General features: G+C 35.4%; 1 protein-coding gene and 1 pseudogene across 1 annotated transcript; both read right to left on the bottom strand.

The window, feature by feature from the left end:
* Positions 1 to 35608: 35608 nt before the first annotated feature.
* Positions 35609 to 37729, bottom strand: LOC149139161 (putative potassium channel AKT5; annotated as a pseudogene).
* Positions 37730 to 38128: 399 nt separating this feature from the next.
* Positions 38129 to 95237, bottom strand: LOC149139162 (potassium channel KAT2-like). The gene is made up of 5 exons (XM_089450616.1): positions 95038 to 95237; positions 39137 to 39221; positions 38705 to 39022; positions 38353 to 38589; positions 38129 to 38239 (listed from the first exon to the last, which is right to left on the bottom strand). Exons 1-5 carry the CDS (start codon positions 95235 to 95237, stop codon positions 38129 to 38131), a joined length of 951 nt encoding a protein of 316 aa, XP_089306742.1.
* Between the last annotated feature and the right edge of the window lie 48942 nt (positions 95238 to 144179).

The raw sequence follows: 144179 nt of genomic DNA on the forward strand, positions 1-144179 counted from the left end.
ATAGCTCACTAGTTTGGGAATCTCATGAACATGGTGTAATTCATGGCAATAATACCAAAGAGTATGAAAAGAAATTTGTATTGTGGCAGTAGACAATTAATAAAAAAAATGGTTATGATTGGGAGATGTGAGAAGTGGTATTAGAGTAGTAGGTTCAACCCTCAAACCTAATGGACATAATTACAAAACGAAGAATAGCTTGTGAAAATACTAGGTTACTGGACTTACGTTGGTTCCAGAACAACAATATGGAGGAAATAATTATAATAATTACGTACTGAATAACCATTAGATGGTAAATAAAACATAAAATTAATTCAATTTTGTTTAAAAAAAAAACACTACACACACCCATACAAAAAGTAATATGTAGTACGTGCAAAGTCTGACTCTCCTCAATAATTCTAAGATAATGCTTAAATCAGCAGGAATACCATTTTGAGTGAGGAAACCAATAGGTGGATTATCGAAAAATTGAGGAATCCAGCAGTGCAGAAAAAGAAATGAAAAAAAATGGCAATAGAAACTATTTTTCAAGACGACCGAGCCCAAAAATTTTAATAAAAATGATTGTGTCAATTACAAGGGGAACAGTGGATTTTTTTTTATCACTCGCCAATCTTTTTTGAATTGTACCCATGCTTAGTATTATACAACAAAATATAACAAAACCAACAAATTTTCACTTCTTGATCACTAAATTGACATAGCAAAGTTAACACTATTAGTAATAAAGGAAACAACATACACCGACTTGATGTATGGTTGACCTTCAGAGGAAAAAGTGGGTTCTTACAATTACTAAAGATGGATTGAAAATGATAGAGTGATGTATGGATGAAAATCTTATCGAGTAGTTAAATAAGTTCTTAGGAACACTAGAATTCAAATTTTAGGTTGTGGAAGATACTAATAGAAACAAGTACTAATATTGTGCTAAGGAAAGAGAAGTCATGCAATACATAATCTCATAAATCAGAAAATGGGAAAAAGGGACCCGACCAAATGTATAAATATGTGCAGTCTGGTATAAACTCAAATAGTTCTTATAGATTTTACCACATTAGTATTATCACAATATATCTTTTGTTATTATAAATTATGTGAGATGAAGTTTTAAGGCATTCATTCATTCGATTGCCACCACAATATTTTTCCAAACTACAAGTATACAACCTTATTTCCTACTATTCTAGCTCACAAATAGTTTGTGGCTTCTTTGACACTTCCATTATGGTACACATGGAAATATAAATTTAAAGTGTAAGACACATTACATTCTTATAAAACCCATGGTAGCATAACAAGTTATAATGGAGGGGCATTAGTAGTGGTAGATGGTCTGAACATTAACCCATACCATATTCTAAGATAATTGGGTTCACATGAGAATTGAGTTCAAATTTTTTCACAGTGGAAGGTTGAAAGAATATAAAGGAACACCCAAGATAAGGACCGAGACATTTATAAGTGTTCTTATGATAGTCCCAAACTGCCTTCACTAATTTTAGATTGGAAATATCCTAGTTCACCGCTTCTTCGTCATCAAACTAGGTTTTGTTGAGCACATATAAAGGTGTTGCATTGTTTTCTGCACTTGATTGAAGTGTCACTATATCTAGAAAATGAGTCCTTGAGATCCATATCTATGGGGAAAAACCTCAGAGGATCAGAAGAGGAATAAAATAAGGATACATGAGAGGGAACTTATAGTTATATCCTATTCTGTAATAAATAAACCTAGGAAATATATTTATATATATGATGTGAAAAAGTGTGCCAAGGTAGAGTTGCAGTTGGAAACCAATATTGGAGGATATGACAGAGTATTAAGGAGGGCTTCCTGGAAGCTGAAATTTAGCACATAATCAAAATTTATATCGTGATTTTTTCAAGAGTAGACAGTTTTTAATGTCATGGTTTATTGGACGTTGAGTATTTCCAGTTGTGCTGAACCCTGTAATACGAAAAATATTAATTGACATTGAACATATATCAAATATGGAGAGAGATAGGTATCTAGTCACGAAGCTAGCTATATAAATTGAGGGTTGATGTTCAAATATGACGAATAAAGTTGATAGAAAGTCGTATTTGTGAACCATTATACACTAACCAAGGAAAAAATTTGTTGGTCGAAAAAAAAATTGGAAGCACTAGATAACAATGTAGAAATTTCTAGTTGTATACTCTAGTGAATGATTGGATCAATGGGTGAGTTCACATAAACTTGCAACAACAACAAAAAATTGAGGATTTTTTTTTAATTAGAATAGTGATGGGAAGGTGAATTGAAATCATGTCACTAGGGAATATAGTACGATAGAAGGAAAATAAACAGGTGTAGACCCTCAAATGACAAAACCTTAAAGATGAAATTGATGAGAGGCACAACCAAACCATGGAAAGAAAGCCTTAAATTTAATTTTGATAATACTGAAAACATACTCATGAGATTGAAGATGGTTGGAAGAGGTGAAAATAAAATCACTAATACATTGTGTGTGGATATATATAGAAGTGCGAATCAAGTAAGTAACTATGTGGGTGATGTCTTTATACCTTCGCTGACTATTAGAAGGGTATGTATATGTGTACTGAAATAATCCCAAGGAAATTGATTAAGGTCACTTGAGATTTTTTATTTTTTTTTTGAACTCGTTGATAGAAGATTACCTCACATGGAAACATACATGATGGTTGTGTACTAGATACAAAGTATCAAAATCATACCATAAAGGAGAACGATGAAAATGGTATGGTAATTATGGATCCCATATGTAAGTAATATGAAAGGAAAGTGGGAAATCCCTATATTAAACTTCACAGTAAATACCACCTATGTCATTAGATATAATGGTGAATAGTTGAAGAAAATAAATATATGGCTTTTTTGTGACGTTATATAACATTGTTTGAATGCATATGAATAGGGTGACAAATGCACATGAACTCTTGGAAGCGAGTGCCAACATACTGGGAAAAGGAAGTATCTCCTTCTTCCACCGAAAAAAATAAAATTTAAAAACAAGGTAGACATAGTTAATCTCAACTGAAGGATGGTTCAATCATGATGTAGAAACCATAAAAGGGGCCAAAGAAGTAAGTGCATAACTGGTACTGTAATATTATATGTTTGACCTATTACATACCATTCATTTTTAATTGTTATTTTGTTATGAGAAAAGTGAAAGACAATAACAAATTTGTATACGAAAGTTCATAGGTATGGCTGCTAGGTTTAGTATAATACTCTACTAATGGTATTGACATTGAGTAATGTATATGTTGGAACAAAAAGATAGGAAGCACATCTTTGACAGATATGCAAATGTATCTGAGTAGGAGCATGACATAACTATGCTCCAAAATTGAGTCATCATGATGGATGGAAAAAAATGGATGATTGAAAGTGAGAAAGAGAGGAAGTGATTTCTTTTAAGATGAAGGTTTTTGACAACATGACGAATATAGAAAAATATTAGTACCACACTGAACCCGCAACACGAGAACTGTTGTTATCAATTAGTATTTCCTTGCAATGTCTTTGATATATCATTACTTAAGAAAAAGGTATATGATATTATGTCTAATTGATTTTGAAATGATGGAGGTGAAGTTAAGGGAGAGACTTTGTGATGGGATTCAATGCATCTCAGACCAGAAAGAGATCTAGCTTTGGAATTGAGATGTTGGTACAGATAAAGCACAATGAGCGTAGTTATTTTCAGAGGGTATACATGGGAACAAATCATGAAAAAGGAAGAGTTACCAGTAAAATTTGGTTTTGAGAAAAAGCTTGTGGTGTTTGGTTTTGAGAAAAAGGAAATAGGCCTTGGACTTCCATTTTTTTTTTAGGGTGAATCATGAGATGCTTGTAGTGGTGCTGGAACCTGGACATGCCAAAGGGAGCCTACAATGTCAAGGCTCCGGTTGTATTTCTCTTTGAAGTTTTATTAATACATCTAATGGTTTATTTCCTATATCATGTGTAATATTACATTTGATAGCTTAAAACTCCTTGACCTTTTAAGTAGATTGAATTCGATTTTATGCTATCATGTTTGTTGTTGTCTTTTGCATGTTTTTTTCAGTGTTTGAATGAAAGGAACGAAAGGAAGCTGGAGCAAGGAGGAAAGATCAACATCAAGTGGATTAGTGCTATAAGAGGTAGGCCCTCTTATTCGATTGTAATAAAAGGAAATTTACATTAGATTGTCCTGTTTGCGGCTAGACCCATTCTTGGGCTAGAGGGATCATCTCTGTCTGCAGAGGAGATTTACTTACTCCACAAATTGGTGACTCCACTGGGGATCCATCCCTCTCTTTGGATTGTTTGCATCTCATGATTTGTTTTGAATTTTTCCGTATCACTCTTTCTTTTTGGTTTTCTATGCTTTACAATGTTTGCTGCCTAGAGTCTTCACTTTAGAGTGACAAGTCTGGTTTTGATCTCTGAATTCTTTTTTTTCTTTGAAATCCTCGATCAGGGTTGTTTATTTTTTGTCAGTCGCGCCGACCAGTGTGATTTACTCTTAAATAGTCGCATCGTACCCCCTTTTGGCTCTTGTTGTCAGTTAAGCACTCGCGCCAATTCCTGTAGGTTAAGATTAGGGTTTCCCCTGAATCATTGTCAGTGTGTCCTACTCTCATAATTTCTGTTTCTTGGCTTGTTTGCCTGTATTCTCCCTGGCTAGAAAGCTTTGTTAGCTTCATTTGTTTGCTTGATTGGTTTGAGTTTGCCTTACTTGAATTTTTGAGATTTTGGATGGTTTGTGTCCCTAGAGCATCTAGGTCATCATCCATTCAACTGTATGTCTGCTCATCAAGTCAAGTTGTGGGTTAGCTTCCTTATGCATTTCGTGTTTTATTCCTTCATTTCTTCATTTTCAATTGAATGAGTGAAAGAGTTTCATTTGTTCTCTTATTTTGAGTGTCTCTTTACTCTTTCCGAGCATAGATTACATTGCTTGGTTTGTCGATTGAAGAATTTGTGTGTTTGGTTGGTGTGATTCAAGGAAGAATTTGCTTTTCGTTTCATTTATCATGCTCTAGATTTTATTGATGCTTGTTTGTTTGAAATTGTGAAAATTTTCATTAAATTGCTTTATGTGAGAGATTCATTTTGCATTTTATGAAAAGAAGAACATCGTTCGAGATTACTTAAGCGAAAATATTGCATTAGTAGTGTCATTGAGATGCTAGAATCACATCATCATAAGCATTGGAAATGAAATGAAACTTCTTTTGTTGTTAAGGGAAGATTAAGTGCATTTAGGACATGTATTAGTGAAATATTTCATTCTTTGATTGTTGCATTGATTGTGTGCTCTCTATCCCTCAATTAGTGTTAAGTCTCATTGAAGAGAGATTTATTTTCTCATGTAGCTGCATACAGGAGTTTTCAGATGACAGTGGTAGGGCCTTGGAATTGAGGCCTAATTCAAGATCAACTATTACAATTTATTGAATTAACCTAACAAAGCATTGAAATTAAATGCTCACATTTAGAGATCTAGGCTAGGGACGTGTTCCAACGTCTTTAAACCTAGCAGCTCTCATTCTCTTCACCATTAAACAACGTTAGTATGGACTTGTGCTCCCCGTACCACTGCATATATAAAGGGAGACCCCACTAGGTTTGAAATCTTTTATCCATAGGAAGTCAAGTCTGTCACCTTGTAAACAAGATAGACTGAACACAATATTAGGGCAGATTCCCTACCCATACTTCTCAGTTCGCCGAGAGGTATTTTGCAGTTCACGGTTACCTCGTAATCTCTTTTGCCTAGATTATCCTGAGTAGTCATTTTGGTATTTTTGACTCTTCAAATCTAAAATACCATCGAGCACCTATCCTTTCAATCTCGTTAACTCCAAAAGCGACTAGGGTCACCTTTCACCCTTTTCTCGAGTCTTAAAATATGAAAAGGAAAAGTTTTGTTTTAGTGTCTTAAAATTAACTACCCACAAAATATTCTTGGTTAAAGTTATCTTCCTTAGTGATTCTTTAGGGTCAACTCCAATGGAAACATTTCCAGAGTCTACCAGTCAAGGATTCCCCTAGGATGGGAATCTTGGTCCTTTTCCTTCTTTTGGAAACGTTTGCACTCCTTATATGGAAACGTTGTCCCTTGCAGGGTTAACCATTGGTTTACCTATCTAGTCATTTTTTACCTTGGTCGTCCCCAGTGTCCTAACTCCTGCCCAACAATCTCCTTCATTTGAATCACATCACGTTAATTGTAAGATTGACCTTTCACCTTCTTCCACTATTTCTTCATCTTCCTCTTCTACTTCGCCTAGTGAAAGTTTGAAATCTAGTAATCAGGAGGCTAAGAAGAAGAAGAAGAAGATAGATGAGCGAGAGGCCAACCGTGAAGCTGTTACTCCAAATGCACCTCCCATAGACAAACCTTTCGATCCTCCATAGAAGGTCAGATTCCCTTACAAGTTGTGTGAGGGTGACCATCTCCTTCGAGATTGTCCTGAAATTCCTAGAGTCTTAGAGGTATGGCCTCAAGACATGAATTGACCATCCCTGTCGACCTCTGGAGACCATATCGATGCTATGCCTTCAGCTAATGATGGTAAGAAGAAGGGAAAGATTAGATTCCCCTATAGGTTATGTGAAGGAAAGCATCTTCTTCACCTTTGTCCTCTTATGGATAAAGCTTCCAAAATTTTGGAAAACCTTACAACTCCTCAACCCCAACTTCCTGTTGGCTATATGAGGCTTTCTTCTAACCCTCTCCTAGTTGGTAAAGAGATTGACTTGCATTCATACCTTGCCCATCTTGCTCTTCCTAAGCATGACTCTTTTGTGTCAAGCTCGTTAAAAAATGAAACAAGGAGTCAGAGCATAGTTCCTTATCTTCTTTCAAGCTCGTTAAAAAATGAAATAAGGAGTCGAAGCATGGTTCCTAGTCTTGTGTCAAGCTCCTTAAAAAATGAAACAAGAAGTTTGAGGATAGTTCTTTTACTGTGGCAACCTCATTAAAAGATGAGACAACTCCCTTTTCCAATTCAAGTCTTTGATTAAGATCTTGTAAAATCTGAGTCAAGTCTTTCCCGGATCTTGAAAGTGAACCTCCATTCCATCCACCTAGCTAAATGAAATGAAGCTTGGGGGGCATGTACGTCAGATTGAGTCATTATGTTGGGGGCATGCGGACTTAGCTCAAGCATAGTTTTTCTTTGTTTCAAGGTTGTGTAAAAATGAAACCAAACTCAAGCATAGTTTTTATTTGTTTCAAGGTTGTGTAAAAATGAAACCAAACTCAAGCATAGTTTTTTGTTTCAAGCTTGTGTAAACATGAAACTAAATTCAAGCAGAGTTCCCCATGGTTCAAGCTTGTGTAAAATTGAACCCACGCCCAATTTACATCTCGTGATTTCCGTTTTTATCTGCTGATTTTTGCTAGATGAGGCTTGGTTGTTTGTTTCCATCACCACCATCTCTTTGGCCGATCATATGCTTTCACTTGGTTGTTTTTTCCTTTCCTGAGGAACGGCAACAATGAGTGGTTTTTCTAGTTATCCTCTTGACCTCTTAGTTTTTGAGCAGTTCCACCATAATCAAACCCAGTTGCTACCCTTTATACCACTCGTTCCCCCAGGACAAGTCACCTTTAAGCTCTTTTCTAACTCGTAAAAAATGAAAATATTGCCAACTATTTTTCCTGTTTCGACTTGTTAAGGCAAATAAAAGCAGGGAGTCATCTTTGAGCTCCTTTTTGACTCTAAAAATATGAAAATATTACTGATCTCTTGTCTTTCTGAACTTGTTAAAGGCTGTGAAATGTTGTTTACCCAATATATGTTTACCCCTTTTTTAGGCTAGGATAAAACTCTTTACGAAAAAGGTATACCTTAGTCAAACATGACTAGGAGGTTCTCTTGAATATCGTTTTCTACTTTCTGGGTTTGAGAGACAACTTTACGAAAAGGGACCCTTCGAGTTTTCTTTTCCATGTCTTTTTCAAACTCTCTAAACATGAAAAAGATTTCAAGTTTCACCTTTTTCAGACTTGTTAAAAGATTAAACGACATAGGACTTGTCATTATGACGAGACCGAGCTTATCCTTCCTAGGGCTTGTTAAAATTTACTAGGTAGGATCCATTCGAAGGATGGGCTTATATTACAATCATATGATATCCCCTTCAAGATTGTGATAAAAAATAATTAGGGTACCTGCCTGAAATGGTGGGGGAAAATGGGAAATTTTTACCAGTTGTGTTGGCAACTAGTTACCCCTGAACATGACACTCTTCTGCTTCATGTCGGGCTGGGATATCCCCACTTCATCAATGACCTTCCTGGGTTTGGGCAACCATTTTTTCCTTTCCATTTGATCTCTACCCCGTCATCATGACCTCCGATATTATGGATCTGAAAGGTGCCAAACTCTAGATTTGTGTGGCCGGTATGTTCAAGAGTTAATCCTTATACAATTTAAACTCATTCCTAATTCTCTATATCATTCATAATAATTGCATCCCTTGTCTTGTGTCGATGATGTGGGATACATCATGGCCCTCCTTCAACATGGTCACTTCCTGTCGACTTCAGCTCATTATCTGAGAACTTGGTCGAGAGACTCCTTTTCAGTACCTTAGAGCTTGCATGCCCTAATGGCAAGTTCTTTGCACTCGATGACAGCTTCACATCATTGGCATTTGATCGAGTGATTTCACGATTGTTCGACTTTAGTTCCTTATTCACACTCCGTGAATTATGCTACTGGTGCCTTGAGAGCCATTGTCATTATTGGTGGTTTCTCTCGCGCTTGTTAACAATTCACATCATTGACTGGTAATAAAGAAATTTTATAGCATGTTTGACATCAACACACCTATTGACATGCTAGAAATTGTACTTTGATTGGGTTGTGTTGGAGCGCAAGACCCTGGGCTCAGATTACACAAGTCCAGGTTGCAAGGTGATGTGACATGATCATGCTTACATACATGTCTCGTTTAGATGGATGGCTGCAACCATACCATGAGTCTGTTATATGTGATCCTTCTAATTATTGGATGGATGTGACCATACCTTAGGTTTGATATGATCCTTCTTACTGGATGGTTGCGCCCATACCTTGGATCCATTTACTTGATCTTCTTCTAGATGGTTGTGTCCATACCATAATTCATGTATCAAATATTTCAGTGATGTATATGTATTTGTACTTTCTTGCAGGTTTTCTGGTAGTGGCCTCCAGTTCCATGCATCTACTTCTGAAGCATTTCACCCCTCACTCTTGTTCAGCCTTCATGCTTTATGGGGAAGCTATTACCCAACATTTTGTCATTGTCCCTATACTCCTCGTTTGTTGATCCTAGAGGAATTCTATAGTGACCCTCATATGTTTCCCTTCCATGAAGAACATGTCCCTACATCCCTCTTCATCTGCAGAACAGTTCCCTATTACATCATTTCCCAAGAATCTTCCTTCAAACCCAGTTTTCAAGATAGATGCTAGTGCTCAGTTCTTCCCCTACATTGATTTGCAGAGTTTAAAACCAGGACTAGCACTGAACGGTGCAATTGAGCCACTCATCACTCACGTTGACCCTCTTTTGGCAAGTTTTTAAAAATGGAGTCGAAGCTTCTAGGTCTAAAAGCTTCATGAACAGAAGTCTGGTAAACGGTTGAGCAAGATAGAGCCAAGAGAGACTGTTTGGGCTCCTTTCCCCTATTAAAATGGAACAAACCAAAAGGGATAAGGCCTCTCCCACCATAAGAGGATCCATTTCCCCTCCACCAAAGCTATATAAACTCCCCATTTCACACCCTCAGCTAACTAATGAAACGACTGAAATAATCTATATATATTGAAAGCCATATTGAGAACCTTAGCCTTCTAGTTTGTGTGTGAAGGGAGAACAAGCTTATGGTGTTTGGTTTGGAGAAAAAGGAAAGAGGACTTGAACTTCCATTGTTTTGAGGGTGAATCATGAGATGCTTGTAGTGGTGCTGGAACCCAGACATTCCAAAGGGAACCTACAACGTTAATGCTCCAGTTGTATTTCTCTTTGAAGTTTTCTTAATAGAACTAATGGTTTGTTTCCTATATCGTGTGGAATACTAGATTTGATAGCTTAAAACTCCTTGACCTTTTAAGTAGATTGAATTCAATTTATGCTATCATGTTTGTTGTTGTCTTTTTCATGTTTGTTTCAGGTGTTTGAAGGAAAGGAATGAAAGGAAGCTGGAACAAGGAGGCAAGAACAACATCAAGTGGACTAGCGCTATAAGAGGTAGGCCCTCTTTTTCGATTCTAATCTAAGGAAATTTACATTAGATTGCTCTATTTGTGGCTAGACCCATTCTTGGGCTAGAGGGACCAACTTTGTCCGCAGAGGATATTTACATACTCCACAGGAGGTTTCCATCCTTAATTACTCTTAGACTTAGTAGATGATTCCATTGGCCTCGTCTCATTCGGAGATTGAAATTTCTATTCATTTTTCTCCATATTTTTGCATTGCTTCCCTTTAAAAATATTCTTGGAATTGATTGTTTTATTGTTCTTACTATTGTGTGCAATATTTTGTCCCTTCTTACTGGTCTATCCTTTACTATTATCCTTTTATGCATCTATTAATAGTAGATTCATGCTTACCTTATAATTTCATCCATAATTTTAGGATAATCAAACTGAAGTCTTTCCTTCATATGCATTGGATAACTGCTAACAATCCTTTCCACTTTAGCTTTCTCCTGTCGTAAGTATTGTACATATCATAGAAAGGAGGTAAACTTGGCCACATATTGGTCCATAGTCAGCTACCCCAACCTTAACTCATGGAATTATTTAGTTTTATCACAATAAAACCGTTCTATTAGATATTTATTCCTGAAATATTTTTGGAATGCTTCCCAAGTAATCGATTACTCATCAACAACATGCACCACTTTTATTTCCTCCCACCACAAGGTAGCCTTTCCTTGTAACTGGTAAACAACTAGTCGGGCTTTTAAATTTTCATCATAATCATATATTTGAAAGTACTTGGTTATATTTATTAACCAAGACTCTATTGATTCCTCAGTTTCACCATCATAACTTGGAGGCTTAATCTTCTTAAATTCACCTTGCAATTCAACTTTCCATTTCTTTGCCTTTTTGCATCTGTCACTATTTGACGTGTCTCTAGACTCTTTTTCTTGTGTTTTTCGATTCCCTTTGGACTCTTGCGTTTGACTTTCTTCTGGTATAATGTCCTCTCTCCTTCTGTGATATTCTACTATTTTACCATTATCAAAGCTTGGTTTCGAATTGTGATGGTTCTATATATCCATCAATCTCTTCATAATGCATTCTTTATCACGTACCAAACATTCATTTGCAGTCTGAAGGGTTGGCATTTCCGACTGGAGTTGGATTGTTTCCATCATTATGACAATCCTATTACGAGATTCATTCTCTAATTAAATCCATAACTCGGGATTAGTTCCTTCTATCGGTATCAACTCAGGCTCAATATTGGATCTTGTTGATGGTGTGGAAGTGCATCCAACTCTTCTCCTCATAGTGATATTTCTTTCTCTCTGTGTGAAACATGCAACACAATTTTCTTTGCATCCAATCAGGTCTTGAGTATAGAACCTTGAGCTATGACACCACCTATAACATATCCCCATAAAATGAAATTGTTTGACAACAATTTACTAATGTTATAAGTATTATGATAACTGAGAAATTACTCATAGCAATGCCACATACCCATTCACATGAATATACACACATAACATAGTGTTTTGTTTTTAAAGTTATGGTTTCAAATATTATTTGCCTCGGGACGAAGTTAGTATTGTTTTTGACTTATGAATTAACCTGCACCCAACCAACCTTGGGTTCCTATAACTGAGGATTCACAAATGTTCTAGACTCCCCTGAGTGCTAGACACCTAGCTTGCTCTCCTTTGAAGGATCAACAAAAAACCAACGACATTCGACCACCTTGGGATTACCATCCGATCGACAACTACAATGTTTTGGGTTTCCATTGATGGTTGAGGAGGACTATAGGAGGGTAGAGAGTAACTAACCTTTGTGCTTGCATCACCCAAACTCTCATTCTACCGGTTCACAACTCACTCCACCTTGCTCTGCAACTCCGGTTGGTTTGTGGTTTTGTCTACTAGTTTTATGGATAGAGTCTAACACTGCTGCCTTCCGATGTCCACAACATTCTAGGCAACGCCCATATTCACACTCTCCCTCCAGAAATGCCTTGTTAAAGTCTTGTTTTGAGAACTATTAGTTCATCAACATAATGTTCATCCACACTATGGTGGGATATCTAAGAATGCATGTGCTCATTGTCAATTTGATTGACAATTTCAAATTCACCAAATCCATCAGTGGTAGCTGGATTCACAAATTCACATATAACTTTGTAGTTATCATCCACATGTGTCTCACCACAATGGGATTCACCATAATCTGTATCACCCATGTTACAATGGAGTGTTTGAGCATTTATATGCTCTTGCTCTGTTTCACACACGAAGGTTTCAACTTCTCTCTCTACAATGTTTGTTGCATATTTTTCATCCATATGCATGCCTGCATAATGGGTTTCAATTGTATGGTTTTGACAATCATCATCCACTTTTGAGTGGGATTCTCCAAACTTTTCTTTCCTCTTAGGGTCTTGCTCATCTACGCTCAGATCTACGGCTGACTTCTTTGCTTGTGACATAACCTATTGTTGCATGTCACTCTCTCTTGCACCAAACTCTGCTTCTAGGAATTTTCATGCTTCTTTGGAAGTTGTAGCTTTTTCTACCCTGCACAATCAATTCTCATCCAATGCTTGTTTTATAAAATTCAATGCTAAAACATCACATACTGCATCATATGGGTTATTAGATTCGTACTCAATTAACTTTCTAGCTCTAAGAAATGTTAACATTTTGATAACCCAATGATCAAAATATTCACCTGTAAACATAGGAGATGGTAGCATATCAAAGCTACACCAATCACCCTTGATTTCTTCTTCATCTTTTGCTAGAATTCTAAGTTCATCAGCTATGGCCTGAACCTCTCTAACCATGGCAATGATCTTTGCGTCTTCTTTTCAATTTCTTTTCTTAATATCTTTTAGACGCGCTTTGTGACCCATGACTGTGGTCTTTCCTCTGTTTTATAGATTCTTTCCTAATTGCATGAGGCTATCTTTCATATCACCCTCGAAAAAGAATATGATTTTCAATATGTGCCCCTGTAAGGCATAATCTTCACCCAAAACACTGTCATGCTTGACAAAAATACTAATAATTTTATAGAGCAACAGACTTTAGAAAGCCCTAAATTTTCCAGTAACTCTTTTTTTCAATAAACCTGATAACTCCTTTTACAAAATTAAACATTTTAAAGTTTTTTTTTTCAAAATACCTAAAAAAAAAGAAGACTTTAATAAACCCTTTCCACGAGAAAGCTTGACTACACAATCGACTTTATAAAAAATTCTTTTTAAAATACCATTGATTTATTTTCAAAGGTCTCGAATGGCCTTTCATATTTTCCACCCTCACATTTATATGAAATATTTAAAAGTAAAACTGAAACCTTTTGAACTTTGACTTTCCTAACGTGAAATGTAGTTGTAGCATGCGATAACACTTTCCACATTGATGAAGACAGGATTAGTGTTGCAACGCTCTTGGCTAAGCCAAAAACCTGCCTACACAGGAGGGCGAGATCAGTGAATCAAGGCTACGACACATCAATATCGCATGTAATTAGTTGGAAAGGCAGATGAGACAAAACACAATTCACACATAAAACATGAGTTGTTGCTCTTCTATTGATCACACAAAACACGATGCTTACAATGAACCCGGTGAAGGGTATTTAAACCTTTTCCAACTAGCTACTTGACTAAAATATCTTGACATGCACACTAACATGCATACTCAGTTAACTTAGTTAACTCGCACTTTAAATATGGACTTCATTTAGCTCTTCATCCATCCCTCGACCTGACTCAATGTTCACTTAACTAATTCTCTAATTTTAGCTAACTCCACATGCGAGAGTAATTACTATTTCTAACAATTTTAAATCTTAGCCGAAAACCAATATTGCTTTCAACCTAGAAAAGAAAACTCAATATTATTTATAATCATAACTTATGAATATTCATGTAGATTATATAATTTTAATAAGATTTAACTAATAAAATATTAAATTAAATTAACATATTATAAAAATTTGATTTTAACTAATAATTCAAAATATTGTTATGAAATTTATAATCAAATTGTATATATATATATATATATATATAAAATTTCCAAGAAATATTTATGGCGGAAGAATTAAGTTAAAAATCTAATCCTAACAATTTAACTTATAATTTATGATTGTTGTGTAGGCATTGTTGTCACTGATGGAAAAGGAGAAACAAAAAGGCATATTTGAGGCATGTGATGTTTGATGCTTGTGGTGCAATAAAGAATGCTTGAAACTTGTGGTGGTTGTGGTTTTGTGAGATACATTATGCAACATAGATCTACGTTGAGGTACAAGGCAAGGAATTGATGGCTGTTGTAATGCTTACTTAACAGAAATGTGGTCTACCCTGCTCACTTGCCCTACTCTCCTGCTGAAAACCGTGCAGATTTTACTGACAGTCCTCCTACTGCGTAGCACTCCACTAAGCCCATAAACTACACAATCATGTCTTGCCTTGATTGTCTCCCACAACTACACAGTTATCAGTAATCGCTCTCACTACCTCATCCCAGCCTCCTCCAGAAAATTGTGTAGTTTTCACTGCAAGTGCTTCCTGCCCCCCGCACTACCTCCCCAGAAAAACTACGCAATTTTGCCTCCCAGCTGAGCCCTCTCCCACAGATGTCACTATTGTCCTGGACTGCTCAAATCAACATCCGAGTGACCTCTGCGAGGTTTTTCCCGACACCACCCTAGAGTCTCGGAATCCATACTAAGTTGTGCTCTGCACAATCTTAGTACCTTGTCCTCCCTACTAGTCACCCAGACCAATCACGAAAAACAATGCATCATAGCAGATTAGGAGATTTATAGATTTGATGTCATCTCGTCATGAGTGATTTCAGAAGTAGGTACATGAATGGAACATGGTGCGAAGATGAACGAGATGAAGAAGGAGCACATGCTAGAAGACTTGCTCATGGTTGGACGAACACGCGAAGCATACAAAGTAGCAAGCGAAGGAGATACATATACATGCATGAACCATCAAGCGAATACTATGACCATTTAAGACCCCACACACTTCGTCATGCAGAGGTGAAGATATGATACACCAATGGCCTAGTCATCACCGAGTAGCATAACAGCTCGACCACAAAGTGTGCCTAGTCATGTCGAGTTGTGTCAAGAGTTGTCTCAGCCACAAAGTGTGCGCGGTCATCATGTCGAGTTGTGAAATGACAATTGATTGTTTCTGAAGCTGACTTAGAGTTCTAAATGGGATATGGACATATCTAGAATTCCATAGCTGAGATTCATTTATTCTTGACACATTGTGGACTAAAGACTGTGACAGATTTCAACTTATAAGAGTCAAAGGAAACATCCTATTCTTGGTTTTTTCAACCCTTTCCATCAGGGTTCTATTAGGAAATTTGTCATAGATAAACATTTGTTTCCTTGGAATATTACATCATAATGATGTTTCATCAGTTGTCCTACACTAATGAGATTATGCTTGATATGTGGAACATAATAAACATCATATATGTATTTCTGCTGATTTTGTGTAGTAAGAATAGGGAAAATACCTTTTCCTTCATCTTTAATGCAAGAGGGATCTCCAAGAGTAATTTCTGATGTTATGGAAGCATCAAGATAAGAAATCATATTTTTGTTACTTGTCATATGATTGTTTCAGCTACTTTCCAGCAACTAAATATCCTCGTTGTGAGTTTTTTCAGAAAGATGGTAGGAAAGAAATGTTGTTTCAAAGGATTCTCCTTCATTGTTGGAGAGATGGACATGGCCTCTTTGTTGTTCTGACTGTTTCTTTCTGCATTCATATTCATAATGCCCAAATTTCTTGTAGTAATAACATTGGACATTAGATTTAATTCATGGTTTGCTTCTCTAAGTTTGGTTTTGTGGAGTTCTCCACTGTTGTGCTGCATGATGATGTTCTAATCTGCCTCTTCTCCAGCCTCTGCCTCACTTGTTGACGCCTCTATATCTTCTGCCTTTTCCTATGCCAAAAAAATGTTGTTCTTTGAAAGCATGTTCCATGGAATCCTCTGCCAAGTTGAGTCTTGTTTCATGTGTGAGAAGTGATCAAGTCAACTGTTCTACTGAGAGAGTTGTAAAATATTTGGATTCCAGAATCACTGTTACAATCAAGTCATATTTCTTGGGCAGACTTTGAAGGACTTTTTGAAAAATTTTCTGATCTGAAATGGTTTCACCAATGAGTTTGATCTGATTGATTATTCCCACGACTCTAGTCATGAATTGATCCACATTTTCTATGTCAGTCATATTTAGGGTTTCAAACTGTGATCTGAATGTTTGTAATTTAACTTTCTTCACTGTATCATTACCTTGATACGCAACTTTCAAGATTTCCCAAGCTTCATGTGTTGTGGATGAGTCATTTATCTTGTCAAAAATAGAGTCATCGACTAAGTTTTGGATCCAACATTTGGTTCTATTCTTTCTTTCTAAGTTCAATAGTTGTATTCCTCTAATTATTGGACATGGTTGTCCATGCTTCTTGGGTTGTCTCTACATAGGCAGTGTTAAGTGTATCCCAACACTCTTGGTCTTGCAAGAATATCTTCATTCTTAAAGACCAGAACTTGTAATTTTTTCCAAAGAGAATCAGGGTTTGTGGCAAGGCGCAGGAAGAAGCTATTTCTTCATAGGCAAATGTGTACCTCATTTTCAAAAAATAAAATCCCTTTTTCTCAATAAAATAGACTCCCTCGGTTCCTCTTTAAAAAATACTCATAAACAAAACCCCTTTTAAAAAAACAAGCTTTTTATTTAAAAAATATCTTCACAAAAAAAATCCTTTTTCCTAACAATTTTTTTTTGTATGGATCTCTTTGTTATGAAATCACTTATCGAATTCCTCATATTTAAAATGGATTTTTTTTCCTTAAATTTAAAAAATATATTTTTTTTAATCCTTCAAATCTCCCTGTTTAGGAATTTTGAAAATCACTTTTTAAAACAAATTCGAAGAGGTAAGTTTGTAAGACTTTGAATGAAAACGATTAAGCGTGTGCAAAAGGCGTTTGTCCTTACCTTCTTTTAAAATCGCTGACACATGAACTTTTCTGTGACGAAATTCTCTGAAACCCATTTGTCTTTTTGCATGAGCCTTCGGATTCGGCGAGCCGAGCCTTGAAATTTCGGCGTGTGCAAAAGACGTTTTTCGTTACCTTCTTTTAAAATCGCTGACACATAAACTTTTCTTTGACCAAATTCTTTGAAACCCACTTGTCTTTTTGCATGAGCCTTCGAATTCGGTGAGCCGGGCCTTGAAATTTCGATTTTTCCGTGTGCGCAGCTCCAACAGGATCTGCTGCGCAATTGTGTGCAGTACATCCACGGGTGGAAATTTTAAGAATTCAACAAATTCCTAACTTTACAACGTTTTACACAGTTTTTTTTATAGGTGCGCAATTGATTTTTTCTCTTTGGCTTCTTACATTTTTGTTCTGAGTCTAAAATTTTTGGAGCACTGTTTTTTTGTAGTCTTATGTTTTCTGGTGTTCTGGTATCATGATAAAGAATAGAAAGCAAAAAAGTGGAGGAGAGATTGATAAATTACATTGTAAATATCAATAATAAATTATTGAATTAGAACTTGACACTTGTGAAGTAAAATTGAATTATCTATGACAGTTAACAAACAACAAAATGACCTAATTAACAATAAATTAATATTTCAAAATTAATCATAATCATATATATATATATCATAATCATATATAGGATACCTCAAGTGGCAGTGGCCATGGAAATAAAGTTTCACCGAACTGGAAGTCTTGGGTTCAAATCTTGGGCTACCCTTCCCCTGTAGCAGGGTATGTAATGGACATGAAAATAAAAGAATCCTACCAAGCTTTAAAAAAAAAAAAGAAATTGAAAAAAAACTTTCATATTAAATGTTAAAATGCTTTCAATTTTCTTACTGTCTTTCAATTCTATGGAATTCAACGATAAAATTGTGCGAGAATTAACAAACAGTCACTAGTTGTTGGGCATCCTATCATTCCATTAATGGGAAATTGATTTCTGCACCGTTCATTGGTGCTGAATCGACGACTTCTGTGGTGCGGTGGAAGTATATTGCGCCTGCGCCGGCGATAGGAGAATACATTCCATCGAATTCCATGCAAACTATAAATGAATGTATTGGCTTGATCGCACAGAAATCAAACATTCGTATGCTCATTCTCTCCTATCAATAGCTTTTCACAAATATTATGGGTCAAAGTTGGGAAAGTTTAGGTTTTCACAAATATTATGTGTCAAAGTTGGGAAAGTTTAGGCCATAAAATTTTATGGAAATTTTAGGTGATAAAATTTCACAGAAATTTTTGGAGATTTTGGTTTTACAAGTTTTAGGATTTTTGGTGTTCCAAAAGAATTTTGATGGTGCTGAATTTATTTCCCCATTAAAAAATATTCAAACACTCTTACAATCATATTAAAAAAAATCTCAATTCCAATAAAAAATTAAAAATAAAATTGCCTTTGTTGCCATTTTTAAAAAGTGTTGGATATTCCACGTACATAAAATCCATCCATATTCTGTTGAATTTGTTAGGTTGGTTTCAAGTAAGCTATTATCAAAGAATGGAGAGATTAGAAATTTTTTGTTATTTACTTGTAATATCATGTAGATAACTCTTTAACAATGAATTTCTAGACATTAGTTACTATGGGTTTATCTGATGTTTGTTACTCATTTGTTTTATATGGTAATTGTTAATATGTTTTAAATGAAATTATTATTACTTATTAGTATTATAACGATAAAATTAAATGGCTAGTAAATATCAATACACATTAAAAAAACCTATTTTATGATATAAAGATAAATTAAATTATAAATTTATTTTAAATAATAATTAATATTACTTATAAAACGAATTAATATGTTTTTTAAACATATAAGCATTTAAAAAAATATAATAAAATCCTTAATCATAGATATTCATCTCTATTTTACCATTGAGATTCCCAAGTTGTAAATAGATTTTGTTATAACACTATAGGATAATACCACATGCCTAAAATACCATAAGTTATGTTTATATAACATTTAATATTAACCTTTGATATGTGAATACCACTAAAATATTATGTGAAAATTAAATCTCTTATTATCTACCTAATAATTATTAATAGTTAAATTAAAATTTTGAAATCTCTAGGTATTCGCCAACATGTAAGTATTTAAGTATTAGTTAATTCATTAATGTTATTAAAAAAAAACATGATACATAAGATATTCAAACTTCTTAAAAGCAGACGTGCCCATGAGGATTCGATTGAGTTTGCTAATCACTTTTTTCAAATTCTATGCATCATGAATGATATTAGGTATTTGATCCGATCCTTCTTGTGATCCGATCCATATTGTAGTGTGTCACTTATAAATTGTAAGGCCTTTTATGTGTTGAACGTGGGAAAAGGCAGAGAGGGGGTCCATTCTAATAAGATCGAGGCTGTCATGGCACCATAATATTGTGTAATATTGACTATCCTCACGAAATGAAAGGACTGAGTGAGGCTTATGTGAGAAATAAAAATGAGTTATTGTGTGTATTTATGATTTTGTGTGTGTTTGAATTGTATGTGGATCACATGATTGACCAATGGTGACCCATTGATCAGGATTGCATGCGTAAGCCCGAGGGGAACAAGAGTTGAATGTTTCGACATCGTCAACCATGGTGGAGGAGAGGATCTCGACAGTTTATGGAATTAAGGTGTGGTTGAGCTCTTTCCTTCTAGCTGACACCTACCAACTCGAGAGTTAATACGAGTCGACTATGTAAATAGAAGGGGTCTTAGCCGAGTGAACATAGGTCGAACCAATCGAGGAAGAGAGAATTAAGTTGGGACTTCATGCTTAAGTCAAAATCGAAAGGAGAACTGACCCCGAGTAGTGAACCAGACCAACCATCGACTCGGGGCGGGACCCAATCGGTCTGGCTGGGCCCCAACTTAGTTAGATCGCCACAAAAAAGGAAAATGGAGAGCTTCGCCTGTAGTCTCTACTCTCGACCTCACGCGGAACTCGTCGAGTCGAGTCGAATTGGGGAGCTTCGCCTGTAGTCTCTACTCTCGACCTCACGGGGAACTCGTATGGTCGAGTCGAGCACCAGACCTTGTGCATTGCTTTTATTGTGGGATTCAGACGAGCGCTAGCTCTATTGCTTGCTGCAAACAAGACGGAAGGAGGCTCGCCACAAGGTGATAAAATTAGAGCTATCAAGGGTCAAAATTTGCAACCCATAATCTATTTGCATCCAAGCCACGCCATTTAAAATAACCTATGGGTAGTTGTAAAAATTGATACTTTACTCTTCTTAGAGTTTGAATATCAACCATCAACCTATTTTCTTAGATATAATTAAAAAAAAATTGCTTTCAAAAACCAATATTGCTTTCAACCTAGGAAAAAAACTTAATATTACTTATTATCATAACTAATGAATATTCATGAAACCACTTCACGTAGATTATATAATTTTTAATAAGATTTAACTAATAAAATATTAAATTAAATTAATATATTATAAAAATACAATTTTAACTAATAATTCAAAATATTATTATAAAATTTATAATCAAATTATATATATATATATATATATATATATATATATATATATATATATATATAAAGTTTCAAGGGAAGATTTATGGCAAAAGAATTGATTTAAAAATCTAATCCTAACAATTTAACTTATCATTTATGATTGTTGTAATTGATGGCAAAGGAGAAACAACAAGATATATTTGAGGCTTGTGGTGCAATAGGAATGTTTGATACTTGTGGTTTAGTGAGATACATTATGCAGCAGGGATCATAGTTGAGGTTCAAGGCAAGGCATTGATGGTTGTTGTAATGCTTGCGACCTCATCCCGGCCTCCTCCGGAAAACTGCTTAGTTTTTGTTGCCAGTGCTTCACTACTACACATGAGAGGTGTTTAAGACAATTTTTGGGTAAATTGTCTCAACTTGAGACAAAAAAAAAACTTGTGTATTGTCTTAAATATTGTCTTTAAGCAAGTGTCTCAAATTAATTGTCTTAAAAAATTATTGTCTTAAAAATTCGTCTCTATAAAGACAATATATAACACAAACAATATTGTCTCTTAGGAGACAATTTCATTTTTATCTCTCCAAAGACAATAGTTGGGATTAAAGACATATTGTCTTTATAGGGACAATAAGTCTTTAATCCTGGATATTGTCTCTCTAGAGACAAAAAATTATATTTAAAAGCAATACAACATCAGTTTTGTCTCTTTAGAGACAATATAAAACAATGAATCTAGAAAAACATCTCACCATTGAAATAAATCAATATGAAAAATATCTAATTTAAAAATTAAATACAATATCAGTCATGAATTCATGTTAGGGCACAATGGGATCGAACCACCAACCTCCTACTTATAAGGTAGATGCTTTTCCATTAAGCTAGCACCCTTTAAAACATTATGTGATTTATATCACTCCCTGAAATTGCATATGTAGACATTGATTTAAAAAAAAAAATGCTAAACACATAATGGTACAATATTTATAAATCTATAATCATGCAACGCCTATTTTTAACTTAATAAAAAATAACTCAATCAAGTTAGCTAAATTTCACACCCTTGTAGCATGACCCATAGAAGAAGCGAATAATACACAATAATCTACAAACAACTTAATCTAGTCCTAGGAAGAAAAGTAACTAGAATTAGCACAAACTCTTAATATTTTGCGACAACAATTAACTTTCATATTGCTTTCTGCATCAGATTTTGTCAATAAAGAAATATGAAAAAGGGTCCCAAAAAGGCTTCAAATCGCTTCATTGACACCATCACCCCTTGGTTTGATTGATTGTAGCGAAATGAATATTTCTTTTAACCCATTTGAACACTCATGTCTGTATGAAAAGCTCATTTAGCAAACTGAATAACTCCTTTAGCTAAACCTACGGTCCTCCCTTCCATGTCTATATGAGAACCTCGATTTTGCATATCTGTCAACTGATTTTAATATAAAAATGAAAACGGTGAAAAGTCTCATACATGATCTTAGATACAAATTAATTTAATTAAATGCCTCAAATGAAATATTAATTTCATCTTAATTAATTTTCTTAGACATCCCCCTGTGTAGTAGTGCGTAAATCTTGCATATCCGTGTTTCCTGCTACCACTATTGCTATCATTGGAACTATTGAGAAGTATGTGACGAGGAGGATCATGTGGCAGAGATTTTTCAATCTTGGGCCTGACTTTTTCTGGAAGTCCTTGTTTGGGAATAGGGAAGGGGCCATAATGAATTCTTCTCTTGGTGCCTACAACATCCCACCTACATGTGGTCCAAAAAGATATTAGAAGACTTGATAGATCACAATTAACAATAAACAAGAAATCCACCACCATGTCTCCACCTTGCAATATTTTCCTATATGCTTCTCCTTGTAGTAAAGTTTTTTCATGAGTATATTATTCATTTGTTGAAAACCTTGTACTTCTAGAAATATTTCATTATATTTGTGAAAGGCCTCCCAAATCTAGCCCAATAATTACAAAATATAATGCCTTAAATTTCTACAACAATCATTTAGGCATGTTGAAAAATTTCTACAACTATCATTGGTCATCCTTCTTATGTATCTCTTCAGTCTCTTCATTTTTGACAAGGAATAGATGATCCCCTTCTCTAATGACATCAATATCATCTATTTTGGCAGAATCTTCACTTAAAACTTTCAGAAGCAAATAACCAAAATTTTCACCTGCGAGAACAATTCTATGAATGGCTAATTTTAAGTTCTTCTACAACACTTTGATTTCAAATATTATAGAAACTTTGAACTCATGAAATCATGAGTTCATATATGAAATAAATACTTACCACCATTTTTCAGTAGCTCCTTAATTGCATTTGGAAAGAGTATCACTTTCCCTGGTTGCTTATTTTGTTTGATGTAAATTGGGTGATGTTTGTAGATCGTCACTCTTTTAGGAAGAGAAGGGCTTGTCCAGCAGGAACACTTAATTGCATGACTCATGCCACCAACACTAGGGTTGGTGTTGGAAGGCATTATGACTATACCGAAAAGGTAATTGTCAAAATTAGCAATTCTTTTCCTCTACAATCCATTAGGTGGAGTGGAAATTCTATTTATAAAATGATGAATTCCATTTTCCTTTGCAGATCCTAAAGGGTTCGTGATCTCCGCATGATTTTTCTCATCTAGGTTTGATGGCATAGACAAATCTTTGATAGATAAACATAAGTGTGAATACGTTGAATGAGATTTTTCTTGAAATAATTCCCGTATTTAGTCATCTCCTTGATGCTCCTACCAAATATTTTGGTGTCCAACCACTACAATTTGTTTTGTTCATGTCTGCTCATGGTCCAAAAGATACTTCACTACCTCTGTTAATCCATCACTGATGGAAACATGGAGGGATGTGTTCCTGTTGGGCACCTAATCCTCTATGGGTTAGTGTGTAAGCTGAATAGACTAAGGAAGTCCAAGAGACCTTGGGATGTGAAACCCAACGGTCACACCATGTACTATAAATGTATATCATTTGTTAATAAAAAATGTACTCTCATGTTTATCTTTCCTATGTTGTTGCTGCCATGTGTGTGTTTAACATGGTATCAGAGCAGGCGTATTCCTGCCTTGCATAATTACTTTGAGCCATTTGTTTTATGGAATTTCTGTGCAGGTCATTTCTGCCATCAGTTCTACATTTCATGAATATTTTCTTAGCTAAATTCTAGCTACAACCTCTGTCATTTCTCCAGCACCATTTTTGGCCTCCCTCTTTAATTTGTAACTCCCTACTATGCCTATGTTCTTCCTTTCATAAAAGCATTGCTCCTCCTAGTTCTGACAGTCTAATAATGCTCCTCTCTCATACCTGCGATTTAGGGTAACAGTCTTCACTCCTATGGTCAGTCATCTGCTCATCTCTACCATCCTCTGCTACATATTATCCTTCTATCCCAAATTTCTATGTGTTTGGATAGAACATTGAATTATCTCTGCGCTACATCCTCTCTCTCTGCCCTGAGTGCATTATAGTTTTTTTTGAAGTTTTTGTGGCTTAAGCTCTAATGCGGTGCGGCATAGTGTGCGGTGAGCTCTACAACACCGACAATCTACTCTGTTTGTTTTGAGATAATCTGCATGTAAAACAAAGTGTTATACCCGATCTTATCCCCTCGACTCCAAGTTAAGCTTACGCGGATCCTCTATCCCTCTACCAAAACCTGGTTGAATGCATTAAATCGATGAGCTATGCATTGAAACCTGTGATAGCTAGTGCATTAAAACATCGGTCTATGCTTTGTTTAAATTGTATCGTGGAGAAACATATGGTTTGTTAAAATCTTGTGTGTTCAAGACCATTGCAACAAAATATGTCGAAGCCCAAGAAATATGCACAGTCTCCCATTAATTGCATGGAGAGAATTGGTGACAGCACCTGTGTATACTTCCTGGAGCTGCATTGAATGCTCTCTGTGCATTGAACACTTTGTGAGAGTTGATCAACTGTGGCAATATTCTGTGCTGGAATGAAGTGCAACGGAACATGGTGCAACGTAATTGTGGCTTGGTGTAGTCTTGTGATGTTGTTAACCAGTCAAGACTAGTTGGTTTGAGCTCCTTCTGTCCTTTTTCATCGACATCCCCAAATTTTGTATCTGTAGTCATTTCTGAGCTTTTGGGGTTTATTCGTTGGACTTGAAGCTGGTCATGCTCCTAGAGATCACTGGACCAGGGTTCCAATCCAGTTAACTCTTTATTAATCGTGTCTGTAGCCTGAACTTATGTTTTCTTGGCTTGGGATAGCGCGAGTATAGTGAATGTCTGCAGGATCCATGGAGATTCGGTTGTTGGTTGCTCGCTGAGTTCCGATTATCGATCTTTAATGTTTATTTTTTCATCTTTTATTGGTCAGTAAGAAGCTGTACGGGTCTACCTCCAATTCTTACACTGTCCGCAGAAATGGCAGGCAATTTTTCGGTTCTATATTTTTAGAAGTATAGTGTGGGACCGCGTATGGTCTTCATTTGTCTGGTTTTTAAGTTTGGAAGAAAAATCTAGTTTAAGGCCGAGAACCGGGGTTCGATTTCCGGGAGCGTATTGTTGTTGAATGTAAAGGTCAGGTTTTTACTTGTAGAGTTTTTCTTTTGTCAACAACAATGTTGGAAGCGTTTTTAAGCTTTTCAGCCGTAATACATCTGGATTTTGAGCAAACAAGCAGCTGGATTTCGTGTAATGTGTAATGTTTGAAAATTTTCAACAATAATATAAAATGCAGCTGAATATGAAGTATTTTAAGTTCTTAAGGCGGAATGCAGTTAAAGTATTTGAGAAATTTGGCATTATGATGGTTAATATGTTCAATACTTGAAGTTTTTCAGTTGTAGCATTGCATGACTTATAAATATTTGAAGCTGAAGTGCTGAGTCATTGCTCCATTTTTATTAACTTTTTCTGGTTGAAGGGACGAGATTCTATCACTGTTGAGAGCCATATCGAATTCTGAGTATGAAGCTGAACCTACCTCACTAAGGGACCAATATTATGAAGTGATTTATTGGCTGTGAAGAGCATACAAGAGGCTACTAAACCAGCTGCAGAGAAGGTTGCTCCAGGTTATATACATTAACTGTTTAGTTATATACGCTGTTGAACACTGTCCATAAGTATAACAGTGTCCATATACATCGTATTGTCTCATTCTTTGTGTGTCTGTTGTGGGAGCGTTGTTTGTTGACACTGGTCAATTCAAAGCGTTGAATTGGTTATGTGTGTTCTCAACAATATATATATTGAATTGAATGTGGTGAACATGTATGCCATTAATTACATATATGTTGTTGATTCATAAGATAGCATACATTGGATCAGTTGAGATTATATGACTATATGTGCGCTGGCTATACTTTGGAGTTAAATATGTGATTTGGTTTCAATAAATTTTATATGTTCATTGAAGACAAATTTACGTCATTAGAAGAGTCATAGTTGTAGGAGTGGTTCTGAGTTTGAACAAATTTATGCCATTCAAAGAGTGAAGTCAGCAAATAAAAGGATTTTCCAGTAGGAACACATACTGGTATTTTGGCATTTTTTTTTGCAACAGGTGTTGAGATTTAAAAGTTTTCAATAAGAACCAATCTGCATTGTCTAGTTTGTTGGCTTCTTGCAAATTTTGGGAAAGAAAGAATTATAGTGTTGAATGAATATATACGGTGCCTCCTGGTATGCTTCAAGACATTGCAGAAGGCTTAAATTTTGTATACTTGCAGTATTTTCAATTAACATAATTTTGTGGCGCTTGTGTGTCATGCGAAATACAAGCAACCTGTAGATTTGGAGGTTGAAGGGATACAAATGCAATCTACATATATATGCATTGATTCCTTATTACTTCGACTGCTGCATAAGAGTTTGGTGGGCTGTAAAAAGGCAATGATTGTTTTGACAAATAAAAGTAGCCTTTTGTGGAGGAAAGTTTAGTCAGTTGTATTGTTAGAACATAGTGTTGGTCATGAGTAAACTCTTTTCTATGTAATGGATTGTAATTGGTGCTTGCTAGTTGCACACTAATCATTTGCTGCACAAAGGATATTGTTGTGTACTGTGAGTGGGTATTACGTTTCTGCATTGAGTAGTAGTTGTGATCAGTTTTTAAAAGGTGTAATTTTGACAATGGAGAATATGGCTCAAATTACTGAAGTATTAGAATTGTTGAAAATTTTGATGCATTATACTGATCATGATATAGTGAAAATCAACAAGAACACTCTCTGTGAGATTAAAACCTGTCTGCAGTATACACAAGAAAATATAGAATTTTTGGAGCTTGAATCTCAGCTACAACAAGAAGAATTAAAACAATGGAGTCATCATTCTGAACCTGTTTCTGTTCAGAACATTGAAACAGACTCCCATAAGCAGCAAGTTGATTCAGATCTAGTGCCCAATGAAGTAGAAGAATTGCATGCAAAAGTAGAAATTCAGCTTGCACTTCCTAAGCCCATCATCAGACCTTGGGAAGAGCTTGTCCACAACAAGCACAAAATAGGTCTTGGATATGAGAAGGACATGTCCTTTCATATTTCAAACTACTCAAAGCCCATTCAGTTTCAAAGTGTTGGATTGCTTCAAGATGGTTCATCTTCACCTGCTCTTCATGATAGTTCACCTTCAGTTGTTCCAGATTCTACCCCTCTTCCATAGCAACAGATTGTGAAATTCCAACACTGTGATCGAGTTGGCCATCTGAAAGATCACTGTTTTGATCTTCATCCATGTAAGCATTGTCATAAAACCAGTCATTCTTCAAACAGATGCTTCAAAAACAAACCTCCTACAAGAACAAAGATTCATCTTGGATGGATCGCTTCTTGGCAATGGGCATCAACAACCAGAAAATATTTTAGTCACATGTCAGAACTTGTTCAAGAGTATTGAACAGTCTTGCAGTTGAGTTTTCTCCATCATCTCACCTTGTATCTAACAGGGGGGGAAATGATGGTCATCTACAAGCTTCAAAGTCACATCAAGTGAGACTGAGCCACAACCTATCACCCCAGTTTCAGAGTTGTAGCCAAAGACAAAGATGCCCCTGAGCATGCCTTCAGTTGGTAATTTTGGACACTTCCTCTAGCAGAAGAATTCATCTTCTTGCCAGTTTTGGAAGAGTTCCAGGAATAGAATTGGGGACACTTCCTCTAGTAGAAGACTTCATCTTCTTGCCAGTTTTGGAAGAGTTCCAGGAATTGCATTAAGCATTCCAAAGTTGGTGGTAATCCTTAAGCCATCACAAGTTGAGACTTCCCTTTTCAGGTTGAGGTTCTCCCTTTTATGTGGGGTGAGACCTCCCTTTCATGGTTGAAGGTTTCCCTCTTCAAAACATCAGGAACACTTCCTATAGCAAAATACTTGAGCTTCATGCTAGAATTAGAAGAGTTCCAGGAATTGCACTAAGCGTTCCAGTGTTGACGATCATCCTTAAACCATCGCTCTTTATACCAACATTTCAGAGAGCACATTCTGCCTAATGCTGCCATGCATTTTTTGCACATTTTGTATGACAACTCTCTTCTTGGACTCATACATAACCCTTCGGATTAAGGCGGGGAATGTTGGACACCTAATCCTCTACGGGTTAGTGTGTAAGCCGAATAGACTAAGGAAGTCCAAGAGACCTTGGGATGTGAAACCCAATGGTCACACCATGTACTATAAATGTATATCATTTGTTAATAAAAATGTACTCTCCTGTTTATCTTTGCTATGTTGTTGCTGCCATGTGTGTGTTTAACAATTCCCATATCCATTTGTTGCATTTATATCTTCTCCATAACTCAGTAAATCATTCAACATATCCAAATCCTTATCTCTTGTAGCAATGCAGAGGAAACTGCCAATAATACCGGTCTGAAGATTTACACCATTATCACAAAGTAATGTGGAAACTGGTTTATGCTGGCTTAGTATTGCTTCCCACAGAGGAACACTTCTGTCTTCATCTATTAAGTTTATGAAATGTTAAATATACTCTGGTCAAATTCTTCATTTTATTAACAGTGGCAACGGTTTGAAATTTAAAAAGAAGTTGATTTCACTGAGCTTTAGAGAAAATTTTAGAACACATGTTTATATTAAGAAATACACTCCTTGATTGGGAAACAACTAACGAGTGCACAAGGGAGGGGAGAATATACTCTTGCTATTGACATCTGCTCCATATTCTAAATAAGGTTGAGACAATCTTTAAAGCCATTTGTTGTAGCAATGTGCTTATAACAAAACAAAACTATTAAAATTGGCAACTAGGGCCAAACTCCATGTGGGTCATCTTATTGATGGCAGTTGATATTTTTTATTGGATCCCTCTCATCGAGAGGTGTAGGATTGATCTAAAGATCATCCGATTCCGATAAGTATTTATGAAGTTATGAATTTATTTATGTTATAAATTAAATTGCCAAGTCGGCCAACAACTTGAGTAGGCTCAGAATCCCAACAGTTATGTCTATTTAACCTCTACGTTTTAGTATAAATAGAAGAGGACTTCAAGTCATTTCTACATACACTTGGATCTCTTCCTCTCTCTACTTGTCTTTGGGTTTTAGTATGAGGAGAGATCCTAAGGAAAAGCCAAAAATGCCGGAAAAGCCAAAAACACCGGAAATAACAGAAAAGCCGAAAATGTTGGAAAAGCCAGAAAAGCTGGAACTGCTGGAATAACTAGAAAAGTAGGAAAAGCTAGAACTTCCAGAAAAGCCGGAAAAGATGTAAAAGCTGAAACTGCCAAAAAAGCCAGAAAATTTGGAATTGCTGGAAAAGCTGGAATAGCCGGAAAAGCTGGAAAAGCCGGAGAAGCCAGAAAAGCTAGAACTGCCGAAAAAGCAGGAAAAGCCGGAACTCCTGGAAAATCCAGAACTTCTGGAAAAACCAGAACTGCTGGAAAAGTTGGAAACGCCAGAAAAGCCGGAAAAGCCGGAAATGCCGAAAATGCTAGAACTATCGAAACTGTTGGAAAAATTGGAACTACTGGAAAAGTCAGAACTACCGGGAACTGTCAAAACAACCAAAGCTTCTGTCTCTGAAGGAATGTAGCATGATATATGAGATCATGGGCGGCATAATAAGCAGCATGATGATATGAGCATGGGCAGCATAATGATGCATGATGATATGAGCATGGGCAGCATAATGATGAATGAGATCATGAGCATGGGCAGCTTAATGATGAATAAGACCATGGAAGATGCAACATGATGAGCAGCATGAATATGAGAGCAGCTTAGTCATCGAGGTTCAACACATGTGACAGTACAGCAAGGTGTCACACAGTAATGTGCAACAAATAGACAAGATGCAGCACTATCATTAGTGAACGAGTCACCTTAGAGAATCAGTTGAAGCAATATGTCTTCAACTGATCTCATGACGATATCAAAATTCAAAGTGATTGACTTCTATTGTAAATGTACTATCTCTCTTACTTCCTCTGCTAAAATTTGAAGAACATAAAAGAAGAATTGATCAAGGGTTTCCCCACATTGTGGGGTTTGTCCCTAGCTAGCACCACATCTTGTGTCCTCTTGTCTTGGCTTCTCTTCTGCAATTTATATTTATGTTCTATCTGTAGTTTACTTTATGCTGATGTGATTGCTAATGCGGAGAAGAAATTGAAATAAATTTCTTTAGCATAGAACATACCTAAAATTAACATGGGATTAGAGCTGAGGTGAAGACAATGCCCAAGCAAGAGTGAAAGAGCAATCACCAAAGACAATAGGGAGAAGACAAAAGGATCAATGACTTCCAAATCTCTCTTCTATGTTCGCTAAGGGTGAAGTGGAAGTAGAGAATATTATCAGAATGGCACAGCGGAAGATCACTTCATTGGGAAGTTTAGATCTAAGGGTGGAAGGAAAGGCAGATGCCTTGGTTGCAATAAGTTCATCCAACATGCAAAGAAGTGTCCGAATAGCAGAGACACATCTCTTGATGAAGATAACAATCATTCCAGGGACATCTTCAATGATCAGAGGAATGATAAGTAATGCAAGTCATCAAGGAAATGGTCGACTCTTCAAAGAAATCAAGGAACCCCAGAATCTCTTTTATGTACCTGATCGCAAGAAGAACCTGGTGTCCATCTCGGAAATGGAAGTTTAAAGTTCAGGGTGGCACTCATTAATGGAAAGGTGCATGTTTGAAAATAGATTTTTCAAAGATGTTTTAGAATTCAAGGTTGTATCAAGTCCACTAGGGACCATGTCCATTAACTCAGCACTGGAGGTTTGTGAGTCATATGGTGACTGGGATGCCTAAATTCAAAAAGAGCATGAAGGTACATGTTTGATGTACCGAAGGAAAATCTTACAAGGGGACCATTCCTCTCATGTAGCAGGTCCACAGGTTTGGAACAACCCATGGAGTTTGAGATTCATGAATGGGAATCTCATGTATACAGGTGGAAGAAAGCCCTCTATGGCTTGAAGAAAAACACCTCGGGAATAGTATGAGAGGATTGATAGCTGTTTGATGAAGCTGAGATTCACTAGGAGTGAAACTGATCCAAACCATTACCCGAATGTTGTGGATGATAGACCTCTCATACTGGCACCTCATAAGGACGACCTATTTATGACAGGTGCAGAGCCTCTCATTTGCAGAAGTAACAGGGAGTTGGATTCCAAATGTGGAATGATAAACTGCAAGCCTATGACTATCTCGAGGATATTAACTTTCAAAAGTTATATGGTAGTAATGTCGAAACAGATTCAGGAAATGCCTTGGAGTTTCATAAACTCAATCATGTTGATGTTCTTGGTGAACTTTTGTCCAGACATATGTTTTGCAGTTAGCATGGTGAGCTCATATTTGGTTGAGCCTCACTGGATTAGTACCAAGAATCCTCTGAGATATCTTCTGGGCACAATCTGTCATGGATTGAGATACACTGCCGAAAATATGAAAACTGCATGATTATTCAAATGCTAACTGGGTAAGCAGTGTGGAGGATCACTAGAACACTTCTCAGTGCTGGTTCTCTTTGGATTCTACTTCGATATCATGGTGAGCAAGAAGAAGAAATTGGTTGTTATAAGTAACGTCGAGACCGGATACATAACTTTGAGTATGACCTCGTATGAAGTTGCCTGGTTGTGGAAACTCTTCAGTGAGTACACATGATGAATACCACTGTGATTCTCTATGACAACCAGAGGTGGGATTTGATTATTGAGGAATCCCGTATTCAATGATTTCTCCAGCAGATGGACATCAGATACTGCCTTATCTGGGATATGGTATGTCGATGAGAAAGGAGGCTCCATCACACTGAGATGATGTACAGGTTGCTAAACTTTGTCAGAGCCTCGGGGAAAGATCAAATTTGTAAATTTTCTGAACGACTTGGAGTCGCCGAGAGACCCTTGTAAAAGGGTCCTACATGTTGCATACATTGAGCTCTGGGAGATCTGCGGGCTTGCAGTTCTTACTGGAGCAACATACACAAACAGGGTGACTCACCCTCCCCTGGTGGTGCGCACTGGGACAGGATGATTTGCTCTCCTATGGACAAGTTGATTCGCTCTCCTGTGGACAAGATGATTTGCTCTCTTGTGGGAAAAGATGATTCGCTCTCTTGTGGGACAAGATGATTCGATCTCCTGTGGATAGGATGATCCACTCTCCTGTGAACAAGATGATTCGCTCTCTTGTGGGACAAGATGATTCACCCTCTTGTGGGACAAGATGATTCACTCTCTTGTGTAGTAGGACGATTAATTCTCCTGTGAGGTCTGGATGATGTGTTCTCCATGACGATTGTGTAGCAGGATGATTAATTCTCCTGTGAGGTCTGGATGATGTGTTCTCCATGACGATTGTGTAGCAGGATGATTAATTCTCCTATGAGATCTGGATGATGTTTTCTCCATGACGTTTGTGTAGCATGATAATTAGTTCTCCTGTGAGGTCTGGATGATGTGTTCTCCATGAAGATTGTGTAGCAGGATGATTAGTTCTCCTATGAGACCTGGATGATGTGTTCTCCATGGCGATTATGTAGCAGAGTGATTAGTTCTCCTGTGAGGACATGATTGATTAAGTTCTCCTATCGAGGCATCCCACCCATGCAGTCTGGGACTCATGGGATGTACCTCTCATCTGATCAATGAGCAGAGAAATGAGGATAGGGACCATAGTAGTACTGATGAACGCATCACTGTATCTACCGTACTCCCTATGCTAGGATGACCTTCATTGATCTGGGATCAATGATACTTGCCTGGGACCAGTTGTAGGAGTTGTACCTACTATGACGCTGACTTTGGGTCGGTTGAGACTAGTCTGGGACCAGTGGTACATACTCTGAGACTGACTTCGAGTCAGTATAGAACTCTGGGACCAGTGAGAGTGGTACATACTATGACGCTGACTTCTGGTCAGTTGAGACTGGTCTGGGACCAGTGGTACACACTCTGAGATTGATGATACTAGTCTAGGACCAGTGGTAGGAGTAGTACCCACTATGACGCTGACTTTGGGTCTGTTGAGACTGGTTTAGGATCAGTGGTATGCACTCTGAGACTAACTTCGGGTCAGTGTAGGACTGGTCTAGGACAGTGAGAGTGGTACATACTATGACGCTGACTTCGGGTCGGTTGAGACTGGTCTGGGACCAGTGGTACACACTCTAAGATTGATGATACTGGTCTGGGACTAGTGGTAGGAGTAGTACCCACTATGACGCCAACTTTGGATCGGTTGAGAATAGTCTAGGACCAATGGTATGCACTTTGAGACTGACTTCGGGTCAGTGGAGAATGGTATGAGACATTCTCAATCAATTCTTCTTCTTCATAGTTCAGCATATCTAAGTTGAGCAAAGTAGAGCCAGCAAAGCTTAGTAGAGCAGAGCTGAGAAGAGCAAAGCAGAGCCAGCAGAGCTGAGTAGATCCAGTAGAGCAGAGAAGAGCCAGCAGAGCTGAACAAAGCTGGGCAGAGCAGTGCGGGGCACTGATGGCAGAGATAGTACAGTCGGACATATGGATCAGTGGATGGAGTTCTCCCTAGTTGAGAGGGAGCGTTAAAATTGGCAACTAAGGCCAAACTCCATGTGGGTCATCTTATTAATGGCAGCTGATATTTTTTATTGGATCCCTCTCATCGATAGGTGTAGGATTAATCTAAAGATCATCCAATTCCGATAAGTATTTATGAAGTTATGAATTTATTTATGTTATAAATCAAATTGTCAAGTCAGCCAACAACTTGAGTAGGCTCAGAAGCCCAACAGTCATGTCTATTCAACCTCTACATTTTAGTGTAAATAGAAAAGGACTTCAAGTCATTTCTACATACACTTGGATCTTTTCCTCTCTCTACTTGTCTTTGGGTTTTAGTAGGAGGAGAGATCCTAGGGAAAAGCCGGAGAAGCCAGAAAATCCAGAAATACCAGAAAAGCCAGAAATGTCAGAAAAGATGGAACTGCCAGAAAAGCTGGAACTGCCAGAATAGCCGAAAAAGCCAGAAAATTTGGAACTGTTGGAAAAGCCGAAAAAGCCTGAATAGCCGAAATAGCCGGAAAAGTTGGAACTGCCAGAAAAGATAGAAATGCTGGAAAAGCTGGAACTGCCACAAAAGCCGAAACTACTGGGAATTGCTGAAACAGCTGGAGGATCTATCTCTGAAGGAAGGCAACATGATGCATGAGATCATGGGCAGCATAATAAGCAACATGATGATATGAGCATGGCCAACATAATGATGCATGATGATATGCGCATGGGCAGCATAATGATGAATGAGATCATGAGCATGGGCAGCTTAATGATGAATAAGACCATGGAAGATGCAGCATGAAGATGAGAGCAGCTTCGTCATCAAGGTTCAACACATGTGACAGTACAGCAAGGTGTCACATGGTAATTTGCAACAAATAGATGAGATGCAATACTATGATAGGTGAACGAGTCACCTTAGAGAATCAGTTGAAGCAATATGTCTTCAGCTGATCTCATGACGATATCAAAAGTCAAAGTGATTGAATTCTATTGTAAATGTACTATCTCTTTCACTTTCTTTAATGAACTCTGAAGAACATAAAAGAAGAATTGATCAAGGGTTCCCCACATTGTGGGGTTTACCCCTAGCTAGCGCCACATCTTGTGTCCTCTTGTCTTAGCTTGTCTTCTACGATTTATATTTATGTTCTATCTGTAGTTTACTTTATGCTGATGTGATTGCTAATGTGGAAAAGAAATTGAAATAAATTGCTCTAGCATAGAACATACGTAAAATTAACATGGTATCAGAGTTGAGGTGAAGATAATGCCCAAGCAAGAGTGAAAGAGCAATCACCAAAGACAATAGGGACAAGACAAAAGGATCAATGTGTTCCACATCCCTCTTCTAAGTTTGCTAAGGGTGAAGTGGAAGCAGAGAATATTATCAGAATGGCACATCGGAAGATAATTGACAATAAACAAGAAACCCACCACCATAATTAGAAGAGAGATGCCTTGATAGATTACCATTAATAATAAGATAATTAGAAGTCTTGATAGATCAGCATTAACAATAAACAAGAAATCCACCGCCATGTCTATGCCTTGCAATATTTTCCTATATGCTTCTCCTTGTAGTAAAGTTTTTTCATGAGTATATTATTCATTTGTTGAAAACCTTGTACTTCTAGAAATATTTCATTATCTTTGTGAAAGGCCTCCCAAATCTAGCCAAATAATTATAAAATCTAATGCCTTAAATTTCTACAACTATCATTTAGGCATGTTGACAAATTTCTACAACTATCATTGGTCATCCTTCTCATGTATCTCTTCAGTCTCTTCATTCTCAACAAAGAATATATGATCCCCTTCTCTAATGACATCGATATCATCTATTTCTATAGAATCTTCACTTAAAACTTTCACAAGCAAGTAACCAAAATTTTCACCTGTGAGAACAATAATTCTATGAATGGCTAATTTTAACTTCTTCTATAGTGCTTTGATTTCAAGTATTATAGGAAATCTGAACTCATGAAATCATGAGTTCATATATAAAATAAATACTTACCACCATTTTTCAGTAGCTCCTCAATTGCATTTGGAAAGAGTATCACTTTCCCTGGTTGCTTATTTTGTTTGATGTAAATTGGGTGATGTCTGTAGATCGTCACTCTTTTAGGAAGAGAAGGGCTTGTCCAGCAGGAACACTTAATTGCATGACTCATGCCACCAACACTAGGGTTGGTGTTGGAAGGCATTATGACTATACCGAAAAGATAATTGTCAAAATTAGAAACTCTTTTCCTCTACAATTCATTAGGTGGAGTGGAAATTCTAATTATAAAATGATGAATTCCATTTTCCTCTGTAGATCCTAAAGGGTTCGTGATCTTAGCATGATTTTTCTCATCTAGGTTCAATGGCATAGACGAATCTTTGATAGATAAACATAAATGTGAATACGTTGATTGAGATTTTTCTTGAAATAATTCCTGTATTTAGTCATGTCCTTGATCCTCCTACCAAATATTTTGATGTCCAACCACTACAATCTGTTTTGTTCATGTCTGGTCCATGGTCCAGAAGATACTTCACTACCTCTGTTAATCCATCACTGATGGAAACATGGAGGGATGTGTTCCCATATCCATTTGTTGCATTTATATCTTCTCCATAACTTAGTAAATCGTTCAACATATCCAAATCCTTATTTCTTACAGCAATGCAGAGGAAACTGCCAATAATATCAGTCTGAAGATTTGCACCATTATCACAAAGTAATGTGGAAACTGGTTTATGTTGGCTTAGTATTGCTTCCCACAGAGGAACACTTCTGTCTTCATCTATTAAGTTTATGAAATGTTAAATATACTCTGGTCAAATTCTTCATTTTATTAACAGTGGAAACAGTTTGAAATTTAAAAAGATGTTGATTTCACTGAGCTTTAGAGAAAATTTTAGAACACATGTTTATATTAAGAAATACACTCCTTGATTGGGAAAACAACTAATGAGTGCACAAGGGAGGGGAGAATATACTCTTGCTATTGACATCTACTCCATATTCTAAAAGAAGGTTGACACAATCTTTAAATCCATTTGTTGCAGCAATGTGCTTATAACAAAACAAAACAAAATAGAAAGTTTTAATCGGTTATCCCACTCATAGCAGTGTATGCTTTCAAATTAAAAGATGTACTTAAGTCAGGAACCACAAAAATGTAAAGAAAGTGTTGCGAAGACCATGAAACTCTATTGATAAAAATGAATTTTAGTTTTGAATTTACCAAGGGTGTGCGACCATTTCTGTTTGATTCATTAGGATCCAACCCTCTTTTCAATAATTCGTCCATTAGAAGGGCATCCCCTATTGAAGCAAAAGTACATAGAATAACACGCACATCCATTCTTCTTTTGGCTAGCAACTTATCTATTTCTTTTGAAAGTTGTCCAAACATTGGGTCCTTCAATTCCTTCAATTGTGAAAGTCATATCACCTCAAAGTTAAATTTTCCTGCAATACTAACCAAGACATTACAATAATACATTTAATTGATCCTATTCCTAGAAAAACCTATTATGGTAAGCTCACTCAGCACATTTATCGTAATTCTTGCTTGTAAACCTTAAGAAGGTTGTTCATGATGGTCGATCCATCTGCATTATTATATTGTAAAATATTCATGAATGAATTGTGGTTCAGACGCAAAAGTTGAGAAAGCCTCTTTGTATGGATTTTTTATTGTTGTGGTCTGTAACAAAGCACTCCAGTTTATCGAAAAACATCTTCGGGCTGGGACTACCTAAGAATCTGGACTGCAGGAGGAGATGACTTCACAATAAAGAAACCATCTGACTTATTTTTGTGATTTCAAAACAATGTAGGTGCTACTAATGCCTGGGGTAAAACAAACAAGTCATTTGGAATGAGATATGTCATTTTTGTACTTCAAATTTTCCAATGTAACTAAAGCATAAAGTGAAACAAATGGTAGTTCCAAATTTATTTGAAGATGAGATGCAAACATTATAATATTCATGCTTATTATGTAATGACTCTCCTAACAAGAAGATACTAAGAGCTTAAATAATCACTTAAATTTAAAAAAAATTAGCTTGCTTGCTATGTTTTACCCTTGTCTTTGTCTGCTAGTATGTCCTGCAAAATGAAACAAAATTTCAATGTTATTGTAGCTCCACATCAACATTTACAATGCTTTGTTGCAGTTCTCTATTTGAAGACATGCATTCGGCAAAAGAAATAAAGTGAACCACCAAAAAGTTTTGAAATTTTAGACTCTGTAACATTCAGAAAGATGCCTACCACAACACCACCGCACTAGACACTAACACATAAAAATATGTGGGTTCTTCATTGATTAAAATGACATCTTCCTTTGGGGAAATGTAGTCTGCATTCATCTCTGAAACCTTCCAAGCACAGGGTGAATATTAGGTTATTTTTTTCCTCAAAGTTGTTATATTGAAGCCCACTAGCAAAGACAAAAAATAAGGTATCCTTACCATAATTAGGTAGTACTTACTAGCTGGAAAAGAAAATCGTGTGATACTCCTTGGAAAGGATACACTTTATCAACAAAAGGAAAAAATAAGACATTTGCAATGCTTGTGCGAATGGCCTTTGGCAGATCATTTAATGTTTCTTGCTGCAATCCCTCTGTCCTGAATTTCAAGCATATATGTGCCAACATTTGATATTGCAATTGCAGTGGCAGCTGATTCCTAAAAGAAAATCTTGATGTTGCTTGAATTGTGTCCCTCTACAATAAAAATCAAAGTCAAATCCTCATATGACATAGTATTTCTGCATTGAAAAGAGAGAATATGTAGGTATAACTTTTCTATACACAAATATATTAAAAATATATTCCTTACAAATTTCATCATCCGGCTTCTGCCATGTACAGTTAAATTTTTCATGTTTACTATCAAGTATACAATGAAATCTAGATTAAATAACATGTAGACGATATCAAATATCATTTCTCTCGTATTTTCAGGATGCAGGTCTCCATATCCAACAATGGTTAGAGTGGTAATGGACAAATAGATTGCAGTAATATAAAGAATCCAAAGGCTTTGTTTCATAAAATATGGAAATGCAGCACCAATCCATGTCCTACTTGGATCATGATATCTAGCAGCAAGTGGATATGAAAGGCCTTGAGCACAGTGAATTGCAAGAAGTGTTAACTCCACTATTGGGAAAATATGGTTTCAAATTCATTATGCTGGTGATTACTCTTTGCAATTAAAGATTGCCTTCCACTGAATTCAAGAAAAATGAAATTGTTGGTGTTAACTTACATAAACAAGATTAAAACAACATGTCCAGAAATAGTTGAGTCGGATATTCTTCCGTGAGCTTGGGAATCGAGCACTGATCTGGAGTCTTGAGAACAGAGCATTGAAATAATTGAGTTGGAAGACTTTTTTTCTTGGAAAGTTTCGTGCCTCAAATCTCCCAAGTATTGGAAGAGTCAAAGTATTTGATACCAATGATTCAAATTTCCTGTTTGTCCTAATTAGCAATGTTGTCCTCATTCTGGAGTCAATCAAAAACTACCTGTGTCTTTCTCAAAAGAATATCATGTTTCAAAATATATTGTTGTGTCTTCTCCAAATCAAAATCTTCTTTCAAACTAGATTGCTTAGCAGAATCAAGAAAAGATAGTAACATGTTTGAATTAAGAACAAATAATAGATCTGTCCACTCAAAACTACCCAGTCCTTTGATGTCCAAGCTCAAAACTATTCGGTCCTTTGAAGTCCAATAGAACATGGAAGATATGACCTTAACCCCTTCCTCCCTCCAAGTTACTGAGAACACTGCCACAAGAGCCAAAACTCATTAGAATCATACGAAATAAGCACTTTGTCTACCTCAAATCCAAAGGTATTTTATGGGAGCAACCAAATACCCATCCTTGGGAGCAAGTTATCTAGTAGATTCAAATTTTGAACAAAATGCATAACTTAGATCTGATAGTATTTGAAGCATATCCTTAATAGAATGTAGTTCAACAAATGCGAACTTCGAAATGAACTCATTGCAAACTTGTCAAAAATATAATACAAGGGGGCAAGATCCAAGAATATTCTTTAATCATGCAAATAAGCTACCATATTTACTACACTTTATACTGATTGCAATTGCACGACTTTCTTAGTTGACATGGTTGTATGAACTGGTTGCAAACTTGTTAAAAATATAATACAGGGGGAAAAGATAAAAGTCTCTTATTTAATCATACAAATAAGCTACCATATTTTCTGCACTTTATATTGTTTGCAATTACACGACTTCCCTAGCTGACATGGTTGTCAAAGTTTCTTTCTTAAGAATCATTAATCAATATCAGATGCATTCACAATCAAATCCCCTTGTGAATTTGGGTATAGAATTTGGCTCATCTACCCTTAAACCTAAACCTATGTGTTACCAAATATAAAAATATATGCATGAACTAACCCCTCAGGGATTCTTTTTCCAAGGAATATTTTGCAGGGAAACCTACTGGATGCTTGTACACTTTGGTGGATAGTGTCCCTGGTGAGCTTTACCTAGGAGGAACTAAACAATACACCTGTGGGCATGAAATCAGCCAAGTACCCAGCAACATCTCCAACAACTAGTTCAATTAATCCCTGGCGTTCTATCACAAAATCCTGATCTCCCAGGGATAAACCCTTTGGGGTAGAAAAGCTATGCCATCAAACATCTCATCACCATCTTTTTCTTGGATATACAATGGATCCAATGATCTAATATAGCATCATCCACAATCATCCACTTAGCCTTCATTTGCCTTTCGTCATGAGTTGTCAATTGCTATAGATCTATAACCAGAGTCGCAATGTCCTTGATATTATTCTCTTCTAGTACAAATGTAACCCTAACCTTTCACCATAATAAATTTGAGGCACCATCCAATTTGTCTTCACCCTTGAGGCTAGCTGCACAAACTCCCTAATCTAAAAATTAGTTTGAATCCCTTCTGATAGACTAATTGTTATTCCTTTCTCCATCCAATCTGTCTTCACCCCTGAGGCTGTCTGCACAAACTCCCAAATCTAAAAAATAATTTGAATTCCTCTGATTTCTATACCTTTCTCCATACATTGCAAATTCCTAAGAATCACAATCACATAAATAACTTTGATAACATGTTGAAATTGGATTGAGGAAATAGGCAGTTCAGTGTTGTTTTACTGTGGGTATTTTTTATAACCTGTTGACTACAAAATGGTTTTAAAATATGTTGCAATTCTTCCAATCAGCTAAAGAGAATGTTCACCATTCTTCATGTATATTGTAAGTCATTTAATTGCATTTGTTCACAATACATATGAGCAGATAAGTATCTCCATTCCCTTTGTTATAGTTTTCTATCATAGATGAGGAAAATAAAACTCTATGCTCAATTATATTGAGATATTTGTGTGATCATATAAAATTCCTGTTAAGAGTACCAAGAAGACTGATGCATCCATATGAGTCCACCTGTTCTCTACTCTATTCTCTAACATGAAATCTAGAATCACCTCTCTATACATACTCGTTAAATACGTGTAGCAGAATTTTCCCGTTTTTCCTAAGATCATGAATTGCAATGTAGTAGAATTTTCTCATTTTTTCTAATATCATGAACTGCAATGTGGCACTCAAGGTGCAGGAATTAACAAAATGTTGATACAAAAGCTAATGCTACTCTATGAGTCTTGTTAAGATTGTTAGTTGGAATCTCAAGCTGGATAACCATACACATGCTTATATATAAGCAATCAAGGATCTTAGATTTATAAATTAGTTTTAACTAGTTTAGATATTCATACCTCTGTAGATCCTCCAAATGCAGAATTGTGGGGTTGTAGGATATTGCAAGCACATGGATGGATGGGATTTGTCAAATTCCTTCGCCTAAGAAAATCAAATATAGTTCAAATTATTGCATTCTCCAATAGGTTTAGCTTAGCCAGCCTTATCACATAAAAATATTTGGATGCAGCGTAGGGCTCCTGGAGAAATCATTGGAACTCGATGGTTCATTCAATAAATCCTAATGAAAATAAACATGTCCATAAAATCTACTTCGTAATAAAATCGAAACATTCTTTGACTCTTATCATTTATTTTTGAATGCAACATTGATTATGAGCATTATGAATTGTAATTTCGGGACTGCCCAAGAGTCTGAAATGTAGGAGGAGACAAGTTTATATTAAAGAAACCAACTAACTTAGTTTTGTGATTTCAAAATAATGTATGTGCTACTAATGCGTGGGGTAAAACAAACAAGTCATTTGGAATGAGACATGTCATTTCTGTACTTCAAATTTTCCAATGTGACTAAAACATAATGTGAAACAATTGGTTGTTCCAAATTTATTTGTAAATGAAATGCAAAAATTCTAATATTCATGCTTATTATGTAATGAATCTCCTAACAAGAAGATACTAAGAGCATGAATAATCACTTTCCTTTAAAAAAATTAGCTTGCCTGCTCTGTTTTACCCTTGTCTTTGTCTGCTAGTATGTCCTGCAAAATGAAACAAAATTTCAATGTTATTCTAGCTCCACATCAACATTTACAACTCTTTGTTGCAGTTCTTTGTTTGAAGACACACATTCGGCAAAATAAATAAAGTGAACCACCTAAAAGTTCTGAAATTTTAGACTCTGTAACATTCAGAAAGATACCTACCATAGCACCAGACACTAACACATAAAAATATGTGGGTGTTTCATTCATTAAAATGACATCTTCCTTTGGGGTGAAGTACTCTTCCTTCATCTCTGAAACCTTCCAAGCACATGTGGGTGTTTCATTCATTAAAATGAGATCTTCCTTTGTGGGGAAGTACTCTGCCTTCATCTCTAAAACCTTCCAAGCACAGGGTGACTATTAGGTTATTTTTTCCTCAAAGTTGTTGTACTAAAGCCCACTAGTAGAGACAAAAAATAGGGTATCTTACCATAATTGGATAGTACTTACCAACTAGAAAAGAAAATCATGTGACACTCCTTGGAAACGTTGATTTGTTTGTTGTAAATGGCTTCTGCTAGCTTCCATTACAATATCTGAAGATATTGGACAGTCCTAACTCAGAAATTAATCAACAAACAACATGTAGAGTGGGATACATAGATGGCAAGGTATTTTTGGCAGGCACAAAATAGGACAATCATAGACCCTAGGAGATAAATGGTAAGTTTAAAAGTCATGATGCAAAATTGAAACACCAGCTACATTGATTTGGAGTTTTGAAGTGTGGCACTGCAGGAAGAATTTGTGTCGAGGAGAATTTTGTGGAAAAATTGCAAGTGTGCTTGATATTGCAAGTTGAATGCCAAAATTGCAATACTTCAGTTCTAATCTATGATAATATTTGTGCCAAGAATCCATGATAGACACAACAGGAACCCACTCTAGCATGGCAATTAAACATGTGGTATTAAAGGTTGTGAAGAGTATTATGATTGTAGAAAATGTGTGGAAAGTCATGGAAAAATGGATAAAGAAGCTAGAGTGGGAAAGTGTTACATGCATGTATATTGACCTGCTAATAGGAGAAGAGAGGATTCATGTGCTATGGATTCCTAGAGTAGCTTAGAGATGATATTTTGAGGATAATTCTAAATAAAAGGGACACCAAGGAAGATGGAATTGCAGAACTCCTAAAGTAGTTAATATGAGGTTTTGATACTAACTGATATTAGTATAGTCAACAATGATGAAAAATACTTACAAATGTGAAAAAAATAATGTGAGTTATAAAAGAATATTGTTGCAACTATGCATGATGCACACTCTATATTGTATTAGGTACTTGTGAAAGCATAAAATTGGTGGAGAGTGATCATCTTTGGCCAAGATTCTCATGGTCACGAAATAAAAATTATAGAGTTAGGTGAGTGATCATTGTAGACCAAGTCGTACATAAGATATTCAGAATGAGGTGGGCTGGATACAAAATATAAAAATCCATTTGTATAGATATTTGGTTTAATTACACTGGGAATTAGTGACCAAGTCTTATTAGTACCTCCATCTCTTTCCATTCAGGATTGCCTCCAACAGTAAGTTAAACATAGTGGAGATTAAGTTAAAAAATAATGGCATATGCGTGTCATGGATGTTACTAAAAATTATCCATAACAAAACTTAACAACTTCTAGTTCAAAGGGCAGGAATTCTTTAGTCTCATTCACCTTAATTTAACTAACACTCAGAAGTGTGAATTGGTTCTAACAACTCTACACATTTTCACAGTCATAGGGAGATGTTTTCTGTTGATCAATTTTTCCTGTCAGCGAAGTTATATTTCCTTTTGTTCTTCTTGAAACTATGCTAACAAACACATAAGTATCAAAAAATCTTCAACATCTTTAGACCGAGGAAACATGTGCATGTGAATGTATGTGTGGACGTGTGTAAGAGAGAGATAAGCCATTGCGAACCAGCCTAGTTATGTTATGTAATTGAACTTGGTTTTCACTCTACTTTTAAATGGGAGATATAAGTTCAAAAAAGGTAGTATTTAAAAAGTCATCTCTACCATGACTTCTTGATCCATAACTCTATTACAGTATTATCGTTCCTTTTGAAAGTTGGTGAGATACAAGGTTTAAAACCAAACTCCTATTCATACTTGTTAGGTGCCCAGGTTCTGGCATGGCCGGGATATATGACCCCTCCCTCATTTGCATCACAGAGGTCAAAGTAACTAAGGGACTTGTTCGAGTCAAATACATACACTTTCTAGCTATGTTAACAGGATTTGGATTCGAATACGGATATGGATCTGGATTCGGATTCGCTAGTTTTTTGAAAATCCAAGATCCGGATACGGCAAGGATACGTCACGTACACATAAAAAAAATATAATAATATTTTTTAAATTTTAAAAAACACTTTAGAACTAAAATATCAAATACTCCATCAAAAACTTTTAGAACACTGAATGATAAATATGAAGATTGAAACACTGAAATGATGCATCCTCCCTTATACAAAGTAACAAAAAGAATCATAATATCATAAATAGTCTATAAGTTACCTTATTAGTAGTGCATATAAAGTTCAAATTATAATATATTAATAATTATCAATACACAATTAAATAATAAAAATTAAAATACACCTCATTTAAGTTTTAACATCATAATATCATAAATGCTCTATAAATTACCTTACTCAGTAATGCATATAAAGTTCAAATTATAATATATTAGTAATTATTAATACACAATTAAATAATAAAAATTAAAATACACTTCATTTAAGTTTTAACACACCACTACAATATGAATATCTTCCTGAATGGTAGAACACTTCTCGGTGCAATAAAGCAATTATTATTAGAATAATGCAATTATTATTAATATTTCTAATCATAAGATAATAGGACATAAAGATACCATGTTTTGTATTCATATATAATCTTTCCCATATTAATATATGATACCAAATTAAATTTATATATATATATATATATATATATATATATATATATATATATATATATTCTATTAAAATAAAAATATACAGGCTTTATTCTTTGAACTTAAACTTATAAAACATTTAAAAAACTTTTGTTATTTAGCTTCTAATGATCAATTTTTTTAACTTCCACGCATTCTCTTTTGTAATATAATATATGTATATAAAAAATTAAAAATTTATCAGATTCGGCCTTTGTATATATGTAATATGTGTATAAAAAATTATCAGATTCAGTATTTGTATATAATATATATGTATATAAAAAATTTCGGGCGGCGGATATAAATCAGCAGAATTTTCGGGCATAGTGCATACATTTTACTGTATATTTCTTTACTTTTATAATAAAATACGATGAAAAGGAACTCTGGTTTCCGCTTCAAATTTCCGCTGGTTGTGAGGTGGTTCACAGGTAATATAGGGGAAATATCTTTGCAGGGGCAGTCTCCGTGCATGCATTGGCGTTATCTATCTGTCTGCAATTTGTAAACTTCCGGGAGTTACCAATATCCTGTCTCGGGCTCTATCAGCAGCAGCTCCATTCTCTAGCTCTCTTGCCAGACTTGGTTGCAATTTGTTTGAACTTTGAACAATATAACATCGCACTTTGTATCAAGCCCCCTTCTGAATAGTGAATAACGCCAAACCCAACGCTGAACTCCACCTGCTTTATTTCATCCGTATTTCTCCGTATCTGGATCCGGATCCAGATAAGATTCGAGGATCTGTGGATCTTGGCCCCCTTGCTGTTGGATCCGATAACATAGCTTTCTAGCCTATTGACCATTTGATGCATCTACATCAAACACAGGAAAACGCATATACACAGATAGATGGCTCTAGCTAGTGTTACCAGAAATAAGAGACAATAATGAAAGGGGTGTGAGGAGGGTGGAAATGAAACAATGATAGAAGGTTTCAAGGGATGAGATACTTGACCCCCCTGTAGATGCGTGAATATATTACGTATTTGAAATTGATGGGCAATATTCTAATGTAGTATCAAGATGGTAACATAAACAAGAACGAGAAATAGGCCTATTGGTCAATTGTCTGGTATCATAGGTTTCTATCATTACACTTCCTCAGCGTAGTTGCAGAGATGAAAAAACTCGTTTCATTGCATGAATGTTGTAATCATGACAAGAACAGAGCCCCATCTGCAAACATCGTATTTTATTTGCAACATCTCCACAATTTCACCAGTAACCCTAAATCCCTTTCTACACCTAAACTTTTTAGATTGTGTAAATTGGAAACAACGCCCGAGTAGTCACCTTACTCCCTCAACATCCCCACCCTCACCCCCAAACTGCTACTCGTGAAACCTTGCATTGGCAAAAAACTTACCATTTTATACAATTTCGAGAATAGATTGATGTTATCGGAGTACTCTGTGTGTATTTATCTCATTCCCCGTTTCAAGATTTTGTTAAAGGGCTTTGTTTGAGAATTCACAAATTTTGTAGCATGTGCACTGAATACATTAAAAAGGAATGAAAAGAACCAAAATCCAACACAAGCTTTCTGAAAAAGAAAATGTCCAAATTCAAAGTTACTTTTGTGATTTCAAAACAATGTATGTGCTACTAATGCCTGGCGTAAAACAAACAAGTCATTTGGAATGAGATATGCCATTTTTGTACTTCAAATTTTCCAATGTGACTAAAACATAAAGTGAAACAAATGGTTGTTTCAAATTTATTTGTAGATGAGATGCAAACATTATAATATTCATGCTTATTATGTAATGACTCTTCTAACAAGAAGATACTAAGAGCATGAATAATCACTTTCAATTAAAAAAAATTAGCTTTCCTGCTCTTTTTTACCCGTGTCTTTGTCTGCTAGTATGTCTTGCAAAATAAACAAAATTTCAATGTTAGTCTAGCTCCACATCAACATTTACAATGCTTTGTTGCAGTTCTCTGTTTGAAGGCACACATTCGGAAAAATAAAATAAAGTAAACCACCTAAAAGTTCTGAAATTTTAGACTTTGTAACGTTCATAAAGATACCTACCACTGCACCTGACGCTAACACTTAAAAGTATGTGGGTGCTTCATTATTAAAATGCCATCTTCCTTTGGGGGGAAGTACTCTGCCTTCATCTCTAAAAGCTTCCAAGATCAGGGTGACTATTAGGTTATTTTTTCCTCAAATTTGTTGTACTAAAGCCCACTAGGAAAGACAAAAAATAGGGTATCCTTACCATAATTAGACAATACTTACCAACTAGAAAATAAAATCATGTGACACTCCTTGGAAAAGATACACTTATCAACAATAGGAAAAAACAAGACATTTGCAATGCTTGTGCAGATGGCGTTTGGAAAATCATTTAATGTTTCTTCTTGCTACAATCACTCTTCCCTGAATTTAAAGCATATATGTGTCAACATTTGATCTTGCAATTGTAGTGGCAGCGGATTCCTAAAAGAAAATCTTGAAGCTGCCTCAATTTTTTCCCTCTGAAATTAAAATGAAAGTGAAATCCTCATATGACGTAGCATTTTTTCATTGAAAAGAGAGATTATGTAGCTATAACTTTTCTATACACAAGTCTATTAAAAATATATTCTTTACAAATTTCATGGTCCGGCTTGTGCCATTTACAATTAAATTTGTCTTGTTTCCTATCAAGTATGCAATCAAACCCAACTTAAATAACATGTAGAGGATATCAAATATCATTTCTCTCTTATCTTCAGCATGAAACTCTCCATATCCAACAGTGGTCAGAGTGGTAATGGAAAAATAGATTGCAGTAATATATCGAATTCAAAGGATTTGTTTCATAAAATGTGGCAGCACCAATCCATGTCCTACTCTGATCATGATATCTAGCAGCAAGAAAATATGAAAGGCATCCAGCACAGTGAACTGTAAAAAGTGTTACCTGCACAGTTGAGCAAATATGGTTTCAAATTCATTATGTCGATGAATACTATTTTCAATTAAAGATTTCCTTCCACTAAATTCAGGAAAAATGAAATTGTTGGTGTTAAATTACCCAAACAAGCTTAAAACAGTATGTCCAGAAATAGTTGAGTCAGATATTCTTCTCTAGTCTTGAGAATAGAGCAAGGAGGCTGCCATCAAGGGTGAACTGAAAGCAAGTGATGCTAGAGTCATGGGTAGTTACGAATGTGGTCCTCTTGAGGCCATAGCGCTTGAATCTCATCTTCTCATGGTTCCAGCTTGAGCAGGCCAACACGAAGCTATTGGGAGCATGAGAAACAACACACAAACCTTTAGTGTTTGCCTTCGTCTCAATATCATGCACCAACTTCAAATCCATCAAAGTGTATACAAAAGTCATATGCCTCGACACCACCACAATCCGATCTCGTCTTAGCTTCACGGCTTGAACCGCAAACCTAAAGGATAATTCCCTAATACAAGGACCTGATCATCATCCCAAATCATGACCGAATTGGGCGGTAGTGGGGATTCGAAACCCCACCCATGAGGGCCAAAATATTAGAATACCGTCATTGTTGAAGTCCCTTCTAAAGGTTTCTCTAAATGGATCGTAGTTGTAAACCTAGAAACCCTGCTCCGTGCCACAGGAAAAACAACCGAAGTCCAACACAGAGACCATACTTTGTGCCACAGGAAAAATAGTCGAAGTCCAACCTGGAAACCCTAGTCTGTGCCATAGGCAAAATAACCGAAGTCCTGGTTGGACGATACATAGAGCAATAGGATTATTCACTCGTAGTATTTGGAGAAGACGACGAATTTGGATTTGGATTGAGAGAGCATAGGGGTAGTCCTATCGCTAGGCTGTGAAAAAGTCGTATTATCAATTTCCATACAAAATAAAAAGAAAACAACCCAACAAAAACAAAGCGTTAAAATATAAACATCTTTCATCTTACAAAAAGGTCATAATTGAAGCTTTATTTTCTAAAATTAATATCATTGTATAGTTATGTTGTTTTTTCAAGTTAATCTCAAACATAAAATGTGATAATAATCAAATATCAACATAGAATGTAATAATAATAAAATATGAGCATTGAACATACATTATGCAAGAGTGCTCCCCAGATATTTTATCTTTTGGTCTTTCTTTCAATTTCACGTGCATGGGGGATTGCAATTTCTTGTAGATTTTGGCCATTAAAAGAATATGACTATATGGAAGGTCAAATGAAGAATCTATATTGGCTTATTATGTTATTGATTGTGTTTTTTATTGTTTGGAAAGAATTTTGTTAGCATTATTGATATTTAATAAAATTATTATTTGGCATGATAAAACTAATATAGAAATACATTATAATAAGGAAAAGTTAAAAGTTTCTGATTATTTGAGCATTGTTATTTTATGTATGCAACTTATATAGTTGTGTGTTTGATCTTGTAAATGGTGCAAAAAGAGTATGTTAGATTTTTGAAATTAGATGAATTTAGTGACAATTGATGTTTATTGATTTGATTTTGTAAGTGGTGGTGAGATGTTTCAAAATAATTATGTGATATTTTCTTATATTAGATGTATCTAGTGCTCCCCCAAAAAAAGGTTTAATTTTCATGAGTTCCCGAGTTTTCAAAAACCGCGACTAAATCTCTAAAAAACCTTTAGAGACAGTTTTGAAAAGACTTTAGCAAACCTAAACCGCCCCTAAATGTAGTATACCGAGGAGGGATAATATGGGGTACAAAGGGAGGTACCCAAGGGAATAATGTAATAATGGAATGAGCCATAGAAATAAATAAGGTGGTTAACCCATATCATGTAAGGGACCAGAATTAGTTAGCAATAATGTAATAAGCCCATGGTATTAGATAGATGGTATTGAGGGAACAATGGTAATGACCCATGGTATTGTATGTATGAGGCCTATATAGAGGCTAGAGACTCCCCATTGAGAGATGTCAAGGATTGTTGTATGAACAATCATATGGCTTGTGGAGTGTTCTCCTTCCTTAAGGAGTGAATGTGAATGTATGGTGTTGCCCTACCTTAAGGGTTTGATCAATAAAGAAACATTTCTATCTATATTCAGATCTGGTTATATCTTGGGTTTATTTGCATTGTCTTATATTTTCATATCAGAGCTATAACAAGTGGTATCAGAGCATTTTCTTGGGCAAAGTGGAGAATATTTTTTTTTGCAGGATTTTTTTGGGAGGCGAGCTTGTAGATCATATCTGTACGTTTTGGTGAAAAATTTGCAAAATCTAATTACAAATCTAGAGTGTTTGTGGAAAAATACCCAAGTTCAAAAAAAAATTCGGCCGAATTGGAGTCTGAATAAGGGAGATATTGCTGATTTAAAATTCAGTTGGGTTGCAGACATTTTTTGGGGTGGCGAGTGTGCGGAGCAGATCTGTCCATTTTGGTGAAAAATATGCAAAATATAATTTCATATTTGGATTTCTTGTGAAAAAATACCCAAGTTCAAAAAAAAAGCAATCGAATCGGAGCCCAGATGAGGGAGATATCGCTGATTTAAAATCAGCGCTTTTTTTCAGAATTTTTTTATGACAGCGAGACAGTTGCAGTGTGGATCTGAAACTCCAATGCCTAGATCGAGATTTCTTCCACATGGGAAGATGTAGAATGGTTTTTATATTTCTGAAAATAGGTCATAATAGGGATTCTGAGCAATATTGATGGAATTGTGACAATTCCAAATTTTTGCCTAGTAAGTGAATTTTTCCCAAACCCTTTTCATGGCGATTCTATATTTTACCGAAAAAGATAATGGTCCTATTATTGAAGAATACATAAAAACAAAAAAGTCAGTATTGGCACAACATTGGAGATTTTTGGTAGTGGCTCATTTTTCAGATGAGGCGGCCACATGGTGGGAATTACAGAACAAAAAGAAGTTGTACACCCTTTCAGATGAAGAATTTGAAAAATTACTTTTAGACAGATGGTCTCATGTTAGAAAACAAGATAATGAGAAACATCTGGGGTTATTTCCTACTAGTATCTCCTTATTGCAGGTTCATGGATCGCATCAGAAGGAGAAGATCATTGTGTCTATAAATCCTAGTTGCAAGCAGAATCTTATAAATATCAATTTGACAAAAAAATTGCAAGTCCCAGCAAAACAAATGGAGCACACACAGGTTAATAATGAGGAGGCGCAAGTTTATACAGATTTGAAGATTTCTATAGACAAGTATGTATTGCATTCTAATTTTTATGCTTCCGATATGGCTAATGTATATGTTGTTTTGGGATACCCTTGGATGGAATCGGTGGGTACTATCAATATTAATATGCATAAGAAATTCCTGAAGCTCTGGTATAAAAAGGAGAAATTTACATTACAAGATATTTCCATCAATAAATAGGAAGATTCCATGGAGGCTGAAGCAGAAGATGTTCTGGGGACTGACATATCAGATGATAAGCCATTGATGGTCGACAACCAAACACAAACGTCAAACCAGGTACCAGAAAAATAGGTACAGTCCAAGGAGGTTGAAGTAGAAAATGTTATATCAGATGAGGATTCAGTGGTTGAAGTAATATTGGAAGATAAGAAACAACAGCATGCACCACAACATGTACTAGATACCAATCAGGCTCCATTAGGTGGTAAATTAAAGAAAGATACACTATTGGTTAAAACTTGAACATATCACCACCCACATCACCCAGCAAGAAAAAACCAACAAGATGGCAACAAATTAGCTACAAGGACAACAGCCCCGCATGGCATATAGAGAGGGGCGATGATCCACCTACTATACATCAACACAGAAGAGCTACAAGGATCAACTTCCATCTCAAGTGATCAAGGCACCAGCTAGATCGAGAGTTCACCTTTCTCTTGGATGGCTAGATGAACATGCATGGTACTAGTGGACTACTCTTTTGAGTAGATCTTATTATTTGCGTTCTTCCCATGTTTCAGGGATGAAACATGTTAAAGGGGGTGGAATATAGTATACCTAGGAGGGATAATATGTGGTACAAAGGGAGGCACCAAAGGGAATAATGTAATAATGAGATGAGCCATAGTAATAAATAAGGTGGTTAACCCATATCATGTAAGGGACCACAAGTAGTTAGCAATAATGTAATAAGCCCATGGTATTAGATAGATGGTATTGAGGGAACCATGGTAATGACCCATGGTATTGTATGTATGAGGCCTATATAGAGGCTAGAGACTCCCCATTGAGAGATGTCAAGGATTATTGTATGAACAGGCATATGGCTTGTGGAGTGTTCTCCTTCCTTAAGGAGTGAATGTATGGTGTTTCCCTACCTTAAGGGTTTGATCAATAAAGAAACATTTCTATCTATATTCAATATAGCTCTGATATGAAAATATAAGACAATGCAAATAAACCCAATAAATAACCAGATTTGAATATAGATAGAAATGTTTCTTTATTGATCAAACCCTTAAGGTAGGGAAACACCATACATTCACTCCTTAAAGAAGGAGAACACTCCACAAGACATATGCATGTTCATACAATAATCCTTGACATCTCTCAATGGGGAGTCTCTAGCCTCTATATAGGCCTCATACATACAATACCATGGGTCATTACCATGGTTCCCTCAATACCATCTATCTAATACCATGGGCTTATTACATTATTGCTAACTACTTTTAGTCCCTTACATGATATGAGTTAACCACCTTATTTATTACTATGGCTCATCCCATTATTACATTATTCCCTTGGGTACCTCCCTTTGTACCCCATATTATCCCTCCTAGGTATACTACACTAAAGGTCTTTTTTGTAGTAGTGTTTTCATTATATGCCCATTACAAATAAGTAAACCAATATAACATTGACATCAAATCGACATTCACAAGATTAATGAAGGGGAATATAAGGGAACTTCAAATTTAGAAGGGCACAAGTTTTAGAGATATATCACGACAAATATCAACGATCAAGATAGTCTACAAATCAGGGTTTTGAAAGGTACATAACTTATCATTGGAATAACATTGATTAATATGTAAAATATAGTTTTACCCTATGTCCCATATATAATATGGAAAATAAGGAAAAACCCTCACATAATGGAGTAATCATAACATAAGTGGAAAACGTAGTTGAGAAAGATTCCCTATAGGGTATGGAACTTGATGATCTTGATTTGTCACCCATGGAAGAGGCTTGGAACATAAGGAGAGATATCTAATGGAATGCCCATAATTTGGTTTTATTGTAGTAGTTCGATCAGAAACTCTTAAGAGAAAAAGATATTTGGGTATGATTACCACATAGAGTTAGAATATTGAGATTGTAGTAGAGTTGAACTAGTTCTTTAAAATAAAGAGAAGAGGAATAGTTCAAGAAAGGAGCTCTTAAAATGTTGGTTAATAATATTTTGACATGGATAAATAATTTTGTGGTGGAAGAGGATTATGTGTCTTTTAGTTATCCAACCATGGAAGTGTAAGCACTAATGCTCAGAGGTGACCTAGAATGGATTGAATTATATTGAATAACTAAGGGAATAAGGTGCCATGGAGAAAGCACATGCATTAAAGAGGGGAAAATAGGATTTTAATCAAAATGCAATAATTAAGAAGTGGTGGATGAATAGAATGAAGGGGATTCATCACAATACTATGGTAATGAAAATGAGTATTAGTGAGGATGGAAACATAGAGGCACAAGTAAAAGAGTTCAAAAGGTTTCAAAGGTGTCAAGAGAATACCAAAGATTTGTTCAAATAGGGGGATTTAATAATTGGAAAGAGCTTGGAGAGAAGAATAGGTGGGGATAATATGTCTAGAAATTTGGAAGAGAAAAAAGAAGTGATGGCACAAGGAGGTGAGCACATTTAGTTAGATGGATCATGATTGTCTAAAAGGAAGCCTTAGTTTGTAAGGTATTGATTAGCCTATGGAGAGAGATATCATCACAAAGAAAGAAGAGGAAGAAATACTTAGTAATGTGTTCTAATTGTTTGAGCTAGAGGAAGGTCAAGTAGTAGACATGATATAGCCTAAGAAAAGTGGATCCAATCCAAACCAACCACCCTATGAATTTTAAAATCGTAGAGGTAATCCCAACTTTTTATTCTACTTTTGACTTGAAAGAACCTTTTCTTAGTAGTTTGGGATATAGTAGTAGTGAAAACAAAATGAAGGTGGGAATACAAGTAGAAGTGGCATATGTTATGTTTGAATTTTAGTTCAAGTGGGGGAGTAGGCCTAATTATTCAAACATGTCCATAAGGTTTTATCTTGGTGAACAATCCAACCAACGATATGGTTATAGTAGTTCCAAGAACTTTATGAAGGGTGATGGTGATGAAAAACCACATTGATTCTTATGTGGATTCATCTCGAGAGTGAAAAGGATTGAAGTGCTAGTTTCTAAGTTGACAAAGATCATAACAACATTGTGGGGAAAGATTCTCTAATGGTGCATGAAGTTCATATAGATTTTTCCCTAGAGTGTAGCTAAGGCCTTGGACTAATTAAAGGTGGTATCTATAGCTAATTTGTAGAGGCTAAACATTTAACAACAAAAAATCACTAAGCTGAAGAATGTTAAGAAAATGGTTGGAGAAATTTTTTAGGAGCATGATTAAAAATTACAAAACTTGATTAAAAAAACTCTCCTATACTATCCATGAAACACAACACAAAAATGATTCATTCAAAGTTTGTTGCTCTTTAATAGTGTACCATTAATGAAATAGTTGTGGGTGACATAGAGGGATGCCTTATCTTAGGCCGAAGGATAGAATATTTTAGGGTGAACATCTATTTTACTAAAAATTGTCATGCTTGGTAGGATCTAAGATAGAATTATGTAAGGAGTTCCTTATAGGTAAAGGACATTGGTATTACTATTTCTAAAGGGGGTGGCCTATGAGGATACATTGGTAGCTATTGATGCAAGAGCATAATTTCAACAATTTATTTCAAAATTTGTATTTGTTCTCAAGAAGGTCTTAGATATTTATAGAAGAGGAAGTTGGTTTCCTTGTTGCCCTATAATTCTATAGAATTTCTAATTGCATCTTTAGGATAGGAAATTTTAGCAATTTTAACTAGAAGTTAGGATGTTGTTTGATTTTTAGGGGATTTGAATTTATCTCTTGAGTTTTGGATCTTATTGTCTCATAATGTATAAATAAATCCCTTGATCATGAGAATGTAGCAATGGGAATGGTTAGAAAATAAATTTGTAGTTTCATTGAATGGGCACAACTCCTAGCTCGTGTTCCTATAAATTATTGTGTGATTGCATGTGAACTGAGTTTTACTATATGGTTATCTAGATCTATTAAGTTATACTATGGATGGATGAGATCATTTTGATCTCTTTTATTTACTAGATTTTTGTTGTCTAACTCTAGTTCTCAATCTATTTTGGTATCATAGTCAATAGTTGATGAATTGATAGTTAATAATCGATGTGCAAATTGTTAATTTCATGGTGATTGGTGATTGATTGGGAGTAATTTGGTTTTAGATACACCTTAAATGTTGAACAAGGTCAACATATATAGACAATGCATCGTGAAAACATGGGATTAGAATGTTTGGGGGTTGTAGCATTCCAAGAAAAGGAAATCACATCAAGACTGAAGAAGGTTCGATATCACCAAAGCATTGTGGCATGTAACCATCCAAGAAAGGGATTAGGGGTTGATGAGTATAGGGGCTAGCTATAGTGTCCCTTTCAGCATTAATTGGGTTTTTTTAAACCCCACTCCAAAAGCACAACCTCTAAAAGTCAAGACTTTGAGGGCCATTTAAAAAAAAATACATGGAAAAGCATAACTTCTAAAAAGTCAAGTATTTTAGGGGTGTTTATTGAAAAGATATGAATATAATTTACAACAATTCTCTCAAGTGCAATAGAATTTGATATGGCAACATGAATTAAACCCTTTGGTTTTGGTTCCTCTGTGGCCAGCTTTCCAATTGGTCAATGGCAAGGGTTCTATTTACTAACCTTTCTTTTTTTAATATTTAGAAACCAAATCAACTCACCACCCAAACTTGGAGATTAAATTATATTTTAACATTGACAACTTTATGAATGTATGGATTCCATGTTAACATGGATATGTATGCAACTCCCAGTTTATCATACGTTCGAGAATAAACTTGACACATAAATGTAAGCTACAATTTATGTGACAAGCTCTCACTTCCATAATCATTTATTTTTCAAAATCTCTCACAATTTTAGCAAGTTTGATTATAGGATTACGACCACATATTGACAGCTTAGAGAACCCACAAATTCATTGAATCAAATAGCGAGCACCATGAATGGGAATCTAGGTATCTTAGTATGTGCCAGAATGTGTCCATAGGGTGACCAATAATCCAATCCTAATCAATGTTTGGTCCTAGAGTTCAATTGGTTAGGGAGTGTGCTTCATGGAGCATTTTTTACATGAGCAAGGAGATTTTTTTTTATTCCCTTTAAGCACACTGCCAAGAAAGTTTGGTCAGAGAACTCACTTTTGAAGGCTCCAAAATCCCTAATTCACCTAAGGTCCTAAACCATCAATATCATGTTCAGATACAAATGCAAGTTATCCATGGGTAAAAAAATACCAGTGGAGACAACCTCTCAAGGTCACCACATGGAAAACAAGATCTAACAAGTTCTCTGATATTGACCAGATCTCTGGTTATACCCACATTTGTAGCAAACCAGTTTCTTCCTCTATTGTCCACAACTCATGATTATTTCACTTTTCACTACTAAAGCATTGCAGTAGACCCAGTTCCTCTATTGTCCACCAGGTAATCTCTTATTTCCCTTGTTGTTACAAGAGAGCTACAAAGATCTATTTCCTGTTGTCTTCTTATTTGGGCCTCAACCTTGTAGTTCATGAGCAATCATGACTGTGATCTCTTCGTTTTAGTGTTCCAGGCATCCAGTCCACACTCATGATTGTGAATAATCAGTAAGAGATTGGGTAGGTAGATGATCGTTGTAAGTAGAATACTATCAGAATCTGTTACTGCTTCAGTCTCTTCAAGCACTGCAAATGCAATATTGAGACATCCAAACAAGTTCACAAGAAGAAACTGATTTGTCTACCAAATTTCCTTGAATACACCCATTTCAACATACAAAATCTGCAACAGGACACAGTGCTCTTTCATGCTCCACTATGAAGTTTGCATAATCCTAACCCTAAACAATAGATTTCTCTGTCAATCCATTATAGCCTGAGTTATGAGTGACCACATGTTTTCATTGTTCTAGGTTTAGGTCCTCATCGAACACTTTCCCACCCAGATGCTCACCAACTGTGAGAGTTATGCCCACACCAGCATCCCATGAATATGAGATGAGAAGGAATCACATGCATGTCGATGAATATAATTAAAATATTTTCCCTTAGAAGGAGGAGGCCACATTGGAAACTTGTTTTACTAGTTAAGCTATAGCTCAACTTTGAAATGTGTGGAATTTTAATATTATTAATCCAAGTTTGATGGGGAATAAAAGTAGGAATTAGTAACATGTCAGCAGTGCAGTTCTCTGAACTTCAACTCAATCCCAGTAAATTCTGGTAATGGAATAAGTTTCTAACTAAAAAATTTATGGTAATGGAAACATAACAACTTGTATTTGGATTCTTTTCACATTCATTACACTTTTTCCATATGTTAAAAGAATCCTAAAAAGGAATAGCTATATGTGAATCATGAAAAGGAAAAGCTTAAAAATAATCCTGAAAAGGAAAATCTCTGTGCAAAATTACTGAGGGATAAGTGTGCGAAGGGATCACAACTGCAACTTGTATAATAGTGAAAAGAGAAACTGACCCCTTGACCAATAAAATATTAAAAGGTGTATTAAAGATAACATAAAATATATAAAACTAGTGTATAAATTGTTTTTTTTTTAATTATTTAATGGGCATAAAACTAGTGTATAAATCCCCTAACTATATGGATACTACTCATATTTTCTCTAGCTACTTTAGCTAGAAACCAATTTAAGTGGAGCCCTTTATGCTCTCGGAGTTTTCATATAATTTCTTAATATTTCTCGAGGCTCTCAAACACTAAGTGGCAACAAATTTGTATGAGACTCAATTTCTGCATTGATCATTATAACGTCATTTTCTGAAAACCCTATGCCTTGTAATTTCAAAAAAACTAGTCTCTTGCATATTTGAGGTCTATATTGCCCACATCTGCAAAAAAAAGTCTCAGATGAGTTTCAAGCTTCCAGCCCTTCATAAGCTATATACTCTCTACTAAATTTACTTGTCTTAAAACTACCTGGATCTCGATATGTGTAGTCAGTTTCAACAACTAATTTGAATAGATATACGAGTAACATCAACCCTTTGCAATTCCCAATTCATCTTCTATTGTGCAAGTTTTAATACCTCACTTCCATGGCGAAAATTATGAAATCGATAACAATTTAATACCTCACTTCCTTGGCGAAAATTATGAAATCGATAACAGTTGTAAATAGCGTGGTTAATGTATGGCGTTAAAATGACTCAGATGACAACAAAATTTCATAGCTTAGTGTGAGGGAAAAGTTATAATCATCATATACAACAAAATATCAACCTAAGGTGCTTTACCACACAAGTCTGGTCTATCAACCCATAGGTCCTTTCTTTTACAAAAGCGCCAAATTTCTATACCCCCATTCTACTTTGCCTTTAATTTTTCCAACCTTTGATTTTCATGTTTAGTAAGGTGGGGTCTTATCATTTCTTAAAGACTTGTCTAAGATTGAATTTGTTGGAATATCAGTCCATTGCTTGAGGGGTACAAATACATCATTTGGTCATATATTGCTTCTTTCCTTTCTCTTTTTTTAATCCTTAAGCTAGCAAGTGATATCCCATCGAGTATCTAGTTTGACTATGGTTAAGCTCTAACTAGACATGTTTATTTCCAAGAGAATAGACTTTTCTCATTATTATAAGTTTAAAAAACATCTTTAAAGTTTGTTTAGAGATGTTGGTTGCTTTTTTGGAGGAGAAAATGAAAGTTTTAAACCTTGATTTACTTATTATTATTAGCTAAAACAATATCTTTATAAATCAATCATCAGTATTACCACATGCATTAGATCCAACTTCTTCTCTAAATTCATCTTACCTCTTTTATAACATTCACCATTACCATTACTATGAGCTTAATCAATACCTTTGGAGTCAACCATCCATGAAAAGTGGTAATTGCTTCCACAAGTGCTAGATCTAAACCTTCTTACCAAAATTGTATTACTTCCTTCATCACAAACTAAATCCTTCTCACCAAAGCCTTATTACCTCTTTCATTAGTTCAAAGTTCATTCACTCCACTATATCTAAACCTTCTCACCAAATCATTAGTTCCACTATTGGTCTAGATCACGTTCTCCTCAAACCCATATTACTTCTTTCATTAGTTCCAAGAGTTATTCATAAACCTTCTCACCAAATCATTAGTTCCACTATTGGTCTAGATCACGATCTCCTCAAACCCATATTACCTCTTTCATTAGTTCCAAGAGTTATTCATAAACCTTCTCACCAAATCATTAGTTCCACTATTGGTCTAGATCATGTTCTCCTCAAACCCATATTACCTCTTTCATTAGTTCCAGGAGTTATTCATATTCTCCTAGACGTCATATTTCCAAGCCTATATTATCTCCATCATTAGTTCCACTAGTATTTTATCCACTTCCATAGACACTACATCACCTATATTATCTCCATCATTAGTTCCACTAGTATTTTATCCACTCCCATAGACACTACATCTAGACCTTCTTACAAAATCCATCTTAAGGTTTCCTTCATCACACACTATAACCATATGTTCTCACCAAACTCATCTTACCTCCCTCACTCTCTCCCACACACATTAGATGTAAACCTTCTGAAAAAACTTGTTTTAGGTTTTTCATTAGTTCCACCTATGCTCCATGACTACCACATGCAATACATCAAAATATTCTCATTGGACATGTTTTACCTCCTTTAGTTACACTAGTGGTTTTATTATGTTTCTTAGTGTTGAAGATGAATAACAAGGAATATAACCAAGAATATGATAAAAAATCATTTTACTTCATTGAATCCAAAACCATCAAGGTAAGTTAACAGGGTATGGTAATCATTTTATGGAAAGATAAACTCTTGTTCATTTTCCTCTTCAAGGGAAACCTCCCAATGAACTAATGCTCAAATACAATCACTATACTTAACAAATCCAATAAGGAGGACTCAAATATTATTCATTTATAAAACCTAAATTTTAACCACTATTGGTGCCTATGCTAATGAATAGGCCATATTACATTTATCGCATGAAAACTACCTAGTATGAATTATTTAATAATAACTAACATAACAAACTTTGTATACATTACATTAAATGACCACCATACTTATAATATTATTAACCATTATGGACCCCATTACATCACTAGGGGGAGCCCACCATTTCATCCCCTTTGAAACACCTTGCTCTCAAATTTTATATCTATGATATATCTCCATAAGCCAACTTCCTATGCATGGGCATTGCCCCCAACCCTAAGAGTGAAGTAGTCCAAGAAGTGTGTCCATAAAGGGATCATCCATAAACCAAGGTCCCATGTTAAAGTACTACACTAAGAATGAAGTCATCCAAGTAATGCATCCAAAAATCCAACTATCAAGTATAAATGTTTCCTTCAATGTTGAAAATGATGTCATCCAAGAAAGCATCACATAATATTACATCCTAGGTACAAGTGCGCATGTTGGGTCCCGACTAATCACACATAAAATTGATGAATAGGCATGAGGATTTTGTTAAATATTATCAGCATGGTCATATGGATCCAAACATCTTTCCACCAAGATACTATGTCATCCATAACCAAAATATCATCCACATAGATACAAAAGGTTAGTTATTGATATGGAGTTATGTACTCTATGGTATGTACAAGTATTATTACACTAGAATGTCACGAATAATCATCAACGAACTTATTTTACCAATGTCACTTAATATTGTGGAAAAAACTCAGCGGGAAGAATTAAAGTGGAAATTCAAAGTTTAATTTGTTTTACTGTGACTGGGTTAGGTGTGACTAGGTTAGGTAGGAGGTGCCATCTAACATCCTGATAGCAATATCAACATATTTTACCGAACAACTATCTCTTTCACCAAGTTTCTCAATTGAGGCTGTAAATTTCGTCGAGGCCTACTCACATTGCTTAGAAGAACATAATATGCCATCCTCAAAATCCTTGACCTCCTCAAGTTAAAAAATAATATTAGGGGAAGGACAAATTACTTTGAATCCTAACACACCAATACAATTTTTTCTAATTGTTTTATTAAGAAATATAATTCTATTAATGAAACAAGATGAGTATGTAATCAACAAATGTTAATGCTCAAAATAGTTTTGTGAAAAATTTCCATCACCTAAGGAGAACATGTAGATGAAGGAGATAATAAAGATGAGGTTCCCATAATAGGTACAACTTAACCTCCACCCATCAATATCCCATTCTAGTAGTTTGAGTTAATTTGATTGTCCCTCTTTAATGCATCCATCACTACAACACATGAACTCTTGAAGCCTAATATTTTCATATATTGAAAAGGCTTGGTTGATCCAATCCCTCTACTCTAGTACTTCTCACATGGATATGTTGTCAATATATTGTGTGTAAACTTAAGGTAATTTGTGATCCCATTTTTAGTATCATGAATTAAATATTCCCATCCATTCTCTACTTTATTTTGTATAAACATGAGAAGGAGACATGAAAAATTGACTTACTAGTGACGTGACTTCTAAATAGTCCACAACATCATAAGATGATCCATAGAACATCACTAAAATTCAACCCATATTAAATAGTTATCAAATTAATAATTCATTATATTGTTTAATATATGTTATTTTATAAATAAACCATGGTTGATAATAATTTTGTTAACAATAACAAAAAATCTTGTATAATAGAATATGTTCCTGTATTTTTTCTTTAGCAAAAACAAAGATGATCATATTTCTATTCTATTTGAAAAAAATACACATAGTAGATACTTATAGCATTCACAAGGAATTGAGGTCATTATATTCTTGTTACAAATTTCTATCTCAATATTTAAAATTCTAGTAAAAGTATTAAGAAGCCCATAACCCTTTATAAAATTGATTGTAAACATCTATTATTTTAAATATTTATAATTAAATTATACCATGATAAAGGTTTAATAACTTCCAATAAGGAAATGATGTACTCTATTGTCACCTAGAATAGAGTACTCTCACAAAGGTCTATGTAGATATGACATTCTATTCACTCAAGATTGATTATTGCAAAAAATATTTGGAGTTCTACTCTTCACCTAGCCATAGACCTTATTGCTCCAGATATTTCAAAAACAAGTCATGTATGAGCCATCAATCCATTACTATGTTGTCTCTTCTTAGCCTTCTCCTCAATTACACAAGAAAAAGTGATGCCATATTCTCCTTCTTCTCCCTCCTTATATAGAATACATCGATGGTAAGGAAGCCAACCCCTATGGTCCACCAATCATTATATAATTATTCCTTTTTCTTAACATTTTCCATTCACAAAAACCTACATTATATATTATTCTTCCTTTGTCTTCAATTTTGTAATAATCAATATAATAATTAATTAGTAAAATTTATACTTGTTACAAATTTCAAATTTATTAATGGAATGTCAAGAAAAGGTATCATGTAGATATTGAACATTGCATGTCTTAAATCAATATAGAATTTGCATATCTTTAAAAATTGCACCATTAAAGGCTGCACTAATGCTCATTTTTCAGACGCCAAACAAGATTTTAGAAGGAGACCAAAATGCGATATGAACACCACCAATGTAGAACTTTAATTTGAAAATCAAAAAACCCAACTTTCCCATTCAATAATAAAACGATAGATAGGAAATGTAGGTGAAAATGTTGAAAAGAATAACCACTTGGTTCTTTCTCATATAACTCTTCTTGATGAATGAAAATAGTGTATTTCTTTGTAGAAAAGTATGAGCTCTAAAATGTTGCATGATAATTGCATATTCTTGGGGCTTGGTTTTCAAGGCAAAGTCCAACGTTCACTCGAAACTAACTATGATCATGAAAAACCACTTGGTGAATGTTAGTAGTCAACCAGTAAACCAACCACACTAGAATTTGGAACCGAATAGGTCAAAATGAAAATTAAGTATGTTAACACGAGAGTTCAATAAGAACTTGAATTTGGTTACTCGTGCCTACTAGGGAGATATCTCCATTAAAGGAAATCATAACACAAGCAACAATACAACAAAGTATAAGTGATCTGAATGATGACGTTACCAAAGATGTAAGTGAAGGATTGGGAAATTTATGGTGATCATGGGAATCATAGATTTCGAAGACAACATGATGATGTGTTTGGAGAGGGACATATCATTGTGGAGTGATGGATTTAGTTTCTAAAAGGGTCTCAACTCAATCTACCCAGTTGGATGGGTTGTTTATCTTAGATACAGTGAGATGGGTTAAACTTAGCTTATCAGGTTCATGAGGGTAGGAGAGTTTGGTGAAATAGCGATGGGAAGCTTAACAATCCTATACAAGGAAAATATATGAATGTAAAGGTAAAGGGAACACTAGGGGGGTAATTTGATGCAAAGCAAGGGTGAATTATGCCTCCCTGAATGCACATCATGAGACTTTGTTTAAGATTCACCATTCTGAAGCTGCGAGAAGAGTAGAGTGTTAGCACAAGAGAGAAGTTAAACATATTGTGGGTTGAGAAGAGGGCCAAGAAGGCCCTTTCTGGTTCTTCATCTTTTATATTGGAGACACGCGATTTGAGAGTGTTTATAAGGTAGCAGTAAATATGAGATGGATTGTCAAGCAGATGCTGGCAGGGGTGTTTTTGGACTGTCACAGTGGGAAAAATGATCTAATGGATAAAATGAATTCCTACTTCCAAAGAAAATTTCAATGTTGAGGAGCAACTTGGGAGTGGTAGTTGATGGTTCCCTAAGCTAGGTCAAGTGCTTGCAATGGATTAAAGATCAACTTCTGCTGCCAAGTTTCATGAGGAATATGATTATCCAATAAATGCACATGAAAAATCGGAAGTCAAAGACTAATACTCATTACAAAGAAGCAGTTCAAACAATCACCCCTAAGATTTGAATGGGATCTAAAATTTGGCTTTCTGAAAATTGAATGAAGTTGGAACCACTCTGAAACAACCTGAAACAATTAATGTTAATATTAAAAATCTAATTAAAATTGACATTATCCTTATCTTTCCTTTTCAAAAAGGAAAGATAAGGAGAATGTCAACTTTTACGTTAACTTTAAAAATTAAATATTACCCAGGGTTAGGTTTTGTAGGGCCTTGGGGTTAAGATATTTTTTTCCTTTTAAGTATTTTTTATTAATAAATCAATATTTGGTGGTCATTAGCTATGTTGCACTACATTCTTCATAATTGGTCAGTTTATTAGAGAAGTAGTCACTTTGGTGTTTTAAGGTTAGTTCAATACAAGACCAACCTTAGCCAATATAAACCACCAAACTAGACTAGTACAACTCTAAAACCATTGGGACCAACCAATTTCATTAGTTCTAGGATAGTTCCAATAAGAATGTGCCCTTCTCATCTTCCTCTCAAGTCGTTTTGTTGGATCCTTTCAGGAATGGTGATTTGGAGAGTGCCATAAACTGTCAGACTGTTGTGAGCACCTAAGATCATAAGTAGTTAAGCCTTGAAAAATAGAAATTTGCAAGGAACTAGTACAAACATCCCAAAACATATTTAGTGAGGACGTGCATGCAAGGAACTATTACAGACCTCCCAAGATACTTAGTGAGGACGTGCATGACCAAAAAGCATTAGAAAAAATTATCCACCCTCAAAAACCATGCCCAAAACATTGAAGTGTGGTGCAAAACAAATTTCTGGTAAGTTATTAATGCTACCAACAATCATTCCCTCTCCAATTTCACAAGAAGCTCCTACTCAAGCTACCTCCTCCACTATGGTTATAGTAAGTTCTTGCAACTGTGTGAGCTATAAGAAATTAAAACTACCTTGGAATCTCCACCAATCTTAGGGAACTTGACTTCTCTGCATGCCCCAACTATTTTGGGTTGATTGATCAGTTAAATGGATGATCACTGAGTTTGACTAAAGTCCCACTGCTTAAATGACCTTCCACTAGTTCCTCCAAAAGTTAGAACTAGTTTAACTGACAACAACCTAAGATAATTGACCTTTATTGCTACAAATTAACAATCGCATATGCAAAACTGAACTCTAACTCATCCAACTCGAATTTATTGAGTAAACTAGGTGAGACAAGCCATGTCACACAAGTTAACATCATCCAAGTTTTATTTTGATGTGGAAATTCAAATTTTTTTCAATTTAATCAAGAAAAAATCAAATTGAGAATTTCTTGCTGCATTTTTCACACATAGTTCACTGGAATGTATTACTTTCACTATGAACTTGGCATAGTTCAGATGTTAAGTTCATAAGGTTTTAGGCTGATGTGGTTCTATGTGTTGTGTATATAAAGAATAAGTTTCCATCTATTTCTATTAGAAACAACACTCCCTATGAAATGTGGTATGGCCACATTCCTTTGGTGAGGCATCTCAGGGTTTTTGGTTCCTCCTATTATGCCTTCATACCTAAGGAACATATAAAAAAACTCAGTGCAAGGAGTCACAAATGTATCTTCTTTGGGTACTCATACTTCCAAAGCATACCATCTCTATGATGAAGTGAATAAAAAGTTTATAATATATAGAGATGTGATCTTTCTTAAGTCTTCCAAGATTGATAATGTTGTTGAGTGGCAACTTAATCGTTTGGATATATTCGAACATGCAAAGTATTTTCAAGAGTTTGATAGTGAGATTCCACATCTCCTTCTCTTAGCTCTATACTTTTTATGAAGAGCCTTGAAGAAATTGGGTTGAAGGAAATTCCTTCCCCTGCTTTCTTAGGAAAAAGCTAAGAGACTACTGATAGCAGGTAGCCAAATCTGACAAACAATGAGGGTACATGCAAGATACAAAGAAAGGATTAATGCAAAGGGGTAATGCAAAGGAGTGTACTAACTATATACATATCATCAAACATCTTTCATCCCACTTAGGATGCCTTGCATCATGCTTGGTTAGTCATAATATCATGTTGGTCACAACCTCCGTAGCTTAAATAAACAAGTGCTAATTCTCTTCATCTTCAAAGCTATGTAATAAACAAGTGAAAGGAAGAAAGACACATAGAGGAAACACATGGAATGACTTTCATTTCTTGCGACAATGCATGCCATTGAAGACAGATCGATACGACAATGATAAGAAAACTTTTAAGCTACAGTAAGAGGTGTATTTCAAAATATGTGCTTTGTTTTCCATACCTAGCCTCCAAAGGGTTATGCATTAGATGGAGTCTTCATGCGATCCTAATATTCTATCATACCTTAGGTTCCTTGGTCTGCTTATTTTTCTCCTCAGCTCCTTGAGAATCATCTATCATGTCATCTTTCTTCATGGCCCTTGAGAGACATAATTGTGTAGTTTTAGCGGGTAGTGACTATTGTGGGATGAGACACTCAGAGTTCATATTTACACAATTTTAGGATGCAAGGCACTACTATGGGATGAGACCCTAGGAGGACACATCTATGCAATTTCAGGATGCAAGGCAGAGTGGGTAGTCAAGGGACAAAACTGCATAGTTTCCGGAGATAGTGGATTCCGAGTGAGGGAAGGACATTGGAAGAAACTACTGTGTAGTTTTGAATGCTAAGGGAGGTTGGAATTTCTATGCATTGCACAGTTCCAACAGGCAAGGGAAACTCTTTAGGGTTACATATGTGAAGTGTGTAGTTTAGGAAAGTTGGATGAGGCTAGGTTGATAAGGAAACTTTGAAATTTGGCTAAGTGTGGGATCACTGGAACTGATGTGAACAATGATAAAACTTGACTACGACCACACACTTGAAAACTTGGCGATACAACATAGACCATCCAAAACATATAACACATACTTCGCTTAATGCAACAACATTTGTGGTAGCTTACGACAAGTTCGGCTCCGATGATAGACTTTGGGAGGATAAAGGTGACACTTGTGTAAGAGTGTGAAACATGTCTATGTGGTGAGGACAACCCATTCTCCTAAATACTTCCCCTTGAAGTAAAACAAACCTCCCTTTGCATGATAAGAGATAACCCCCATGCCCAAAGATGACACGTTCTATGTAAACATAAAAGCATGAACGACTCTTAAGATAAAAAAGGGGAGCTTGAGATCATCAACTTACCAATAAGTGACTAAGGAATGGTCGATCACAATATCCATAGTAGGCTCTGAAACTTAAGTGTAGGCCAAAATTCTGGAGGGTGTTGCAACCTCTACAACAAAGTCTTCACCTTCTTGCTAGCTTATTTTTCAACCAGTGTCTTGAATTCTATGAACTTGGAGAATGTCTCATCTTTCTTCCACATGAAAAAGATCCATCACTTTCGTGAGAATTCATCAATAGAAATGACAAACTATTTGTGTGTGACAGTGTAGGTTATCGAGAAAGGTCCATAAACATCATAGTGGATCCTTTCTAGGACTACATGTGCTTTGTTGTCACGACCATGGAATGTGGGTTTTATGTGCATCCGCAACGCACATCCTTTGCATACATCCTACTGCTTAAGTTCTCCTTTAGGGAGGTCAGTGGTTATTTGTTGTATAATATTCAAGGTACCATGATGCAAATGACCAAGTATTTTGTGCCAAAGTTTATCGACATCAGGACCTGCACTTTCTCCGCCTTAGTGATTAATTTAGCACAGTCTTCCACATCTAGCTTATAGAGGTTCTTCACACGAACCCTGATCTGCTTCACCTGTCTCATGGCTATGTGTCTCAATAACTCTTTTCCTTTGTTGAATATCACTTCACAATCATGGTAAACCAACCACTTGGCGAATGTTAGTAGATGGACCCCTAATCCTTTACCTTTACCTTTTTTTACTAGTGCCTCGTATTGAAAATTTGAAGACAAAATATTTCTTTTCTCTCAAAAAATTGTCTTAAAATCCCCCTTCATGTAGCAGTGTAATGATAGACAAGTTGTCTCTGATCGTATCAGCAGACATGAAAGGGACAGAAGGAGAATTGGTGTCTAAGAAATCTTGTGAGTAAAAGTTGTTGCATTCTTCTTAGTCGACTGCCCCCACAAAACAAAGAGCCCAACAAATCGTTTTCTTTATATAAGACAATGTGAATGGTAAGTAAAATAACAACCTTGGTATAGGTGCAAGACAATAGTTTCCTGCAACCTGGCGGAATTAGGGTAAACTGTCAGAGTCAATTTTGCAGTGATTAGATAATATTGTCTTAAATGGATATGTTTGTGTATTAATTGATTGTATTAAATAGGTTTCATCTAAAGTGGCCATTGTCTTAAATATAAAGTTTTGTCTTAAAATATTTTTGTCTCAAATTGTTTTTGTCTTAAATATAAAATTTTGCCTTAAAATAATTTTGTCTTAAATAGTTTTTTTCTTAAATATAAAGTTTTGTCTTTAAATGTTTGTCTCAAACTACTTTTGTCTTAAATATAAAGTTTTGTCTCAAAATATTTTCGTCTTAAATTATTTTTGTCTTAAATATAAATTTTTGTCTTAAAATATTTTTGTCTCAAACTGATTTTGTCTTAAAATATTTTTGTCTTAAACTATTTTTGTCTTAAATATAAAGTTTTGTCTTAAAATATTTTTGTCTCAAATTGTTTTTGTCTTAAAGTTTATATTTAAGACAATTCAATTGATATTAAATTTTAATGTAAAATAACTAAAATAAAAAGTGATTTTTTAAGACAAAAGATTTCTTTTGTCTTTAAAAAATGTCTTAAAAGTGCCCTTGGTGTAGTAGTGCTTCATGCCCCCCACACTGTCTCCCCGGGAAAATTGCCCAATTCTGCCTTCGATCCCTCTCCCGTAGATGTCACTGTTGTCCCGTATTGTTCAAATCAGCCTCCCAATGACCTTTGCGCAATTTTTCCTGAAACTGCCCTAGAGTCCCACAACCCATCCTGAGCTGTGCTCTGTGCAGTGTTAGTACCTTGTCCTCCCTCCTAGTCACCCAGGCTGATCATGGAAAACAATGCATCACGGTAAATTAGGAAATCTATAGATTTGATGTCGTCTCCTCATTAGTGATTGCAGAAGTAGGTGCATGAATGGAACATGTCATGATGATGAACGAGATGAGGAAGGATCATATGCTAGAAGACTTGCTCGCGGTTGGACAAACATGTGAAGCATACCAATTAGCGAGCGAAAGAGATATATACACATGCATGAACCATCAAGTGAATACCAAGACCATCAAAGACCCCACACACTTCGTCATTCAGAGGTGAAGATATGATACACCAAGAGCACACTCATCACCCAGTAGCATAGCAGCTCGACAAAGACACCACAGTCGACTTGTTGATGTCACCAATGTCATGTCAAGTTTTGTCATGAGTCGTCTCGGCCACAAAGTGTGCGCGGTCATCATGTCGAGTTGTGAAATGAAAATTGATTGTTTCTGAAGATGACTTAGAGTGCTGAATGTGATATGGACATATCTAGAATTCCATAGTTGAGATTCATTTATATTTGACACATTGTGGACTAAATAGTGTGAAAGATTTCAACTTCTGAGAGTCAAAGGAAACATCCTATTCTTGGTTTAGTCAACCCTTGATATCAATGTTATATTAAGAATTTTTTCATAGATATAACATGTGTTTCCTTAGAATATTACATCATAACCATGCTTCATCAGTTGTCCTACACTAATGAGGTTAAGCTTGATATGTGGAACATAATAAACATCAGATATGTATTTCCACTGATTTTTTTTTAGTAAGAATAGGGACAATACCTTTTCCTTCATCTTTAATGCAAGAGATATCTCTAAGAGTAATTTTGGATGTTATGGAAGCATCATGATAAGAAATCAAATTTTTGTTACCTCCCATATGATTGTTTCAGCCACTTCCCAGCAGCCAAATATCCTTGTTGTGAGTTTCTTCACAAAGATGGTAGGAAATAAATATTGTTTCAAAGGATTCTCCTTCATTGTTGGAGAGATGGACATGGCCACTTTGCTAATCTTGTTGTTTCTTTCTGCATTCATATTCATAATGCTCAAATTCCTTGTAGTAATAACATTGGAGATTAGCTTTACACCATGGTTTTCTTCTCTGAGTTTGGTTTTGTGGACTTCTCCACTACTGTGGTGCATGATGATGTTCTGATTTGCCTCTTCTTCAATCTCTACCTCACTCGTTGACACCTCTATATCTTCCTCCTTTTCCTATGCCAAAAGTATGTTGTTCTTTGAAAGCGTGTTCCATGGAATCTTCTGCCAAGTTGAGTCTTGTTTCATGTGCTAGATGTGATCAAGTCAACAATTCTACCGAGAAAGTTGTAAGATCTTTGGATTTCAGAATGACTGTTACAATCATGTCATATTTCTTGGGCAGACTTCGAAGGAATTTTTGAACAATTTTCTGATCTAAAATGGTTTCACCAATGAGTTTGATCTCATTGATTATTCCCACGACTCTAGTCATGAACTGATCCACATTTTCTGTGTCAGTTATATTTAGGGTTTCAAATTGTGATCTCAATGTTTGTAATTTAAATGTGTTCACTGTATCATTACGTTGATACATAACTTTCAAGATTTCCCCAGCTTCTTGTGCTGTGGGTGAGTCATTTATCTTGTCAAAAATAGAGTCATCGACTATGTTTTGTATCCAACATTTGGCTCTGTTCTTTCTATCTAAGTTCAGTAGTTGTATTCCTCTGATTATTAGACATGGCCACCCATGCTTCTTGGGTCAGCTCTACATAGGCAGTCTTAAGTGTATCCCAACACTCTTGGTCTTGCAGGAATATCTTCATCCTTAAATACTAGAACTTGAAATTTTTTACAGATAGAGCCAAGGTTTGTGGCAAGGCACTGGGAAAAATCATTTCTTCAAATGCAAATGTGTACCTCTTTTACAAAAAAAAAAAATCCCTTTTTCTCAATGAAATATACTCTCCTCAACTCCTCAATAAATTTTTTTTTAAACAAAACCCCCTTTTAAAAAAACAGCTTTTCATTTAAAAAAATATCTTGCCAAAAAAATCCTTTTTTTCACAAAATTTTCTTTTATAAATCTCTTTGTTATATGATCACTTATTCAATTCCTTATATTTAAATTTTTATTTTTTTTTTATTTTAAAAGACGTTTGTCGTTACCTTCTTTTAAAATTGCTGACACATGAACTTTGCTTTGACCAAATTATTTGAAACCCGTTTGTCTTTTTGCATGAGCCTTCGAATTCGGTGAGCCGAACCTTGAAATTTAGATTTTTCCGTGTGCGCAGCTCCAACAGGATCTGCTGCGCAATTGTGTGCAGTCCTTCCACGTGCAGAAATTTTAAGAATTCAACAAATTCCTAAGATTACGACCTTTTTCTTGGCTGAGTTGTGGATAGGATGCATTACAGGTGCACAATTGATTTTTTTCTCTTTGGCCTTCCATATTTTTGTTTTGTGAATCTAAAAGTTTTAAAGCATGGTTTTTTTGGAGTCTTATGTTACTTGGTGCTCTGATATCATGACAAAAAATAGAAAGCAAAAAAAGAGCAGAAATTGATTTTCTTAATATTTAAAATGGCTAAATAAAGTATATTGTAATTATCCTGAATTAAAACTTAAAACATATAATGTAAAACTCAAGTAAAACTGAACTCTCTATAACACTTGGCAAACCATAAAATCAAATATAACACAAAGTAACCTAAAATAAAATTAATATCTCAAAATTATGTTCCGATAATTATATAAATAAATATGTATATTTCAAAATTGAAAGAAGACTTTCATATTAAATGTTAAAATGCTTTCAATTTTCTTACTCTTTTTCAATTCTAGGAGTTCAACGTTAAAATTGTGCGAGAATTAACAAACGGTCACTCGTTGCTGGGCATCCTATCATTCAATTAATAGGAAAATGATTTCTACCCCGTCCATTGGTGCTGAATCGACGACTTCTGTGGTGCGGTGGAAGTATATTTCGCCGGTGATAGGAGAATACATTCCATCGAATTCCATGCAAACTTTAAATGAATGTATTGGATGGAGCACACAGAAATCAAACATTTGTATGTTCATTCTCTATCTATCAATAGCTTTTTTCGGTTAAAGTTTCGAAATTTAGGCTATAAAATTTGATGGAAATTTGGTTTTATAAGTTTAAAGATTTTTAGTATCTCAAAATATTTTTGATGATGCTAAATCTATTTCCTTGTTAAAAAATATTCAAATACTCTTACAATCAAATCATGTTAAAAAAAACTCTCAATTGCAATAAAAAAATAAAAGACCAAATTGTCTCCTCTTGTCATTTCCAAAAAGTGTTACATATTCCACTTACATAAAATCCATATTTCATTCAATTTGTTAGGTTGGTTTTTAGTAGGCTGTTTTCAAAGAATGGAAAGATTAGATTTGTTTTATTATAATTTATAATATCATATAGATGACTTTTTAACAATGAATCACAAGACATTAGTTACTATGGGTTTATCCAATATTTATTATTCATTTATTTTATATGGTAGTTGTTAATATATTCTAAATGAAATTATTATTATTTATCAGTATTATAATCATATAAATTAAATGGTTAGTAAATATCAATACACATGAAAAGACCTATTTTATGATACATCTCAAATTGTCAATATTAAAAAATATAAAAATAAATTAAATTATAAATTTATTTTAAATAATAATTAATATTATTTATAAAAATAATTAATATGTTTTTAAACATATAAACATTTAAAAAATATATAACAAAATCTTTAATCATAGATATTGATCTCTATTTTACCATTGAAATTCCTAACTTGTAAATAGACTTCATTACAACACTATAGGATAATACCACATGCTCAAAATACCATAACTCATTTTTATATAACATTTAATATGTGAATATCACTAAAACATTATGTGAAAATTAAATTTTCTACTATCTACCTAATAGTAAATTAAAATTTTAAAATCCCTATTACAAAATAAACATGGATATTGACCAACATGTAAGTGTTGCTTAATTCATTAATGTTAATGAATAAAAACATGATGAATGAGATATTCAGACTTAAAAAAAAAAAAGTGCCCATGAGAATTCGATTGAGTTTGCTAATCACTTTTTTCAAATTCTATGGATCATGAATGATCATAGGTATTTGATCGGATCCTTCCTGTGATGCGATCCATATTGTATTGTGTCACTTATAAATTGTAAGGCCTGTGATGTGTTGAACGTGGCCAAAAGGCCAAGAGATGGTCCATTCGAATAAAGACGAGGCTGTCATGGCACCATAATATTGTGTAATATTGACTATCCTCAAGAAATGAAATCACTGAGTGAGGATTATGTGAAATAAAAATGAGTTATTGTGTGTATTTATGAGTTTATGTGGAAGTGTGTTTGCTCCGGTGACAGGATGATACACCATTGATCACAGGATTGCCCAATAGTGATCCATTAACTTGGATTGCATGCATAAGGCCGAGGGGAACAAAAGTGCAAGGGAGGATCTCCTTGGTTTATGGAATTAAGGTGTGGTCGAGCTCATTCCTTCTAGCTGACACCTACCAAGTCGACAGTGAATACGAGTCGACTGTGTAAATAGAAGGGGCCTGAGCCAAGTGAAGTTAGGTCAACCAATCGAGGAAGAGACACCTACCAAGTCGACAGTGAATACGAGTCGACTGTGTAAATAGAAGGGGCCTGAGCGAAGTGAAGTTAGGTCAACCAATCGAGGAAGAGAGAATTAAGTTGCGACTTCAGACTTCAAGTCAAAACCGAAAGGAGAACTGACCCCGACTCCCGAGTAGTGAACCAGACCAACCATCGACTCGGGGTGGGACCCAATCGGTTTTGTTGGGCCCCAACATAGTCAGCTCACCACAAACAAAGAAAATGGGGAGCTTCGCCTGTAGTCTCGACTCTCGACCTCACGCAGACCTCATATGGTCGAATCGAGCACCAAATCCTGTGCATTGATTTTATTTCGAAAGGAGAACCGACCCCGAGTAGCGAACCAAACCTACCATCGACTCGGGGTCGGACCCAATCGGTTTTGGTTGAGCCCCAAATTAGTCATCTTGCCACAAAAAGAGAAAATGGGGAACTTCGCCTGTAGTCTCGACTCTCCACCTCACGCGGAACTCGTATGGTCTAGTCGAGCACCAGAACTTGTGCATTGCTTTTATTTGGTGATTCAGAGGAGCGCTAGCTCTATTGCAGGGAAGCCACGCCATTTAAAATAACCTATCGGTAGTTTTAAAAATTGATACCTCACTCTTGTTAGAGTTAGAATATCAGCCATCAACCTATTTTCTTGGATATAATTAAAAAAAAAATTAACGAATTACAACTAGTTTTAAATCTTATTCGAAAACCAATATTGCTTTCAACCTAGAAAAAAAACTCAATATTACTTATAATCATAACTTATGAATATTCATGAAACCACTTGAGGTAGATTATATAATTTTTAATAAGACTTAACTAATAAAATATTGAATTAAATTAATATATCATAAAAATTTGATTTTAACAAATAATTCAAAATATTATTATAAAATTTATAATCGAGTTATATATATAGATAATTTTTTTATGGCAGAAGAATTGAGTTAAAAATCCAATCCTAACTATTTAACTTATCATTTATGATTGTTGTGTAGGCATTGTTTTCATTGATGACAAAGGAGAAACAATAAGGTATATTTGATGTTTGTGGTGCAATAAGCAATGTTTGATACTTGTGGTTTTGTGAGATACATTATGCAGCAGAGATCTGCGTTGAGGTATAAGGCAATGCATTGATGGTTGTTGTAATGCTTGCTTAACAGAAATGTGGTCTACCTTGCTAGCTTGCCCTGCTCTCCTGCTGAAAACTGCGCAGGTTTCACTGATAGTCCTCCTGCTGCCCAGCACTCCACTCAACCCGGAAACTGCGTAATCATGTCCTGCCTTGATTGTCTCCCAGAACTACACAGTTATGAGCAGTCATTCTCACGACCTCATCCTGGCCTCCTCCGGAAAACTGCATAGTTTTCATTATCAGTGCTTCTTGCCCCCCGCACTGCCTCCCCGGAAAAATTGTGCAATTTTTCCTCCCAGCTGAGCCCTCTCTCGCAGATTTCACTGTTGTCCCGGACTGCTCAAATTAGCCTCCCAGTGACCTCTGCATAGTTTTTACCGACACTACCCCGGAGTCCCCCAACTCGTCCTAAGTTGTGTTGTGCGCAGTCTTAGTACCTTGTCCTCCCTCCTAGTCACCCAAACCGATCATGGAAAACAATGCATCATAATAGATTAGGATATTTATAGAATTGATGTCGTCTCGTCATGAGTGATTGCAGAAATAGGTACATGAATGGAACATGGTGCGATGATGAACAAGATGAAGAAGGAGCACATGCTAGAAGACTTGCTCATGTTGGACGAACACGCGAAGCATACGAAGTAGCAAGTGAAGGAGATACATACACATGCATGAACCATCAAGCGAATACCAAGACCATCAAAGACCCCACACACTTCGTCATGCAGAGGTGAAGATATGATACACCAAGAGCATACTCATCACCCAGTAGCATAGCAAATCTATACACACACCATAGTCAGCATGTTCATGTCAGCAGTGTCATGTCGCTTTGTGTCATGAATTGTCTAGGCCACAAAGTGTGTGTGGTCGTCATGTTGAGTTGTGAAATGACAATTGAGTGTTTCTGAATCTCACTTAGAGTCCTGAATGGGATATGGACATATCTAGAATTCCATAGCTGAGATTCATTTATTCTTGCCACATTGTGGACTAAAGACTGTGACAAATTTCAACTTCTAGGAGTCAAAAGAAACATCCTATTCTTGGTTTTTTCAACCCTTTCTATTAGTCTTCTATTAGGAAATTTATCATAGATATAACATGTGTTTCCTTGGAATATTATATCATAACCATGTTTCATCAGTTTTCCTACACTAATGAGGTTATGCTTGATATGTGGAACCTAATAAACATGAGACATATATTTCTGCTGATTTTGTTTAATAAGAATAGGGACAATACATTTTCCTTCATCTTTAATGCAAGAGGGATCTCCAAGAGTAATTTATGATGTTATGGAAGCATCATGATAAGAAATTATATTTTTGTTACCTGTCATATGATTGTTGTAGCCACTTTCCAACAACCAAATATCCTTGTTGTGAGTTTCCTCATAAATATGGTAGGAAATAAATATTGTTTCAAAGGATTCTCCTTCATTGTTGGAGAGATGGACATGGCCTCTTTGCTAATCTGACTGTTTCTTTCTGCATTCATATTCATAATGCCCAAATTTCTTGTAGTAATAACATTGAACATTAGATTTACTCCATGTTTTGCTTCTTTGAGTTTGGTTTTGTGGAGTTCTCCACTGCTGTGGTGCATGATGATGTTTTGATCTGCCTCTTCTTCAGCCTCTGCCTCACTTGTTGATGCCTCTATGTCTTCTTCCTTTTCCTACGCCAAAAGAATGTTGTTACCTGATAGCATTTTCCATGGAATTTTCTGCCAAGTTGAGTCTTGTTTCATGTGCCAGAAGTGACCGAATCAACTGTTCTACTGAGAAAGTCATAAAATATTTGAATTCTAGAATCACTGTTACAATCATGTCATATTTCTTGGGAAGACTTCAAAGGATTTTTTGAACAATTTTCTGACCTGAAATGGTTTCACCAATGCGTTTGATCTGTTTGATTATTCCCACGACTCTAGTCATGAACTGATCCATATTTTCTGTGTCAGCCATATTTAGGGTTTCGAATTGTGATCTCAATGTCTGTAATTTAACTGTCTTCACTGTATCATTACCTTGATACACTACTTTCAAGATTTCCCAAGCTTCATGTGTTGTGGATGAGTCATTTATCTTGTCAAAAATAGAGTCATCCACTAAGTTTTGTATCAAACATTTGGCTCTGTTATTTCTTTCTAAGTTCAGTAGTTGTATTCCTCTAGTTATTGGACATGGCCACCCATGCTTCTTGGGCCGGCTCTACATAGGCAGTGTTAACTGTATCCCAACATTCTTGGTCTTGTAGGAATATCTTCATTCTTAAAGACGAAAACTTGTAATTTTTTCCAACAGAGGCGGGGTTTGTGCCAAGGCGCTTGAGGAAGCCATTTCTTCAAATACAAATATATAGCTCTATTTCAAAAAATAAAATCCCTTTTTCTCAATAAAATAAGATTCCCTCAGCTCCTCTTTAAAAAATACTCTTAAACAAAACCCTTTTTTTAAAAAATATCTTCAGAAAAATAAATCTTTTTTAATCAATTTTTTTTAATAGATCTCTTTGTTATAAGACCACATATCAAATTCCTTATATTCCTTATATTTAAAAAGTTTTTTTTTTTTTTTAATCCTTCAAATCTCTCTTTTCTTTTTATATGAATTTTGAAAATCACTTTTTAAAACAAATTCGAAAAGGTAAGTTTCAATGGCCTTCATATAAATCGTCGTCTTTGAATGAAAACGATTAAGCCTGTACGCTTGTCGTTACCTTCTTTTAAAATCGTTGGCACATGAACTTTGCTTTGACCAAATTCTTTGAAATCCAACGGGATCTACTGCGCAATTGTGTGCAGTCCTTCCACGTGCGGAAATTTTAAGAATTCAACAAATTTTTAAGTTTACGATTTTGTGTGCATTTTTTTCTTGGCTGAGCTGTGGATAGGATGCATTGCTCTTTTCTTTTCGGCTTCTCACACTTTTGCTTTGGGAATCTAAAAAATCCTGAAGACCTGTTTTTAATATTTAAAATGGTTATATAAATTATATTGTAAATATCAATAATAAATTACTGAATTAAAAATTGACTATAGAATAAAATTGAAGTAAAACTGAACTGTCTATAACACCTAACAAACAACAAAATCAAATATAATTATACCTAACACCTAACCGACAACAAAATAAAATGTAACTATACCTAAAGGACAGTGTGATTAATATTTCAACCACATTAATCATAATTATCTTCAATAATTATATAAATAAACATATATATTTTAAAATTGAAAAAGAACTTTCATATTAAATGTTAAAATGGTTTCAATTTTCTTACTCTCTTTCAATTTTAGGAGTTCAACGTTAAAATTGTGCGAGAATTAACAAATGGTCAATAGTTGTTGGGCATCCTATCATTCAGTTAACGGGAAAATGATTTCTGCGCCGTCCATTGGTGATGAATCGACGACTTCTGTGGTGCGGTAGAAGTATATTTCGCCGGTGATAGGATCAGACATTCCATCGAATTCCATGGAAAATTTAAATGAATGTATTGGCTGGATCACAAAGAAATCAAACTTTCGTATTTCATTCTCACCCATCAATAGCTTTTCACAAATATTATGGGTCAAAGTTTGAAAATTTTAGGTGATAAAATTTTAAGGAATTTTTTGAAAATTTGGCTTTACAAGTTTCAGGGTTTTGGATGATGCTGAATTTATTTCTTAGTAAAAAAATATTCAAACACTCCCATAATCATATCCGAAAAATATCTTAATTCTAATAAAAAAAATAGAAACGAAATTGTCCCCTCTTGCCATTTCTAAAAAGTGTTACATATTCCACGTACATATTAGAAACGAAATTGTCCCCTCTTGCCATTTCTAAAAAGTGTTACATATTCCACGTACATAAAATCCATATTTCGTTCAATTTCTTAGGTTGGTTTTTAGTACACTATTATCAAAGAATGAAAAGATTAGAATTTTTTTATTATAACTTGTAATATCATATAGATAACTTTTTAACAATGAATCACTAGGCATTAGTTAGAATGGGTTTATCTGATGTTTGTTAGCGACATGTTTTATATGTTAATGGTTAATATACACTAAATGAAATTATTATTATCTATTAATATTATAACCATATAAATTAAATGGTTAGTAAATATCAATATACATGAAAATATCTATTTTATGATACATCTCAAATTGTCAACATTAAAAAATATAAAAATAAATTCAATTATAAATTTATTTTAAATAATAATATTTTTTTGTCAAGTAAGAGTGGAGCCTTCAATTAACCGATAAAAAGATTACATATGGTACACGTCTTTACAAGTGTAAAGACCAGCAAAAGACAGACCCGTTGCTGGTTAACAGACAACAGGGTCAACAAAACCCAAAATCATATATCGCATCACGGAGTTACAAAGACTCAAAAGCATATGCACACAGGATTCCCGACTTGCGATATGCGATTTCCCTTTTCCACCGTTGATCTCATCCGCCAGATCAATGGTTGTCGCAAGATCGCATCGCACCATCAAGTGATTTCACCGCTCTCGCATGCGAAATGCGAAAACAACCAGACTTCAAATAAATTGAAACCGCGCCGAAAATCTTCTCGGGTCCGCTCGCCCAAGCCTAATCGCTCAATCACCACCGTCGAACTTACCTTCAATCCGACGGTTAATACTTCCTCTGATCAACAGAGCTGCTCGGTGATCCAGCGTCATAGATCAAAACCCATTTGATCCGACGGTCTACAATGACATCACCTCAGACCACTTACACGACATTTAACATCCTTACGGAGCCGATAAGGATTAAACCACTTTAATCTATAAATGTTTGGGTCCGTCCATGAGGTTAACATTCGATCCCTTTCCGGCCCGATATCCGTTGGATGACGAAGGCCATTAAATCCTATGGTCTGCGGCCCTTCATCTAGCAAACGGGTTAACCAGCTCTCGACCCCCGTAGTTGACTATGACGTAAGCAATGACTGTGGGATTGACGGTTAGGATTTACTGCGACATTTCAACTAGGCTCAAGGACTTTCGCTCTCTCCTACTCCTGCTAGTCTACTGATCACCGTCGATCCACCATGTCGATCCGACGGTCCAGATCAATACTCGCCATTCAACATCTGCCAGTACTTAGATTGAAACTCCGCCTTTCATTTCTAAGCTCCACCTTATGTGACTTAATCCTAGCCGCCCATCACAAACAAATATTGTTCGTTGATCTTCTAGATCCAACTGTTATTGTGCTTCAACACTTCACTTCTTCGCTCTTCTCTTCATTTGGGTTTTTATGGTTAGGAGTTACTGCGGCTCAAGGGCTTCTGCTCTCTCCTCCTTCCGCTAGTCTTCCTCCTGCTCATTGTTCATGGTCTGGAAGTGCTCCATATCTTTGGCAGCCTGACGTTGACAATCATCACTCAGTTTACCAGAGGGTATAAAATCCCAATCGTGCCAAATATAGCTTTCCTTACATAGCACTCCTTCATTCGCCAGACAATCAGCTAACATGTTGGCTTTTCTTCGCACATGAACGAAGCTGACGGTTCTCAGGGTTCGCAAGTGGGAATGAATACGCTGAAAGACTTGCGATAACCTCCAATGTTTCGACACTTTTCTAGGTGCCGTTCCATTACACATTTTCTTGGCCACATTAATGACCAATTCAAAGTCAGCTTCAATGATGGCATTGTGTAAATTTGACTCCACCAGGATTTCCAGGCATTTCTCTAAGGCCATGAGCTCCGCCATGTTATTGGTGGCAGTCCCCAAATGACTATGAAAGATATCCTTTATGCACCCCTACTCATCTCTTATGACACCCCCAAATCCGTCCATCCTTGGGTTGCCCTTAGAAGCCTCGTCTATATCGATTTTCAAAAAACCATGAGGAGGAGGCTATCAAATATCTTTACCAGCAATTGTTATGCTCACACCCTTGTTAGTGCCTTGGGGAACCAGAGAATGGAGACCCAACTACAGCAGTATGGTAGCATCCTGGGGCGATGGAGGGTCCTCAGGAATTTTCCACATTAGGGCTCCTACTATGTCTTTGAGCTGTCGTAAAATTTGGACAATGATGTTTTGGGTCGAGCCTATTCTGTTCTTGAAAATCTTGCCATTGCGTTCTTTCTAAACATCCCAGATAATAAATCCTGGAACTAAAGTCCAAGCCTTGTTAATGATTTCATTACCTAAGAAGTCTTTCCTCCAATTCTTCAAAGTGTTGGTGATGCTGACTTTGTCCCTGTCAGTTTGCCTGAAGACTGAGGCCACCCAATCCCACAAGGTTGAGGTGAAGGGACAGAGGTTTAGTAAATGTTCCATCGTCTCCTCCTGTAAGCCACATAGATGGCATTTGGATGGGCCAACAAAACTCCTTTTTAGAAGATTCTCCCATGTGAGAATCTTCTTTTGGTGAACTAACCACATAAACAACTTGATTTTCATCCATTACGAGTTCTACCAAAGGTCATTCCACACCTGATCAGGGTTTGGATAATCAAAACCTAGGGCCATGCATTTAGCCTCTTTGATGTTAAAGGTGCCTTCGGTGTTTTGACCCCATCTCAATTGGTCAAACGAGGAAGACACCAAAATCTTCCTCTGCTCCAGGTCAAGAGCAAGGGAATCCACCTAGGCCTTCAAAGGACTCTCTTCACTTTGAGGTTAAAGGTGCCTTCGGTGTTTTGACCCCATCTCAATTGGTCAGACGAGGAAGACACCAAAATCTTCCTCTGCTCCAGGGCAAGAGCAAGGGAATCCAAGATCCTTCCACATTCTCCATTTACCATTGTTCCTTATCTGATCCCAGAAGTCACTTACCATAAGTAAACCTTTGTTGTTAGTGTCATTTTTAAGAGTGGTGAGTTTTTCTCTAAACAAATTTGGTTACTGTTGCCAGTTATCCTCCCAAAACCGTGCAAGGTTCCCAGCTCGGATCTCCTAGAAACTATGCTGCTAGACAATGGCTCGATTCTCCCATGCAAGGTTCCAAATGTGGGAGCCCTTGATGAGCCCAGACATTCGGATATGATCCCTCTCTTGCCAATTATTTGCATATTTATGCTTCCAAAGCTTGGCCAAAGGAGTTGTCGATTCATTGAGCCACCTCCACCAAAGTTTGGCTCCCGAAACTCTGCTGAGGGTTTCAGGGTCATGAAGCACCAAACTACCATGGGCCTTAGGCTTGCAAAGCTTGTGCCAAGCTATCAAAGCCCACTTATTTTTCTCTTCCCCTTTTCCCCAAAGAAAATCTCGTTGAATACTCTTGATTTGTTGCATAACTCCTTTAGGAGGAGGAAGAGTTGAAAATATGAAAATGGGAATAGCCTGCAGGACAGACTTTGTAAGCGAAAGATGCCTCGCCAAATTCAAAGACCTACAGGTCCATTTCCTGACTTTGTCCTGAAGTTTATTAGTTACGGCTCCCACACTCCCTTGCTTAGAGGTTTGTCCGTAAGAGGCATTCTAAGGTACTTGGAAGGTAACTGATCCTTTTGAAACCTGAGAATTTTGGCGAGGTTCCTCTGAATAGCAATGTCAGTGTTAAAAAAGAAAACATTTGATTTGTTAAGGCTTACCTCTGTACTAGCGGCCAAAGAAAAGCCGTTCAGGATTTGTTTGAAAGTTCTGGCTTCCTTGACCGTGGGAATGCCTTGCAGCATTGCGTCGTATAAGCATCACCATTTAGGGTAAGTTTCAGCCCCTAGATTCTTCCTTTAGCATTTGCCATTTTGATCAGTCTGCCTAGCCCTTCCATGATGAGAACAAAGAAGAAGGGGGAGAGCGGATCCCCTTGTCTGAGACCCCTAGAAAGCATAAAGGTTCTAGAGGGGGAGTCGTTAAGCATAATGGAGAAGCTAGCCATGGATACAAGGGCCATAACCCATCTTATCCAGTTGTGGTCGAAGCCATAAGCTCTTAGCACTACCCTGATGTAAGACCAACTTAGCTTATCATAAGCTTTCGCTAGGTCAAGCTGCATGATCATACCAGCTTGCTTATTACTCTTAAGAGAGTGTACCACCTCGTGAGCTTATATGATGTTGTTGAGAATCTGTCTTCCTTCCACAATTCCAGTTTGCTCCTCTGAGACGAGAGCAGGAAGAAGGGGCTTGAGTATGTTAGCAATCACTTTGGAAATAATTTTGTACACCACATTACATAAGGCTAAGGGCCTGAATCTGTCTGGTGTCATAGCTTTTTCCTGCTTTGGAATCAAAGCTATGAAAGAGGCATTAAGAGCCTTCAAGACAATTTTGGATCTTCTAGAGTCTTCCACAACATCAAGGATATCTTGTTTGATTGTTTTCCAACAAGCTTTGAAGAAGTCCACATTGAAACCATCAGGTTCAGGAGCTTTCCCATTTTGCATCTCATTGATAACTTCACTCACCTCCTCTTCAAACACTGGCCTATTAAGATTGTGGTTGTCTTCCCTGGTTACAAGCTTAGGAATGCACTTTGTGAAATTGTTAATGAGCCGAGATCGGTCGATGAGAGGCTCCTCTGCTATGTTAAGGAAGTGTTGAATGAGGACAGATTCCATTTCATTATGAGAGGCGAGCTCTTTCCATTGAGAATCTTTAAGTTTTGAAATTCTTTTATATGATCTATGATCCGAGGTTGATCTATGAAAAAACTTCGTGTTTCTTTCTCCTTCTCTAATCCATTACACCCTCGATTTCTGTCTCAAGAAAATCTCCTCTTGCATGCACCGATCTTCCCATTCGTTCTGAAGATAGTCAGCCTGAATTTTTCGTTCCTCGGTAAAACTGTCTGTGATGATGATTTGATTAATCCCCTGGAGTTTCTGCTCAACTTCTTTTTTGGCTTTAAAAATATTACCAAACTCTTTTTCGTTCCAATATTTAAGCCTAGATTTGATGTGTTTAAGTCTCTGTTGTAACATGAACATTTTAGTGCCTTGAACGAGCATATCTTCCATCCACCATTTGTCAATATTGCTGGTGAAGTTAGGGTGAGAGAGCTAGACATTTTCAAACCTAAAAGGTCTATTCCTCGGTGTACCCATAAAATTAGCTTCAAGCTGGACAGGCCAGTGGTCCAAGCCTCCGAAGGGAAGGATTAAAGCTGACACATCAAGGCCTGTGAGAAGGAGGTCCTCTGAGATTATGAATCTATCTAGTTTAGAGGCAACTTGAGAAGCCCCTCCCCTCTTATTGTTCCAAGTAAAAGTGCCATTTACTGTTTCAGTGTCCACTAGCCCCATGTTATTCATGAAGTTCTGGAAGGCAATGGAGTCTCTGCCTGGGGTAAAAGCATGTTAATGTGTATCACTTTTGCCCTTTTTGTGGCAAAAAAGTTTTATAAAAATGAATGGAGTTGGAATGTTTGCTCTTAAATTTACAAAATCATCAAGAATTAGGTGGTGGTAAAAGAAGACAAAACATGTCAATTTAAATTCACTTTCATGTCATATTTTTTCAAAAATTTAATATATATATATATATACATATATATATATTTATCTAATTTATTCATTTTCTTTAAAAGATATTCATTAATATTTTACATAACTTAGTAGTGACAAAACGGCAAACCCCCATTTCTCTATTGATTTATGTTTTTTAATTCCAATTTCTTTAAGAGATATGTTGTAAACATTTTAAAGATTCCTAAACAAATTAAAAAAAAAAAGCATATTTTTTAATTATTATTAAAATACTAGTAAAAATAATAATTTTTGGTATATATAAAACAACGACCCAAGAAACTATCTTTTCATATTTATAGAATCAATTTTTTTTAATAGAAATTTGAAAATAACATATAACAAAATGTTAAAATTATTTTTTGAAAATTTTTAAAATATATCTTAAATTTTTTATAATAAAATATTTAAATATGATTATAATAACATATTTAATATTATTCAAAATATGATATATAAAAATAATATTTAAAAAAAAAAATCAAAACTTACGTAATTAAAAAATTATATACTCACAATCAACACATTAATATTTATATTGTTGAAATTTTTTAACAAAATATATAAATTATTAATATATGTTTTAAGGCCATAAAAATGAAAATTTTCATTAAAATTGGTTTTATTAAGAAAAAATACAATACCAAAGCTAATGCCATAGCAGCCAAACGTAAAAGCTAGGTTCGTAAAACTTAAGTTCAAAATTAGTAATTTTAATGGCAGTAGTCTTTAACGCGACTTTTTGAAAGCCTTTCCGGACATTTTTTCCGGTGAAAATCCGGCAGTAATTTATTGGAATCCAAGTTTGATAGCTAATTTCTGCACAATGAAACCGTCCCAGGGGTTTTTCAGGGTGCTGAATCCGAATATGCAGTTAAAAAACCATTTTAACTGCAACAAATCATGATTTCATCTCAATTTCTTCCGCCAGATTCCGTCACCGGAATCTCAAAAAGTCGCATTATAGACAACTCCATTTTAATGCACATACCACCGGTCAAATTTGATGCATTCGTTCGAAAGCGCATTCTACCGAAGGTATTAACATGTTTCATATAGAATGTTCGCTCCAAAGAATTACAAAACCTTACTCGATCGAAGTATTTACATAACCAATGAGGTAAAATGGATAAGAGTTCAGTCGAACATATTACAAATAACACATGGCACATCGAATTAATCTACTATTTAAAATTTAAATTCAGTGTAATTATATTTATGAAAATTTAAACTATATTCTATTCTTCGAAAATAAAGTAATTTATTGAAATTTAAACCATCTTTTTGGGCAAATATTAGGATTACCAAATAGAAATTTCTGAAATAATAATCTTATTCTAACATTATTTCCTTCATAATAAATCATTAGGGCATAAAATAAATTTACAAGAAAATTTTGAATAATTTTTTTTAAATAATGTTGTTTTTAAAAATTAAATTATATCTTATAAATATAAATAAAATATGAATTTCATTTTATTAAAAATTATTAGAAAAATATTGCTTAAGTAATCATTTTATGATATTTAATAAAAAAATATATATCTTAATTTTCTTTAACGATGAATTGTTGTTAAATAAATAATTTAATAAAATTTAAAGATAAATTATTTTTTAACTAAATTTATTTTATTTTATAAAAAACAATTGAATTACATATTATTAAATATATATTGTTAAATTAATTAAGCATATTTTTCTATGTAAAATTAAAGTCACTTTTATAAAATTGAATAGTAATATTATAAATAAGACATTGTTGAATTAACACTTCAATCATAATTTTCTGTTATAAAAACTTACATTTACTTTGTTATATAAAGAAATTTACAAATGTTAGTATAAAGAAGTTGTTGTGAATGGAAACTTTTTAGATGTAAGAAGAGTAATTATAATAAAAATTAGAAGTGGTTAATAGAATAATAATTATTGATATTTTTAAATGTCAAATTTAATATTTTGTAAGTAGAAGATGAAAAATTACTCAAATATAGGAAACATGATTTTAGTAATAAGAATGGTAATTGTTAATATTGTGAGAGCAAATTGTGATAAGTACTTCAAATATTTTCAGTAGTTATTAATTTTGTCAAGAACAAATTTTAGTATGTACAGAAAATGTTTTTGGTAACAATTAGATTTTTGAACAAATTATGACAAATACAAAAATTGTTTTTGGCAATTGTTAATTTTGTGAAGAGCAAATTTTGGAAAGCATAGAAAAGTTTCTTTTTCTTTTTTATCAAATCTAATATGTCATAAGTGATGAAAGAAAACGTATGGTAAACAGGGTGTTTCGAATATAGCATGTAATTATTTATTTTTATAAATAAACTTGTGTCACTAGAAGTGTCTAGAAAAATTTCCTTAACTCAATACAAGATTGGGGAAATATTTTTTTTTTCTATTTTTGTTTGTAAGAACTGCATTAATAAAAAAAGGGCATTCAGAACATTTCAATCTTTTTGCATTGGATGTGCTAAATCATTGCATATTTGGGGGAGCATTTCCTGCAAATCATACACATTTTGTATGAACATTGTAGTTTTTGGTTTTATTAACTGCTAGATTCATTTGAAAAGATGTTCTTTTATTTTGTTTTATATATATTAAAAAAATTATATAATTTTAAGTGTGTGTTTTGTATAATGTGAATGCAAAATATATAGTGAAATATTGTGCAAATATGGGGAGCCAGTCTAGGAGAAAGAAGAAATCAGCTTGCAAACGTCCTTGTTTTGTTGAGGAAGAAAGGAATGAAAAAAGAAGAATAGGGTATAATAGCCAACAACAAGAAACTCATGAAAACCAACAAAACATCATTATTACTACTATAGAAGGAACTCAACATCAAAGATCCAACATATTAAGTCAAATTTTGCATTCTCATTGCAATACTCCTATGCAAGATGATGTCCAAAACTTGGATGTTTTGGGTGGAGAGGGAACATCTAATCAAGGTTCAAATAATTTATTCAACCAATATATTAGTTCATCGAGTCAAAATCAACAATTCCAAAACCAGGATACACAAATGCAAGATAGAAGATGTGATATTTTGGGTCAGAAAGGAGCATCGAGTAGCAGATCAAGTTTACCAAAACACATACCAACAAGTATTCCATCATCTATTCAGAGTCAGATTGATGTAGGAGAGAAGATGTCTGATCACATCATTTGATACCATACAAGTCAGATGTATGAGGAATATTTTTCACCTAAATCTTTAATTTCTCAAGCCCAACTTCTGGCATGCTTATTGCGACAAAAGGAGTTGAAACCTATATTGTGTTTGCTTGGAATTAATCAAGATGATAAAAATAAAGTTTCAGATACAATGCTTAATAACATTAATTCATCATATGACTTGATTGGTAGCAAAAAATGCACAAAAGACCATAGAGCTGCTCGAAGAGCTATTATGAATGCAATTATTAGTAAAAAGACATCAAATGAAAGGTTGGTCAGTGCAACTTCAAAGGCACTTAATATTAGTAGAAGAACATTGACAAGAAGGATTGCTACAAGAGAACAATTGGAAATCATGAATCCTCACCAGAATTGGGCAATAGTGTGCAGGGCTCCTAGAAATGACAAGGTTTCAGATGAATGGCGTGGCATAATAATTGAATTTTGGAATGAAAATTCTAGAGTTTCTTCTAATAGAAGAGATGTCTTGACACATAGAATCTCACGTGGTGTTAGGGAGGAGCATCAAAAACAATTTCTAGACATTTCACAAACAGAGCTATTCCACAAGTTTCAAGATGCACATCCTAATATTACAATTGGGCAACGAACTTTTGAGGCAATGAAGCCTTGGTATATACAACCCAACAAAGTTCGTGACACATGTTGTTGCAGGTACCATGTGGAATTCAATTATTATTATGAAGTATTTCGTAACTACAGGTTACAATTCCAACCTTCAAATGAAGCACCTCCATTGCATGTCACTGAATTCATCAAGACTTTACTTTGTGAAAAGGGAGAAGGTGAGCACTTTTACAATATGAATTGTGTTAAAAATAAATGTTATAATTGTTTTAATTTAAAAAGATGGAAATATATTGCACATGATTATTCAAATGATATGATTAAAAGAAAAATTTTCAAGTATGTCACATTTTCTTTATCTCATGGAGGTGAATCGAGAAGGATTAATTTGGTTGAAGATGAAGTTACCATCAAAGAATTTATTGGTGCATTTAAGACTAAACAGATTTATTAGTATGTCCAACATAGTCATATAGCAAGATGGAAAGACATGCAATTTCGAACTAGCCGAGATACTTTTCCATTTGGTGTTGTATTATCTATTGTTGACTTTGTTGAAAACTATACATTGTCACCATAAAAAGAAATACAAAGCCAATATTACCATTCAGAACAAGTTACAATTTTGGTCCATGTACCTTATAGGCATGCAGAGGAGCATATTGATGGAAGACAAAGTACACCAGAAAAAAGAATAGTGATCAAATAGGTTCACTTTTATGTTAGTGATGATTCAGAGCATGATACCCTTTTTGTGCAAAATTCTTTCAACAATTTTTTTTATTCTCTTATAAAGGATAGAAGTGTCACTTTTAGAGAACATTGGGTTTGGTCAGATGGTTGTGCAGGGCAATTCAAATTAGCAAGATCATTTTATTGGTTGTGTCATCTTCATCGTAAAATCAAAATTAAACATACATGAAGCTTCTTTGAAAGTGGTCATGGAAAAGGAGAGTATGATGGGGCTAGAGCTTGCATTAAATGAGATCTTAGGAGATACCAAATGAAGTTTGATGCTAATATAATGCAAGATGCAAAAAGTGTTGTTGATTGGTGTACTCAAAATTTGTGTCATAGAAGTGATGGTCAAATTGATAAGTTTATATGTAGATTCTTTTGGCATATAATGAATGGTGATCGTGAACATGCTTATACATGCAAAACTGTACCAAGTACAAGGTCTTTTCACTCTGTTAGAAGCACAGATCTCACTGATTGGGTTTTGCATGTCAGGGAGCATGCTTGTTATTGTGCATATTGCGTAGGAAATGAATTCCAAGAAGCATGTATAAATTTACAACAAGGATTTGTTGAAGAATGGAAACAAACTATCTTGGAACCTTTAGATCGTGTTTCTCCTACTCAAGTGCACATTCCAATTGAAGAAAGAGATGAGGACCCACAATTCTCTTCAGAGTATGATGTTATTTCTGGATTAGTACAAGAAGGTATGCAATTTCTTATACCTTTATAATTTTAAATATTAAATTATCAATTTTAATTATATTTGAATATTATATTTTGACTAAATATTAGTTAAATTTAACATGTTTTTAATGTTTCAAATATGTATTAAATCCCATACAGGGGATGTATTTGTTGTTATAGCACCTCCCGGCAATGTGGAAGGGGTTGAATACTATCTATTGAGATGTACTACAATCAAATGCAAATTGCTAGAAAGCCAAGTTCATAGTGATGGTCAAGACTTTGAAGGAGGATCTATTATTCTGAAGGGAATGTACTTTAAGAAAGTTGAAAAGACTAAGACCGGATATATATTTGAAGAATGTGAACCACATAAAGTAGTTATGCAATATAGTCATCATGTTATTGCTACTTATTTGCCATTGTCATTAATGAAACGACATATGGTGGCTTGGAATAAATGATCATGTGAGGTTACTAGAGGTCCTTGCATTAAGAGTTGATCCTAATATATAAAAATCACATGTATGGTTAGACATTTCAACCTTCCATCTCAACTTGTTATTAAATTGATATGTAATATTTAAATAAAATAAAAGTTCAAATTTTCTAAATATTAGAATATTTCAATTGTAATTTTTATTGAGAATTTTTAATATTTTTTGAAAACTATATACCTTGTTAAAATTTGAGTTTGTTGTAAAATCTCACACTAATTATATAAATATAGTTTTAGATAAAATTTCATTATTTTTATTTATAAGTTTATTAAACATTATTTTTTAACAATCGGCAGGCCTGATCTCTTTCTACTGAGCCAATCTTTTATCACTAACTGACTCCATGGACAAACTAACAAGGCATACTTCAATCAATAAAGCCAAATAGCAGAGAAAGAATGAAGATGTACCCCGTACACGTAACTGTATTTGGAACATGAGTGATCTGGGAAAAGAAATAGGTGGAAGTTTCAACCTGTATTCTGAACATGAGTGATTTGGGAAAGGGACGGGTGGAAGTTTAAACCGAGATATGTTCAGGTATAAAGTGGTAAGAGCTTTGCAGTTGATACTAAGCCCTGGTGGAATTCCCACTAGCCCCATCAACGCCCATTAATTACTAGCAAATGCAAGGATTGGTGAAAGGAAAACGTTGGGAGCAACAGATAGCAGAATAAGGCATACTTCAATCAATAAAGTTAAGTAATGACATCATTAAAAATGGAAAAACCACTTATAATATATGAAATTTGAAGGCAGAAGTGCAAGAACAGGAAATTTTTAAAAATTCATTAAGTATAATAAAAATAAAAATTATGTAATTAATTTAAAAAAGAATCAATCAAAGAACATGCTTATATTTTAGAGCAGTGACAAAGAAATCTTGATCTTTGCTAACATACTTTTAATGAGAAGAAAGTTGAAATGCTGTGGAAGATCGAAAAAGGCTTGTGACAGTTTTGAATTTGGATACTCTTCAGGTCATTGCATGGATGTCGGTGAACACCAGGCTACTTTTCTCAGCTCATTGTAGAGATGTTGCCATTTAATGAGTCATTTTCATAAATGTATGACTAAGTGCAATATTGAAACATTGTCAACATCGATGACAAATAAATGTCGAAACCAGCACCTCAACTCAACATTGCAATGTCATATCACATAAACAATAAATCTAGGTTTTATTTTTGGTACTATTAAAAATTCTGAAAGGAAAACAATGATGTAATCCTTAGCTTAACTTCCAAATTTATAGTGGTAAAAGGTTTGAGAAACCAGAGGGAAACTAGTTCTATCAAATTATAGAAAAAAGAAAAATAAGTTATAGCAGGAAGACAAGATGCATTTAAAAAGGAAAAAAATATATCAATTGTTTGTTTCTGAAATTCTAATTCTATTTTTATACATATTTTTAAAGAGTTTTAGCATTTTATTTAACTTTACATATTTAAACCTACATATTCGAAAAATTAATTTCTATTTTGTGAGTGATTAACCATAGTTTTTACCAATATTTACTACCAGTTGACCTATTTACAAATTTTGTATTTACTTTTTATAACATTTTTTTAGGGAAACTAGTTCTGTGAAATTATAGAGGAAAGAAAACTAAGTTATAGAAGGCAGACAAGATGCATTTAAAAAGGAAAAAAATATATAAATTGATTGTTTCCAAAATTCTAATTCTATATATATATATATATATATATATATATATATACATATAAAGAATTTTAGCATTTTATTTGACTTTACATATTTAAACTTACATATTTGAAAACATGATTTATATTTTGTGAGTGATTAACCATAGTTTTTACCAATGTTTACTATCAGTTGACTTATTTACAAATTTAGTTCTTACTTTTTATAATATTATTTATATTTTCTGAACCCATTAAATAGGTTCACTATAGCTTTTACCAAAATTTATGGTCAGTGAGCTTTATTACAAATTTAGCATTTATTTTTTATGATTAACAAGTATGAAACAGCTTTTAACATACACAACTCTGTACCTAGAATACTTTCCAATGATCGTTTGAACATAAACATATAAAAATTTTTCAAGATTTACATAAAATTACATTTTAAATAATTTATGATATAATTTATATTAAGTAAATTTTGTTTAACTATACATAATATAAACATATTATTTTTATGTAATATTAATTTAAATATTTCTATTTAATATAATTTAAATATTTTTTAAATTTGTATTGAAATTTGATTTTTATGTAAAATAAAATTTATATAAATTTTAATTTTACTTCACAATTAGCTTTAATATTACAATAATATAAAATCAAATTTATATAAAATTTCGTTCAACTATTTCAAAAATTTATTTGAAACCCTTTATATAAAATCAAATTTATATAAAATTTCGTTCAACTATTTCAGAAATCATTTGAAACGTTTATATAAAATTAAATGTATGCATAACAATCTCCTTGTGGGCCATAATATTGTGGTAACTATAATATATATGACCCGTAACTTAATATTAAGCTAAATTACTCCAATAATGTCCGTTCGAGCATTTGCAAATATTATGTTCAAGGTTGATTTCATGTTCGACCGAACAACTATCTACTTCAACCTTTGATATTCTGTCGAACATATATGAAATACAGAAAATATGAATTCTCCACTCTTTCGGCCAAAGTTATCTCCGGACTAAGTCCCAAACCTAGTTGTTATTTTGTATTTTTTTCTTCTAAAAAATAATTGATATTGTTATTTTCATTTGTTTTTATCTTTTTTTATTTGAATATTTTATTGCTTTTGCCATATAATGAGACACATTAATATGCTTCTATTCCTAGGTTTTTGGTATCGCCTTTTTCCTCTGTAAGAGATCTGATCATATTGAAATCCCCTGCCAGAATCCAGGGCATATTAGGATATTTCTCTCTCAGCTTCTCAAGGGAGGTGAGAAGCTTAAATTTGTCTTCTAGTTTTTGAGGACCATAGACGCTAGTGATCATGTAGATCTCCTTATCACCCAAAGGTTGAATCACCAACGATAGATAGTTCCTAGAAGCTTCAACATCTAGGATTCTAAGTTTCTGAGGATCCCATAGCGTAAGAATCCCAACCGCCGAGTTGTTCGCTTTAACCTCTAGATAGTCATACTTGATTAACCATTTGCTGTGTATTTCTCTGATCCTGTCCATCGAACATTTTGTTTCCTGAATAAAAACCATATCTAGTTTCTCTTCTTTTATTCTACTGCTAAGATTCCTTTGCTTCCTTTTACTTCCTAGACCCCTAATGTTCCAAGTTGTAAGCTTCATTAAGAAAGTTTTGTAAAGGAGTTGATCATAAGTTTCCCGCATTCGGTCAACAACTATTTCTGATTTTTTCTTCCTCTTTTCCTACCCAGGTTCTTGGAAGAATGCATCAGTGTATCCTCTATCGTTTTCACTCCTCTATTCTCCTGACTATCATGGTTTCTTTTGACTCCAGAACCCTTCATTTGTGATCTCTAGAGGAAGAGCTGTTGAACCCTATTGAACTCCTCTTTTGGCAGAGACTCTACCCCTTTAGTGATTTCCTGCTCCAGAAACTTTTCTAGATCTAAATTTTCCCTCTCTAGAATCTCCTGCAGTTCATGGTCTTCAATTCTAGCCTCACTTGGGGTCATCTCATGGTCCCTACTGAGCTCCATAATGCTCGGCATACCATCCTTTTGTTTGTTGTTCTATGGTATATCCTCCATATTGGCATCCTTTTCCTTCTGAGTGGGAATATTCTCCGATTCCTGTTTTGTCCCGTTGCTTCCAACTTCTTCTTCTAATATCTTGAAACTATTGTGGCTTGGTTGTCTATCTTCATTAATTTTCTTTTGGTATCGCTTGCCTCCTTTCCCTTTACCCCCCACCTTAGTAAAACCCTCGGGATATTTGCGTGTAGTGTCTTTCGTCTTGCTCTCTAGCTTGCTCAATGTGCAGTCCTTGTATAGGTGCCCGTGTTCATGGCATTTACGAAACCTAAATGGGACGTGTTCATAGTCCACCGCCTACACCCATTCCTCGTCATACACCTCTAAAATGATTGCATCTGAAAGTGCCCCAGATAAGTCCATTTCCACACATCGGGGCAGAGGAAGTGTATTTGCCTCTTCGAGTAGTGTCTCAGATCTTTATAAATGCTCTAGCTTGTTGTCGATAGTCTTTAGAGACTCCGACAGCCAATAATATAAAGGAAGGGAGTAGAGTCTTATCCATACAAGTACCAATGTGAAAGTTTCTCGTTCCGGGACAAAGTTCATCACCCATGGTTGCATGTAAAGGCCTGTAGAAGCATAAAAATAGGGTCCTCCCTCGAACACTCTGTTTTTATCCTCTGAGCTTGTGAACACCACTGTGAAGAAGCCCTTGGACCCAAGGTGAAGGTTGATTTCTCCCTTTGGATTTTAGTGGTTCCTTATCCATGCTTGCAGGGCCTTCTCCGTCAGCCAAATCCCCATAAATTTGCGGATAACCACATATTCCACCATGTGATCTATGTGCACCTGTAGCGCTGGGTCACTTAAAACGACCCGAGGAATAGTGGTCGACTTGGGTTTATAGACCCCTGTTTTACTCATAGGAGCAACTTTCTGACTGCTAACCTTTGTCCTCTTCTCTTTACTGGCTTCCTCATGATTCTCTTCCTGTCCATGAGGTCTGATATTTTCGATTTTTCTGTATTCGTAGCCTCTGTTGCCACCTCCATTGGTTTCTTGAAGCTATGTGATCCAGTTCCCTTGCTTTTGTCCGCAACCACTTGACTGTAGGAGGGAGATGAACTCCCTCCTCCATGCCTCGCCATGGTGACCAACGACAAAACCCTAACACAAAACCCTAGTTCAGATTGCCGCCCCCTTAGTTCTTCAACTATTTTAAATAATAATTAATATTAGTTATAAAAAGAATTAATATGTTTTTTAAACATATACACATTTAAAAAAAATATAACAAAATCCTTAATCGTGGATATTCATCCTTATTTTACCATTAAAATTCTTAAGTTGTAAATAGACTTTGTTACAACACTATAGAATAATACCACATACCCAAAATACCATAACTCATGTTTATATGATATTTAATATTTAATATTAGCTTCTGATATATAAATACCAAAAACATTATGTTAAATTTAAATATCTACTTAATAATTATTAATAATTAAACTAAAATTTTGAAATCCTATTAAAAAATAAAGAGTATTTCCCAACTTGTAAATATTGGTTAATTCATTGATGTTATTGAAGGAAAACATCATGCATGAGATATTCCAACTTCTTAAAAGCGGACGTGCCCATGAGGATTCGATTGAGTTTAATCATCATTTTTGTCAAATTCTATGGATCATAAATGATGTTAAGTATTTGATTGGATCCTTCTTGTGATCCGATCCATATTGTATTGTGTCACTTATAAATTGTAAGGCCTGTGATGTGTTGAACGTGGCAAAAGGCCGAGACAGGGTCCATTCTAATAAAGACCAGGTTGTCATGGCACCATAATATTGTGTAATATTGACTATCCTCACGAAATGAAATGACTGAGTGAGGCTTACGTGAGAAATAAAAATGATTGTTTCTGAGTTATTGTGTGTATTTTATGAGTTTGTGTGTTTACTCAGTGACAGGATGATATATCATTGATCACAGGATTGACCATGGTGATCCATTAGCTTGGATAGCATGCGTAAGGCCGAGGGGAACGAGTTCAACGTTTCAACATCCGCAACCATGGTGCAGGGGAGGATCTCGTCGGTTTATGGAATTAAGGTGTGGTCGAGCTCATTCCTTCTGGCTGACACCTACCAAGTCGAGAGTGAATACGACTCGACTGTGTAAATAGAAGGGGCCTGAGCCGAGCGAAGTTAGGTCGAACCAACCCAGGAAGAGAGAATTAAGTTGGGCCTTCAGGTGTCAAGTCAAAATCGAAAGGAGAACCGACCCCGAGTAGTGAACCATACCAACCTTCGACTCAGTGTGGAACCCAATCGGTTTGGTTGGCCCCAAATTAGTCAGCTCGCCACAAAGAAAAATAATAGGGGAACTTCGCCTGTAGTCTCCATTATCGACCTCAGGCTGAACTCGTATGGTCGAGTCGAGCACCGGACCTTGTGCATTGTTTTTATATGGGGATTCAGAGGAGCGCTAGCTCTATTGCTGCAAACCAGACGGAAGCAGCCATTTTCGTTAGCCCTTAATCCACAAGCTCATAAAATTAGAGCTATCAAGGGTCAGAATTTGCAGACCCATAATCGATTTGCATCAAAGCCACATCATTTACAATAACCTATCGGTAGTTGTAAAAATCGATACTTCACTCTGGTTAGAGTTTGAATATCAGCCATCAACCTATTTTCTTAGATATAATTAAAAAAATATTAACAAATTACAACTAATTTTAAATCTTATTCGAAAACCAATATGACTTTCAACCTAGAAAAGAAAACTCAATATTACTTATAAACGTAACTGATGAACATTCATGAAAGCCCTTCATGTAAATTAGATAATTTTTAATAAGATTTAACCAATAAAATATTAAATTAAAGTAATATATTATAAAAATTCAATTTCAACTAATAATTCAAAATATTATTATAAAAATTATTATAATCAAATTATAGATATATTCTTGCACAAAAGATTTATGGCAGAAAAATTGAGTTAAAAACCTAATCCTAACAATTTAACTTATCATTTATGATTGTTATGTAGGCATTGTTGTCATTGATGACAAAGGATCAACAAGGTATGTTTGATGTTTGTGGTGCAACAAGCCATTTTTGATACTTGTGGTGCTTGATGCTTGTGGTTTTGTGAGATGCATTATGTAGTAGAGATGAGTGTTGAGGTAGGAGGAAAGGTACCACTCAAGGCATTGATGGTTGTTGTAATGCTTGCTTAACAGAAATGTGGTCTACCCTTGTGAGTAGCAATGCATTGTAGAGTGAATGTTGTAAGCTTGGATATGTTCTATGTGTGAGGCCGATTTGAAGGCTAATGTGCCTTTTCATATGGTATTGGAGATATGTTTTGGAGGTTGATTTGAAGGTTGTTGTATGATGTAAGGTTGATTAATGTATGGTGTCGATACTTGGTAGGATTGATAAATTGTATGTTTGTGAGCAAGGTAAAGGAGAAGTAAAGAATCATGGCATATGCACAATTAATGTATGCACATTTGAACATGAACTGTTGATGGCATGCTTGTGTTGATGAAAATATTATTATGCCTTGGAGAACAAATCGTTAAAGGTTGCTTTCATATGCTTGTTATCCTGCAAAGGGTGATCAAAGGTTTCTTATGCATATATGTGTTGATTGGTGTTGATTAGTGAGGCAAAATGTGTGTTGATTAGTGAGGCAAAATGTGTGTGTATGATGATTGAGATGTTGTGATGCAAGGCAATGGAAAAGCTAAAGACAAAGGCACATGTGTGAAGAACAAAATTGTAAAGATGTTGGGGTTCCATATGTTTCACGTATAAAGTTCATTAAAAGTTGATTAGGACTTTGGTTGTTGTAATCTTCAAAGGTGGACTATATTAATGTATGCTATATGAATATGTTAAATTTATTTTTGACATGAAGAATATGAATACATGTTATCTAGAGTTGAAAGAATTTTGAAAATGAAGAGACACTCTTGGAATCTGAAGAGACAAGTTTTGGCATTTCAGATTCGTGAGTGTGGAATACTAACAACCATCAAAGTTCATTTATAAAATTGTGTGAGGTTGGAGAGTTGAATCTTAAAGACTTAGAGAATGTGAGAGTTGATTGAGTTGTTATGCATTAGTTACGTGACACATATAGAGCAGATGTGATGCAGATTTAAGGAAACAAAGAAGCAAAATTAGAGATGGAGGTATGCAGAGTTATAGAGTTGTAGACCGTGTAAACCAACATATTATTTTCATTTTGTATGAGGGGATTGTGGTCTCATTTCAAGTTATAACTTGATAAAGAATAGGTTGTAGCTTGTTGAAGTAGGAGCCTCCTATGGATTGTAGTATGCAGAAAACTTATGGAAGTTGGAGCTTGTAGCTTGCTGAAAATTTGAGGTAGTATCCTAGTGTAGGTTGGAGCCTATATAAAATAAGATGTAATAAGGGAGTAGGAGATTTCCTTTGCATCAAAACAATAACAAAGTTGTGGTTTTTACCACTTATATCTGGTGTCCATATATGATGATTTTGAGTATTGATTTTATGCTACCATCAATGTTTTAATGTTGTGGTTCATATATTACATATTTTTCGTATATTAAATCTACATTTTATATGGTATTAAACTACTCATTTAATATTTCAGATAAACATTCAAGAAGAAAATAAAGAGTCGTCCATGAATGTACTAAACTTATTCATCCCCCTCTTAGTTCAATTAAGTTTCCATCAATTGGTATCCAAGAAAGGTTCCTTAAGTGTAAGCCTAACATCTTTAAGGTAGATTTAGTTGAGGCATGGACTATCAAAGTGTACTTGTACTTAGTATAACAAACATTCATGAATGGATATATAAGGTAAAAGAAAAATTGATAGCTTATGGACCTGGTGTATGGAAGCCAATATGAAAAGGATATTGTAAAGACTCCCACTCTAACAAAGAACAATAGTGGAATGATCAAGTAAAATGTGTAATGTACAATAAACTTCACAATAAGGATCTTGAGACACTTAAATTCTGCAAAAGAAATTTGGAAAAGATTATAAGTCATGTATGGAGGAGATACTAGAGGCATCACTGTCAAAAAGGAGAAGAAAAAGAGGAAGAAGAAAAAGTCTCGTCAAATAGAAAGTGTTCAACCCAATGGGACTTGTTCTACTAGTGTAAATGTACCTCATTCCAATGAGGAAAAGACATATGAACATCAAGCTAAGCTTGATTCAAGAGGAATAAGAAAAAATGTCGTCAAATAGAAAATGTTCATCCTTGTTCTACTAGTATAAATGTACCCCAACTCCAATGAGAAAAAGACATATGAACATCAAGCTAAGCTTGATCAACATTGATTGAAATTGAAAGAATGACAAAAGAAAAAATATATCATAAGAAATTGTTGTAGATTTGTAATGAGAAAGAGCATGAGTACAAAGAAGAAATCATTATCCTCACGAAAAAGTTAGAAGAAGCTAGAAAAATAGAAGAAGTGATGAACAATCGAAAAAAGAGATCTAAAGTGTGAAATATTAGACTCTGAGATTGATTAAGCTAAAATTGAGATAGATGAAAAGAATAGACTATGTAAAAAGCTACAAGAGGAGGTTGTCTCCATAGAGAACTCAAAAAAGTGTGGTAGATCAAAGGCATCTATAGGGGATAATGTATCATCTCTGAAAAGACCTACAAAAGAAGAAACTTGTAGTAGCATGATTTTTAAAGAAGGAAACAAGATCAAGCAACAACATCAAAAGCCAAAGAATGAGGTGAGGAAAGGGTTCTTTGCAAAAAGGTCATTTCCTCCTATAAACTAGTTGAACAAATTCAAAAGATCTCAAAGGATATTCTTTTCTCATGTGAAACATATCAAGGGTTTTTCTTTCCATGGACCTAGACATGTAGTAGTAGATTGTAAGAGAAAGCATGTCAAGACTAATTATCATAAGTTGTAGCAAGCAAGAAGATATTTTTAACAAAAGAATCAAAGAAAATTCCCTCAAGCAAGTAAGGAGACAATACACTCATCCACTAGGTACAAAAATTAGTCTTATGATTATTTTTATCTGTGAAATGAATTTGGACATAAAGGTATTAATTGAAAAATATATGTAAAGAAAAGTAGAAATGACTCAAGAAAGCATAGGCCATTCCTTGGCCATATAAAATGCTATTTGTGTAGAAATATTGGACATAGCCAAAGACTTCAAGATGTTAGGTACCTTAAAGAGAGATAGAAAAAAGATGGAAGCCACTCCAACCAAATAAAACAATGAATCAAAGAGAAATGTAGACAAAAGAAGGTAACCACTCAATAGAAGAGGAAGAAAAAGGAACAGCCTCCGAGTTCAATAATAAAGTGAAATAAACCTAGTCTCAAAGGGAGCTACTCATAAAATAAATGAAAAATATTATTTATAAAAATTTTAAAGAAGAAACATCTAAGGGAAAAGCAACCCCTAAAATGTATTGAAATAATTAGTTAAAGAAACCTAGAATCAAATAACAGTGAACACTATTTGCACAATATATTCAACAACAAAGTTAGAATGGTATTGAAGAAGAAAACTACATATATATTCATTTATCAATCTTCAACAAGAAAACTCAAATCAAGAGAATCAAGACCAACAAAGATTAATAGACAACAAAGATTCAGAGAGATTAGTTGAAGACATCGCATCGTAGCATTACAACATCTTACGATGTTCAACCAAGTGACATAATAAATACATATTTGAATAATGGAGAGTCCTTGTGAAGAATAAGGTGACAAGGTCTTCTTCATTCAAATGTGTTCAATATTTAAATTCACATTATCTAAAGATGCACATCCAAATGAGGGACTATAAGAAGAAGATATAAATCAGTTACATAGTAATTTAGGACTGGACAGTGGTATTGGATCTATTGTCGAGGAATCCGTATGCACACCTATACCCAAAGAGGGCAGCAACAAGGAGGGCCGAGCATGTAGAAACACTGGCCCAGTCACAAAGAAACCACAATAAAAATTGACAATGTTTGGAATATTTTCGTTGGCACATGTTCACACATATTCATCATATTTGAGTTTTGCAAGTCAAATAAATAAAATCGCTACTCCATAGGCAGAGTGGATTGTCAGTCCTTTCTTGAAGGAGTTGATCTACCGATGAAACATGGTCGAAATGATTTAATTCTTAAAATATTAATACATATGGTTTCCATGAACACAAAATGATAATCAAGATCTACACAAGTAAAAAAGGCTGCAAGGAAGATTAAGGCTGAGATCATGAAGAAGATTCTATGTCGACTCATTAAGAAATAAACAGGAAGGTAAGCTACAGAAGAAAAGGGAAGAGATGGAACAAGAGAAGGCTACTAGTGCTTTGATGCTTGCATCAAATAGTGTGAGATGGGTAATGGGATCTTCTGGCATAGTTGTTTCATTTTCTAAAAATACAGGGATTTCGGGTATATTCAATTCTGGCCCATGCAAGTATCCTCCACCTCGTGAGAAAAATGCAAGGTCATTATGTAACGATACATATAAATATAGACTAAGTCTAAGCTCCATTTATGCAGTCTTCAGTGCTACCATGCTATACGTGATGTTACAAATACTATCTACACTTGTTAGCGTTGCAGAGCTCGATTGTTGTGTTTTATGTCCCCTCTCAAGAGCACATCCACACAAACACAATACATGGTCATGTCACTTTTTAGAATAAATTTTAGTGCATTTGACAATGGTGCTTTTGATATATATGTGTCTGAACTATTCGATATGGAGAAGGGGTGGTGCATACTGTATCTATCCAAGGGATGGAATCTAAAGGAAGGAATTGGACGAGCATACTACAGGAGCATTATAGACATTGGGCCAGTAAACGGAGGTAACGATCACTGAAATGGATAGATGGGCAGATGAGATGTATACATTATTACAGTGACATCCGCATTAGTGGCAGCGTTAATGCATTGTGCAGCGTTAATGCATTGGTGGCAGCGTTATTACATTAGCATGGAGTTGTCTATAATGCGACTTTTTGGAGATTCCGGTCACGGAATCCGGTGGAAGAAATTGAGGTTAAATCTTGATTTCTTGCAGTTAAAATGGTTTTTTAACTGCATATTTGGATTCAGCACCCTCCAAAACCCCTGGGACGCTTTCATTGTGCAGAAACTAGCTATCAAACTTGCGATTCCAATAAATTCCTGCCGGATTTCGACCGAAAAAACCCGCCGAAAAGACTTTCAAAAAGTCGCGTTATAGACAACTGCCATTAGCATTGTCAACGTTACATAACTTGTCTGCGAAAATATGAGCGCAGTGCATAGAAACTAGTAGCAGCGTGCATTACATGAATGGGAATATTCGAATGATAATGAGACTGGAATAAACGCATCTTGTGGTTAGTAGTACTTTAGTACAAGTAGCAGCCTTATAATACCCTGGTGTTATTGGACGTTACAATTTGGTCGGTAGGTCATTAAGGGATGTTATATGACAGAGCAACCATAGAGACACTAATTCTGATTTCCATCATTATGCGCCATAAATATGAATCATATTTTAATATATCTAATTGTGTCGGTAGCAGAATGTGCTATGATTACATAAGACATATATTGGATTATGTTTTATTATATGGTTGTGGTGGCCAAATAATTCCAAAAATTCATGTTATATACAACAATAATTTCATATATGGTGCAATTTAATTATGCTTTATTGCTAGACTATATGGTCCACAATATTCTCATCAAAATTAACTCAGACTTAACCGGATAGGTTATAATTATATGTTCCACGATATAGCTAAATGCACAACCTTCCACTGAGCTGAATTATATGGGTTTTTCTTTATAAATATATGGTGTATTATAAATACTCTGATCATCGAGAGTGAACATCTGGCACAACGAGTGAGACAAATCTTTTCAAAAACTTGCCCTGAAATTTTTATTCTCTCCAAGCCTTGAGGTTGGAATGATAATGGTGTTGAGACAATATGACAACATATTATGAAAGCGTTGACGTTGGAATTAAAATGGTTTGAGACAATATGACAACATATTATGACAACGTTGAGGTTTAAATTATAAAGGTGTTGAGATAATATGACAACTTTATACCAACATATTATGAGGCTTTATGGTTCAGCGCATTATGGGGTTTAATACATTTACCAACATTAATAGCTTTAAATAGTGTTAATACAATTGCCAACATCGGTATAATATAATTTGCTCAATTTCCAAATCCATCATATTTTACAGGTCGTATAGTTTTGAAATTCGAAACCGTGGTTATGAAAGACAAGGAAGTGTTGGTCACATACCTTGGGTAACAGTTTTGGGAAGTTGTTTCCTCCTTCAAAAATCACAGTGCACATTTTTATATTTTTCTCTTAATAAACTCAACTCTAGTAGGCGGTGTTGAACATCGTGTTATTCAAAATAATGGGCCTTCAAATTTTGCGATCATTCTTTGAGTCAATGGTCATGGCGGTCACTTGACGAATTAAGGAATAAAAAAGAGTCTCGTTCCCTAAAATAAAGGTGTCCACCAACATATTGCAATTGCAACATATCTTTTATTTTACAGATCTGAGCTGGGCTGTTGTTGCTGTTACAAAATGGAAGAGAAAAGCAGTTATTTCAATATCACCTGCGCTCTTCTTCTTATACTTCTTTTTCCTATCGTAGATTTTGTCACGCGACAGTAGAAGATTCAATATGTGGATGCCTAGACACCGATCTCACAAAAAATTCTATCACCGAGAGAAGTGGAATTGAGATTCCTTTTATGAAACGCTCACAGTTGGGGTAACAAAATAACTTTAATTAGAATACAATTGCCCAGCGATTCATTACCTTGCGTTGATAGTGCATACATTGCCCAACATTGATTCATACGATTGCCCAGTAATACATTGCCGCGTTGACAGTGCATACATTGCCTTGCGTTAAGGGTGTTGATACTGCAACCGTGGAGGTTTATGTCGCAGGGATTTGTGCCATAATTAGGGTTCTCGACAGGCTGCACTACTCGCTAGTAGGGTGGAGGTTCTACCTAGATGCTGGAGACAACAACCATGCTGAGACTGGGGTTAGTTGTCAATTGATATTTCAAAGATAAATACAAGCAAGGAGACAAGTTAGGGTTTTGAGCCCTAGCTCCCACACAGCTTTGTTACAATTGATTGCGAGATAATTGAGTCATTTGGCGCATTGCATTGATATATGCTTGATGGTATGTAAGTTCTAAGTTTTAATATATGTGCCCGCAAGTCAATTATTTTGTAATCAATGCAGCAACGATGCAAGAGATAGAAAATTATATACTTGAAGATCATGTTTGGTAAAATTGGAGGTTAGTAGACAACGAAACTTTTCTTATATTAACCATTTGTTTTCTTGTGGTCACTATTAAGAAAATCTTGGAGCCGAAATATAATTGTATAAGTTTTGGTGGAAGTCTTGGTATCCACCAGGATTAATAGAAGTGTTGGCTCGGCCTTTATTAGTTACAATAATGTCCGACAAATCTGCGGTTGTTGAAGAATAATCTATGAAGTCCAATGTTCTATCAAGTTTTCTACATTTCAGTACATTGCAAGCTTGTCCTCTATCTCTATGAATTCTTGCTTTTCTTTGCAAGTGACTGTGTCCAATATTTGATAATGCAAAATTGATCCAAAGTCTGCTCTCATATTGGCGGTAATCATTGGTTAAAATATGGCAGACAAGAATAGATAAGGCAACTTCGTTAAAATGCTTGTCCTCAATCTCTATGAATTCTTGCTTTTCTTTGCAAGTGACGGTATCCAATATTTGATAATGCAAAATCGATGGAAAGTCTACTTTCATATTGGCGGTAATCATTGGTTAAAATATGGCTGACAAGAATAGATAAGGCAACTTCCTTAAATTTGTGATTGTGGTAGATTCCAAAACATGACCCCTATGATAGTGAGGCTCCAATAATTTGCAAATACATGACAAAGTTTTTTTACATCTTTTTGTGATAGAGCAAGGGAAAAAGGATTCAATGACAATTAGGGTTTTGTGCCATAATTGGACAAATATTCAAAGTTTGCGTTAATATTCAAATTGTATGTAAGGGTTTTGTGCCCTAATTGGGACAAGTATTCAAAGTTTGTGTTAATATTCAAATTGAAGGTAAGTTGTGTCCATGCTATATATATATATATATTCAAGAGGTGAAATATAAGCTTAATTGCACGTAAGTTGCATTCAAACTCGCATTATATATATTCAGGGGGAACTTAGCTAATAATAAAATTGTCTTATTACCAGTTGTAGCCCCTAGAGACAACCTGTGGGCTGAAGAGAGGTCATGTGGGCTGAAGAGATTCAGTGCCTAGGACATCTGTACAATTCATTTAGGGATTCATACAATCTGCTAAATATAAACAAGGATTTATATATTTTTCTTGTTATTTTCACTCAGAGACAAAAAAATTTAAGTGAAATGTGATGTAGCTCTTAGGAGAATTGTCAAAGAACTTCAGCTGGCCTACATATCTTTGGTCACAACCTTTAATTAACATTGTATTGTGGTGAGAAGAATCACAAAGAATACGAGACAATATGTATAGCGCTAACTAGAATCCTATTCACCAAATCTTTAGTAGAAAACACAAAATGAAAGAGAATGGAATGAGGAAACTGTGGAGCTCTTCATTAAGGATTCTTAGATATGAGTTGTACATGTTTCTTTAGCCATTCAAACACCATTGACAAATATGTTAATAGAAAAGAAGCGAGCAACTACATTACACAAGTTTCAAAGGAAATATTAGACAATATGAAATCACAAAGAAAGAGAACACATACTACAACCATCGAACATTTGGAATCACTTGAATCTTCTTCATTAATATCCCCAGAAGGCTACACACGTTACACAACAAAATACTTAGGAACTAATGTCTGATACCAAAATTGTGAACCCCTTCAATGAGTTCTTCTATCTTGTTTTAAAGAGAAAGATCATGCTTCAGAGAAATTCCAAGTAAATGTCAGAATATACAACTGTTTAGATAACTAGTCCTTTTATTGTCTAGGTGTCCTAGCTGAATAAATATCTTTTAAATAAAACTAACAATCCATTACAAAATAAAAGGCCACATGCTTAAATACTCGCATGGGCAGTGGAGCTTGGCCCCTGCGGCCCAACACTAGGTCTTAAGATTCAATTGCAACCTACTGAAATAAGCTTTCACAACTTTTGTAGAGATTTTTCTATGGGGTTGGGCATTGGACCATATTTTGTAACATGACCTGTAGCTCTGATAATTTGGTATAATTATGTGTTGATTCAAATAAGTTCTTCATTAGTCACACCAATTAGAAGTCCCTTTGTAGGAAATTGACCACATTTTTTCCTTTAGACACTACAATTTTTTCCAAAGATGCATATATCCTAGATTTTGCATCTGTCAATTCTTTCTCATGAGATTCCCATGACAATAAGCTACCATCCATGTGGCAACATCCTAGTAACCCATCTCCTTGTCTCTAGTCAAATATGGAATTAAAGGGAGTGTCAAAACTTCTGACTATATCAAATTTTCGTTCAGTTTGAATCACAAGTTATTTTTCTCAATGGCTTTAGTGATTTCCATTATAGCTGTGGCCCTATCAATAATATGCGTTGTTTTCAGTTCTGATGTCAATTTTTCATTCAGAAAACTTGACCATTTTTTTGGCTTTCTATGCTTGTTTTTGCATTTCCTGCTTGCATGAATTTGCTCCCTCAATAGCATAAGTAATTGCAGCGCTTTCTTTAGAAATAACTTGAAAATATGCCTAATTGGAATGTATATGTTCTATTATATCATCCCAAATGACATGTCTAGACTCAATTGAGGACAGGTTTCCCTTCAATCTATTTTTCAAATCATATATCTCCTCGTGAGTTGTTTTGTATTTCTCAGAAGTTTTCTCCATTTCTAGGTTGACATACCTCGACTCTTTTTCTTTATTATTCAATTGTAATTGGGACAATGTTAATTGATCATGTAGCATTTTTGTTTCTACTTTAGAAAGGTTAAGCTCAACCATGACCTTTGCTAACATTTTTGAGGGGCCATCTGATTCACTTGGAATTACAACAATACAAACATGACTCTTGTTTGTACGGTCAAACTCTTGAACCTTCTCCTTTAAGGATAATATTTCCTTATCCCTATCAATTAGATGGATCATTAGTCGTCACTTTTCTTTCTCCACCAAAGCTACTTAAGAAGACTGTACAGGTTCTACTATGGGAATCTTTAGCTTTTGTTTCAATGTTTGGACTTCAGCTTTTCTCCTTGAATTAGGGCCTTAATTGCCTCCTAGTTTCCTGGGTCAATGCCCAAAGTAATAATAAACTCTTTGAAGCTTTTGTTCTGTATATACAAGGCCTTTGAATATTCCTTTTCTTCCTTGATTCTATTAGGGGCCTTCTCAAGAAACTTCTCTAGTTTACTAACTAACAATGAATCCATGCTTAAATCATGATATCTCATCTCTCCAGTCTGGCGATGCAAGTTGATTTTGTCACGCAGAGGGACATCAACATTGTTGAGAGACAAATCCACAATTTTAAATTCAGCTCCTATGGGAAGGAAATGGGAAGTAGGGTGTAATAGGGAGACTTTAAATCGATTTGTTTCAAGATCAACTGCTGAAATCGATCCATTCTGAGGAGTAGATGATGCATGTTTGATCAACTGAGGAATCATCTCTCCTTTCAACTTCTGAATTTTTTCCTCAATTAATTAATAATATTTTAGAGTTACATCTAAAATAGAAGGGCTCTCTTCAACTATAGACACCTTTAAGTCTGAAGAGCTTGAAGGTGGAATCTTCCCGGGATTTTCCAAGCTCACCTAGAAGCCTTGTTGATTGGAGGTTCTCTGAGTTAACTTTACCTGTATTTCTTCCTCACCTTAAGGTTGAACTTTAGAAATTTTTGATAACTGTCCCTCCTCCATGTCTATATCCATTGCCTCATAAGCTTTTCACTTCAAGGTATTTTCTTTGCTCAAGGGTGCCTCAATATCCATTTATGAACTAATGGGCCAAGCCTCTTCATTTTCTTTCCACTTGATTTTAGGATTACTCTCATGGGAATATGCAACCAAATTCACACTCTTTGTTCTCTCAGAGATAATATGGTGGGGATCATATTGCCATCTCTCCTGCAACTCAAAATGAAATTCCTTCAACTTTTCTTCAACCTAGGTGATAACTTGCATGGAATTTACAGTGAATGCTCTCATAGTACTTTCCAATTTAAACATGTATCCTCTACACCTGGGAAGGAATGGATTGGTCGACATGCCAGATGTGCTTGATAAACTCTAAGGAGAAAATCCTCATAGGAATAAAAATAAGCAATCTATATGTTTTTTCTTCAAATCCGTATAACTTGATCTCCATAAAATCTTGAAATAAGTACCAATCCCCCAATCTGGTATCAATATTAAGCTGCAACAATTGTTTCTATTGTAGTAATATTGTCGGAGGTGGTGCACCATTTATGATGGTATAAGCATTTTCCATGTAGGTAGATAAGAATTGAGAGAGCCCTTGATTTTTATGCTTTCTCTTAATTGTATTTGTCCATTAAACCACTGAATTCCTCTATTTCTTAGAATCAAAAGTACTAAGACCTAAATACTCAAAATTTTCAATATGGGTGTACAAGTAGAGATAGCATAGGATAGAGGGGTATCTGAAAAGATTAGAAAAATGAAAATTTTCAAACTGAAGACTAACGGACTCAGCTAGGTATGTAGGAATATCAAAATTCACAATGCGGTTTAGCATATGAACCAAAATCCCTAAGGAAAATTTAGTTACCATCTTTGTATCATCTTCCCTAAGTAGTACTAAGTTTGAAGCTAAAATTTCTAAAAATCTTGAGAAAATATCTATATATGGTATTCTTAAGTTGGTTGAAGAGTGGGTTTCCCTAGAGGTGAAGCCATTTAAAACAAAGGTATTTTGTTCTTCTCTGGTAATTGAGTGAAATTGAAAGATAAAGAGTCTTCATTAAATGGTTTTCGGTCTTGAACATTAGGGATACATAAATCTTGACGAAAGATTTCGGTCATGTGGTTGGTTGTAACCTGAAGGAAAACATCCCCTTTGAAAGATACAACACAATTTCTTTGAGGGATATATGTAGAGACTAGGCAGGTTACAAGATTTAGAAAGTGGTATGTAATTGGGGCTATCACATAGTACAAATCGGAATTCACGACTCCAAAGTAATCTTGCTTTTCTAGGAAACTACCTCAACAATGAAAATATTTTTTTTCAAAGTTGAGATGACACCATGGATCATGAATTTCAATTTCGATGTCCATTAGAGGCTCCTGTGTGGAGGTGTTTCACCTTGCAGGATTTGGGGCAGATTTCAGAGGTTTGTTGATATTTAACATGACGAAACTAAAGTCTAGCTCGATGTGTAAATACTTGGAATCAAAGAAGATCAGTGGAGGTTGATTTGTAATATTTGGAGGCTGACCGGGACACTACGTATCAGAGTTGATTTCTCACTAAAATAGGTAGGAAACCGACCAGCTAAAAGCTATGAAAAGGGCCTCTTTAAATCATTGTATTAAGTGGGAGTGGGAATTTCAATGAAGTATACAGAGGAAAGGTGGAGTGATATGATAGTAGGATGACGTACAAGAGTGAGCTGGAGGGATGAGATGGTAGGGAGATCTAACATTAAAATCCTGGTTGGCACGCTTGATTAATAGGTGGGGGGCTTGCACTGAGCATTAGAGTGGTTTTACAAAACCGTCTAACGTCCTGTGCTACCCCCATTGGTGCTTTCAGGGAAAAGATTCGAGGGCTGGAAAAAGTGATTATGGTCGTTGATAGGTTGATCATTGGGATTTGCCTTCTACTTTGCATCACTCCCACTTATTTAAATCCCATGTAAGTTGGAGTGGCACAACTGTATATGATGTGAGTATTGTAGAAATCTTTCTGATTCACCATGAGAGTTGCATGGTGATTTTTCTTGAATAAAGTACCATGGGCTCACCTCTCTGAATTGCCCATCAATCCTTAAAAGGGTTAGGACAAAAAGAAATAATAATACTATGTATTCTAAACTTAGCATGAACTTTGTTCCTCCCCTTTTGTTTTCATTTTCTTTCTTCTTTTTCTATTTTATTTTATTTGATTTTATTTTTGTCTACGTATGTTCTGATTTGTTTTTTGAAATTTCGCAAAAAGTAAGAAGAAGAGTTACAACATTAGCTCCATCTAGGGACAATTTTTTGGAACAAAACACTAAGAACAACAGATGAGTTCTTCATTCGTTGGGCATGGAGTCATACTATAAGTGAAACTAACAAAAAAGTAAAACTTTTTGATATTTACATTGAAATAGGTTTGTGAATCTAGTGTTGAAAATAATGTTCAAGTACTACTCATTGATAGGTAGTTGCAACAGATCACCATCAAGATTCTCTAGAGTTAATGTGTTGTTTCCTTGAACTTATGTTATTTTGAATGGTCCAAGTGATAAAGCATCAAAATTTTCGTGCTTTCCTTTATCTTCTGGCCTAACATCCCATGTAAGCACAAGGTCCTCTTGCTAGAAAATTTTGTCTTTAGCCTTTTTGTCAAACACTACTTTCATCTTCTCTTGGTATCTAATAAGATTTTGTGCCACCTGTTCCTTGCTCTTGTTTAGTTCCATAACTGATTTATCCTTCTAGCCAATGTGTTTGGATCTTCCTCTACATATTAGATTAATTTAACCATAGTCATAACTAATTAGCTAGGAAACAAAGTTGAAGTTACATATACTAATTCAAAATGATATTTCCTAGTAGATGTTTTGGTTGTGACTCTATTTTCCCAAAGGGAAAATTTCAGTTGAGAGTCGCAGTTATTTTTGTTATGTGCAATAATCATCTTTAAGAACTTTAACCAAACTCTTATTGGAAGACTTATTGCTAGCCCATTCTCTTGTGGGTAATAAATAGTGGAATGACTCAGTGTAATATTTTAATTTGGGCATAAATTGATAATTTTGGAAAAATTAAACACTTGGGAATTATTAGTTAATATTTTCTTTGGACAACCAAACCTTTCTATAATATTCTCTTCAATAAATATGATCATCACTGAGTCAGTTACTATACGAGTAGGGATGAATTCCACTAACTTTCAAATGTAGTTTGTGGTAGCTAAAATCCACGTGTGCTTCCCACTCAATGATGGGGGTATTTCATCTATAAAATCCAATCCCCACTTCCTGAATCAAAGGCACGTGTTGGGTAGCGGAAGCGTTGCGCAACGATTAAAGGGTGAGAAGCTGGATATTTTGGGTAAAGTTAGGATAAAGATTCCACTGGAAGCATGGAGCGTGAATCATAATAGGTCGAGTCAAAGGGTAGTCTGCCCAAAAATAATGTAAATAGAGTCAGCCTGCATAGGGATCGTGGGCCAAGGAAGGGTATAAATAGAGCGAGGCTCTATGGGTAGAGAGAGTAGAGTTTTGATAGTATGAAATGTAATGGGTTCTTGAAAAAGATAATTGGAAAGCGTCTATAAGTCTGAGTCGAGGAATTGGGGTAGAAGGTAGAGGCTCTGCAACTGTGTGCGCAGACCCCTGCAGCTGAGTGCGTAGGGCAGATCTAGATGTATTAAGGACAAAGTGGAAATAAAGATAAGTTTCTTCTAGAATTCTGTGTCTCTTCTAAACTGTCATAATATATGTTTAATCTTATATGCTTATGGTTGGAATGAGTGTAAATATGGGTTTATTTTAATATGTGAATCAATTGTGTTGGTTAAATGTTTGCTTAAAGACCTTGGTAATTGACAACCACATCATCTAATAGAAGAGCGCACTAATATGAAAAAGATATACTGAAGCTGGATCTGTGCGAATACCGAGCAACGTGGAGCTGTAAACTAGTGCACGAAACCTCCAGACCCCACCAAGACATCCCTAGGGTGCGGAAACTTGGTTCCAGCACCCTCCCCTGCTACCTCGGGTGAGACCTCAGTGTGCGCTCTACGGACTGTTACTGAAAGGGCCGGTAGCTACGAGATTTGTTTGGCTAAATAACTCTTCCAAAACTGGGTCAGGCCCATATAAGCCAACAGCACGGGTGCTAATTGTTAGAAAATTATATATTACAGAGCAATGGAACACATAGAATATATTGCAGAAATATAAACACAAAAAACACATAAAACAAGAGAGACACAGATGTATGTGGTTCACCCAATTTGGGCTATGTCCATGGAGAAACAACCAGTCCTTCCTTTTATATTATCCAACAAAATGAAGAGATACAACCTACAACAGATCCGTTGTAATTCCCTCTATGATCTCACACAGTTTCCTCTCTCTTTCTCGCTCAGAATATAGATCTACATAGACGCAATACAATTCCCTCATATATAGCGAGGGGTTTCCTTCTAGGGAAAACACCACTAAATTAAACATAACTTCTACCATCATATTTCTGCCTAATGAGCAGCCCTTGCCCCCCCTGTACCCCCCTGATGGCACACATAAATGGGTGGCGTTTACGCCACATTAAGAAATGGGGTTCAATGCAGCGATACATCTAAATAAAGAAGATAATCACGCTCCACACCCAACACTAGTTTTTTCTTTTCATCAAATAGTTGGTATTCCTTACAAGCCTTCACCAAGTTCTATACATTAGACAACATTGGTGGTGAGTAAAAATTAGCTTTTAGGATTTTAGGGGTTGTTACCTTCCAACTATAATGTCCCCCAAAAGCACAAACATGAAATTCATTAATAATATTAGGGACATCATCTTCTATAAAACACAACAAAAACACCCCAACATGATCCTTCCAATACAATTGACCATTGGAAATGAAAAACTTATGAGCCTTCAATCTTAAAGCCTTATAATTTTCTCTGTCAAAATTTGATGGGAAACTAAGAAAAAATAAAGAATGGACAATGTGTTTGTACAATTCTAAACACACATATTTATATGCAAAGTTATTTTCTATTTCTTTAGTCTTACCATTATCAACCTCTGCATTTAGCCCAAAGATATCAGCCAAAGAATTGATGCCCAAAGCTTCCCAATTTTCGTCGGATAAGATGTCGAATAGCCCTTGCCCCTTTATTAACTTCATTGGTTTTATGTCCATGTAATATTATTGTATTTTTACAATCCACTTCCCTCTTTTACCTTCATTGTCTCCCTGTGCCAAAATGTACTTGACTGTTTCTGTGGGATCATAAGCTATTATTCTTTATTGCAATACATATGTCCAAAATTCCTTTAGTGGTTTGACAAGGGCATAGGCTTACTTTTTCCAAGGTATTATATTTTAGTTCAAAATCCCTTAAAACCTGACTGAAATAACAAGATGCTTCTCCTTTTTATCGTTATTTTTCCATAGCAACAAGGCTGCAATAGTGGTCGATGATGCAAAAGAAAATATCAGAAAGGGATTCTCATAATTTGGATTAGCTAGGATGAAAGCTTCTCCATAAACCTTCTCGATTCTTAAAAATGAGTCTTTAGCTTTTGGTAGTCCATTTAACCTCTTTATGCTTTCTCAACATATCAATAATTTCCTTCACAGTTTCTACGTAAGTAGGAACAAATCTCCTCAAGAAATTAATTCTCCTAAGAAAAACTTGAATCTCCTTTTCATTCCTTGTCAGTGAAATATTACTGATGGATTCGTCTCTCTTAGGGTCAAATTTCACTCCTTCTTTTAAAACTATATGTCCTAACAACTTACCTTGCCTTAGAGAAAACTATGATTTCTTGATATTAAAGGACATCCCATACTTCTAAAACTTTTCAAAGGTTAGCCGTAAATGCTCTAAATGTTCATCATCAAAATTTGAAAAAATAATTATGTCATCTAGGTAAATTACTACAAATTTGTCATTTTCTCCAATAAAGGTTATGCCCATCTCTTTATGAAATGTGGCACCTACATTCATGAGGCCAAATGACATCTTGGCATACATGACATGTACGTCATGGTCTTGTAAAAACTATCTTTTTATTGTCATCTGGATGGAATGCAATTTGACTATAACCAGAAAACCCATTTATCATTGACAATCTTGTGGAACCCACTATCTTTTGCAAAGTATAATCCAACTTGGGAAAGGGATAGTTTTCCTTCAGAGATGCCCTATTGAGGTTCTTGAAATCTACACACAGTCTTATTTCTCCATTCTTTTTTCTCACTGGGACAAGGTTTGCAACCCAATCAGAGTACCTCAAAGGGACAATAATCTTTGATTGAAGTAAATTCTTAAATTCCTTTTATATCAAGGGGAGTAACAAAGGATTTATTTGCTGAAGTTTCTATTTATAAGATTTCACTTTTGGTTTCAATGGAATTTTACTTTGGATAATACATGTGTTATATGTATTGAAGTTCTCATATGACGAAGCAAATATATCAAAATATTTCTTAAATAAATTTTCATACCTTTTTCTATGATCTTTAGGAATCCCATTTGCTAGTTTGATCAGTTTAAGTTGCTTCTTTGTGCCAATGTTACAGTCCTTGGTATCTTCTTCCCAACTTTGTTTGCTTACTTTGGCTGAGACATCATTTCCATCAAACATCCTTTCTAGTGGTACAATTCCTTTTGGAACTGTATTGTGTTTCAGTTGTATAATCTTATGATATCCCATTGAGTCCTTCCAAGGAAACTCTGCTTCCACCCCTTCCAGTTCCTTTACACCTTCTTCCTCCTGATCAATTTTTGAAGAAGAGAACCCTTTGTCTACCTCCATAAAATCCTTTATTTTTTCTTCATCCTTGAAAACTTGCAAATATTTCACATATCAGGTATGGAAGGTTTATACTTGACTTCAAATTCATATCTTAAGTGAGGATTCTGTGGGGGATTAAATGCACTAGTTTCCACTGCTAAGGAGTCAACCCCTCTGTTATCTTCCCTAGGAAGAAACTGTATATTAAAAGCTGAGAAGAAGTTTTCAATCAAATCCCAAGCTTCATTCCTATGTGACCTCAGCCTTGGATGTTTGGTATGACACTGGACTTTTATTTGTTTAACCACAAATTCAGAATCTCTAAATATTGATAAACATTCTATTTTTAATATTCTTCATAGTTTGTAATCGCTAAATTAATGCTTCATATTTAGCGATATTATTTTTTGATTCAAACTCCAATTTATAAGAGAGAGGGATTAATTCACCTTTAGGAGACACTAATAAGACTCCTACACCATTACCTCCTCTAGAATATGCTCCATCAAAATACAAGTTCCAAATAGAATTTTTCATTACTTTCTGGTCTTTTCACAACATTTGGGACTTCAAAATGCATATCTTCAACTATCTCATCATCTATCTCTAATAGGAAATAGGAAAAGTCCTTCTCCTAGCCATACACTGTGGAGTAATTTGGAGCACCTTCTTTAGTAATAGTTTTGGTAAACCTTGATTCCACGTACAACCTTCTCTTTTCTTGGCCAAAAATGAGAATTGTTGAATATGTGACATCCAATTTAATAGATCCTCCAAGTTTCATCCCCAATTATTTTAAGAGTAACATACAAAATTGTGTTGGAATATCAACAACTACAATGTCCATCACTATACTTCTAACATGAATTTGTTCTAGAGTGACCACTAAGGCTTTTATAACAAAAAGAAATTTAAATTACTCTCTTGGAATCAAAAGAGTACAAATCCTTATATGGTTTTGTGATTTTCAAACCAAGTTGTTCCATAAAATTCAGAGGCATAAATTTATGAGAGGCACCTGAATCAAGCATACAATTATGCAAGATGAAATCATGAACTAAGAAAGTGATATAAAAAGGATGATGGTAGAATTTTGGTCTTCGACATGCGGTCAAAACATTAGAACATGTTTTTCTTCTTGCAAATTCACACTGTTTTGAGTTCCAATCACTGGCACGAAATTCATGAAATTAGAAATTTACCTTTTATAAGGAGAATATCTTGTCAACTTCTCTAATGGGATGGATATATTTACTATCTCTAACTCCTTCTCAAGGCTGAAAGTGTGTGCCTTTTTTTTGCTTTATTTGTTCGTCTGCTTCCTTATTTTACTGGTTCTCATGTTTAAATTGCATATGATGCTCGAGCTACTTTTTTTGGCTTGGATTAGCTTGCTAAGAGTGTGATGACACTCACTTGGCTAATGGAAGAGACTGAAAAATATATTTCCTTTTGTCATTACTCCTTGGTGTATTTTTCTAGGCTTGATCATCACTTTAGTCCTGATTTCTAGACCACTTCCCAGATCTGAGATCATACCTTTTATGTAATTCAACCTGCATAAATAATACAAATTTCTTAAAATAAGCATCAATTTCTGTTTCATCTAATAGGGTATCTAGGTCGACTCCTTCTTCTTGAGCTTCTACTTCTTCTTCTTCTTCCTCTGACAACGTAGAGTACTGATTCTCCTAAAACTTGAGTGCATCTTCCAAATTATCCTTTCTTTCATTCTCTATGTATAGAGTAGGATGAATTTGCTCTTGTTGATATTTCCTCTCCTTTGTAAGATCTGCATGGTATGCCTCCTGAATTTGGGATTGAAATTCCTATTTGGACCTTGTTGGATTTGTCTAGGAGGGGTTTTATTTTCCTATTCTAACTTCACCAAATTATATGAAATATTTATGATTAATTTAGTTATTTCATCCAATTTCTATAAATGCATGTCCCTCTACTAGATTGAATGGGCAATTGATTCTTTTCCCTTCCTTCCGTCAACATATTATACCTTCATTTTCAGTTTTCTTGGTGTTGCTAGATTTACTTTTACCTCTAATGCATCATCTGAATCTGATCAAGGGTGAGTGACTTTCTTTACCTTAGAGTGAACCCGATTTCAGAATCAAAAGATCCAATAAATACTACCTTCACTACTTTTGGTGGAGGTGATGAGCCTCAGTGTTGCAACAAGAATGTTGCAACTCCCAAGGCTACCAACTTTAATTATCAACCTGTGGTTCATACAAACTTAAGAGTATCAACACTATAAGTGCAACATAAAATGTGTCCTTCTTTCAATGTCATCATTTGATGGAGTGAATGTAATTAAATCAAATCCTAAACTAATTGCATTAATGGAAATGTTACTTTGAAAATAAATTAATCCTGGGAGAGAATAACAATTTGTAATTGAAATCCTAAGAGCTTGAATTTAAATAAATAGGATTAATCTACTTTTTAAAAAGGCATGTCCTAATTGGCTTTTATTCTTCCTCAATCATGGATTTAGAGCTTAGGTGTCATGATTCAATCCTAAGGGACAAAATCCAAGCTTTTTGAGCAAATTTGGCCAATTATATATGTGCTAGAAGAGTGTTATAGGAAGTTACATGTGTTGCTACAGGAAGTTATAGGTTGCTACATGAAGTCATGAGGTTTGCTATAGGAAGTTATAATTCACCTAATGACCAATAAAATAAAATTAAAATTGAATGGGACAATTTTTTTTATTGAATAGGATGTCTTAGGTCTCCATTTGAAGTGGAATCACTCTAAAATCTAGAAATTCGAGAACTAGTGAGCTAGTTAATCTATCAAAATGCTTAACCTAATTAAGTGAATCTTCAATTGGGTAAATCTATTTACTAACTTGAATGTTTTTATGATCTAATTCAAGTGGAATCAACTAAATTTAAGTTCATTAGCATGTTCTAAAATATAGTATAAAATCAATACTATTTTCTACAAGGGACTTCCAAAATTTTAGATTTGTGAATAAGCAAAACTAATCCAAGTAGCTCAATGATTACTATGACCTTCAAAATATATTCTAATGGTTAAATAATGATTTTTATCCTGCAAGAGAACTCAATTCAACCATTTAACTCAATCTGACAACAAGAAATCATCAATACTAAATGTATAAATAGGAAAAACAAGAATAAGAGATGGATGTGAATAAAAAGTGAAAAGAAGAAAAGTAAATTATAGAAAAGGGCTCTGAGGCTCCTGGGCTGACCAAGTCCAAGGAAACTCAGAGTCCTATGAAAGAGACCATGTTTTAGAAGGTAAGAATGGTACCAATCTACATTATTTCCATCAATACAATTACATCCCTGCAAGAAATGAAAGTGGAACTACAAAAATACAAGTGTTGTCCACAAGAAGACTAAGAAAAACCAACCCCTAGAGGAAAAATAAAACTGCTACTTATACAAGATGATGAGGAATGATTCTCCTTGAAAGGAGGAAGCTTTCAGCGGCTCTAGTCCCCAACACTACGAATCTGCATTAAATGATAGGGAACACATTCCTAGATTTTTCTCAATCATTGGAGCTCCAAAATTTGTGCAATAATTTCAGAATATCTTGTTGATTTATTATCCAATATTGATCCTCATGTATTAGGGAGAAAGTTCCTAAATTACCGCCTCCTCCAAATCTTCATAATCTACCCTTTATTCTCACAATATTCTACAAAAATAAATAATATTAGGCACAAATACGAAATTATCTCTAAACCTTGCTAATGAAGATATTATAGCTAAAAAAAATTATTAAGTGTAGAAGGAGAGGTTTAATATAACCTTCATGTGCCTAATAAATGTTAGATGGGCCTTAATTTGTGCCTAATTTTGAGGTCCATCATACCCCTTACTAGAACTGTTGCCCATCCTCGGAGAAACCTATCTGTCCTCCTTTCCCTATTCTTCTTCAGGTATGATGACATGTTTCATGCTTTGTTTGCTGGTCTATTTGATTCTCTTTCTACTACTCTTCTTGCTACTACATTTTTTACCTATCCTGTTTTTCCAAGGAAGCCCTAATGTATTTTGAGGCTGCTTCTTTCTCTCAGGTGATTCTTCAATTGTAATGAGTTTTATTTTTGAGGGAAAAACCTTGATTTTCGTTCATCTTCTTGGCCACTTGGATCTTGTAAATTGACAACAAACTCAAGTGCAATCCCATCGTCATACCCCCTTACCTTTTGATTGCACCATTGCCATTTCCTTTGAATGTTTCCTTGCTTCTCAAAGCTCTAGTGGTTGTTCCGGGTGAAATTTTCCCCCTTGTAGCACTATGTTAGATTCCAATAGCCGTTTCTTAGCCTTTTTGTAGTGCTACAACATCTTCCTGTGGAAATTAGAGTCTTCCTATATCAATCCAGAGAGGGGATGAAATTTGATTTGTGAGCTACTAGGATTATGGAGAGTGGTGAGTACATGAGCTGCAGACAACTTGAATCCTATAGAAACTAAATTTTGGATGCCAAGAGGTGGTTGGTCCACTTTTATTTCTCTCTCTCTCTCTCTCTCACACACATACACACACACACACACACACACACACACACACATATATTTATATTATTTTTCTTTCTTTTTGTTTTGTTGATTTTTTTCGTTATTTTTTCTTTTTTTTTTTCAACTTTTTTCTATTTTTTCATTGCATGCAAAATAAACTAAAAGTTCTTTGAGTTAACCGAGTTGGCCCTCACATACCCCTTCACACTCCTTATCCTACATCACTACTAAATTATTACAACCTACTTTCTCAAGTTCTCTTCAATTATGCATTGTTCTCTTCCCCATGTGCGGGTGTCTTGGTGGAAAATTGAAGTTAACTGATAGATAACTCCAATGATTTTCTCCTACTAAGTTTTTTTTATAAAAAAAACCCTTTTCCTTCAAATACTTCCAATGTTTTTCAAGGTAGAATAAGTATTTAGGAAAGGTTTAAAGGATTGCATACCTGAACTTTACCCTTGACATGTTTCTGCAGGTGATATTGAGGCTACTGATATGAATGTTGAAGTTGCCTTTAGTGGTCCTAAAGCTTCTACTAATGATCTTGAAGTTCCATGTGATAATTTATTGGAGGTCCTCTAGGTTTTCTTGCTCCTGTTGTTACTTTGCTCCCGATTTTCTCTTGATGTGAGTGTTGTAGTTGATTATTGATTTGGTGCTTGCATGAGGCTATTGGAACATTGGTGAAGTTGTTGGAATTATATTTGAGGTATAAAATGCCACTTTCATCAAACATTTTTCATTGGATGGAATCTACTCAATGCTGAATGAAGTTTCATGTGATCAAAATATGGGTACCACCATAGATCAGAGGTTATCGTTGGAGATGAACAGTGATCTTTCAGAAATTTGTAGAGGTCCTATAGCTTCCCAAAATCGAGGAAATGACTCTCCAATCTCTTCATGATTATTGTCTCTTCATTCTAGTGCTATCAATTGTGGTTTTGTAAGGTAATTACATACTGCTACAAGAATTTATTTCTTCCTTTAGCAATCACAAAAACCCTTTTATGACAACAATACCCTTCATATAATGCTTCCAAAAACACTAATAATTCATGATAAATATATGGAAAAGGATGAAAACCTTGGTTGTGGTGAAAGTAATGAAAGTAAGGTTGAAAATGGATATTTTTTCATGGAGAGGGATGAAAAAGAGAGTGAAGAAGATATTAAGTGGTGTGGAAAATGAATGATGAGGCTATGGTGGACCTATATCAACATTTCCTAAAGAGTACATGACCTGTTTTCTTCTTTCTCCAATCAGATGTGCCTCTTGTAGCTTCTTCTCAGTCATCCTATAACAATTTTGAACTTCTTGTAGCATTTAAGGACAACCTCTTGTCGCAAAATTATTTTATGCATATCTCTCAAATGGTATACTTGATTGACCTAAAATTTGGTGAGCATGTTTCAATCATCCCTATGCATCTATCCATTAAAAATATTGGCGAATGGATGCACAAATATCGAGAAAATTTAAAAATGGTTGTAGGTGATGGAGGTCGATTTATCGAAAAGTGTGCATCAAAATTTGTTGAAATTGCTTTGGAATTTCACCATCATCCAAATGCATCTCCCCATGAAACAAATCAGAAAATAGATCCATGGTTTTCAAGATATGATAAAATTTTTTTTTTGCTCTGTGTCTTTTGACTTCCTGTAGCAAAACAGAGCCTTGCTGTAGCATTTTAGGACAACAAGGAAAATGAATGGGAAAATCATGTGAATGATGGGTAGATAGTGGAAAGAGATGCTGGGGGATGGATTGGCATGGACTTGCTCCTTCTCCAACATCTGAGCAAAGGGGAAGAAAGTCCAAGTTTGACTTCCCTTGACTAGAATTTTGACCAACATTTTCTTTTGGTGCCAACTTGTTTTTGTTGCTTGCAGAGGTTCGAGAGCACCTGCATTCATAAGAGAGATACATGGAGCAAATAATTTTATTTTATTTTTTCATTTTTTCATTTTTTTCTTTTAGGCCTACTAGTTGCCTCAATGAGGTTTTCAACGAGTAGGTTTGCCTAGGCACCTCAAAGGAGGTTTTCAGCTAGGATCTTTTACTTTTCTCTTTTTTCTAACCCATTGACTCCCTCATGGAGGCTTTTAGTCAATGAGCTAATCTTAGGCATCTCAAAGGAGGGTTTCACTAGAGATTTTATTTTTTCTCTTATTTTTTATTTCTTTCATTTATTTCTATCCTACTCTACTTGAAAAAAAAAAACATTTTCAAGTGTAGGGATACTTCTAATGGAGCCACTTGCATAACTGAGTGACAGATAAAATGATGTGTAGTCTTGAAATATATGCTTTGACATGTACTTGAATTTCAAGGACCAGATGCTTTGATTTTGACAATATCAAGCATAGTTGAAGAAGAGAGTGATGCTACATCTTGTTGATTTTCTAGAACCAAACCTAAATATAGATTTGATTCCCTTGGTTCACTTGCTCATCTAGATCATTATTCATGTATTCTTCTACCATGACATTCAAATATTCCTCTTTTTTCAAATTATTCTCTTGAACACATGGAGGATCTCATGGTAAACATAAGGGAAATTTCTTAATCTCTGATTGTGATGTCTTCTCTTCATCAAGTGGAGCCCATGATTCTTTGGTCTTCTCATTTGAATCTTCGTTTTTTGCATGTTGCCGTTCAATGGAAATAAGAGAATCTCTTTTTTGCAATACTCTCCCCGAGCGAAGATGAACACCATTGAGATCAAGAAGATATGTTAGGAAGTGTTGTACCTCAACATAGTAAGTGGGCTGAGCTACTTCCTTGTGTGGGTTTGAAAATGGTGGTACAGGTAGTTGAGTGGGAGTGGATCCTTGAGATGGATGTGCTTGAGGTTGTGGCTTTGGTGGATATGGATGGTAGGGATAACATGGAGTTGGGTATGGCATATATTGAGGAAAATATTGAGTATATTGTGGAATTCTCCCATAAGGTTCCTTCCAACCTTGTTGCCAAGATTGCTTTTGGGGTTGTGATGGCCAAGGTTGCCAAGGAAATGGTGTGTTACAATTACTTTGAGATGGATGTGCATAACCTTGAAATTCTGGATTAGGTTCTTGAATCATAATAGGTTGACTAGGTTGCCATGCTCCTCTTGGAGCTACATAACATAACTGCTTTGGTGATTGACTTGCTCCATTGTCCTCTTGGTAAACTTCCTCCAACCTTGGTAATGATGGGAAATATTTAAAAACATGTGGTTCTGCATAGACAACCAAAATATCAACATCTTATTTTTGCTCATTTTTCGTTCTTAAACTTTCTACTTGTTCACTTAGATTGCTAAGAATTTATGTTTTAAAGTTATCAAGCAAATTTCCAAGTTCATCTTGACTTACCAATATTTATGCTAGTTTACTTACTCTTGCCTTTCCTCTTGATAAGCGCTTGCATGTTTCACAAATTTCTTCAAATGATAATTGGTATACATCACCTCTACTCATGATATCAACGAGATCAATCGACTCATCCCTAATGGTTCTAAGTAAGAGGGTTTTTAGTGTGTTAGATCCTAAATGATGTAATTTTTCCTTTTTAACATTATACATGAACCTCTGTATTAGATCCTCAAGGCTTTCATCTTATTTTTGGTTCATTCTAAATATTTATTCCTTAAGATCATGTTCTTTATATTTTTCTATAAATATCATTTTCATATCATTCCACGATCTTATTGAATTATTCCATAAATTCATGAACCATTTAAGAGCTCTATCCTTCAATGTTGTCAGAAACGATCTCAACTGTTGAGTGTTTAATAAGTAACCATCAGATCTAGAAACAATTTCAAATTCAAACAAAAAGGTTTTTGGATCCTCTGTCCTCATACCATGGAAGTTGGGAAGGAACGATGGAGGGATATTCTTCATATGCACACTGATATCAATATCTTGAATGGGAAATCCAAGACGATCTTCTTCATTGCCATCATCTCCATCCATTTCTTCTATCTTCTCTATCACCTATAATTCTTATACCTAAAAAAATGAATGGTGATGTGGCTCTTACTACCCCATGTGATCAAATGGGGAGTGGGTTGGTGTTGGAGGTATTTTTTTTTTAATAACAATCCTAATGCAATGCAATGTTCTGTTCTTGAAATAAAAGATGCCTATTGCAATTTTTTGTTTTTGAATAAAGTAAAAGGAAATGAATCAATTAGGGAAGAAAAAAATGCATACTTTGACACCTCCCTGACAATGGTGCCAAAAATTGATGAACCTCAGTATTGCAACAAGAGTGTTGCAACTCCCAAGGCTACCAACTTTAATTATCAACCCGAGGTTCATACAAACTTAAGAGGTATCAACATTATATGTGCAACATAGATTGTGTCCTTCTTTCATTGTCATGATGTAATAGAGTGAATGTAATGAAATAAAATCCTAAACTAATTGAATAAATGGAAATGTTTCTTTGAAAAAAAATTAATCCTAGGAAAGAACAACAATTTATAATTGAAATCCTAAGAGCATGAATTCAAATAAATAGGCCTAATATACTTTTTAAAAAGGCATGTCCTAATTGGTGTGTATTCTTCCTCAATCATGGATTTAGAGCCTAGGGGTCATGACTCAACCCTAAGAGACAAAAACCAATCCTTTTGAGAAAATATGGGCAAATATGTGCATGCTAGAAGAGTGCTAAAAGGAGTTACAGGTGTTGATGCAGGAAGTTAGAGGCTGCTACAGGGAGTTACATGATTTTCTACAGGAAGTTATAATTCACCGAATGAGAAAGTAAATAAAATCAAAATTATATGGGACAAATTTTTTATTCAATAGGATTTATTATGTCTCCATTCCAAGTGGAATCAGTCAAAAATACCCCTATTAAGACATGCTAAAAAATAACAGAAATATAGTAGTCTAAAATCTAGAAATTTGAGAACTATTGAGCTAGTTAATCTATCAAATGTATAACCTAATCAAGTGAAAATGCAATGGGGTAACTTTTTATTAACTTGAATGTTTTTATTATCTATTTCAAGTCGAATCAACTCAATTGAAGATCATTATCATGTTCTAAAAAATAGTAGAAAATTACTACTATTTGCTACAAGGGACTTCCAACATTTTAGATTTGTGAATAAGAAAACTAATCCAAGCAAATCAATGACTACTATGACCCTCCAAATATATTCCAAGGGTGAAATCATGCTTGTGATGTTGCAAGAAAACTCACTTCAACCATATAACCCAATCATACAACAAGAAATCATCAATAATAAATACAAAAATAGGAAAAACAAGAAGAAGAGATGCATGTGAATAAGAAGTGAAAAGAAGAAATTTAAATTATACAAAAGGGCTTTGAGACACCTAGGATTTCCAAGCCCAAGGAAACTCAGATTGCTATTAAGGAGACCAATATTTATAAGGTGAATATGGTACCAATCTTCATTATTTCCATTAATACAATTACATCCCTGCAAGAAATGAAAGTGGATCTATAAAAATATAAGCGTTCTCCACAAGAAGACTAAGGAAAACCAACTCGTAGAGGGAAATTTGAATTGGTACTTATAAATGATGATGATGAAACATTATCCTTAAAAGGAGGAAGATTTTCCTTCCAAAATCCCTCAAATTGTCGATCTAGTTCCCAACACTACGAATCTGCATTAAATGACATGGAACACATTCCTATATTTTCTCAAAAATTTTAGTTCTAGAGTATGTGCAATAATTTCATAATATCTTATTGATTTATTATCCAATATTGATCCTCCTGTATTGGGGAGTAAGTCCCTAAATTATCTCCTCCTCCAATCTTCATAGACTGCCCAATATTCTCACAATATTCTACAACAATAAATAATATTAGGCACAAATATGAAATCATCTCTAAACCTTCCTAATGAACATATTAAAGCTAAAAAAAATTATTATGTGTACAAGGAGAGGTTTTATATAGCCTTTATGTACCTAAGAAAGGTTAGATGAGCCTTAATTTGTTTCTAATTTGTAGGCCCATCAGGAGGTCTGATTTCTGTTGGTAGGCCATTGTGAAGTTTATTAACTATTTTGATAAATTAAGTAACATATTCATTACCCCTTATTTTAATGCATTAAATTCTGTCAAAAAAGACCCATGATCTTTCTTCTCTCCCACTTTTGCATGAAAGCATTTTCTAACTCCTCCCATATATTGATTGAATTAGCAGCTATGTTCTTAAACCATTTCCTCGCTTACTCATCTAAATTTTGCTCAACAAACCTCATTACCACATCAAGATATTCCACATTAATGTTCTTAGCGAATGCACAAAATGTTTCCACATGTTTTTGGGTTGTTATTTCATCTTCTCCAGTAAAATGAGGCAACAATTCCCTATAATATTATGGCATGGGATTCATTGGCTGTGGCAGATTTAGAGGAGCATACTTATTAAGAAAAAACCTTGGTATTTCCATGTTTTGTAATGGGGGTGGGGGAAGATTTACAGCTTGATATACGGATGAGCGAAGAGGAGTTGTAGCTATTAGAACAGGCTGTGAGACAACTATAAGAGCTTGAGATGTGACTAATTGAGAATATATTTAGTCTCTTCTACTTCTAGGAAAACTAGGAAAGAAAAAGAACTTGGATTAGTAGATTTCCCTTTTGATATGGATTCAGAGAAAGGAAAATTAGGGGAAGGGAACTCTTCTTTTGAAAATTATGGAGTCTTTGATGCACTTTCAGGAATAGTTAATTCATCTTTTTGAGAGCTAAATATTGAAGATTCTGGAGTAAATATGGTATGGCTAGGGGTTATGGGGGATTTTTCTCTCTAAATTCCTTTTGAAATCAACTTCCATTGATCATACATAACTAGAGTATGTTGTTTGGAAGTACTGCAACACATACGAGGCCTCCTAAAAGACATTATTATTAGTCTTTGAATTCCCTTGGTGAGTGATCTCATCCCACACTTTCTTTGCTATACAATTAAAATAAACGATCGAAAGTAAAAGTCAAGGGAAAAATATTCAAATTCACTCAATGGAAATGGCGCCAAAAAATGTTGTAGCCCCTAGAGACAACCTCTGTGCTGAAGAGAGGTAAGCTCCTAGAAGATCTATATAATTCCTTCACGGATTTAAATTTTTTTCTCAATCTAAACAACGATTTATATATTTTGCTTGTTATCTTTAATCAGAGACAAAAACTTTAAGTGAAATGTGATGTAAATATTAGGAGAATTGACAAATAACTTGAACGGCCCTAGATATTCATGGTCAAAACCTTTAATTAACGTTGTACTATGGTGAGAAGAATCACAAAAAATACCAAACAAGATGTATAGGGCTAATTAGATTCATATGCAGGAGAGATTTAGTAGAAAAAAATGAAATAAAAGAGAATCGAATGGGGAAGCTATGGAGCGGTTCGTTAAGGGTTCTTGGATATGAGTTTTGTAGGTATCTTTGGTCATTCACACAACATTCATAAATATATTAAAAAAAAAGAAGCCAACAACTACATTACACATGTCTCAAAGGAATAATTAGATAATACGAAATAACAAAGAAAGAGAACACATACTATAACCATCGAACATTTGGAATCACCTGAATCTTCTTCATTAATCTCTTGAGAAGACCCTACATAGTACATAACAAAATGCTTAATAACCAGTCCTTGAGACCAAAACTACGAGCCCCCTCAATGATTTATTATATATTATTTTAAATAAAAAGGTCACGCTTTAGAATAGTTAAAAGTAAATGTCAAAATATACAACTTTCTAGCTACCCAACTACTTTATTGTCCAATTGTTCTTGCTAAATAACTATATTCTAACTAAAACTAACACATAATGACAAAACAAGTATATGGTAACTAGATGAATCCAAAGGTCAGTTTAGAGGTGACAAAGTGATGGAACAAAATACCAGAATCATGGGTCAAAGGTTTACAGATCAGAACCAGAAGGTTTATACAGGTGAATATTTGAAAATCTATACACGGGTTTCTCATATCCAAGTCATGTATACATGCGAGTTTGATGAAGAAAACTAGCGTATGGTTTTTTCACCATGGTATTCTAAATATGAGCAGTCCTTACCATGGTATTGGCCCACAGTAATGAAAGTGACAACGAATATTGATTCCGTCAAAGATTACCACTGGCACTAGTGTAGTTTTGACCCGTGTTATTGGATAAGGGATAAACTATATAAAGAGGTGAAGATCAAAGTGCTACGTGTGCAAGTGAAAGAATTTTTGATGAATACTTCAATCTGAAGTATATATGCATTGCAAGGGCCATAATTGTCACATAGATCTAAAATAATTATGCACCAATGAATACAATGATGGATCAAGATCATGAGACCTGAAATGAATTTACATTGTACAATGTGCTCATGGATTGACTAAATCTAAGTATTGATGCCTGTTTTTATCTCTAAATATTATGATCTGGGTCTTTCGAAAGTTATAAAGAGCTGCACAATTTTAGGTCAAGATTTGCAGATCTATACACTGGCTGGTCTCGGGAAAAGTGTGTATACATGCGGGTTCACTTCTTCAAAGCCGCATATATAAAGTAAGGGTTTCTATTCATAAATAACTGATCAAATTAATCAATGTTGTTGTTTCTATGTTTTCTGTCAATGATGTTCTCATGTTCATCTGGGTTGAGTAATATTGTTTGAAGTAGAATTGATTGAATGATGAAGTTGAATTTGTTTACATGTTGATTGGTTGAAGAGATTATTGATGTTGTTGATTGTATGAGGGCTCTGTAAGCTAACATAATATTTCAGAATATCTCTGGTTAAATTTATGTCTGATTCAAAATTACAAGTTTTCATTTTTGTGTATATTAAGATCTGTACATGGGTTTCTCTATAGAAAATCATGTATACATGTGTGTTCCCTTAAGTGAAGAAGTGTATACATTTTGGCATTTGAATGATCAGGGTTACAGTTGATTTTGTGTTTTGATGCAGTATTCTGAGTTCAATTCTGTGTATTGGTTATAATGCTATAATTGTTCTAGTTGATTGGTTGAGTTTTTCTTAAGTGTTAGTTGATTGGGTTTCAGTGATTAGTTGATTCTGTGTGTAGAGATTGATGATTGTATTACAGTGATGATTAAGCATAAGTGTTGATATTGGATCCAGTGTGAAAATTTATGAAATGTGGTCCATAGATGTTGTTGAGGGTTGGATCCTTTTGTGAGGAAGTCTAAGCCTCCTGCCAGTAGCAACTGGTGGTCAGATCAAGGGGTTGGAGCTCACTTCCAGTAGGATCTGTAGAATAAGTGAAGGTTGTAGCCTTTAGTAGGTGGGTGCTTGTGTACTAGTATGATTCTGCACCAGTACAAGAATGTAAGAAGATTTTGATATTAATAAGTTTCGAAGACTAAGATGACAACTACAATGGTTTTCTCCCACATTGGGTTTCCACCTTAAATCCTATTGTTCATGTGTGATACTTTATTCTATTCTAACTGCACCTGTGTACTGCTTATCAAATTCCTTATAAACCTCTTACATTCTTGATCAAGTTTAACAGATAAAGAATTAGTTGTTTTACAATTTTACTGAGCATACACTAGTTTCTTTTACAACAGTCGCATATATATGCTAGTTGGGTTCAGTCAAGTCGCATATACATTTCAAAAAAGTAAATTATTATTGTGATTTCTTTAAATACGGATTCATGCCCCCAGTATTTTTCCAAACAATTGTTATCAGATCATGTCCTTCAAAAGAGGCTTGATCGCTTAAAGGAAGATCTCCCAAGATGAGAAATCAAGATAGATCGACATCTATCAGACCACCACTCTTCAACAGAAATAATTTTATATGTTGGAAGACAAGAACAAAATCCTATCTTCAGTCTATTGGAGCAGATGTTTGGGCAATCGTGGAAGGAGGTTAACATTATCCAGCTGCAGTTCCCATAGTTGTAGCATAAAAGAAGATGTATGAAACTAATGCCAAAGTTGTCAATGCATTACTCGGAAGTCTGACAAAATCAGAATTTGTCAAATTTATGTAGCTAAACATAGCAAAATAAATATGGGACAGAATCATTCAAAGCTATGAAGGCGATACCAAGGTAAAAAATGTTAGGATATTGCGACATATAGGAAATAGTTAAGTATAAATTGGTCTAGTATAGAGTTAGGTAAAGTGTGTTTCTTTACTATGTACTTTTGTAAATTACAATTCGACGGCCATGATATGTTCTAGACATGAAGTGGTCCGACAGTTCATTCTCTCCTCTGTATTACTGACACTTGATCCATGGCTTAACACCCGATTGGTCCATGATCTCTATTTAAAGAGCATGGAGGGCCATTTCTAAGGTGATTGTTCATGAGAGAAGCTTATGTAAATTTTCTTTGTTTTACATTAATAAATTTCCTGAAGTGGTTGCATTGGCTTAGGTCGTGGACTTTTTCCCTCTTTGAGGGTTTTAACCACGTTAAGAATACTGGTGAACTGATCTATGCTCTGTTTCTGAATGGTGTCCCTTGGTGTTCTATCTAAAGAACTTACCCTATAAATTCCTACATGGTATCAGAGCTATCTGAGGGCCTCATCCATTAGTGATCCAAATCTAAAGCCGGTGCAACTGCATCTGACTGTCGTTTCCTAGATCTATTTTTTCTGACCGCTTTCATGCCAAGAGGACTGCTCTATTGTATTAGGAGCATCTTTTCTAGTGAGGAACCCCTTTCGTTTCATGTGAAAAAGCTTCAAGTAGCTCTAGCTATGTCATTTTTAAGATTTGGAAGTACACAATCTTTATTTGCAGTTTTTGTTATTTATCTCTCTGTTTATTTCAGTTTATTTATCTCTCTGTTTTTTATTACCAGATCTATACCTTTCATTTCTACGTATGCTCTTTTCCTTGCGACTTTGTGCGATCTAGGAAAATAAAAAACATAAAGGAAGGATTTTTCTCATGCGTATGCTTTTTTCCACCACGCCTCAGTGTGATCTCAGAAAATCAAAAACATTCAGCAAAATATTTAGTTTTCGGCGAAGTATAACTTCAAGATGTAAGGTTTGGTTTTTTTGCATGTTTGTTTTGGATTGTGTGGTTTTTTATTTTGTAGGAAAAAAGAGCTCTCTCAAGTAATCATGCACTCTAAAGCTTCAGTGACTGAAAAAAAAGAAAAAAGAAAAAGAAAAAAAGAAAAAAAAGAAAAAAAAAAAACCTTCCTCCTTTCCTAAAACTACTAACATTTTAAACTAGCTCACTTGGTCCAAAGTTACTTTATGAGAACAGAGGTCTTGGGTTCAAGTCTTTCTTTTTGTTGAGTTACTTTTTGAAAAAACACATGTAACTTATGTTTTAAAGTTACTCTATGTAAAAGTGTTCTCACCCATTATAAAAAGTGAGTCACTTATAATTCTAAAGTATATTTATCTTTTATTTAAGTTACAATTTAGTGGGTATCTCATAGAGTGCCATTGTAAAAGTCACTTTCACTTATTTATAAAAGTGGGTCACATAAGTTTTTTTTTCTAAATGAGCTAATTAGATTATGTTTGGAAATAGGTTTTTTTTTTTTTTTTTAAATATAACATTATCATTCACTTCCACACATTCACGTACCTCGTTGGCATCTTCAACAACTTTTCTTCAAAAATCCATAACTTCTTCATCTGGAACCTGTTTTTTTTAATCGGCCTAATTTTTCAAGATCTTTCCATTGGAACACTTAGTTTCAGTATCTACAACTTCATTTTCTGTTAAAATGGAAATTCCATGCTACGTTATTCTTGACAGCACCAACTACTTCCAATGAGTGTCCTACATGGAGGATTTACGTATAAGTAAAGGTCTTTACAGAAAAGTCTCAAGCCAAGAATCTAAACCTAAAGATGAAGATAAGGCAGTCAAATGGTAAAATAAGCAAGATCAAGGACGTGGGTTGATAGGGATGTTTATTTCTCCACACCTTAGATTCCATATCGCAGAACTTTATACCCCTGATGAAGCAATGAAACAAATCAATCATGTTTTTGGAATTAAAAATGAAATTAAATCCCATCAACTCAAAAATGAGTTGCTTACATTGGACCCCAATAATTTTTCTTCCATTGAAGAATTTTTGTCCAAGTTCAAGACCCTTAGAATTCTCTTGGAAGCTGTTAAGGTTAAGAAAGAAGATGGTAGCCTTATCTATTCCATTCTTACTAATTTAGGACCAACCTACTCTGTGTTTGTTTCCACCTTCCATTCTACTAGAGAAGCCTTTATTTCTCAAGGACAAGCCTACAAGTTCCCCTCTTTTGATGCATTTTGTGACTCTTTAATAAGATAACAAGAAAAACTCTTACATCTTGGTCTTCTTAATATTGGAAACTCTTCTAGGAAGGCCTTAGTTGCCCAGCAACAGCCAAATTCAAAGAATACTAAGAAGCAGTATCCCAAAAAGAATGGTCCTAAACCAAATAAGGGTCTTAGGCACTTTCAGTCTCAACAAAATGATAAATCAGTTCAACAGAATGATAAGGCAAATAAAAACAAAGGGAAGAAAACTGATAGACATTGCAACTTTTGTAATTCAGATGGCCACTTAGAATCCAAATGCTTTAAGAAGATGGAAGCCTTGGAAGCAGCAATAAAGAAGCATAACATCCATTTGGATCACTCTTCAACTTCAACTTCATCTCCATGAATAACACTTTTTGCATGTGGTTGTCAAGCATCTCATTCTGGTTATGCACTAAATGTATCTTCTTCTTCTCATTCTCATGTGTGGCTCATTGATTCTGGAGCTTATTATCACATGGCAAAAAGCAAAGCCATGTTTTCTTCTTTAAATGATTGTAACACCAAAAATATATATGTTGGTGATGATAGATCTCTTAGTGTTGTAGGGGCTCGAAATATTCATTTAGACAATAGTCAATTTAATGATGTACTATGTGTTCCAACCTTATCCTGCAACCTTCTATCTGTATATCAGATAACTCATTCAGGTGAAGGTAAAATTGTTGAATTTTCACCTCACGATGTTGTAATTAACGACCTAAGAGATCCTAGACAGATTTTAGCTACTAGAATTGCTGATGATTCTACAAGGTTGTATAAGTTTAACAACTTTGGGTCATCAACTCTTCCCTTGGTTTTTGTTGCTCATAATGATGAAGTGAGCAAACTTTGGCATGAGCGATTTGGTCACTTAAACTATCGCTCCCTTCAAAATATATGTCAAGAAAATATGGTGACAGGTCTTCCTATGGTATCTTGCAGAGATGGTGTTTGTTCCCGATGTGTACTCAGAAAACATCATTGGGATAGTTTTGAAAAATGTGCCTCTTGGCACGCCTCAGCCCCTTTACAGCTTGTGCATAGTTATTTATGTGGGCCACTTCCAGTTGTTTCATTCTCTAGCTACAATTATTTCTTAACTTTCATTGATGATTTCTCCAAACGCACTTGTGTATACTTCTTAAAACTTAAGAGTGAAGTATTTAACATGTTCTTGGCCTTTAAGACCTTTGTTGAGAAATAATCTGGACATCAAATTCTTAAGCTAATATCTGATAATGACAGAGAATACGTTAACAACAAATTCATCAACTTTGCACTGAGCATGGAATTCAAATGCAACATACTATTCCTTATACTCCACAACAAAATGGTGTAGCTGAAAGGAAGAATTGCACCTTAAAGAAAATGGCTAATTGTATGCTTCAATCTAAAAGACTTAGTCTTAATTTTTGGGAGAAGCAATTAACTATGCAAATCACATAGTAAATCACACTCCTACTATGGTTTTAAAGAATATCACTCTAGAAGAAGAATGGAGCTTAATTAAATCATATGTAAGACACTTTCGTGTTTTTGGAAGTGAAGCATGTGCCCATATTCTAGATGAGAAACATAAAGACTTAGAACCTAAGAGTGAAAAATGTATTTTTGTTGGATATTCTGAAGATGTCAAAGGATATAGACTTCTTCCACCTAAATCCAAAAAATGTTATCATTAGAAGAGATGTATAGTTTGCTAAAAATATATCAGCCTACAAGCCTAGTTTGGTACATGTGCCACCTCTCTGTATCCCTTCTACTTCTGAAAATATTTCTTTTTCAGATGAGGACAGCGAGGATGACAATCCTCCCCCACCTTCTATGGATCCTCCTTCAGCTCCTCAACTTCCAAAATGGGTTCGTGCTACTCGGGATGCAGCAGGTGCTCTTGCAAGTGATCCTACATGTCATCGACATACACATTCTCAGTTCGATAGAGCCTCCTCTTTACTAGTTCAAGCTTCAGGGAATTATGATCCTGACACCTTTCTACAAGCTCTAGGCCATCCATATTGGGACACAACTATTAATGAAGAATATCGTTCATTATTGGAAAATGGTACATGGGATCTTATTCCTCTTCTGAAGGGACGAAAGCTTGTTAGATGCAAATGAGTTTACAAAACCACATTTGGACAAGATGGAAAAGTTGATAAACATAAAGCTCATCTTGTTGCTAAGGGTTTTTCATAAGTTGAAGGAATTGACCATAATGAAACCTTCTCTCCTATTTCTAAAATGAACTCTATCTACCTTGCTCTTTCCCTTGCTGCCTCTTTCAAATGGGAAGTCCATCAGATGGATGTTAAATCTTCCTTCTTGCATGGGGACGTGCATGAAGAAATCTATATGAAGCAACCTCCTGGCTTTATACAAACACACTCCAGCCTTGTATTTTGGCTTAAGAAATCCATTTATTGTCTCAAGCAAGCCCCTCTAGCTTGGTATGCCAAAATGGATATCTTTCTTTTAGATATTGGCTTTTCTAGGTGTCATTCTGACAATACTATCTACACTAAGAAAGTGGGTAAGTCTCTTATCATTATTTTTCTTTATGTTGATTATCTTATCCTTACTGGTAGTGATCCCAAACTTATAAACCATGTGAATTCCAACCTTAAAAAGTTTTTTGAAATGATAGACTTAGGACACTTGCATTATTTTCTTGCCCTTCAAGTCTTACAATCCAAGGAAGGTATTTCCCTTTCCTAGTCCAAGTATGCATGTGATCTTCTACGCCACTTTCACATGGAAGACTGATGAGCCTCATCATTAGGTAATTATATGGGCCTTAATTCACCTCCTATCTTAGTCAAACCAACTCTTCTCATAACTTATTACATGTTTTTTATTATATTTTGTTTATGAGGTGAGTTAGAGTTGGATATTATGCTTTGTGGTCTAATATGCATTGAATGTAGGAGTAAAGGAGAAAATCAGGGAATTTTGGCAAAGACCAAGGTCAAAACTCAAATGGGACAAGGGAGATGGATTATAGGAGGTAAATCCTCCTCATTTACTACTCCTCCATTCGAATATTCCTCCATTCATCACATTAGCTTGGAGTGCAAACAACTAAATCACGAGGACTAGAAGGCAACCAAGCAAGTGAGAGACAAAGCACCAGTTTATCTCGAGTTTGGGAGCTGAGATTCCCTAATTTTAAGGAAGTCATTGGGGACTTCAGATGTATAAGTAGAGAGGCCTAGGACCTTATTAGGATTCACAATTTTTATTGTAAAACTCTACTCTTTTTTCGAGCTGCAAAACTTGTGACAGTTCTTTTGATGTAATTTGTTGTTTTGATAATAAGAATGAGTTTTGTTTTGAGCTAGCACTGAGTTAACTCAGAGGGTTGAAGCTCTTGGGTTAGGGCCCAACCCTAGAAGCCAAGGCTCCTCTTGATTATACATGTATGTTTAGTGTAGATTCATAGATTAATTGTTAATTTGCTTATTAGATGCATTTCCATTACAAGTAGTGTAGATTAGATTTGTTGCGTGATAGTTTGCTTCCATTTGTGCCTTATTTCAAGTAACACGTTAGTGAGGAAAAAAAGGATCACCACAAGGTTTTTATCAGGTGTCTTGGCCTCACTTCCTCCCTTTGCGACCATGACTTGAGGAAGGGACCCTTAAGCAACCCCAAAAACACAGATTCTAGTTCTTTTATGAGCTTTAGAGTTTGTTGTCTTTAATTTAGTATTTGGTTAATGTTGCAAGGTAGATTTCATTGTCATATTTTTAATATCCATTTTTATAGTAGATCTCACTCATTCTTTCATTCCTTTTAGCAACTTTCTTCATGCATAGTATAGGCAATTGACTCATTAATTCTGCTTTTCTAGTTTATGAAAATGTATCTTGTTGCATAGCTTTTTGGAAGACACGCATGTTTTATGTAAAGTAGGTTCTCTAGGAGGAGACTAAGACTTCATATCCAACAGCCACCTTCCACTTCATCCACCTTATCCATCCCTTGTTTTCACCATCACCCTCACTAGTTTTTCATCATTTTTCATTGAAATTCTCCCAAACATATTGAAGGTATCTAGCCATTTTTCATCTTGGATATTGACTCCTGAATGATCCTAGACCTTCCAACACTCCATTCCACCCATCACACACCTTTCCTAAGCATCCCATCACCTCCAACACCTCACATTTATCTCTCGGTTGTATCCTGTAGGTTTCCTGTAATTCCTACAGGATCATCTTGTAGGTTTCTAGTACATCCTGTAGGTTTTCCTGAAACGACTTGTTTTGAGGCCGAATTGATGGAAAACCTCTATGAAGTCACAAAAATCCTCCTAGGGACCCTCCACACCATCCAACCACTTCATAAACCTTCTAGCCATCCTCAAACACCCTTAATCCACCTGTCACATCCACAAGAACAATTAGTTGGCATACTTGATTTTGCATAAAAAGACCAAAAAAGTGAAAACAGATTTAGTTTAGTTTCTTTACTTGCACATTAGTATTTTTTTATTCTTCTTACTTACACAACTTATATAGTAGCATTTTTTTATGTTGATTTAGCATTTCTGATTAGCATAGCTTCTTAAATGGTTAATTAGGGTATGGTGTGGTTTAGCATTACATGGTGGCCTTCTCCATTACTGCAGTAGAGTAACTCTCATAGACTAGATTTACCTTTCTTCCATCAAAGAATCAAGCTTCTTCTGAATCCATAGAAGTTTGGCTTGGAACTCCAGTGATCTTTCACCAACTAAACAATGATAACAGGTAGAAAAATCACTTTTACTTGTGCATACATCACTGTCACCTCCATGTTTGTACGAACCTCGGTTTGATAAGTAAAGCTGGTAGCCTAGGAGTTGCAGCATCCTTGCTGCAATACTGGCTCTCATCACTTTTTGGCGCTGTTGCTGTGGAGGTTTATGAGTAGAATGTGATTACTGCTTTATTTTCTACTATTTCTTGTCTTCAATATTCTACCATCAGTTTATTTCTGCAAAAGTAATCTAGTTGTTTCCCTTATTTCATTTTGCATTGTCTACTTTCGTTTCCATTTTTGCAAGTAAGATTTCAACTTAGCAAGTAGCTTTTTCATTTTGTCAGTAATCTTCATTCAATCAGCAATTTCAATTCTGCAAGTACTTTCCAAGTTTGAAAAAAAAATACAAAACCAAACCAAAAATATTTCCTTTCATGCCTCGTAGGAATAAGGACAACTTAGGGAAACTTTTTCCAAATACCCCCAATGCATCCAATAGCCAACCTTATCTCTTCTTCGGTGGCTGTGAACTGGAGGAACCCTTAGGTCAGCAACCTCACATATTTGAAGAACCTACAGGGGATGAAGAAGAAGAGGAACCCATTCCTACTGAACCAATGGCTAAAAACCGAAATGACAGAGGGAATAGAGAGAGAGTTGAGGGTGCCTTCCCCATCAAGGAAACCAATGGCGACACTAAGATGAAAAATATAAGCCCCTCTACCCTACCTCATTTCCATGGCCTGACCATAGAGGACCCCAACACTTTCCTATGTGAGTTTGTTGTTATATTCCGAACCTATAACTATACAGATGATGAGAAAAAGTTAAAACTATTTCCATCTACCCTCATGGATGCAGCATCATGCTGGTTCATGGGTTTACCTGGAGATAGCATCACAACTTGGGCTTAGATGCAGTAGGCCTTTAACAACAAATATCGGGACTACTATCGGTCAAAGGATACTAAAGAAGAAATTTTTAGGATGACCATAGGCAATGACGAATCCTTGGAGGATTACGAAGAAAGATTCCAGCTTAGTTACAAAAGTGCCAGGTGCACACTTGACCCTGAGTCACGAAAGCCGGTCCTGCTTAGGGGAGTAAGAGAAGATCTTCTAGATACCTTACATTTGTTAGTAGGAGGAGATATCTACTAATTACCTTATGAGGATATCAATACTATCTTTAGAAACCATTCAAGGGAAGCCAGGAAAAAGGGTAGGGGTAGTCAACCTATGGCCAGTTCATCATCTTCCAACTCATCCATCAAGGGTGAAATTGGGAACATGTTGGAAGATTTCAAAAGCAAGATGTTGCAAACCCTTGCCTTGCAAATGTACACCATGAACATTAAGAGGAAGCAGGAGGAAGCAGAGAGAGCCTTGGCCATTTTTTGTCCTAGATGCACCAGGAGGCATCCCAGGAATGAATGTTCATTGAAATCTATTGAAACTTGCTAGGTCTATGATGAGAACCACTCCACATACAAGTGCCCTTCTTTACACGGACTCAAAGTTGTATATCAAGGAGTTGAAGGGGTCACTGAGCAGCTTTGCTACATTAACCAAAGGAGACCTCATGGGCCTAGACCATACTAGCAGGGCATGCAAGGGTCATCCCAAGCATATTAAATCCCCAACCAAACCAGAACCATACCTTCTTGGGGACCCCCTACTCATCCTTCCTAGTCTACACCCCCTCCTTGGTCCTATGCATCTCAGTATCACTCCCAGCGAGCCAACCAATCATTTCAACCTTATGCTTCGCCACAACCTTAGTGGAATACACCACTCTAGGGGTGGAGATCCCAATACAACAATTCTCTAAATCTATTGCCTCCACCACTTGCCCAACCACAACTCCTACACTCTCCTTCACCCAAGCAACCCCAGATGCCTGCCCAGCCAAATCCGAACCTGAACAACAAGCAGGCTTAGCAAGTATACAATGGAGAGACATCATATAGAGCTTATGATGTGGAAATCCAGGAGATTAACCTAATATCTGGGAGAGTTCTCCCGATAACCAACCTCCACCTCCACCTAGGGAGGTTGAGGAAGAAAGAGAGGAAAGCAACCTTAAAGTAAATCCACCCTTTCCTGAGAGATTAGCCCAACCACTCCAGCCTACCCTAGAAGAGACTGACCTTCTAGGAGAATTCAAAAATCTATGTGTAAATATCCTACTTCTCCAGGCAATAAAAGATGTTCCCATTTACAATAAGTTGATTATGGAGAAGTGCTTCAAGAATTTAGGGAGGCGAAAAAGGGATGCCCCTACCATTAATGTCATTGGGCAACTGTCTAACTTAATGCCGGGGCAGATAATCTGTCCAAAATATTTGGACCCTAGAAGCATTGTAGTAGATGTGCACATCAATGGCATCGTTGTCCCACACACTCTGATCGATGTTGGGGCTGCCATTAGTGTGATGACCAAGGACACCATGCTCAATCTCAACCTCCAAGGTTCATTGACGAAGACCACAACAATTCTGCCATTGCAAACCATTCTACAGTATCCCTTGGGGGAATTGTGGAAGATGTGATGGTCTCTATTGACTCTTGAGAGTACCCTGCAGATTTCCTAGTTCTCCAGCCTAAGGCTAAGCTTACTAGTTACCCTCTCATCCTTGGAAGGCCATGGTTGGCCACTGCCGATGCTTACACTAGCTGTAAAGTTGGGAATATGACCATCAAGAATGAACATATTTCCAAGAAGTTAGTCCTATACCCTCCTACTCAACCTTCTCTAGAGCATGACTTACCTTATGGTTGGAGGAGGAGGAAGAAGATGAAGTTTATTCCACCCAACTTTATGCTTTAGAAGAAACCATGAGAGGAGGACAGTAGGATGAGGATGACTTGATTGAACACCTACTCCAAAGTCCAACTCCCGGTTCGTTACCCTTAGAAGAAGCAGTAAAGGAAACCGAGGACAATCATCCAATTGACTTATGCTTGGCCGATTCCAACCCACTCCATGTCAAAACCATAGAATTTGTCCCAGAGAAAACCTTGAAAATAAACTGATCTCTTTTTTCTCTCGAAGAAGAGAAGCTATGCAACATGTTAAAGGAAAATCTAGGAGCCTTCTCTTGGAGTTACAAGGAAATGAAGGGAGTACACCCCTCAGTGTGTACTCACCACATATATATCAAAGAAGGTTGCAAGCCAGTCCGACAACCACAAAGGAGGATGAATCCAGCTCTTAAAGATATAGTCAAAGAAGAACTGCAAAAACTGCTAGATGTAGGATTCATTTACCCTATCTTTGACAATGAGTGGGTCTCTCCTTTGGTGTTATTTCTCAAGAAAAATGGTAAGTGGAGAATTTGTGTTGATTACAGGGAGTTGAACAAAGCCACAAAGAAGGATCATTTTCCTCTACCCTTCATTAACCAAGAGCTAGATGGCCTGGTAGGGAAAAGGTTTTTCTCTTTCCTAAATGGATTCAGTACGTACAACCAAATCTAGATCTACCCAAAAGACTAAGATAAGACCATATTCACTTGTCCATGGGGTACTTTTGCCTATAGGGTCCTTCCTTTTGGCCTATGCAATGCTCTTGCGACTTTCCAGAGAGCAGTCTTGAGCATTTTGATCGAATTAGTTCATGATGCGGTGTTGATTTATATGGATGATTTTACACCTTATGGCTATGATTTTCAAGAAGCCCTGTCTAACCTAGGAAAAGCACTACACAAATGTATTGAAATGAACTTGTCTCTCAATCCTGAAAAATGTGAATTCTTAATGACTGCAGGGACCATGCTAGGTCATTCAATATCTCAGCAAGGACTATAGGAGGACCCAAACAAAATAGATATCATCCAAAAGGTCCCACCTCCTCAAAAGTAGAGAGATGTCAGAAGTATCCTAAGGTTAGTTGGATACTACCGAAGGTTCATAAATGACTTCAACAAGTTGGCTTCTCCTTTATTTGGTTTGTTGGCCAAAGACTCTGAGTTTATATGGTCAAAAAGCTATTAAGAGGCCTTCGACATCCTAAAGGATAAGTTAACCACTGCACCAATTCTCCAACGCCCAGATGGGTCCCTCCCCTTTCATATTCATGTTGATGCCTCACACAAAGCCATAGGAGCAGCCCTAGGTCAGATAGATGAAAAAATTCCTTATGCTATCTATTTTATCAGTAAGAATTTATCAAAAGCTGAACTAAATTAAACAATAATCGAAAGGGAACTCCTGGTTGTTGTGCATTCATTAAACAAATTCAGGCATTATATTATAGGATATCAAACATTTGTGCATACTGACTGTGCTACAATCAAGTATTTAATGAACAAACCAGATGTGAATGCTCGAATAAAAGATGGTTACTTTTATTATAGTAGTTTGATCTAACCATTGTTGATAAGCCTGGTAAGGAAAATGTTGTTGCATACTTTTTTTCTAGAGTAAATCTGCCTACAGGTGAAGAAGGAATGGTGGATGACCAGTTACTGGACGAGCACTTATTTTCTATTTTAGTTATCTCTCCCCGGTTTGCTTATATAGCAAACTATTTGGTATCAGCACAGTTCCCACCAAACTTGTCTTCCAAAGAAAAGAGCAAGATAGTCAGGAAAAGCTCCCCCTTCACATAGATTGGGGGAAATCTTTTCAAACTTGGCCCAGATCAAATCTTGAGAAGGTGTGTCAGGGAGGAGGAAGTCCTTGAAATCCTTCTGACCTGTCATGATGGGCCTTATGGAGGTTACATTGCAACAAAGAGGACAACACTCAAAGTGTTACAAGCAGGCTATTATTGGCCCACTCTTCATCAGGATGTGAAAAAGTACACTAGTCAGTGTGATCGGTGCCAGAGGATGGGAAGGCCTACTCCAAGAGATGTACAACCTCAAGTGACTTTCGAGCCATTTGACAAGTGGGGCATGGACTTCATTGGGCTTATTGATCCTCCTTCAAAGAAAAAATAGTACATTATTGTGTGCAGTGATTATTTGACTAAGTGGGATGAAACCAAGGCAATTAAGGAAACAACAGAAGAGAAGGTGGTTGAGTTCCTAGAGGAGAATGTATTCTACAAATATGGGTACCCTAGAGAGCTGGTCACAGACCAAGGCAACCAGTTTACCTCCAACATGATTGAAGACTTGCTCAGCCATCACAAGATCAAGAATAGAACCTCCACTCCCTATCATCCACAAGCTAATGGGCAAGTGGAGGTGACCAACAGAGCACTCAAGGGCATATTTACCAAAGTGGTGAGCAGCAACAGGAGGGATTGGGCAAAAAGGCTAGTTGAGGCCACCTGGGCCTATAATACCACATGGAAGACAACCACTGGACTCACACCCTATGAGCTAGTCTATGGGAAAAAGGCCTTGCTGTCCATTGAATTTGAATATAACACATTAAGGATGGCATCCCAACTAGATATGGATCTCAGTAGTGCACAGAAAGAGAGATTGTTCCAGTTCAATGGTTTGGATGAATTTAGAATGCAGACCCTCCTACATACAGAGGTAGGTCAACTTCAAAGGAAGATCTGGCATGATAGAAATATTAAGGAGAAGCAATTTTAGGAAGGCGATTCGGCGTTGTTATACGATTCTAGGTATAAAGACTTCAAGGGCAAGTTAAGGACAAGATGACTCGGACCTTATGTTGTGGAAAGATGACATGATAATGGTTCAGTGCAAATCAGAACCATAGACAAAGAAGCCATTCCTTTTCCTGTTAATGGACACCGATTAAAAATTTACAAGAGACATTTATCAAAATAAGAGTTCATTAATGATATCAATAAAACAATGATGATAGTGGAGAAAGTTCCATCTCCTCCCTCATCAAATCACTGATAAAAAGAAAAAGAATAAGGAGTCAGGTGAAAACCTCCATGAGGCAGCTCAGTGTTGTCAAAAAAAAAAAAAATGAAGAAAAAGAGAATAAGAAAGATCCATGGGTGAAAACCTTTCTTCAGGCGCCCAGGGCAAACAACTAGGGTGAAAACCTCTCAGAGGTAGCCTAGTTGTTTTTAATATATATATATATATATATATATATATATATAGATATTTTAATCATGAAATTTCCATTTGCAGGTGGGCAAGAAGGACGGCCAAGCAGCAAAAGAGGATCCCAAGGGGACCCCTGCCACTCACATATTTATTTTTTCACTCATTACAATGCATCCCTCCATCATTTCTGTCGTTTTTCCACTCCATTGCTTCAATTTATAAAAAGACTATGTTTTCTACACGATCCCCTAGAAACCTACAAGATGATCCTGTAGGAATTACAGTGACCTAGAAATCCTATAAGAAGTAATCAAAAGGAAAATGATGGACTTGTTAGGCCCCTAAAATTCACCATCTTCATGATCTATCACCACACCTTGTTCACCATCATCAAACCTGCACTCACCATTCAAAAAAATCACTTTCAAGAGTTTCTTTCCAATCGAAAAAAGGAAACAGAGAGGAATAAAGAGCATCACCTGAATATTATTTACTCTCCACACTCCCACTCCTTCTTTCCATCCATGTCACCATACTCGCAACCCCAACGAAGAAAAATGATTAAAGAGTTTTGAGGGATAAGAAGCTATAGGACATCCTGTAGCAGCTTATCCCACAGAATACCAATCACACTAGCAACAAATCTTCAGCATGATGATCCAGGAGCTCCAAAGCAGCAGCATCATATCTTCAAACAAAGGTACCTACCAAATGAAAGAAGCCATTAGCAGACAGCAAGAGGAGGAAGAAGAATGGCATGCAGCAAATATACACAACAACACCTCTGGTCTTTGACAACTGCAACATAGCATTCGAGCCACAGGTAAGTATCGCACTCGCTCTATCATATGCATCATGTAGTAAAAAAATTTAAGGGTTACGAGATAGTTGTTTTATAAGTGAAAAGGTGGCCAGTTAACTTGACCACCTTCGTTTAGTCAACACATGCACAATTGGGTGTCCTCTCACACATGGCTCCAGTCAATTCAAAGACAGAGAAGCAGTAGGACAAAAAGCGGTTAAAACTACGGATCCATAAGGTTGGATCTGATTATGAGGAGTGGGAAATGATGAGGTGGTAGTGGGAACCAACAGTCCAAAAATGGAAACGTACCTTTGCTTCCAGCACACCACCTCACCCCGAATCACCATAAGAGGAAATAAAACATCGCTCCAATGCATTCATGCATTTCACCTCCTCAAACCTCCCTCACTCAAGTCGCTTTCATACCCAGGCAACCCATCGAAGGAAAAACTCCATCGTTTCACTGCATAGGAATTCCTACAGGAGCATGCACAAGAATTCCTACAGGATACACACAGACTGTCTACAAGATTGGCAGAGAAGAGTTCAGAAGGGATATCACAAGAGATTGGCCACTATAAACAATCTAAATATATAGGCTTTGTAATTACATCCCTCTTTGCAAGTAAATGAACCAAGAATCCTCTAAATTTGAGTGAATTTAGCAACTGTGTAAAGGGAATTACATATGCATTAAACTCTATTTTGGTTCTGTAATTGAAAAATTATTTCAACCCTCTCACTTTCTCCTCAAACTTCACCAACAAGATGATAGGAGGGTTTAATAGGAGAAATCCCACCAATACTGTGAGAATCCAACAACACCCCCAAGTGCTTGAAATCTTCGCAAGACATAATTGGATGGGGTTTTTCGAAAAATTCAGAGGGTATGATGATGAGGTGGCTCAAGAATTTTCTCTCTACTCCACTAACCAGA

This window comes from Pinus tabuliformis, chromosome X (assembly GCF_031772625.1).
Source record: "Pinus tabuliformis cultivar Carrire ecotype Pingquan chromosome X, CPIR1, whole genome shotgun sequence".
NCBI lineage: Eukaryota > Viridiplantae > Streptophyta > Pinopsida > Pinales > Pinaceae > Pinus > Pinus tabuliformis.

Bases quoted from the DNA above. Each gene is read 5' to 3' on its own strand.
- LOC149139162 (XM_089450616.1), bottom strand. From the start codon at position 95,237: ATGGCGAGGCATGGAGGAGGGAGTTCATCTCCCTCCTACAGTCAAGTG. The intron at 39,222-95,037 runs GTTAGCAGTCAG...TCTGTTCTCAAG, and splicing joins GTAAAGAGAAGAGGACAAAG to ACTCCAGATCAGTGCTCGAT. The intron at 38,240-38,352 runs GTAAGTACTACC...TGTGCTTGGAAG, and splicing joins ACGATTTTCTTTTCCAGCTA to GTTTCAGAGATGAATGCAGA.